Genomic DNA, 116,428 nt, shown 5'->3' with positions numbered 1-116,428 from the left:
AACTTGTGTATCTTCTTTATTCCTCCCTCCCCCCACCTTTTTTTTTTTTTTTTTGGCAACTAGAACATGTACAACTTCTGTATTTTCCCTATTTATTTTTTTTCTTTCTGGCTTTAGTATCTTAAGGGATACAAACTATGTCTTGCTTACAATAACTTATTTCTTCTTTGGATGGAAGGATCTACTACTTTCACATGCCTAGGTTAAACGTCCTGCTTAAGGGTACTTAAAAGTGATTGATAATAGGTCCTCAGAAAACAAATACGAAATCAGAGGCAGTGGCAGAGAAAGGTCAAAGGCAAAGGGCCAGCGGGGGTGAATGTGGTCAAGTAATAGAGGGTGATAGGCAGAGAAGGCTGCATGAATGTGTAGGGTGTATTCTGGGGAAACATTTCTATTGGATTGCCTCAAAGTCTTTTCAGCCAGCTCTGCTGCCAGACCAGAGCGTTTCCTGGACTTTTATAGATAACCCCTTGGCAACACATGTGAAAATATGTTAAATTAATATTATACATCATGCCGTGTCGCACATTGAACATTGTGGAAACACGCGCAAAAAATTATATAGACTTTTTTTTCCTTGCAATGAAACTCCTCCTGCTTAAAGAAATAGTGAAATAAGTAAGTTATTACTTGTTACAATTTTTATAAGCATACTACTTTAATTGGGATTCATGATTTTGGAAGACAAGATAAGCAGGAATCATGGGCTTGATGCATCGGAATGGGAGCGTGAACAAAGTCAGATGCGGCTGTTTAAATCACAAATCTGCTGGTAGAGAATGAGGATTCTGTGAAAGAAGTTTTTTGTGAAGAGAGAGCAGACCCTGAAGCCAAGACAGGCAGCTTCAGGGAAATTACCTGATGCACAGTTCTGCTTTTCAATATCAAGACGCGTAAACTGAACTGTGGAGTTACTTAGGATGTAGGGGCAGAAATATGGAACGAGCTAATATCTTTGAATAAAGAAGTTACACACCTTCTGTGAAACCGATACTCACAATGGGTCAGACTCTGTGGTAAATATGGTTTGTCTAACAAAGCATAATTTGCATTAGCTTGTGCTAATGGGTAATTTGCATTAGCTTGTGCTGTAGCGTTTAACACTAGTGATTTTTAGCAGCCCAAGTACTGTAGAAGTGCTTTGATTACATGGTAATAAACTATAGCTGAATGTCCAAGTGAATACAGATGTTCAGCCACTACTCTTGCATCTCTTCCAAGAAAAAAATTCAGAAACAGCTCCTAAAAATGAAAGCTTTTTATGTCAAAAATAAAGGCTGTCTGAGAACACAACACAGAGTGAGAGCGCAGTTTGCAACACTGGCACGAAAGAATATGATATCAAGGAACGGGTTGAAAAAGAATCTTAAAATACACGGAGCGTTTGTGTGTGGTCCACAGGATTCAAAGGGCTTTTTTTATGGCAGTAGTCACTATTCTTTTTATTGCTTAAACTCATAAGCACTTAAACTGATAAGCAAAAGGGAAAAAAATAGTGACACTACCCACAGTAAAAATTACTTTTTTAAAAGGCTATTTCATCAAAAACATGCCTTCCAAAATACTTTTGACAAATTTGTACATGATGAAAAACATACTTTCTAGACACTGAAATTGAAAGAAACTGGCCTCACTAACAAGTAAATATTCGTTAAATAAAAATTCTTGTTCAATATGTTTGATAAACTCTGAGTAGGAGAGGATTTGTGTTTCTATTGTCTAAGCTAACCTGGGTTTTGCGGGATGGCAGTTCTGATTGTGGGAAGATATATAGATAGATAAATATTTACTTATATCTAACAGCAGCTTTTGAAATGGTTTAAAAAAATGTTTCTCCTAACTGCAGGCTGGGACAAGCGACAGTTTTCCTCTGACACTAGGACGGAGCCCATACTAGGCATGGGTGTATTAGATACTGTTGGAGATGACATCTTTCAGATAAGAAATACTCAGATTGCTACCTGTGGAGTTACTAAAGACCATGTCACACAGTGCCCACCCCCCCCACCCCCAAATGAATTGTGTCTACCTAATTAGTTCTCAAGTTAAATCTTTATTTTGTTGATGCGTCAGTTGACTGGTTCAGGATTTTATCCTCTGTGCGAGCAGGTCTAAGTTCTTTAAGTGAGAGACCCTCTTTGCAGCTCAGATAGCCTCAGGTGCTGCTGTGATAGACATATTATATGAAAAGTATTCCTCTCAATCCAACTGAGTTTAATAGAATAAGAGGTGACAGGCATGAAATGTGTTCATGCTTACATTTTTATATTGTGAGATTAATATTATTGAAAAGCTTCTTAAGCTTCCTGTGCAGGTTAAGGATTAAACCTTCAGGATTAAACTTTTGTGAATCACTTAAGGAAAAAAAAGATTTTTTTTTTTATGCACCAGTGAGTTGTTAGCAGTACATGCAAAATGCCTTTCAGAGCTTGGATATTTTTAGTATGAACATTTTAGTATTTATTGCTATTTTTTTTAGAAAAAAATTGCTCTCTTTCTCCATTCACCTCACATGAAACTTAAGTCCATAACCAGAATGATATTTGTAAAATCAGCCACACCCTCATTCTCTGTTCTCCCCAAACTCACTGAAAGAAAACAAACCCTTTCTTAAAGGAAAAGTAGAAAAGAGTCTTCAAGTCCTTGAAGTCTGCTAGGCATAACCTAGTGCTGCAAAAAGGGCAGAATGTGGCCTTTATATAAGCTAAACTATGCACCTTCTGTGCTTGCCGCTGCGCAGGAGTATACAAAGACTGTGTGCGTGAAGGGTGTAATGGGCTGAGGTTTGCCTTTGGGCGTGGCGAGTTCAGTTGCCCCCATTTCTGTTCCATGATGCAGCAAAATCTTTCTGGCCCAGAGCTTGACATAAATTGAAATAAAATTACCTCTGCCTCCTTAAGGGTTGAATTTAGCCCTGTGGTCCCCATTTTCTAAATATAGAAGGAAGGGAGCAAGAAGAGGTGCTAGAAAAGGGAAAAGTCAGGAAGAGAAAGGAATGGGGATAAACACAAAGCTTCCACATTGCTTCACTTTTAAAGTAAACTGAGCAGTCCCTGCTTTCTTACCCTTAAGTCTGCCATCTCACTCTCAAGGCAAGTATATTTGAACCTAGTCCATCACACAAATAAAGACTGCGCTCGTATTTTAAAGAGGTACCAAGAAACTACTTCTCCCAACCGCCTACAAGTGCAGGGGAGCCGGGCTCCGCTGGGCGTCCTTCCCCCTGGAAGGAAAAGTGATGGATGTGGGCACACAAACATATGCGTGCATGCCTTCTGCATCCTGCTTTGTTAGCGCTTGGCACGCTAATACAGCTGCTGGCGACCTCAGCGTCCTTCAGTCAAGACTGAGGAAAGCTGTGAAATACAGAACTGAAAGGTGGTTTTTTTCACTTGTGCATGCAGGAGAAGTTACGGGTACAGCAACAGAGACTAGATATGAATTTTGTTGTAGTGGTTCATTGCATTATTATAACATATTTTTTCTTAAATGAACTGCAGAAAATGGATAAAGAACATTTATATCTTATCTGGGATTTTGCGACACTGAGAAGCTGCAAGGGCAGTAGTTGACACTTAGAGAAGACTCTCTTTTGACTTTGATATCAAAATACATTGTGTTCAGTATCATTCTTTTCAGGGCCATTCCAAGCCTTAGAAGAATTGCCACTTTTGCAGTCAAATCCAAGTAACATCTGCTCTATGCAACCAGTCAATATTGTGGAAAAGTTCAAAGAATGAAGATCATTAGTAGTGTCAGCTTTACAACCAGAAGGTAATGGCATTAAAGTGAGCAAGTATAATACCCAACAATACCAGGCTCATTAACCAGTGATTTATCATGATGAAAAGACCTGTTTAACCTTTAGTCTTCACATGCTTTCTGTTTTTAACAAAAAGACCTATTATTTCTAGTTGTCAAGTGATAATTTGTGGGTTGTTAAAGGGATGTATTAAATTATACTTTAAAAGATTATACACAATTACACAAATATTGCATTTGCAATGGGATAAGTTGAAGCTAATATGATTTCCCCCCCCTTCCTCTTAATTTTGTTCACCCATTTGGAAAGTAAAATGAAGACATTATATATATGAAGGATACCAGTATGTGACTTTTAAGCAAGTTAAATCAAGTTTGATGTCTGCAGCAAGTGACAACGTTGTTTCACAGAAACAGCAAAATTCACATAAAATATTTTGAGGGTTGTATACGCCAGCGCAGAAAGCTTGTTCTTGCCTCTGAATAAACAGGTGCATGTAGCTGACTGCCCTGGAAAACTGTGCTGCTTTCTTACATATGCTGGGGTGTTTCATTAATGTAATTCAATTTTTCTTGGAAAGGAAGCACTGTTGATTTTTAGACAGCTTCTGATAGTTGCCATCTAACCCTGCATACAGCAGATCAGCCAATACAACCTATTCTGACCTACAATATCCGTGCCCTGCCAGCAATAAGCCTCTCTGAAAATGTCAGTTCTGTCAAATTGTGCCGAACTGTACGGTGGTTTTTGTGATGTAGGCAAGCGTCCATCGAGGGCTGGAAAAACCACAAGACTCATTTCAGATCTAGTTAGAGCCTCTGTGATCCAATTCAGATTTACATTGCAGGTCGCTATGGGTAGCGTGCCATCTCCTGTCTAGTTTCACATTTTTTCTATCTAGCTATTTGATTCTCTGTCTTTCCTTAGAATAATATCAGGATAAATTTATAACTGGTTTGGTAATTCTCCAAGTATTTCTGTAGACAAAGAGATTCCAGACACACAAACTAACCTGCACAAGTGGGTAAACTAGGATGCTTGTGGACTTCTCACCTGTTTTTTACACCTACCTTTTGAATGTCATGCATTCAAATGTATTGGCCTTTCATATACAAATTTGAGAAAAGCTAGTCAGCATTTAAGAAGTGAATAGGAACAAAACGATATTGTTAAACACAGTAGTAGAGGGATTACATATAATATTCAAAATGAACAATCCAGAAGGATTTTCTAATCTATGAGTAGATTTTGTGATTTTACAGTTGGAAGGCAGTTTGATAATTTGCACGTAATGCAGTATTTCTGACAGAGTTCTTCCGAAGTAGGTATGTAATTGTAATGCCTTTGAGCTAGACAGACATGTAAGACATTTTCTTTCCCTCAAGCTTTATTAACAGCAGATTTTCATCTATTATTGAGAAAATGGCTAGGTACGCTTTTCAGATTACAAAGACTCTAGAGCTATAAATCTCTGTAGATATCCTCTGTACAGGTATCTATAGATTATCTTATTTTTCTGCTTAGTTTTAGTATTGTAATACTAAAATATTTATCTCTTTTTCCTGCTGTGAAAGTATTATATAAATTTAGGGGGGAAATGCTGAGAATGTTTCATTCTTGGAGATGCTGACCTCCATCTCCTTGGTGATCACTTCTAGGTCTGGATGAACTTTTGGGGATGCACTACTGTCCACCAATGGTGCTGTCTTCATTGTCAAGAAAATATTCAAATTCTTGCTGCATTTGAGAAAAAGTTTGGACTGAAAATAAGCCATAGTAATTCCTTTTTATCCAGTGTTGTAGTAATAGCATATTTTTTTCATATTTTTGGAGCGCTAGTTTCATTATTCTCCTCATTCCAGGAAAATCTTTGTGTGTCTGCTGCAGGGTGACTGCCCTGAACACCATGGCATAAAACAGTGGAGATGGTGAGGTGAGGTTCCCTTCTTTCTTGTAGGTGGTGCTTCAATATGTATCAAATAAATATTCAGTGAGATAAGAAATGTGAAATAAGACTGGAAGAACCTCGCGATTAGGACACCGGTCTCAGAGGAAAGATACTTCTGATGCTGGCTTCAAAGATCATGGACTCTTTATGCACAGTGGAATTGCAGTAATATGAGAGACTGGCAATCATATAGCATCCATGCCATCGTGTATCCTGGTGGTTTCAGTGCTTTCTGTAGAAGCCCTTCAGGCCCTTTCAACAAAGGGAAGGATCGAAACCAAGTCTTCTGAGTGAGTGACCTAACCACTAAGTTTCTGAATGGACATATTGACAGTCAGGATTTTTCTGAACATACTCTTTCCCGTTTTCCTTCTTTTTTATAACATGCTTCATTCCAAAGCATTACGTTGTAGCTCTGAATGTTTGTTGATATTTTAATTCTTTATTTTTGATCAGGAAACTAAAAAAAAACACCCCACAAATCTGAACTGTGCTCTTTATATCTGTTGAACTGGAAAGTCAATTACTTGCATATTTGAGGATTCAAGGATCAGGCTTCTACCAGAAAACAGTGCTTGTAGCAGGATTAATTCTCAGTACTTTCCTAATGATCTAGTAAAAAGTGTGGCTCCTTCCTTCTTTAGGCAACAGTCACTGATTTCTCTGGTTGCTGCAGGACTCGGCAGTTTGGGTAAACTTCAGGCCTTGTAGAAATTTTGCCATCGACTGCTATAGGAGCAGGGTCTCAGCTTTTGTCTTTCCGCTGCAGTCTGATGGTGAGGGGGAGGGTAGGAAGACAGACACGTCTCTGGGAGGAAGAAAAGAGAAGGCAACTTTTACTTTTTTTTATTTTTTCTGTACAGTTATAAGATTTGAGCACTTGACTGCGATATCTTTAAAAAAGGGAAAGGATCCTTGTCTCTTTGTTTGCAGTTTTGCCTGAAATAGAACTTTCAATACATTTTTGCCTGTGGAAAAAAGGTTATGGTGCAAAATGTGAATATGCATAAACTTGTCATTTTCCTTTGAAAGTGTGGAAAACACTCAAATCTTGTGTTTGGCTTTGAAAAACTAGTGACTGATCTAGTTTGTGAATTCTCACAGGGCGGAGGAAAAGCAGCAAATGAGAAGAATTTGGTAGGTTCAGTTTTTGTATGCAACTATTTGTAGCACTCTGGTGGTGATACCAGCTTGGTTTCACAGCTGTACAAATATTTGCTTTTTCTGGGTTCCGTTTTGTGAGTTCCTGAACATTCTGTCTCTTATGGAGCAGACCATTTCAGGGGATGTTATCTCAGAGATAACCCATGTGTACAAGTGCTTTCCTACATCTGGGTTGAAATGCACAGCACTGAATCTGTGAGGAAATACAGTGGATGAGGTCAGAAGCAGCATGGTGCCTGTAGTGGCATTGCTCAGAAACTGGAATGCGGTTGAAACATCCTCTGGACTTTTCTTTGGGGATGTCTACCCAGATAGATGGATTGATAATAATTTTGCACCGCTGAAAAATGGATATTCTATTCTTATTGAGAAAAAAACATACAAGAGTTGATTTTATTTGGTTGTTTTCAGTCTTACTTGCTCTAATAAACCAAAATTGTACCATAAACAGTAGTAAAGGAAAATGACTAAAAGACCCCAAGAAAATGAAGAAGATGGATGTGTTTGAAAGATATGTTGTGCAACTGCTTTCAGAGAGAGCTTAAAAGCATCACAGAAATACAGAGCGAGCGAGCTCAGCGGCTTGGCACGTCGCATGGTGTATATCTACATACACATTAAAATGCACTTGGTCTCAGAACGGGCTTTCTCCACTCCCTCTGCCCCGCTCCCCCCCCCCCCCATTCTGCACTGCCTAACAAAAGATTTTCAACAAAAGAAATTCTTCCTGGTTTGTAAAACAGTTGTGTAAAACTTGGACTGTAAAGCCACAGTTGACTGCTTTAATGTGGAACAGTTGGGAGGGTGGGGAATCGCTGGCAGGTTGGGACAGGACACAGCAATGGTGCCCCTATTCTGTCGAGGGTCTACTTAGTCACACCACCTGCTCCCCCTATTCTTTCAAAGGCAAACCAGTCATGACAGTATGAACAGACGGATGTTTAGCCTCAATACCTTGGACACACGGCACCAGACGGAGCAAGGGGAGTTAAGAAAAGATAAATTAAGTGATCAATAAAGATAAGGGACCTGTTTAGCAGTAAATGGTGGGGACAGAGCAGACAGAACAAGGGGTGAACGTGTGTTAAATAATGCAAGTGTGTGTTCAGCTAAACTCAAACTTTTCAAATCCATGTATTGTTCCCCAAAAAGCCTTTTTTCCCCAGTGTTGGTTAATTGTGTTTTAGGTAGATGTAAAGTGTCTGTAGGCACATACGGGCTCTCCAGTATAAGTCTCTTTAGAGTCAGCTGTGCTCTTTGGTACTTGGCTGGTGTGCAAGGAAGGGGAAAAGAAAGGGATCTGTGTCTGGAGTGGAGTCAATGACCTATTTGCACCTCCCACCTGTGTGATATAAGGGAAAGTATGGTAAGGAGCAATGAAGTTCTGATAGAGAATAAGTAACAGTGCTTTGACAGCTGATTGACAGTTACGTGATCCAAAACTGTGGGCTTATTTTAACTGGCTATCACACTCGTCGTCTCAAGGGCACTCTTGTTCTGTCCTTTCTGCCTAGCATAGCAAAGGTCTTGACTTTAGGCTTAGATTTCTAACCCTACTGAACTTAATAAGAAGACACAAAAATCAGCCTATGGTCTTGATTCATCTACAGTATAAAAAAACCTTGCAGCTAGGTAGGTGCAGAAAAAGTAGTTTTACGTACCAGTAGTCTGCACCACAAAAACGGTTCTTCTGCCTGTTGATGGTTACAAAAGAAGGTACCAATGTAAATGGTCATGCACAGCCCAAATGAGAGTTGTTTTTTAATATGAGCATGTCTCTTGCTCTCCTCTAATGCCCCAAAAAGGAGGTACTTTACTCTCTGGAAGTTTCAAAGTTGAGGCAATTAAACCTATTACCGTGATTTAAGTGATGGTGTATCTTACTGTGCCTCAGCCACCCCGTGGTAGCAGCGCACAAGGGAGAAGCTACTTGGCGTTTAGCTTCAGCTACCCTGGACTAAGTGTAGGCATAGAGGAAGGTGATGTGATGCACTGTAAGTTTATAACTTTGCTTGCCCCTAAGGCACCTTGTTCTTGTGCTTAGGCCACCCGTATCACCCACTCATTCAAGAAATTGCACTTTAGGTGCTACTAGTCTTAGAATAGAATAGTTCCGTTGGAAAGGACCTACAACAATCATGTAGTCCAACTGTTTAAGTGTCAGCAAGCAATATGCTCAGTGGACTAGGACCTCGTTGCGCTCTCAGGTCTCACATTATGGTTCAAAAACCAAATAGTGAAATTACTTACCTGTTCCAGTCCATTAAGTTGATTAACCTTGTTGTTGTTGTCCCAGTATGATGAAAGACGCTGCAATTCTGTTTAAATGGATAATTGCCAGACCACACTAAATAGGCTCTCCTGATTGCACTTCATCTAGTAGGTCACCCAGGTCCCGTGGCCTCAGCTCCCGTCCTTTCCATTATTTTATTTGTGTACTTGTGTAAAGCAATGATGCTGTACAATGAATAGTAAAGTGCTGTGAGTTTTTCAGGTGTCACTCACCAAAATATGTCCCAGGATGTGAAAACTGATTGTAGTGGTACGATGGGGCATAAAATCTATCACCGTGTTATAAAGGTATACAAAAGTCTATTCCTTTTCACTAGGCAAAAGGAAACGCAGACCCCTAGAAGTCACTGGTAGGTGGGCTAAGGGGACAGGGAGAAAGAGTTGACTCAAAAAGGAGAATTTAATCAGCCTTGGTGACTTGGTGATGACTTGTAAGTGCAGCTGAGCCTCAGCTGTTCCCTCTAGTGTCATCCTGAACTGACACTTTGATTTTCCTTTTAGAGCTGAAACGGTTCTCACTGAGTGTCCTCCACAGCTGATCCTGCGCAGCTGTGGGGACTTGGGACAGTGGGAACCCATTTCCTGAGGGGAGAGGGGCCAGCACAGCTGCACGGAGACAGCTGTTACGGTCGGGTGGTTCTCATCACTGCAAAGATGGAGGTGGCCTCCACAAACCGCCCCAGCGTTTCACGTCGCAGCATATGCCTCCAGCCACCCTGCCTGCTCCACAGCAAACCAGGCATGAAAAAACCCACAAGGCTGTGGCAGTACTGGCTAGCTCAGATTGGGAAGCTTCCGATGCTCCAGGTAGTGCTCTTGTAGCCTCTCTCTGATGGCCACCTCGGGCAGTATAGGCTCCAATGAGAGCTCACTGTTTAAAGGCCCTGCATGGTGCAGGATCCCTTTATTTTTGCCATACATGGGTTTTATTGATTATGAGAATTCCAGGATAAGGATGGAAAATGAGGGTAGCCTGGAGAATGAGCCTTCTGCCCGTTTTAGCTGTGAGCCACAGGACACTAGGGATACCTGGTTATGTCGAATAGTGATGGCAAGCCAGATAAATGCTTGGAATTACTCTAATGCCTGTGGGAGTTAATGGTTCTGCACCAACGTTCTTGGTGCCGGTCCTTTGCCCTTATGCAGCTAAACTCTTTTCCCCCCCTTAATAAGACAGTGAAGCTTTCTTCCAATGTGTGTTTCTTGGCTGCCCAGAATCCCAGGGCTCAGCTATGCTTTGGAGACCTGCCTAGGCTGGAGTTTGTAACAGTTTTTTCACATTTTAATGTGGGTGTTTTTGGGGGGCGGGGTGGTGGTAAAGGGGAAAAAGGTATGAAATATTGGGGGATGAGCGATATGGATGGCTTCTTGCAGTGGTGTTGAACTCCAGTGCCGTGAAACAGTAGTGCTTGAAAATAGGATGCTGATGCTGACTAGAAAAAAAATAAATCGCCAAAGCTGGCAGAAATTTAAAGTATTAGCAAATACCTTAATGCAAAATTCTTCTTCTTTCAAAAGTAATTTCAGTCTTCACACACAAAGGTTTGAAGTGAGCAGAAATCCACCCCCGTCCTCATTCTGTACTTTATTCTGTCATTACTTGCAAGGAACATAATTTGTGGCAAAACCCAGGATCAGAAATTTCTAAAACAAGGTTTCTTCTGCACTGTTGGGATGAATTAAATGGACAAACACCTCCTGGTTTCAGAACTGGGCCTTGTCAAGCATAAGCATGCGATGAGGGTTTTCTTTTTGTTCTCTTTCAAATCAGCAGCAATGTTGAGATGTCTGCATGTATGCTAAATATAAGCGACAGGAAAATGCTCTGTGGAGCTGGTACGTCGACTGTGCTGCAATGGACATGGGTTGGCTGAACACTGTTGTTTTATTAGGACCTGATCCTTGTGGGTAAAGAGTGATTCCAGCAGCAGGCAACTGCTGTCTGCTTTGTGCAGAAAGAGCACAATCTCACCGCATACCCACAAACTCCATAAAACAGATCCCTGGTTTGGTAATTACCTTGATACATTCTGTGATTAATGATTTGCATCTGTGGGATTATCATTCATGAGCCTGGCAATAAAGCTGTTTATTTTTATGAGATATTTTATAATTCTAACTCCAAGAATGGCACGGTACATTAGTGTTGGTACATCAGCTAAATGTGCGTGCAGCATCATAAGATGATTCAAACAAACAACTGGAAGCATTATTATGTGCTCTGGAATTTACCACAGTGCAGCCACAGCATGATTCATTTGGCAGCCTTCTCCTACAGCTTACTGCAGCCATTTTAGAAGACTGTGGGTCTCTTTCCACATAGTCAGCTTGATAGTGAGATGTATCCCATGAATCAAGTGTGTGATCCTTAGTAGTAGTGGTAGTAATAATAACAAGCTACTCCAAAGTGACTGTGCATTCTTAACAAAAAATGTTGGGTTGAAGAGGGGCTGAAATTCCTTCACTTTGGGGCACAAAGAACACCCTTGTTTTCCCCAGAGTAATTTCATTATTTTAGATAGTTTTTTTTTCCTGAACTCCATGAAGTGTGCATTCTGGATTTCAGTTTTTATTTTCTGGAAAGGCACAGCCATAGGGGGCCTGAGGGCTCTCCTCCAGTGAGAGGACCATGGGACCCCTTGCTGTCTGTCCTCTACAGGTAGCACCCTGTTCCTCAGGCTATTTCTGGAGCTATCAAGTACTTTTGTATTAAACTCTTGCTAGAGCTCGGTGTATCCTTCACAGCCTGATGATTTAATCCTTCTCTCTACTACCTCGCTTAGAAACATAGGATAGCCCAGGTTGGAAGGGACCTTAAAAGATCCTCTGGTCGAACCTTTCATGGGAAAGGAAGCCTAGATAGGATTACCTAGCACCCTCTCCAAACACATCTTGAAAACCTCCAGCAACAGGGACTCTACCATGTCCCTGGGGAGGCTGTTCCAGTGATTGTTCTTATGTTGGCATGAAACCTCTCCTGGTGCAGCTTGTACCTGTTGCCCTGCAGCTCCTTATGAAGAGAGCACAAGCACTCCTGTGCTCTTCGTGAGTTGGATCAAGGCACTGATCCCTGGAAATCTAAACAAACCCCATCCCTCGAATCCCCACATTTCCTCGGAGCTGGATCAGTTCTTCAATCCAGCTGGACACGTAAGTGCATGTGCCAGAATCTTGAGGAGTGCAATTCAAGGAGTGAATTGGCGTGAGAGCTGAAGTGAATTGCAATTAGTTGGCTTGTCTGTGGTGAGCTCTGCTGGCTCTCTGCAGTTACCTGTGAGCTCAGTTGTAATGGTTGAGCTTTTTCTCTTGTCCAAACCCAAATTCTCAGAAGGCATTTCATCTAAGCTGCAGTCATCACCTTTGTCTGAAGGTGGATCCACTGGAATAGAAAACTCATTATCCAAGTATGGAGGAGCCCTGGCCATGGGACCAGGAGGCACAGAAATGGAGGCCATGAGAGTGGAGTTCACATGAGGAAAAGGCCCTGAGACCAAAGGCTGTGGAACATGATCCCACAGGAGCTAAAGCCACGGGGGTGGAAGCTTTCGGACCAGAGGCCATGGGATCTAAGGCCACAGAGATGGAGAACATGTGAGTCAAGGTACTGGGAGTGGGGACCACAGGATAGGTGGCCACAGGACCAAATTCCACAGAGTGGAGGGTGTGAAAGCAGAGGCTGTGGAATGGGAGGACACAGGATCAGAGGTTATGAGCGAAGGCTGTGGGAGCTGAGGCCAGGTACATCTGCTCGATGTTTCATTTTCTGCAGTATAGTCAGCTATAATTTAAGAGGTTACATTACGTCACTAAGAGCTATATAATAATACCATGTGGGATTTTGTAGGCAACACTTTCTAAAAACATGGGGGCTTATTTCATGTTCTCTCTTTTGTCTAATCTAATAAGACATATTACCAAGCTAATGTTCTGACTGGCTTGTTTAGAGCATCACTTCTCTTGCGCTGAGATGTTTAGACAGTTATTTGTAGTAAACGGTGAAGATGTTACTTGGTGTTTGCTCTTTTATGAAGAAATGAGATGGGTATTTTAATTGAAAGGCCCCAAATGAATTCTATGAACTCCTAAGTCGATTCCTACTTCAATACAGGAACATAAATCTGGAAGGGCTAACTGGAACCACAGAATCTGGTTGTCATAGCAAACCCTGTTTTGTCATCTCTTCTGGTTTTGCAGCAGACACACGATGTGTCTGACTCTCCAGCACTGCAAGGGCTGGCGCTCATAGCCCAGCTGGCTCAAGAAGTATTTACCTTTTCAGTGTCCACTCTGTTCTGGCAGTGAATTTGTTTGTTGGGGCTATGTTATAAAGCCAAACACTAAAATTATCTGAATTAAAAGGAGAGTTTGCCTGGGGGAATGAGAGGTAGCATGGGAGCTTCTGATGCTCCATTTCCGTTTGAAGCTGGGACCTTATAAGATTTCACCAGCAGAGGCATAGAGCAGAGCACATAAGGAGCTGTTGAAACACCTACAGCTCACCCCAGGAGAGCCTCATTCCTCTTTGTGACTAGTCCTGGCTGAAACTGGGTTTCTGGAAACATATTCTTTAGACGAATGTGTGTTGTCCTTTCAGCAGTGTTTTGGCACCAGTGCTGTTTCATTAATCATCCATACAGCATGGTGGTGACCTGATGTCTCATAGCCATGAGGTTGGGTTGGGTGGTGTTATAGGTAGCATTACCCTGCAGACAAAACCGTCATTGTCAGAGCCACCGCAGAGGGCTCAGCTCCTGCAAGAAGGAGAGAAAGAAGAAAGCAAAAGAAAGGTTTCATCATCAAGAGAGGGAAGGGATTGCTTGCACAAGCTGGCGGTACCGTGCATAGCTTCCTGAAATCCCATGAGGTCAAATGTAGTAGGCTGCCTGAACTCTCCATTCGCAGTAGGGATGTGTGGCTGCCATAAAAGAGAAGTGGGTAAAGACATGGGGAATTTCTTGTTTCTAACAGCAGATATGGTTTACTTAAAACAGGGAGCAGACAGGGCACTACTGTGGTACCTTCTAGGGATACCTACGTGCAGACACTTCTTTAAGCAGTGTAATTCCCAAATTTAATTTTCTGTGGGGAAAAAACCAGGAAAATATTTTGGATGTAGATTTTTATTTGGTCTCTTGGCTGCTCTCAATGCTGTTTTAAATTAGAAAAGGGCAGAGCAGGAGCCCTTGCTCAAGCCTGCAGCACGAACGGAGAAGGAATATTGTACATGATGCGGTTGTCACCTGCCAGAGGCAGTGGGGGTCAGTGAGTGCAGAAACTCAACTCCTTGGACTCCAGGAATCTTCAGCTGTCAACACTGTATCTCACACCATCCAGTTTAAGAGTGTTTGAATCCAAAGATTCAACTCAGCTGTAGGAATATGAGGCTCCACAGTCTCCCAGTGTTGTGCTGTCACCCAAAGGGGACAGAGCCTATGCATCCCCTGTTTATGTTGCTTTCCAGGGAACTCTTCCAGTGCTTAGGGTTGGGTATATTCCTGGAGACAAAAGCTGTAGCTGAAGAGCTGCAGTTCCTGTCTGGATTTCAGGGTCTCCAGTAACCGGGCAGGTTGGTTGTGCCTGTCCTTATCCTCTAATGGCTTGAGAGAAAGAAGACGCAAAGCTACTTTTGGTGCATATCTTCTCACACCCCTGAGCTGCCTCATCAGGTCAGCTCACAGCCTGCTGCAGGCGTTAATTAAGTCTATATAATTCAGGTATGGAATTAGGGAGTAAATGTTGGGCCGTCTCTAGTTTAAACATTCCCTTTTGCATCCAATTAGAAACACAGTATTGTCTTCTTCCTTTGTAAAATTCAGGTGAAAGGCAATAACTGATCACAGCATCATGAAAATGCATGTAACTATATTGACGGTACATGGAGTCAGTAAAACAGATTCAATCGCTGCTTAAGAAATAGGGTCTGTGTCACTATAGTTTCATGCTGATAAAACTATTCCAGTGAGGACATCTTGGAGTAATACAAGGACAAATCACACATTATTTGTTAACTTTGCACTGCCACTGTGCATCTAGTTGTTCTTAAATTTATTTTATGTACAAAGACCAGAATATTTTCAGTTCTCTCACATCTCTAACCAAAGAAACATGTAGTTTCTTTTCTTTCACAAACAACTGCCATTGTTTAGGATAAAAACACAAAAAGGTGATCTAAAACAGAGATTCTAGTACCCAAATTCAGGGAAGTGTAATTAAGCAAATGATGGTGTTAAGCTTGAGGACAAAAATAGTATTTAAAAAAATCAGAAAAAAATACGCTGCCAGTGGGTGTTGCTTCTATTGCTTTATTGTATTTGAATAGTCCCATCTTCTCTGTGCCCCACAGCTTCATTTGCATAGTCATTTTTTTGATCATTAAGCTAGTCTGAACAGAAGAAAGCATTCTCCAAATTATTGCTGAAATGATGTGGCCATGTTAGAATGTCTAAAATATGCCCCCCCAAAAAACATTGTGACTTTAATCAATGTCTGTTGTGTATAACCTGTGCTTCACATCCTGCCAAGCCTGTCTTTGGCATCAGGCTTTCCTGAACTGCTTAGTATGTTTTCTTCTTGCTGTCACTGAAGGTGCACTTTTGGCACTATGGGAGAGACAATCTTGCAAATTTTTTTTTACATCATCGGTCACACAGAGTGATTGCTCCAGCTGTACAAATAATGTAGGAAATGGATTTTTTTTTTTTGCATTAGAATTATGCAAGCCGAGCAAATACTCTCAACAATTGCTCCTTAAGTCAGTGAAATTTCAAGCCATTCAGTTTTCTTGTAAGGAGCTCACGGCTTCTTTGATGATGAGGTTTGTTAAGCCCAAATGTGGAGAACTAATAAAATAATAAAAAGGCTCCAGAGGTGTTTATAGATTTCAATTATCTCTTGCTTTCTCTCCCAGGATTGGGCTAGGAGGGATTGTGCTGCCCTCAAGTAGTACTTGAGTCCGGGCTGCATTTTATGCTGGCTGTCTCTGAGGTTTCTTCTTTGTGGCTGAATCGCCTTAGCGTGGGTAGTGTACAGAGGTGCTAAGGGCTCGCTTAGACAAAGCAGCCATGCTTCACAAAAGCAAAGGAGCAAAAGGAAGCAAAATTGAATCTCTAGCACCCAGCTCCTGGGCAAACAGACAAAACTAATGGATCCACTTTTGCTCCTCCCATCCAATTACTGTGATCCAGTAGAGAGAATATGGCAACATCGGTTCACACAAACTCTAATACTCTTAATCCCTTCCATACATATAAACCTCACATTCACCACCGTTACTTCATTATCAAGCCACCCAGGCAGCCGGAGCGTCGGAATGGACCCACCGGCTGCAAAAACCTGCCTCCTTCAGGTTTTAATCAGCTAATGAGGGATATGCAAATGACAAGCTTATGGGATTATGCCTTGTCTAACAGCAGTCCTCCCCACAGTGATACAGTACTAATACAGGTGTTAGTAAACTGGTTATTAGGCACAGGCTAATTTAGGCCCATTCATGCTGGGATTGTGCTGGCAGCCCTGCCATTTGTACTGGTGTTTGTGGCCCAGTAGGAGACCTATTAGGGCTGTGGTGGGTCTGACACAAACTCCTCGCTGCTAGATATGAAGTTAATAAATCCGGTTGGTTTGGTCTTTAGCCATACGCAACAACCCATGACTGAAATGGGGATTCCCACCTCCACCCCAGCTGCCTGGGAAATTGCCACCGCAGAGAAAAGTGGGAGTTTAATGAACAGTTACTTAACATTTATATGAACTTTTCACATGCTTTTGCATAAAAGGCAAAGCACGGCAATATGATTAACCGATTCTCTTGGTCGCAACTAGCCAACACTCTCTTCCATGAAAGAACATGCAGCCCAAAAGTATACGGCAAGAACAAAATATGCTGCTTCTGGGGCTGAGCGACCTCTCTGGGCTTTGGCTGTTTCAATGTTTCACTACAACCTTCCGCTTTTTAATTTTTCTTATTTGGGGATATTTCTTTAAAAAGTTCCTTTATCATGCAAGCAATTCTACATTGCAGTGCATTTACTCACCGCGTCAGGGATGAGAAGTGGAGTGACATTAGGGAGGTATTTGTAGACTAGAGCGTGTGATGCGAACAATTTGTTAGCTCATACCCCTGCTATTTGGTTGTCTAAGATTTCCTTAGGTATACTCATTCCATAAACAGCAAATATTCCATACACATAAATATATGATGCCAAGTCTATAGCAATTTTCAGTATTTCCCTGAAGGACTTTGGTTTCAGCTTATCCAAGCCCACAGCAGAAATTCAGATAGGATTAGCAAATCATTTTAAAGATCTCTGGTTTATGAACAATGACATATAGAAGCATAGCTGTTTCCATGTACGGGGCACCCAGAATATAGTAGAAATGCACAACTACATCATCTGAGAAGTGCCAAAATTAACTAGAAGATGCCTCATGAATGGCAGCTTTCATCTTCTCCAGTCATCAGATGAAAGAAGATATTTTAAAGTAAATCTTACTTTAAGGCCCACTTGAGGATTTTGCCAAAACAGATGTGATGTTGTGGGGTTTTGTTTTTATTACAATAGTAATGCCTCCAATTACTCTTCCCTTCTTTTAAATATTACTTAAAATTCAAGGGCCTCACTAGACCGTTGAGCTGTCCTAGGAGAAGCCAGAAATTGGGGGGCCCCGGTAGCCTTTAATGAGTTCAGCTACTGAGTTGGAATTTTCATCATTGTATGTGGGGAGACTGAGACAAAGCTTTAAATGGTAAAGTGTCCGAAAGTGGGTCCACAAATGTAAATACACAAAGCGTCTTAGGTTTAATGCATACATATCTATTGTTCATCTGTTTGCTCTGACTGACCCTAACTAAACATATATGTTTAAAGGAAGGTTCTGCATCTGAACTTTTCTTGTGCCTTTCCAATTTAAGGCATTCGAAAATCAAACATGGGTCGAAAATGTGTGAATTCAGATCAGTGATCAATCTCTTGAACCTAAGGATTCTGGATAAATGAGACTGGCTCATCTGCTTATATGGTGCTTATCTCAAGGTCGCCTTGCTCTCCTGGTCTGTAAACTGGAACGTGAGGCTGCCCGTGTTCGGGCTGTGCTCGGGATAAACTATGTGTAATGAACTTGCAAATGATGCGCTGCATCTTGTATAAAAGCACTGACTAAAGGATGGGGAAAAGCCAGACATAGTGGAAAGGTAGAGCATGCATTTTTGGTTTCTTTACTGTTCTGTCATTCTGCTCTTCGCTCACCTCTAAAATAACCTAGAGGAAATGATAAGGGGAATTTGAATCGCATTGATTCCAGCCCAGTGAGTCCTGCCGGCAGAACGTCGTTGTGCTATTCATAGAGTACGAAGGAACCACTGCCTATTTATCCGCGTGCTTTGTATCTGCATGTTGTTGCTTCGAATACTGAGAAGGTGAGGAAGGTTTATTGAGGTTGGACCTATCCAAAATTCCAGGAGCCAGAATCCCTGAATGTTCACAAAGAACAGAAATCCTCAGAAAGATTAAGGAACTCTTTAGAACAAGGGAAAAAAATTCACTGAAACAACAACCTATCTGAATGCTGATGACTCTGTTTTACTTGTGAGCTGAGACGGTGAAGGATATTGAATTTATGAAATGCATTTGACTTAAACAAATGCAAAAGACATGGCAGGAAAAGAAGCCTACCTGTACTTGGACGGAGTAGATGAGAAATATTTTTAAAACTTTAAAGAAAAACATCTGATTTGATAACAGCATTGGTAACAGTAGCTTTAAGTGGGAGCAAAGAATTGTATCCAAGAGTGTAGTTACACAATAAATTTGCTGTGTTTCCTTTTTCTTTCTTTCTTCTTTCTTTTTTTTTTTTTTTAAACACAAAGATGATTACTTATGGCACTTTTGCCAATAGAAGTTGGGGGTTAGATGAATCATGCATCTGTTTTCAGGAACTCACTGCAAAACATTTATTTCCCATATATGCAGAGTAAATAATAATAAAAAACAAAGCACAAACTACCCTCATAAACAGGACACGTAGCATGAATCAGACTACCTAAGAGTTCCTGTTTGAGTCGCAGATGCTGGGATCTATCTACAGCTGCTGGTTTTACTGAGCGTAATTTTTAAATTATTTAATGGAAACAGACATATTCATAGAAAAGGTAATCCATTTTTTTACCTCCTTAACTTCAAAGATAGTCCACCCCAGTGCTAAAGAGAATATATAATTCCCAGGCTACCAGAGTATCTTTAAGAGCTTCTACTTTGTAGGACCACCAGCAAGCAACCCTATGTTGCTTCAAGAAATCCTACGTTCTGCTCATTAACACAGTAAAATATTTCTGACAGAAAGACGTGCCTTATCAAGAGATGGGGTTAAGGTAACATTGGAGATCCAGACTATGAACCTAGCCTGAGCCAATTGAGTTTCGGCCTGAACTGTCTCATGATGTGGCCTGTAAGCAGGTGGTAGAGGAAGGTCTGTGGAGCAACTTACCTGCTCTGGGATCTTCTAAACTTCCAGCTCCCTGGCTGTGCTTTGGCCTCATCCCACATTCAGGCACGAACCCTTAGAGTCCCCACTGGGAAGGGGGGAGCAGCTGACACGTAGGTCTGACAGCAGAGACACCGGGTGTCCTGTGCCTCTGCAGGGGACTCTTCATTGCACGTGCAATGAACCCAAGCGTGCTGGGCGTGCGATAGTGTCCTGCCTCACTTCACATGTGATCTAGTCCCCTAGACATTTTTATGTACACATACGCTACCTGGAGCTGCCCAGACACTTAATGCGGCCCTGCTTCGACCGTTCCCCACCCTGTCCTGTGTTGTCTATGTATTTCGAGTCAGCAAGGAGGCCTGCGTTCAATAGTTGTTGGTGTCTATTTATCACTGAAGCATTTCTCTATCAAAGGGAATTCTCCCCGCGACTGATGACTTCCTAGCTCCACTGAAATCAGGAGCTAAATTTCCTGTGATTTCAGCGAGGGCAAGATTTCACTTGTGCTTTCAACCGAGTGGTTGGAAATACAGTAAAAGGGAAGGTGAGACCAAAATATATTGTAGTGTTGATGGATTTTCTAATAAGAAGGACAGAGGAAAGTTGTAACTCTGCATCATATGTTGTGACTCAGTTTACATACATCTCACAGCTCCTTTTCAGCATGCTTGCAACCTAGATGCAAGATAACTGATAAGTCTGACTTCTTTTCTTATTGAAAGAGAACCTCATGTGGTGTGGTAGAATCGTAATTGCTTCTTTTTCAAGCAAGTTTCCTTATCCGTCTGCAACAGTTATATTCTGCATATTTGTTCTAGGCGGTCATTTTCTATTATGTAAAAATATTAGGGCATCTGTCTGCATTACACGGTTTTCTTTTTAGTTACGTGCATGAGGCAGGTCTACACCTAGCTTTTCACCTTTCCCGGTGAATGATTTCTGGTCACTTGGGATAACTCTACTATCAGAAAGATCACTTGTTAAAGAGAACTTATGTCCCCCTTTCCAGCGAAAGTAAATACGGCTTCTTTCTTAGGCACTTCTGAATCCTAAATCATTTATAACTTTCTCTGGAAAGAATTCTCAGCCCCCTCACTGCTAAATGGGATCACAAAATGAAAGAAAAATGCACCTTGAGAAGTAAGTTTGTTTGGACTGTTGTTTAAGGAATTATTTGCAAATGCAAAAAGATGTGAGAAAATTACATGCAAAAGTTACCTTCAGAAAATCCCGAGGTCAAATAGCCTTAATGCTACTCCTTGTGTATCTTTACAATGAGAATTTTAAGCGGATTCCTCCTGCATGGCAGTACATAGGGTTAAAGGTTAACAACTGACCAATTCCTTGGACAAGGTGTTATTTAAAATCAGGTACTTAAGACATTTGCTAGAGGACTTAGCCATTATAGCTGTTTGGAATCAGTGCATTTTCCAGCAGGGAAAGTATTTAGGGGAACAAAAAGAGTGCAGAGACGGGGAATTCCAGAAAGCCTGTCACCATATAAACTAAAAACCACCATTAGAAGCTGAGTTTTCTTTACAAAAATCTGACAGTGTCCAAACATGTTGTGTGGAAATCATGGTCGCTAGAAAGAGATGAGAGCAATCTCCGCAAATACTTTAGCTTGGCTCTATTTAAGCTCTGTTTTCAATGTGCACATGAGTTTTCTCTTCCCATGTTGCTTTCCTTTGATGCAGTTATGCCTCTCAAGATCTATCTGTCTTCTTTAGAGCTTGTAAAGTAAGTGGTAATTTTACAGTGAGATCTGAATCAAAGGAAAAAGCTGTTGGAGGCTTCTGAACTTGCACTGTTCAAAGCAATATCTCATCAGGGGTTGGAGTTTACTTGAGGGAATCCTGAAATAATGAAAACTCTGCAGGTTACATTGTTTATTTTGAAGAAGAGTTTATAATATAGGTGACCAGAAATATTCGTACTGTTTAAGCAGTGAGTACAGCTGTTGGATCTACTTTCTCATCTGGGTAGCAGGGTTTCTTTTCCAAACGTTTCTTTTTGTGTTTCTGTATCTTCTGGGGTTTGGAGTGGTTGGCTTTTATGGGAAAAACGCCTATCTGCTTTGTTGGATATGAAAATGTCCACAGTGGTTTTGGGCAAGATTTAGAGAAGAAAAAACAGGGGCTTCTACAGCCTTAAAGGACTAATATGGTTCTCGCGACTAAAACTTTGTGTGTGCGTAAAGGTGAACGTACTGGATTCCAGTAATAATTTTACAAAATATAAATACTGGATTCCACTGCTGTCATGGGGGGGAAGACGTGAGTTCCACCTTCTGCTGAATCACTGGTTTGATTCAGGGAGATAGACATCTGACGTCCCAGTGGTTGCACTGTGGATTTTCTGGGGCAGATCTACGCTGCTGCCTCCCGGTGTGTAAAATAGCTTTTACAATTACAACACTGAAAGGCATCATGTTTGTAAGGAAACGTTATATTTAGATATAACTGAACAAAAAGCAATACTAGATAGCAAAGTAATGCATGCATTTTTGAGAACTGAATTTAGAATTAAGCGGGTTCTTCGGTGTGCTTGCTTTAATGTATACTTTTGTACTTAGAGGAATTTTGTAAGCCCAGTTAAAACAGCTGTGTCTCTAAACAGAATATAATAAGAAGATTTGAGCTCAAGCATGACTCAAAGACTAACTAAACAATGATAGCCTTGTGTAGCTCTCAAAATATTTTAATCTTTCTTTTTTTTTCTGAGACTCTTCTCATTGTGGCAATTTCAATGAGTCTCTTTTAACCTGCTTATCTCTTCTGACCGCAGATGTGATAAAACTGATGAAATACCAGTCTTAGATATGACAGTTGGGAGCTGGTATTGTCCCACTGGACATCAGTCAGTAGCCTTTGGTTCCATCTGGTTTTGAAATGCATGCTATCAATTTTTAAAAGAAAAATACAAAAAAACCCTAGTGTGATTGTTTAAAAAAAAAAAAAAAGGATCTATGGGAGCATTAGGAATGATATTTATCTTCATTTGCCTAAAAATATTTTGCGGGACATTCAAACAAAGAAACAAATGGTAGAGATGCAATTTATTCAAAGTCATATGTATAATGTATACCAGTATGGCACGTGGTATGCCATATCGCAATATGGCATCCATGGTATACCATATACCTATATATATATATATGATCAAAGACATATATATATATATGTAGCAAACCAGTGCTGGGGTCAGCAACAATAGTTGGATTTTACAATCTATAACTTACCCCTTGTCCAAACAGTTCTTCATGGTGTTGACTGAGCTCATTGTGCCCAGTCTAACATGGCAGAACAAGTAGGAGGGAATGTGTGTGGAGAAAAGAAAAAAGGAAAATTAATCTAACAGGTATAAATGCTTTTAACCTATGAAATAGGACTCAGGTCTGGATGTTCCAGCTCCCCTAACTTGGATGAAGATTTGGTTCTATCATAGAAAAGCTTTTTATTTATAATGTTATAAAGCCCTGTAATTTGATGGAGGTTTATCCTGCTTTTGTATAGCTGAAGGATGACCATGTGGAGGATGAGGAATCAAAGACAGGGGTTTTAAGTCTGTTTTTACTACTTGAGTTATGAAGATTGTTTGGTGGGAATTGTGGCCTATAGTAAAGCCTGACAAGATTAGCTTACGCAGAATTTCTTACAGAATGTAGCTAAGACTGTAAAAGGCCTGTTCGTCATCTAATGTAGTGGATAGATGCTGCTGGGTTGATGATTTTGCTGTTGACTTCAGAGGGCTAACGTGCATGAAATAATTTTTACTCAAGTGTTATTATTCCAGCCTAACTGGGGTTTTAGATAAAACACGGAATTACAACACTTGTGCAACCCTCCTAGAGAAGAAGAGATCACCCCAAGAGAAATCAGGATTGCACCACTCTTATTGGTCTTGCAATGTAGTTCCTCTTCTTACGAGACAGCTAGTTGTCTAGGCTGAGAGTGTGGCTGGAGAAAGGGAAGGAGAGACTGTGGATTTGCAAAGAGAGCAACGCCTCCTGTTGCCAGCTGCAGGGAAGAGGGAGGTAACACACTCAGCCCCCGAATGTGTTAGATTATATAGATATCTGTCATCTAAAAACCTGTTCCACTGATGAAATAGATGCCTTCCCAGATGAACTGCTCTGTTCATTAAGCAATGCTCTTGCTGTTGTATATTTATATTAATAGACAGGTAAGATAGAAACGATTTCCTATGTGTAGAAGAGAAACTAACAAAAGTAAGAATTATGTCCATGTTCTCATCCGAGTGAGATTCAGCTATCACTTGCTTCATTAGAAATCTCTGGGGCTTTAATTTGTGTGAATATCATCCAGGATTCAGGATTTAGCTCTCCTTCAGAACATCCATGGCAGTCTTGCATTAATCTCTGAAAAGTGAGTGGAAAAAAACTCTGCAGTACACCAGCTCCGTCAGGAGCAGTTGTGTCCTCACCTCATTAAGATGCCTGTTGCTATAAGGCACGGAGCATGGCCTTTCTCTTACTCTGTCACTTCAATCTAAACCACAAAGAAGAAGCCCTACATCCACTTGCAGGGATGATTTAGGCATTATTTGAGCGTATGGCTGTGGAGATAACACATCCAGCCCAAACTTCAACACCATGCAGATGGGCAACCTTGCTCGACATGCACATGCTCCTGTGATTTCTTCTAAGCTCCTGTTGACGTCTTAAAGTGCTTAAATACCTTAAAAATTTGAGTAGGAGACCAGAACCTCCCGGACCTAATCTTGTTGTCATTGACATCGGTTTCAAAAGACTGGTTATGGGAATAAATGGGAGACGTTGTTTGTGGAGCTAGGGCCAAGCCCTGAAATGGTTGGGCCAGATAGCACGGAACCTGTGCAAGTTCTGTCTCTGAAGTCTAGCGGTGACCTCCTTGATCAGCCTGGGCTTCCCCGAGTCCTGTCCAGCCCTGAGCATATTGTCTTTGCCCAGAAAATGAAGTATTTTCTATTGTGCTTATTATTGACGTGATAATAAAATATTTCTTTAAGCCTGTCCTTATGAGAAAGTGCCTTAATTTTGTATTAAAAGCAGTGAAATTAATAAAGCAGAGTCAGTTTTCACCAGTTGGGTCTTGCAGGTATTTTGCCTGCTTTCTCCATTGTTATTCCACATTATGAGAGGTATTAAAACAAGCTGGTGATTTTTTTTACCTCCTTCAGCTCCCCTGTTCCCTGCCAGAGCTACTAAAATTATGTATTCTTTACTGCTTTCTAAGATTACTAAGCCAGCTGACCCAAACAGCAGTGGCACCAATTAGATATAATTCAAAATTAATAACCACTATGATGATAACAAATCAAAAGATTGATTCTTCTGATGGGAGGATCATTTTAATTAATTTAATCCTTGTTGAAAGATCAGCTGTGCACAGTCCTGCTCACCAGTGGGGCCCATTTGTCCCTGTCTGTCCCCGTCACCTAAAGCCAGTGAATATGATCAGTGGCCAGCACTTAGGGAACAATAAGAAACAGATTGTACTGTCAGGCTTCATTAAAGATCATCATTAGTATTCCAATTTGGAAACAGTCAATCTATCCTAACCTTTTACCAATTCTTTTCGGCCGCTTTTGTGAAGTTTGGTTCAGCTGCTAAATGTAAAAACGCTGCGCAGGCTGTTTTAAAAAAGCAGGCTGGATCTCGCTGATGCCTGTCAGGCTGCAGCTTAGGGACAAAGCTCGGGGGAAATACGTGTTATGCAACCGGGCTCTAAATGATATCATGTGCAGCTGCTTATGATCTGAGTATTTATGGGCAATGAAACTTTCTTAAACCTGAAGCTTAACAATGATGAATGGAAATTAAATTGATATGGCACTTTCTTTCATCCCGCTGTTGAGATGTTTTTTTTTTTGGTCCCAAGGGTGTTTTTGCAGAGCTCGCTGGCCGGGCTGTCCCGCTCCTCTCCGGCGCGGGCTGCAGAGGGCATTTTGAGCATGTTGATGAGGGAGATGGAATTTTAGATTTGTTTGCAGTTCACTTTATCTTTTCTGCTGAGGTCAGATTGCTTTGTTTGTTTGTTCTTGATTCTGGTGGCTGGAAATAGTTATGGACAAATGGATTATAGGATTTTGGGGTATATTTCTGTACGGTCGTCCCTTTATCTCAGTCATATCCTCTGGCTGCGCGGGAGACGTACCTTGGATCTTAGTTTTCAAAACAGTTTGCCAGGCAACAATCTCATTATTTTAATATTCCTGACATTTATTTTTTGCTAACCCTCACAGTTGTCCAGCCAGCTTCCTCAAGATGGTGGCAGGGCATGGATGTTTCAGGAATGCTCTGTCTGAAATGCCAAAAGAAAAATCCTCTAGTTTTGAATAATCTCTTATGGAAGTGCTTTTTAAAAAAGAGGCTCTGTTTGTCTTTTTTTCTGACATGTTCCTCTGTATCAGGAGTGATTATAGAGAGATTGCAAACGAAAGCAGAATTACACCAGCGAAACAGGGAAGGAGTGAAAGATTAGTTTCCACATTTCTTTTTACAGAAAAAAGAACAGCACTCTCTCCAGATGTGATGAACAAATAAAAATGTTATGATTGCTGTAACAGAATGAAAAGAAACGAAAAAAAAATAAAAAGAATTAATGTAGCCTCTCTGTAAAAACTGAAACAACTTTCGATAGTTCAGTACTACTTTATTTTCTGAACGTTTTATACAGTTCAGAAACCCACTTGGGGATGATTATTTGCCACAACTGGTTGCTCATTGCATCCTCGTGAAGATTTCTGCTATTTAATGCCACGAATAAGCGGGTCTTTCTACACACAAAATTTGTCAAAATAAAAGTAGAGACTTCATAACGATGATCTAGCCCAAAATCCAGTCCTGTCATCTTTAAAGTTTTCCAAACCCAACCCAATAACGATGAAAAATTATCTTTTCCACAGTCAGCTGTGTTAATATGGAAGAAAAGGAAATCCTTTAGTAGATAATTGCAGCTGAAACCGATGTTAATGCAGGTTCTGTGTGAACTTGATCAAATTTCCTTTACTTTCATGCTTGCTATCGGGAGCGGGGGAGAAGCTCAGAGGCATCATTATTTTTCTCTCTGACAAAATACAAAAACGTAACTGGCTGAAAAAATACAATACTGAGGTAGCCAGACTTTAAATGTTTTGCTGTATGCTTTTAGCTGTGTATAAGTCCTTGTGCCATTTTTCTCTTTCATGAGATGGCTTTAGACAAAACTCAAAAGGAATTATAGATTTTAGAGCTTAGTACTTATTAATTGCAATGCTCTTGGCTATGTAAGTAGCTACGTGTATTACGTTAATTAGCAGCATATATTGCAGCGGTGAGGAACACGTATATTGATAGAAATGCAGATAAAAAAATTGTAGTATCCCACTGCAGAAGAGTCAGTCTTTCCAACTACTAATATCCTGTGGTTCCTTCCTTTTTGAATTTTACTGATAATTTTCCAGTGACTGCTTTGATTATTTCGTTAGCTTTGCACGTGACAAACCTGTTACAAAAGGAGAGGCAGAGGGAGCTGCTCCATATTTTAATACCAGTGCAACGGAGTTCCGAAGAATCGGCTCCATAAATGCTTTTTACTACTCCTTTTTGACATGCACCTTCTCAATTTCAGCAACTTTTTTTTCTTGGTTTTGCTGTGATTTTTCTTTTACTGCTTGAATTTTAGCCATTTCTTCCCTTTTTTGCGTCACATACACCTTCAACAGAAAAGTGTGCCTTCAGAAAAAGGTATAAAAACTGTGTTATTACCTTGATATTTTCAAATTTATTTTTTTTTAGCCAATCTAGTAATTTTTTGAAGGACTTGATAAGGAAAAGGCCCCAGTGAAAGGCCCTCGGGGTGCTGTGATTCCCCTGAATTCAGTGGAAGTTGGTCTCAGGTTATGGTCTCAGCCCAAATCGCAGATGCTGCTCATAAGGGCAGTTCCTCCCTCCCTACCCACCCTTAGCAGCACACCCCCCCACCCTTTACCACGACGTTTTAGCCGCATGTTGAGGCAATGCAGAGACCAACCTGGCTGACCCATTTTTTGCCGGTTTAATTTTCAGTTGAATTAGGTTTTCAGTCGTACGGGAATGTCTCAGGGTGTGGTAGGAACGTGAAACCAGAAACAGAAGCAAGGTAAACTCTTCTGTCAGAGACAAGAATTACTATTACTATATCTTATGAGATGTTTGTAAAGGTGATTATTCTACTAGTATATTGTCCTTTTTTTTTTTTTTCCTGATTGGAATACTTGATTTATTTTTTTTTATCTGTCTTTAAAGAATCATAATGTCGCTTCATGCTGGAGACGAACCAAGGAGCCAAAATGAAATGTGCTACGTGGTCGTGTGATTTCTTGATACTTCAGTCTTAACACTTAGTAAGCTGAAATTTGAAATACAGAAAAAGCAAATGCAGACATATATATTAAGGTAGAACACAGCTCACTAAAACATTAGCTAGAAATGTTCGTAAAATAGTAGTATAAAATCATGTCCACAGAGATCATCAGTGATTTCTGCAGTTTCTATATATCTGTGAGTGTATACCCCAGGAACAAAATCACCCATGAAAAGGATCAAACAGAAAAAGACTAGGAAGTGCCACAAATGGATGACTGATGGAATTTAAGGAAAACATTTTCCCAATTAAGAACTATTTCAGCACAAAATCTTCTCTGCAGGTGTGACTACAACAGATTCTGTGAGATCTTGTGTCGTGCCACCATACGCCGCGCGTGCTACGTGGTACCGCTGGTACGATATCCCCCGCCTCGTGTAGCCATATGCTCGGAAGGTTTCTCAATACTGCGGTATGTGGTGGGATCCAGACCCTGAGCGGTGCTGGGGCGGTTTCAGAAACACCCCCTTCCTCAGGTTCTGCACAAGGTAAGAGCCTGGTTACAGCCAATACCCTGCTAACAACAGACTTCTGTTCACGCTAAATAGCTGACTTTGCCTCAATATGCTGGGGAGGGGGGGAAATTGTGCTTAAAAACCCCCAAATTATTGCATCAAACAGGGCAATCTTTTTTTCCCCAAACTACTCATTTCCTTCAGTGACTATTTGTTTGGGTGTTATTAGGCATTTACTTTACAAAATGCCTTTCCACAAAGGCGTCTTGTTGGAAGAACCACTGTGAAGTGAACGCACCCAAATAAACAGAATGTGACAGTGGAAATACATTTTACAGGGGAAATCTGAACGAGCAGGCTGACCTGTCAGAAGGGATCAGAACAAATCTGCCAAAAGTGTTACTCGGAAAAAATAATAACTAACGTTTTTCTTTCTTGTTAAGTAGTAATTTCCTGTCCCTGTTTCACACATTTCAAAACCATGCAGCTACTGTTTCTCCCTTGAGTAAAATTTCTAAGATTTATTTAGAGGTGTACATGACTTGGCATCCTGACTTGACTTCTTTTTGATGCCTTTCAGTCCAGCAGCTTGTTTATGTGCAGGGCAGAATAAGTACAAAACACCGAACGGGTAGGTTCGCGCTTCCAGAGCAAGCATGATCAATAAAGCTTGAAGAGAGCATTACGGGGAGAAATCAAAAGCCTCCACTGATGGGAGACACAAAATCTGTGAAACCAGAGTTTGCCTGTGGAAATTTGCCCTCTTTTTTCAGTTTAGTTTGCAAGTTGCAGTTTTGCCTTTTCCATCAATACCAGGATCATTTAATTCCCTGTTGAAGATTACATTAAATTGTGGGCAGAACTTTTCGTCTTCATTTCCAATAAGCAATTAATTCCATTAGCAATGAGGTTTTGCTCCCCTAAAAATCCAGCCCACTGACATCCTCTAGCACTGCCTTTTTATTCATACTGGAAGTCTCTTGTTGGGCTCTGCCTATCCTGTGTAATACAGATGTTTTTAAGATGGTGAAAAAGACAAAGAGACACTTAAGAAAGCAACTCCATTTATTTTATTTTACTCTCAAGCACAGTATGGGCTCCCTCTGCTACGGGCGAGAGGCTATCACACTAACCCCTGCCTTGCTGAACTCGGTATTCAGCGTATTTGTTACACACTCGTACCGGTTGCAGTCTGGAAGTCTGAAGAGCTTTATCTCGCGGAGCCGATACTCGGTGCTGTTGGAAAGGTCGATTTCAGATGTGCTTGGTCTGCTTTTGAGTTCAGCCCAGCACTTACAAACGGTACAGGACTCCAGAGTGGTTATGGGTGATCAGCACCTTCCAGGATTTGGTCCCCACTAGCACTGATAGATCCACTTCTTTACACTTAGGGAATATTTGCTGCCTTATTCCCCACCTTCCCTTTTTTTTTCCTTCCCTTTTCTTCTTCTTTTTTCTCCCCCATTTCCCCCCCTTTTCCCCTCGTTCCTCCTTCCTCCCTTCCCTTTCCTCCCGTTTCCTCCCTTTTAAACATTTTCCCCCTTTCCCCCTCCCCTTCCTTTTCCCCCCTCCTTTCCTTCCCCCCCTCCTTTCCTTTCCCCCCTTCCTTTCCTTTCCCCCCTTCCTTTCCTTTCCCCCCTTCCTTTCCTTTCCCCCCTTCCTTTCCTTTCCCCCCTTCCTTTCATTTCCCCCCTTCCTTTCATTTCCCCCCTTCCTTTCCTTTCCCCCCTTCCTTTCCTTTCTCCCCTTCCTTTCCTTTCCCCCCTCCTTTCCTTCCCCCCCCTTCCTTTCCTTTCCCCCCCTCCTTTCCTTTCCCCCCCTCCTTTCCTTCCCCCCCTTCCTTTCCTTTCCCCCCCTTCCTTTCCTTTCCCCCCCTTCCTTTCCTTTCCCCCCCTTCCTTTCTTTTCCCCCCTTCCTTTCCTTTCCCCCCCTTCCTTTCCTTTCCCGCCCTTCCTTTCCTTTCCCCCCCTTCCTTTCCTTTCCCCCCTTCCTTTCCTTTCCCCCCCTTCCTTTCCTTTTCCCCCCCTTCCTTTCCTTTTCCCCCCCTTCCTTTCCTTTTCCCCCCCTTCCTTTCCTTTTCCCCCCCTTCCTTTCCTTCCCCCCTTCCTTTCCTTCCCCCCCTTCTTCTTTCCCCCCCTCCTTCCTTTCCCCCCCTTCCTTTCCTTTTCCCCCCCTTCCTTTCCTTCCCCCCCTTCCTTTCCTTCCCCCCCTTCTTCTTTCCCCCCCTCCTTCCTTTCCCCCCCCTTCCTTTCCCCCCCCCTTCCTTTTGTAATTTTTCTTTGGCAGTATAGATATTTGCTGTGTGTGCAGAGGTTGAGGAAGATATATTTATTTTTTAAAGTGTAATTACAGGTGGGTTGCCAAGTATAACAATGAAGGAAAGAGTAGAAACTACCCTTTAACTGGAATGGAGGCTTTGCCTGGGCTTGGGCTGAGCTTGCTTTTATGTTGAAGACCATCTGCTTCATAGATGTTTGAATCCAAATTAGAACTGCACTGCCCTCCTGCGTCCACAGCAGAAAAATCGTATGTGAAAAGGAGAAGGTTTCAGAGAAATATGTCCTGGGTAGAGAGGAAGCATCTATTTTGTAGCATGAACATTAAACAAAAAGAACAAAATTATGCCTGTGCCTGGCTAATTAAAAGAGCATATAACCAAATTAATTTTGCCCACTTCAGGGCAGATTCTGCTCTCAGTTTCACCCAAAACATACAGAAAAAGTGGACAGTCCAAACTGTTGGGAGTGGTTTTTTCCAACTATGCTTTCATTGCCTAAACATTCTGGAAGTTTTACAGGCAGGCAGTTCAGGCTCGAGTGAAGCCGTGTGCAAAGACTTCAGGGATCCTGATACTTTATAGCTGTTTGTATTCCAAAGTCATCACCAACACCACATCCAGTGGAAGAAAGCTCCTAATGCAGATCTGAGGTTGCCCGGTTATTTCTTCTCACCATCCCAAATGCTGGGTTGGGCAAATGCAGAAATTTCTGAAAAGCAGAAAGGAAAGGCTCGGGCTGAAACCCCTGAAAAGCAGGATGTACAACACAGGGATGTCCACGCAGCCGTCCTGTGACCACTGCCGGGGCTGGCAGCAACAGCCCGCAGGGTTTAGCCATCGCACTCCAGCGGCAAGGGCTGTGTCAGGTACAGCTGCGTTAAACAGCCTGGAGGCTAATTCAAAAGGCTTGGCAGAGCTGGCCGGGGACATGACATGCTGGGTAGGAGAGTGTGTCCCCAAGTCACGGCTGGGTGGGCTGGCCTGCTGGTGGCCCCTTCTCCTAGCCCTGCCTGCAGCAGAGCAGGCTCGCAGGCTCCTGCAGCGGCAATAGCTGTGATCTGTCCTGCCCCCCGCCTCTGCACCTGCACGGCAGCTCCGTCCCCCTGCTCGTTTAGAAATGAAAAGGTTCCTGAGCTTTAGAAAAATGAGGTCTAGAACCATCTTTTCATGAAAGGATATGGATAAGAAGAGCAACTCCTTTTAAAATGAGAGGTGGTACAATTCAAAAGGAAATATAGTGGCCTGCAAGAATAACTATGGGAAAATCTATGTGAATATACAGAAAGTTGTTCCTTGTTCTGGAGTGCTCTCTGGTGCTGTACACAAATCAGGGGTTCGTTGGAGGGTCACGCACTTCCTCAGTGAAGTAGCTGAAGCCACATACTGAGCAGGGTTCTCCTCCCTCCATACACCAGTGTATTTTAGTAATATCTCTTCAAAATGAGTCAGTTCCCAGAAGGCAAGCAGAGACCTCTACCTAACAGAACAGAAATAAAGCCTGCAGGCAATGGAAGCGGGAGAGAGGAGACCGAACACGGAACTTCGTCCAGTGCTGCTCATAAGGGATACACAGGACAGCTGACGGGGAGGGCAGATTTGGGATAAAAAAGCAAAGTATCAGTTCAACAGAGTTGTACCAGGTTTACTGTAAGGGTAACATAAAAGTGGTGATTCTCATTGTTTCAAGTTTTTTGAAGACCAAATCTTTCATGTTTTTGCAATCGCAGGTTTCTTCTAGGGGACAAAAGTGAAAATAATATTAATAGAAGAACTATTCAGTGACAGATATTTCTAAGCATGGAAGCTGGAAGTCAAAACAAGCCACTATAAAGCCACTGAGACTCAATTTTAATTTTATTGAATTACAGTATATCCAGGTGAATCTGCCTGGGAATTACATTCCTTGGTGGCTCAAGTTTTACCCAGGATCTGGGTCTAGCTTTGGTCTCAAGCTTCTCCGAGTCTCATGTTCTTCAGTTCTGGGGTTTTAAAGTTCAGAAGACAAAATTTCAGGATACAAATTATACAGCCATTAAAGAAACCACGTCGTATCTACCCAAGCCCACAGTTAAGAAACAAAAATGCCTGATCAGTTAATAACAAAACTGCGTAACTTCTGTCTCCAGGGTGCTCTGAATGCTGCCAAAGAAATGAACCAGTGGTTTGGCGAGCTTGAGCAAAGCAGTAAATCTCCTTCCTGCTCATGTAACCTGGACGACAGCTGCTGAGCATCTGCCTTGGCTTCCAGCTGTACGACTTGGCTACCAGTCAAAGAGTTCCAGTAAACAAATTGGGTGACCTAAAATTTGTACCAGTGCGTGAGCATCAATGAACAATAACGCTCAGTTTGCTGAGGCAGGTGACCCCTAGCACCAAGTGGAACGTTAGAGGAATTACTCTAAATCGTGACAATTTGTAATGATTCACAGGGACTGTTCCTCTGGGGAAGAACTCTGGAATGAGAGCGCGCTCAGCCTGACCACAAAAAATGTTATATTTACATTAGTCAGTGATTTCTTAGGAGCAGATCAATAAACAGAAGCAAGAGATGGAGAAGCTCTAACATCTAGAGCACATTAAGTTCAGCTTTCCAATACTTAAAGGGGGCTTATAAGATGGGAACAGACTTTTTAGTAGGGCCTGTAGCAAAAGGACAAGGGGCGATGGTTTTAAACTAAGGGAGGACAGATTCAGACTAGATGAAAGGAAGAAACTTTTTTACGATGAGGGTGCTGAAACATTGGCACAGGATGCCCAGAGAGGTTATAGATGGTTCATCCGTGGAAACATTCAAGGTCGGGTTGGACGGGGCTCTGAGTAATCTGACCTAGTTGAAGATGTCCCTGCTCACTGCAGTGGGGTTGGACTAGATGGACTCTAAAGGTCCCTCCAACCCAAACCATTCTGTGATTCTAAATTCAAGAGGTTTATATGCCACATCAGATTTAGCCTGGTCCCCTGGATTTACTATCTGCACCACACCTGTGGTCTGATCAAGCAATCATTGGTCAGACCCTCAGTTCTGTTCTTGGTGCATGTTTGGGGTGCATCTGGAGTGGAGACTCTGTTTTAGTGTCTCCTGAAAAGAATCTACTGTGTGTGTCCACCAAAAGTGGTCTGCAGATCCAAATGACAAATCAGAAATTGGAATAACTTCAAAACCATAACACTGCTCCAACGCAAACCAAAAGGCTTTTGTAGATGCAGCCACGGCAGTCTTGACATACAGTTGAGGCTGTCACCCAGCATTAAAATAAGCTAGACAAAGCCAGTACTTGCAAATTTCTGTCTTCTGCTTTCCTGAATAAATGAATGAATTTATTATTTTTCCTGTAGAAAACAGAACTTTTAAGACAAGTATTCTGAGCCGGAATTGAAAAGCTATCTGTCCATGGTGTATTAAGGTAAATTAAAGAGTGCAGAGTTTTGTGCTGCTCTGGTTAGACTCCTTTCAATACCTGAGCCAGCGCGTACAGACTGCCGCAGTCTGGTGTGTTGGGCATAACCAGACCTGACGGTGCAGCAAGAACTCATTCCGATTTTCAGTCTTTAGCACCTCTTTATGATGATGATGGGTTTCTTACTGTGATGTCAATGAAAATCTTTCAGGTTTCATTCCCTATACGCTTTTAGATGTTCAAATATTCCTTACAGATTGACTAGATGAAAGGTTAAGATATCAATGGCGTTTTTCCCCCACTATTATATGAAAAATTTTTATGAAAAACGAGCAAACTCTTCCTCTGTTTCAAACAGTGTATGCTGTTGCACAGTACACCAGCTGCAGGTTTTATTATTATTTTTTTAAAAAGAACTACACAACTGTTGCTGTGCAGAATAGCCAGCTTGAGAATACACTGAACCTAGTAAAGAGTTTGGCACAAAATACATATTGCTTTATCCTAGAATTCAAGAGCAATAAAGAGTTGTTCAAATCTTGAATCAGCAGTCGTTTTCTACAGTTACTATTATTGGCCTTAGAAAGAGAAGGTTTGGAGAGGAATTTTAAACTACAATAAGTGAGTAAGTATTAGCTTTAACATTGTTTCTTATTAATCCTTATCGTTAAGAATACAAAACTGAAAAACATTCTTTAACATTTTAGGCCCATTTTTACCACTGACAAATTCAACAGGGTCATGCACAGCAGCCGAAGAAAGAGTAACAAAAAGTTGCTGCTTTATTTGGCTTGGCAGAAACGTGCATGTTCCGTTTAAAATGTCTGAGACTCAAAATGTCAAACTTTTTTTGAAAATTATAAGTAGGTGTATTTTTTGTCAGTATGGTCTGGTGTTTTGATGAACGTTTTTGATAGGATAGATATTTCTCCTAACAGAAAAATTTGTTGAAGGAGAAGTTTGAGATAAGAGCGTAAAAGACATGAGCTTATAGAAAAGAGCCATTTAAAACAGATACTGAACAGTCAGATTTGGAGCTATTTTAACATTATGCTCCAAGCAGATATGGTCACATTAACTGTGCCAAGATTGTGCCAACTTTTGGAAGTCAACTGATTTGAAATGTTGTCTCTGAAACTTTACCTTTACAGTCTGTTTCAGAACTGGTACCCTGCTTTCAAGGCCTGATGAGTTAGGAAATTCATGTTTTATTTCAGCAGACATCCCAGAGGGCTGTATCAGCTGAAATAACTTCTCCCCTTCTACCTAACACACAATCTGCCTACGCTAAGCCCCTGCACAGAAAGCATAAAATGTGTGGTTAGTCCGTTTTGTTTTTCAGTTAACTTAGTTGAACAAGAACTTTTACTAGAGGTAACTTTTTTGTACTGAAGAGCAAAGACTGCCCGTTTTGAGATTCGTTTCAGGCAGAGCATGTGCAAACGTGGCTGAGGGAAGGGTGCTCTACAGGAACAATGATTCAGCAGGGACAGGCAGAGAATAACCCAGACTCGCAAAGCCAGCACACCGGGCCTTGAAAGTCAGCATCTTCTCCCTGGGAGTTTCATACGCTCAGCACATGCCTACCCGTACCGCCTGCCTGCCTTGACCTGGTGATTTATAGTACATCACATAAGCAAGATATTGTTATGTTACCAGCTACCATCATCAACATCTCTGGGGCAAAGGCAGGCAGGCAGTAGGTGTAAGAGAGGATGGCTAAATCCAAGAGGAAGCGCGTTTGTAATGCTGTTCCCCTTGTGCCTCGACAGAAGATGTATCCATGACCCAACGCGCAAACAAAGGGATCATCAGAGTGTACCAGGCATGCCCAAGCGTTTTGTCTGAGACCTGGACGTGAATGGTACATCGTTCAGTGGTGCAACGGCTAGCTTTGTTAGCATTTTATATATTGCAAATCAAAGAAGCTTACTTCTCTCTTTCTCTCGCTCCTTAGTCCCCCAGCCCACAGACTAAGCAAGAATTTACCATATTGCTATAAAAGAAAAGGGAAGGCTCAGAAGCTCACTCCTGTTTCAAACTGATGGATAGAAAGCAGAGGAGCAAGGAAATCTGCTGAGGGTTTGGTGGCAAAAGTTTGATCACGTTTAAATTGCAAAACTTTGACATTTGTAAACGTCCAGTTAGAGGCAACATTAAAAACAACAGAGCTCTTTTGCTTTTGTGGCTTTGCTTACCAGCTACAATGTCCCATATCAGAGCAGGAGGGTTGGGAGGAGAGAAGAAAATCCATCTGAAATCGAGCAGCTTAAAAAAAAAAAAAAAAACAAACCACGTTTATAATCAGCTTGAGAGCTCAGTGGATTTGTGAAATCGTTTGGGATTAACAGGCTATTGATTGCTAATAAAACAATATTTAGCTTTGTCTGATGAACAGCAATGGAAAAAGGTGTGGGCACCTTGTCAAACAAGACCCATTGAGGGCGGATGATGGGTTAAGTGTGGGGGTCTGAGTGGCAGCGTGGGTGCCCGGTCTTCAAGGAGGACTTGTCAGTTGTTAGTAAGGCTGGTGAAAGGAAGGACGCCAGCGCCTGATGGCTGGGGTAGTATTGATGCAAGTTAGCTGACTAATCAGATTGAAAAAGTCCCATGGTATTTATGTCACTTTAATTTTCATCAAACAATTAGAGACGACAGCACTCTATTAAGGAGAGGTTGATCCAGAACTAAAGCTAAATAAATTAGGGTCTCAGTTTAATCAAATTATCCCTCTACTGGCCCTGGATTAACCGAGGGAGACAGCGTCGGTCTAGGCACTTTTCATTGGCTGATTTTTTTTTTTTAAAGAAGCTGGTACAAAGAATGGGAGATTTAACACACATAGCTACTACTCATAATACCTCAAACAAGCACCTTTTAAAGAAGCACAAATTAATATTTATCAGGAGAATCTGCAGTTTTACTGAAGGATATTTCCATTTTCATGTTACTTCAGTGAAATGAATGGAAAATGAGGCAAAAATTTGTCAGGAGAAATGCTAAACAGAGAGAGCTTGTAACAAGCTGGCACAAAAATCGAAACACTAGCCTAATGCTACTTAATGACTTCTCGCATGATTCACAATAGATTGTGTACTTTACCTGCTTTAAGAATGGTTTGATTGCACATTTACATTTTGCTATTGTTTACTTATACTATTTGTGCAGGGTAAGTAATTCTTTTCTCCTCCTTATCTAATCAGTTTGATGATTTCAAGTTCCTACATTCTTTAGACCTCTGGGAGAAGCCCTTGGGGTAGCTAGATTGTCTTCGAGAAAATAATTTTCCCAACCTGTCTGGCGTCTTCTCATGCAAAGTGTTTTCATCAGAAATATTTTCATTACAGCAGGAGAGAGTAACTGCTTTTTCAATCCTAATAATACGAACAAATCCTGTGTTTATACATTTAACTGAACCGTTGCGATAAATCTTTGAAAACCTTGAACTCCTGAAATATTCCCAATCTGCATGTTGTCAAAATCATTGTATGTCTCTTCAGTTTTTTAGACACAGAAATGAAAGTAAAATAGTACATTCTTTGCTGCAAGTAACTAACTGAATTCCTCCCAGTTACCTATGAAATTTATTTGTGAAAAATGCAGTGATGGATCCTCCCTTCCATCTTTGTTGAAAAAGTAACAACGATTTTGCAAGAAAGGCGGTGTCAATGGATGTGATCTTATCCATGATTCTACTTTTTTATTTTTATCTCTTTCTCTGACTTCTGCTAACTTGCTTTTGCCTGCCCACGATCATCAACATTGTTCCTCGTTCTGCTGGGGCAGTCACAACTTAGGGGAAGTGGAGCTGAACAAAGAAATGCTTCTATTTTTGTTACATCCATCAAAATGGAGAGGCTGGGCTGGGCTGTGACCTAAAGCACACTTAGGTAAATCATTTACACTGCATATGTAATAGACATGAGAAATACGGCTGTCTTCTGCTGGTCCCCGTTACCCTGTAATCGACAAAATTTCACACTCTTCCTCTACCTGCCTTTCAGTAGCTATGAAAACATGTACTAATGCTCTTTTCTTTTTTGATTTCTAAATTTTTCTTCGGCTACAATACGGCTATTTCGGGCTCAAGCAATTGATCCTTTTTTTTCTGGCTCGCTTCAGGTTTCCACTGTCTTTGGTCTGTAACTCCTCATGAACACACACCAGAGCTGGTTCTGGTGGACTTGACGTTCTCAGATGCTCAGCCCCTCACAAGAAGGGCTTTAGTTTGAAGTAACTCATCTAAGTATTTACATCCAGTTTGCTGAATACTTAACATCCACTGCTGTGATGCTAAATGTCTTGTAGATATTTAAAAAACATTATGTCCTAAATAGTTGCTTTTGAGGGTTTGTTTTTAATGCACAGCCCTCCTAGTTCCACTAGTTTGACCTGCTAGCTGACCTGAATGCCACCGAATGCCTGTCCTCACTTGCTTTCTTACTGTGAATGAATAGAGATCATATATTTTCATGGTAAAGACATGGTCTAAGGTAACCATTTTACTTCGAATGGGGATAGGATTTCTTTTGTAGTTTATCTTTACAGTCATTGACTCTAAGTCTAGATATTTCTTCTCTGTAGAAGCACAGATATTAACAGATAGAAAAGCCTGAATTGCTTACAGGTGCTTTCTCCATGAACACTGGTGGACCCTTAAGATGCTTACAAGTACTTCTATCTGCATTTACCTTTTGGACATCAACAGTGAAAGTGACTCTGAAGATCAGCGATTTTCTAAGCTTCTAAGTATTATTTTTTACCATTATCTGATTGGATTTATCTCAGTTGTACCCCCATGGTCTGTAGCACCTGGAATTGTCCCACATTCCTTAAGCTGCTGCACAATGCACGTTTTATGAAGGCACTTCTGTAGGTGCATAAATATATTTTATCTTGAGGTAGTATCACTCATTTTTCTATGCTGTAGGTTTGCCCCAATTGCAGAGCCTGGTTTTGCTCTATCCTTGATTGAAAATGGTCACTCGCGGTATTTGTACCAACAGTGCCACATTTCTGGCTGTACAGTCCTGCTGTTTGCCATTCCTCAAAGCTGCTGCCTGAGTGGTGCTGAAGTGCACTGGTTTAACTAGCCTGTCTGATAGGGACTAAACATCGGAGGAAAGAAAACAGAGAAAGAAATCTAATCAGTTTGTTGATGTGATGCAAGAAAGTGGGGAGAGTGTGATATTTGTATTTCCTTTGCCTTTCTGATGGTTTGAGAAATGCTGCTTTAATGTTAAAGCAGAGAAAATAGAGAAAGAAAGGAGGGGACTGAAAATGATCTGTGTAACATACCGGGTCCCACGCTTTGTAACGTAACCCTAACCCTAGTTCCAGGGTGAGCTTCAGTTAAAAATGAAACAAAACAAAACCCAAATCCACAAACCAAACCAAACAAAAAAAACCCAAATAAAAAGATCCCAACAAATAAAATCTGCTCTTGCCCAGATGAAAAAATTCTGGTTTGCAGCCCACGTTTTCCTTTGGCAGCCTCTTTCAGGCCCACTTCAGCTGCAGATCTAGGTTTGCTTTCTCTCTTGAGCTTAAACCTAACTGGGTGAGCCCTGCTCGTGGTCCCCATGGCTTTGCCCAGATGAAGAAGTTCTCAGTCAGTTATCTTAGTTCAGAATTATATTAAGTGGAATATGGACATCATTTTATTAAATTTTTAAACTGACAGAGCATGTAAATCCAGATTAGCAGTTCTGCTTTCAATATCACTCATTTTTCCTGATGATAGGAATGAGAAATGTTTTTTGACTACAGCTTGTTCCCTCTGTGTATTAACAGGCACTCCAATTTTCTGATTTCTGTTTCATTTACATCTTTCCAAGTTCTTAATTATTCTAACAGAGTCTAAATTCACCCTTCAGCTGAGCGGGTAATAAAGGTATAAGGAGGCCACGGACATGAGCGATGTTTCCCTTGCAGCGATGCTCCTCTGCAGAGTGTGAGGTTTCTGTACCTCTTTCTGTTGCCCGTATCACTGCTGCAGCTACGCTTTCCGTTGCTGTGCGATGTTGGGAAGCAACAGCTTTGTCAGGAGCTCCTCATTGCTACACGTTTTAAAGACTTAATGAAAAAGCCATTATCTGCTTTTAGATTGCTTGCTACAAAGAGTTTGCATCATTACTTACATAAAAAATGCAACAAACTGGGATGGGAGAACTGAACATGGAGCATTTGCAATCATATTCTGTGCTTTTGGGAGCGTCACTCTTGGCACTTACACGTAGCAGGCTGGGTTGAGTATCCAAGGAGCGTGGTATAAAATTTCAGATGGTTTGGACGTTCTAGGTAGAAAATACTTCTGAAAAATTGTCTTTGGTCTTGAGTTTCATGGTTCTGTGCAGTTGTCTGTTCTGTTGGAGACCCTGAGTGGTTAAAATTGAAAAAAATACAACTTTGACTACAGCACTGACTACGAAGTAATTTGGTTTCCTAATATGAATTTTTAAACGCATTCTATCTCTTTTTTCTAATATATTTTACACAGGGTAAAGTCATAGCCATTTAATAATAGGTTGCTCAAAAACGTTTCATTTGTTTCCTACGCAATATCTATTGACACGCTTTCTTTGCTTTTGAATAATGACAAGCAGTGTGGTCACAAAAGAGTGACGCAGGTAGAGAATAAAGTTACACATGCTTGGAAATCCAGATGAAACAAAGCCCACAAGCGACATGTTGATACCGCATTTTGTGTGTGAAAGCTCTCTGACAGCCTCCCCAGTGCTGTGCTTCCAGATCTGGAAAAAAGTTTGAAATGCAGTAAAAAAAACCTGTAAATATTTGAAGTTTCTTCCCCTTGGCCCGGATTATGAAATAGTAATCCATTACATTGTAAATCTTCCTGTACCATGCAAATCCCTTTACAAGGATTAGGAGATTGTAACAAAGATGATCATATTTCAAGAGGTACCAGTGTAAGTTATATGCTTCTGCTGCAGGATTTCATACAGTCGTCACCCAACATGTTATATACACTGACCCAAATGAACAGGTGCTTTACATTTATTGAGAATCTTAATTCAAGCAATAATAGAAAAGAAGATTCGGTTACAAGGCTGTGTGACACATTCAGTCTGTTGCTCTCTGAGTGGACTCAACAATAGCCGAGGGCATGCAATGGAGCAAAGACTATGCAATCAGTGACCCCTTGCCCCTTCGGTGGGGGAGAATTTCAGTAAAACACAAAGAAGCTGCTGTTTCTGCTTTTGCTGCTATCAGCCCGGGCAGTGCTTACAGAGCAGTGGCTGTTAAATCTATTTCTGCGATTAGCTGCTTGAGAAAGAGTAGAGGAAAAGTATGTTTTAGCATTCTGCGTCATTTCTGTTTCTTTCATTAGATCAGACCCTACGTTGGGAGAATGAGGTGGAAGCATCTGACTTGCCTAGAATTATTCTGTACTTTAAGGGTATGCAGTTTTTGCCAGCATTTTGTACTAATTCTAATTCCAGGCGTAGTACTGAGTCGCTATGTAAGGAAAAAAAAAATCCATGAGAAGCATCGGTTTCCACCACTAAGTAGTGTTTGCAGACTCAGTGTTATTTGTCGTACCTATGGAAGTAATTCTGAATGGTTATGGAATTTGAAAACAAAACACAAAACGGAATTTGTGAAGGAGTCGGATTTAGTAGCTCTTTAGTAGCTCTTTTTCAAAACTGTCACTCTGGTCTTATCTAAAACCAGTGCCTGTATTTAGATTTTTCACGTCCCTTTGGCTTTGCCTATAACTAGGCAAGCGACATCTGTTTAATTAGTACTGTACTTAAAAGCCTTGTTAGCTCTGAAGATAGGAGGGTAAGTGAAAGGGAAAATTAAGCTACATGGGGGAGATTTACAAGTGCAGATTAAAAATCAAAGATTGTAATCTGGACAAGTAAATTCAGACTTTCAGGTTTCCTTCTTGAATTCTGTATCCCCCTCCTTTTTTTTTTTCTTTTCTTACCGATCAATTCAAATCTCTATATTTTTGTATTCAGCAAAAAACGCTGTATTTGCACTCTAAAAATGAGACTAAAATACGACCCTTGGTTCCACCCTTCTAGAAATAACCAAAAACTGCAGGGATGGTGATAGTGCTGGTAGTCCCTCTGTTGAGCGACAATTAACTCTCACGTACTAATCAGCACTCAGCACCTCCACTTACGCCGAGTGCTTCATATCAAGATTGAGTGCTGTTGCAGGCTAAGCCTTTGTAAAATAAATATAATGTAGAACAGCTTCTTATGAGAAACAAGATTGGAGATGGAAAGGGAGGAGGCTGTTGCCACGCCTGGCCCGGCAAGTAGCGCGGTACAGCGAGTGTAGCAAAACAGCTGGGGCTGAAAACCTGGGTGCTTCAGCATTTTGACTTAGGGCCAGCAGCTGTAGTCGTGTCCCGTGGCCTGCAGCCCTGGAGCAGTCTGGTAGTTTTGTTTGAAAAAGGTACCCATGGGATGCGTTGTGAGACCACGCCGTGACGCGGACCGAAGCACGAGAAGCGGGGGAGCTTGGCAAATCAGCTTTTAAAGGACACGTCGGATCTCCTGAAGCGCCAAGGCAGAGGCACCCCAACTCTGCTAACTGAATGGGTGAATTAAAAAGGATTCTTTTTAACCTACTCCCAGACACCTGATTTGATCAACAAGTGCAAGGTGTTATTTAAAAAGTGACAATAACTCTTTACAAGGCTGGATCATTTGTTTTATTAATTTGACATACAGAAATCCATGTATGATGCCTAAGAAGATGCAGTTGTTGAACAGCAGTGATGAGATATGGGAGATTTCTTAAGTATGTCTTATTAGGAAATAGACTGTACCCTTGTTCAGCTAAAAGACGCTGCACAAATACCGTATTTAGCCTCCTGATTCAGACCAGCGCTAATACGATGCACAGCTTGCCTCTGTTCTTGCAAGTACTAGTCATACAAAGTAGCCAGGTTTAAAGGGAAACAGCAATTTAATTATTTTCAGAAATATTTATATTAGCATAGGTGTGAATTTATACACTTTGAGGGTACAAATTGGGAAAAATCTAGCTTTGACATTTCCTCCACCACGTGTTACTTAGCAAACGTGTGGAAAGGCACTGTTTGGTTTTGAAGAGATGTGTGTTTCTGTCAGGCACAAAATGTGAGAAGATGAAGGACATTCAGTAACCTACCTACAAGGTCAAATATTATCTTCTTTGGATAATGAGCCTCAACCTTTATTTTTCAATATATATTTTTAAACCACTTTTAACTTCTGCGTGTGAATGAGGCCCTTAGTTCTAAGTCCATTGCTAAACTTTCTTTAAAAGCCAATACACATGCACTAGTTCCTTTAACTCTCCCATCAGAGCCACGCTATACGTAAGAAATGGAGCACCAAATACAATTCCAAGCAGAAATAATCTCTCATATCTTAGGCTGCCTGAGGATGTGACCCTCCATCCACCTGTCTGGCTTTCCCTTCACTGAGGCTGCCAGGCACTAGTAGCGCGGGCGGCCTCCCTGAGGGACGCGCAGGCTGCAGCGGGGCGGGCGGGGAAGCGACCGCCCCGCTCTGCGCCAGGGCTCGGCCCCCACAAGATGGCGCCGCCCCTCTCCGCGCCGGGGCTCGGCCCCTCACCGCGGGGCGGGCGGTGCCGCTCCCGCGCCTTTCGAAAGCAACGGCCCGCCGCGCCGTTCCCCGCGGCCGGCGGGCCCCGCCAGGGGGCGCGCTAGCCCTCGTAGGCCCGCCCCTCCGCGCTGACGTGAGCGGGGCAGGGCGGCCGCCCGGAAGCGGCTACACGTGGGGCAGCGGGGCCATGGGTTCGCGGGAGGCGGTTGCGGCGCTCACGGGTGAGTGCTGGGGCGCGCGCCGCCCCCCCTTCCTCCTCCCTCTCCCTCCTTCTTCTTCTTCTTCTCCTCACTTCCCCCCCCCCCTCCTTTCCCCCCCAGTAATGGTCCCCTGCTTTGGGTTCCACAGGGGCTGGCGGGCCGCCCGCCGAGGAGGAGATGCCTGAGCTCTCCGACGGTGAGGAGGCTTGGGAAGAGGAGGATGATGAGGGGGAGGAAGGCGCCGCCGAGGGCCTGCGGACCCGCTGTCTTTTCTGCGAGAGGTAGGTGGGTGGGCGAGGGAGCCCCGCGGGGCGGTTCCGTTGTCCCTGCGCCCCCTCCTCCCCGCCCGGCCGAGGGACCCCGTGAGGCGCGGTCGTACCCGCCGAGCCCCTTGGCGAGGGGGGCTGCGGGCGGGCGGCCGCGCTCCGCCTGAGGGAGCCAGCCGCGGCAGAAAAATAAGTAATACGTAGTTTGTAACGGTGCTCTGTGGCTCGTTGACAATATGTACGGCCTTTGTAGCGCTGAAGGTCTGTTAAGTTCAGGCTAAAGGAGGCGTAAGTACCGTAAAAAGCAGGTAACTCCCCTGACCGCAGCCTGAAGCGGTGGGGAAGCTTCGCTCTTGAATTCTCTCTGCCATCTTTTCCCATCGTCAGCAAATAGATGAGGATTTTTATTTTGATGCAGCAGATCTAGCTGGCCAACTCACCTCGCGTGTGTGTGTGGTTCCTAGATTTCGCGCTTAATACTGTCTTTGCTCTCAAGGAGTTTTTGAAAGTTAACGGGAGCGTGGTTTTGTCAAACAAATTTTCTGCGTTAATTACATTTTGCTGCAAAATGTCTTGCAAACAAGGTAAAAGCTTCTTTGTGAGGTACGTGAATAAGCAGGTGCCTGTTCGTCCTTTCCTAAAGGCAAAAATGGTGTGGTCTGAACACATTGCCTAGCAGTTCAGAATAGAGTAGAACATATAAAACTCACGAGTGTTTTGGCTTCTAAACACCTTAATGCTGCGTATTTAATAATTTATTTACAGGTTGTTTACTTCTGCTGAGGATGTAATCTCCCACTGCAAAACAGAGCATCAGTTTAGTGTTTGTGATGTGATCAAGAAACACGGTAAGCTTTTCACAACTTGTCATTTCCTTCTGCGTGTCAGCATCTCATTTGAAATAAATTTGGAAGGTTCGCTTGTTTCTAACTGACTTCCTGGTTGTAGCTGAAGATTCCAAGATTGAACAAGATAAACTATTCTAGAAAAATGTTTGTTATCTTTATGTTGGCTGTTTTCTGTAAAAGTAAGACTGTTCTCTGCTGGTCTGTGCCGAGTCCCCACCACCTGCTCAATTGACCTGAGCCAGCCTGCTACATGCTGGAGTAAGAGCTATTTACCTGATCTACTGGTAACTTGTGCCCGACAAGTGATACCGTTTTGGGGCTCAGAAGCTTAGCAGAGACCAAAGTGGATGATGTATCTACCTAGAGGTCAAGTAACCGGGCTGACCGCTGCTGTCTGTTAAGTGGCTGTTTGCAGTCTTAGCTTATGTTCCATCTGGTGATCACAGGAAGGCATACTGTACAATGTGTGTTTTATTTTTTCCAAGTGAAGTTTAAGGTTGGATTTCGCTTGAAGCTGTCGTGTATTTAGGCTAAGGTGGTGATGATGTCCTGAAGAAAATGGCATTTTTGGAATTTTCTGCTAAGCAGTAACAATGAGCTATGTGAGTTTGGCAAAACAGAATTTGAGAGCCAGAGATGGCAACTGAGAAATAGGGAAGTACTTGCTTTACAACTGTATACTTGAGGAGAGCTGAGAGACTGACCAAAGCAAACATCCCGTCTCAGAAGACTCCAAGAATGGGGTGAGAAAATGTATAGTCAAGGAGAACAACTAATTGGGATGTTGATGAGAATTAAGACAAGGTGCCCATTAGTTGAACTATCCTCATTATAATACTAAAAATCAGGCCCATAGGCCAGGAACTGCCCCCTCCTCCAGTAAGTCTCTTACTTTCTGAGCATGGTAGAATAAAAGTGAGCTGTACCTTTACACTGAAGTGAGAAAGAAATTAACAAATTATTAGCTGGGTCGTGTGAATGTTAGCTGTGACTGACATATTTAACTGTATAAATGCCTTTTGGTTTCTTGTGCTAGCTTTGTGGGTTATCACCTAGCGCCAATCTTTGCACAAAAATTAGTTAAGTAAAATACCTCTGCTCTGTGTGTAGTTTGCAGGTTTGCACGCTGGGCGAACAAACCCGCTTTTTGGGTTAACAGTGACTGAAGGAAAGTACATATAGGAGGATGTATTTGAAGTGGGGGTGGCTTTGGAAGAGGTAGTACGTGCTGAACTGCTGAGCCTGAAGTCTATATCTTACTGCATGTAGAAGGAAAACTGGAAAGCGGGAGAAGCCCTTTTTTAAGACCGTTCACTAAAAAGGAGAGGGAGAGAGATAAGGGACTGGGAACCACCCGAAGCATTTAGAAACCTGTGTGTAAAATGGTAAGATCTGGTCTGTTTTCCATATAAAATGCAAAGGAAAGTATTTTGAGTTTATGCAGCATCCTTGCCGCTCTTGAGGAGAGTACATAATTGCGTTTAAACTACTGCTAATCTGAGCAAGGTGGCAGTTTTAAATTAGTATCGGTGTATATTCTTGATAAGTAGAATCAATTTAGATTTTGTTAAGGAGAAAGCTAAAATTATGAACAAAGGAGTGCAACAGCCCAAAATACCAGCAAGGTAGCTAGTAGGAGATAAATGTGGCTGTCCTGATGTAGTTGCTTGCCAAATGAATGAAATCCCTGTGCAGAAGCCAGGTGTGCATGTGTTCCGTTCTTAATATGCAGCAAATGCATTTGTCCTGAGGGTGGGAATTTCCTGGTTTGGTCCTAAAGAGAAGAGTGTAGATGGCAAACTTAAGATAGGAAGGCTGCCTTAAAGAATGATGTATGCCCCGAGGGGAAGCTGGCCAATTGAACAAGTAATTAGTATTTATATCATTGTAAAATGTACACGGATTTTCTGTAACGCAAGCTCTCTCTGTGTTTTTTTTCTCCTTTCTTTTCAGGACTTGATTTTTATGGATACATTAAATTAATAAACTATGTGAGATTAAAGGTAGGTGTGCCACATATTACTTCTATAATCTGTGTCTGGAGAATGGGAAATGAAGATTCTGTGCTTTCAATCTGCTTTTTATCAATAATCAGATGGAATTTTGTGGTATTCTTCTAGAAATAAAAGATCACAGGAGTTAAAATAACTATTGATTGGTTTATTTAGATGTGACGTTTTCATTTTAAATATCTTTAATTAACATGAGTATTATTGTTTCTAGAAGAGGATGTTCAGACCTCCAAAAAACCTACCCTGTGTAGTATCATGTTTTGTTAATTTATCTTGGCCTTTGCTGTCTCGCTCCAGTAGCGGGTTCACTTCTTGATAACTGAAGTTTCTTAGTCCTTGCATGTGTGTTGGCATAAAAGAGTCGTTCCTGGGGATGTGAGCTGGCCAGATCCCTACTGCGCTGTTGGTGAGGGCAGAACCTCATACCTTAGGTTAGAGAGCCAAAGCTCATGGGAACCTACAGTTTTTAAGTTATGCCTGAGTATATGGTCTGTATTCTGTGGCTTTGAAGTATGTTCTTTGGTTGTTCCCTAAAAGTTTAGGTCTAGACTTGATACCATCTAATATAATTGGTTTTTTAAATGTAAAAAATCGTCAAATCTTAAATCCTAAAATAATTATTTAAGGCATAACTACCTACATAGAGTAAACATAGAAATGGAAAAACTGAAGTCAGGAATCTGACCTCTCCTTTGCTGACAAAGTATTACCTGGCTGGATGCAAGGAGGAGAGAATATAGCATTTCTGAAAGATGTTCCTACAGTGCTGTTCGTGTAAAAAACACTTGGCACGATTAGCATCTTGGCGTTATTGATTACCCCTGTTGTAACCTGTGGTTCTGCATTCAAACACCTGAGTAAACTTGGTTCCTAATAGCAGTGTAATCCTGTAAGCGTCCTTCAATGTCAATCAATCTGCTGTGCTTTCCTGCTTGTACTGAATTCCTCGATCCTGTAGCTTCCTGGGCTTTGGAACCCAGACTCGCTCGTAGGTGTAATTTTATGCTATTTTCTGGTCACTGTGGTTGTAGCGTCAGTATGCTGAGGCAAGTACACATTGTCAGAGCCAGAATGGAAGCCAGAAATCCATTTCTTCACCAGTCTTGCTAGTCATGCTTTAAAGTAGTATCTTTCTTAGCCTTTGCTACAAAGCTACTTTAATAATATCCCATTTATTTTAACAGGTGGAAGAACAGGTCTTTGCCTGACTTTGATGAATGAAATTGAAGGGCTGTTGTTTTCAAAGAAACTTAGCTTACATGCTGTTCTCTTTCTGTCTAGAAACCAACAGCAGCATATTTGAGTTCAGTCAGCAGCCCACTGCCTTGGGAAGGAGAGGAATATTTGAAACCAGAGCTGGAAGATGATCTCCTACTTCAGTTTGGTAAATAAATATGTTTCGGCATGACTCTACTGCATTGTGGGGTAAATGTGGTATTGGCAGAATTCCTGTCATATGAAGCATCATCACTATTATTCAGTTAACTTAGGTGCATGAGGAAGTCTGTGTAATAGCTGAAGTCATGGCATTAAGTCAAGCGGTGAAATTTTTACCGCGTGTTATGCCTTGGTTTTTAATGGCTGAGACTTCCATAGCCCTGTTTTATTATCTGCATTCACTTGTTGTAGGTATGTTTGTAGTGGTGATGCTGTATGTAGTAATTAAGCAGGTCAAAGAGCCATTCTACCTAAGCCTCACTGGAGGATTTATGAAGCCTTTAAAGCTTCTAAATGTAGCTATTTACAATCAGATGCATTCATTCAAAAATGTATACTGTAAGTAAGGAGCAAGTAATTTGCATTGTTGAAATGATCTTCATCCTTTATATGGGTTCTATTTTGGAGCAACCCAGTGTAAGATACTACAGTTGCATAGAAGGGTTCCGCTTCTTTAGTGGGTCTATCAATCAGTACAAGAGCCTTAGTTTCTCTTATGAGAGTTCATCAGATAATGTTGAGAGAATTGTTTGACTTTTGAACGTATTTATGCTGCCCATGATCCTCCTACTGTCTTCTTATTTTGCGCTTGATTGTACATCTTTCTTTCACCTAAACCATAAGGTACTTAGGGCCTATGGTTTTTTCTTTTCTGTACAGTCTGGAATGCAGTTTTGCCCTTCTCTAAGTGAGCCCTGCTGCACAAATAACGCATGGTAGAGGGTGTTGGTTGGTTACTTCAGGGATTTCATGTTTCACTGTATCAGCTCCTGCCCAAGCTGTAGACTTTTGAGATGCTTTGAGGTGCTGGGGGTGATCTGAACCTATGAAATTGTATTTTAAGTATTTAAGTATCTGTGATTTGTTGCCATCCCATGGGCCAAAGAGTCGGTCTTCCATGATTAAAAGAATTAGATAGGTGGGTTTTTTAATGAAGGCTTTTGCCCAATAAGCTGGCAGTAGCTTCTCACTATATCCAAAAAACACAGTAGCACCATTTTTAAAATCTACTCATGTCTGTTGAAATCACTAGCTGAATTTAGCAAGAGGTGAATGGGAGCTAGTGCTGAGGCTGAGTTTTGGTAGTTGAAAAGCAATGTTTCATCTAGATTTTTTCTGCTTATGCTCTTTTGACTTTTGTGTCTTCATAAGCTTTATAAAAGCCCAAGGAATGGGTTTGAAAATTAAGAGTTACTCTCTAATTCTTAAGAAATTTTCAATTTATATACCTTCTTACCTTTTACCATTACTGGAATAACTTAACTAGAAAATAGAGGATAGAACTGTAGTTAACTACAGTCTAAACTTAGTATGTCTCTGATCAATAATCAAACACTGGTATTTAGAGAAGCCTGAATTCTGGATCTTTTGCTTTGTTAATTTAGAGCTTGCTTCTAGCATACTTGCTTTTACTGAATAGTACCACGTTCTGCGGTTAGTTCTGTCTAATTCAGTGATGCTTCTTGTAAAGACTACTTTTACAAGTCATCCAAAGACAGAAATAGCAACACTGAAAACACCATATGCTTATGAGCTGCTGTGAAGCAACATGTGACTAATAGGTGGGTTTTTATCTCTTCATTTCATCAGATATAGAAGATCTTTGCGAACCTGCAAACATTTTGCCTTCTAATGGTTTAAATGATACCATGATGCTCCTTGAACAATTAAAACATGCAGAACACAGAGCAAGACTGGCAGAAGCAGCCTTGGCTAGAGCACAAGATGATCTCCAAAAAATGAAGTGAGTGTTTCAACTGAAGTTTAGGGTTTTTTTAATTGTTTGTGTTTATTGTTTATGTGTTTTAGGTGAGATGAGATGAGATACTTGTGTGTCAAGGCCAATAGAAATTCAAAGAAGTGGTAGAACGTAACTATGGAATAAAACTCATGACTTGGGTTGGGACTGTAGGTTTGACTTTAATCTTGTAGGTGAGTAGTAAAAACTGCACAAAATGGGCACCATTGAAAGAGCAAAGTATGCTTAGGAAAGCTAAGTAAGTACGTGGCCCAGAAGTATGCATTTTGTTTCAGACCACTCTTTGTTTTTCAGACGCTTACCCGTTAGTCCTTTAGGTACGAACTTAGACATTGAAGCTGTACACAATGGAGAAGAGGGAGGTATCGACAAATTAAATACAGGACCCTCAACGTTTTCAGAGATGGCTCCGAACTATGATGGCTAGTACTAGACTCTAGTTACGTTTCGGAGAAACCCTGAGTGAAATTAATAAAGCAACTTATCAGCTACTATTATTTTTAGTCTCAGGTGTGGGTTCTGCTAGTAAGAATATTCGGTGCATTACAATCAGGAATGAGGGTGTCCCTGTAGCTGTAGTGGTATTTGTAAATCTTGAAGTCTTCAAAATGTAGACTGATGATGCTCATGGATGAAAGGGGAATATGAACTTCTTTTTGGGTCATGTGGGATTAGATCTGTACAAACGTGTCATTTCAAGATCACACTGATTGGGCCCTGAAGAGCTGAAATTGTATTTAAAAGATTTGTAAAAATAATGCATGTTCTTTTGTGGAAGAGTAAAGTGGCAAAAACCTTGTTTTGTAAACTACATTTGAGGGTTTGTTGTATGTTTTGAGAGTACGTGCTTGATGGTATTAGTAACTAAGTATAGCAAAATAAATTAATGTATTCAAATCCTATCAGCTGTGAACAGTTACACGTGTCAAAAATGAACAGTTTGGTCTTCAACTGGGTTTAACTTTTGCAAATTGTACTTTACAGCATACAGCACTTTCCTGATATCTCTGTGTACATTATGCATTAATTCACAATGAACAATAAGAGTGAAAGACGTTTGTCATTGTACTTGGAAAAGTTGTTTTTCTTTTCCTGTGTCTTGTCTTACTCCTGTTCCTGTCTTTTTCATTTGATAGAAAGCAAAACCTTTTCAGGTGATCAGTTGCAGTTTCTTTTCAGCTTTCTAAACTTCAATCAGGTTTATAGATTTCTTTTTGAGGTTAGGGTATCAAATTACCTGCGGTTGTGAAAGGGAGCCTTTAATATTTTGTTGTCAATGTAGTTACTTCAGTTCAGCAGGGATCGACTGGCAGCAAAAATAGCCAGTTGTAGATCTGATGAAGCAGCACAGGTCTAAACTGTAGACAGATGAAGCAGTTGTGTTGTAGACCACGTGCTGTAACTCCGCTGAAAGAGACCATCTGCAGATGCTTCCTTTCTGGTCAGCCTCTGAAATAAAGATAGCTTGGAAGTATGATGTGGAGCAAGAAAGTGTACAGGACCTTAATCTACAGTAACCTGTTTATTTATTGTTTTCTGTCATGAAAATAGGTTTATATTGGTATTTAGCAGGCTGGTCAGCTGACTTCAACTTGTGGAGTGAAAAAAGCTAGATCTAGGAGCTTTCTCATGCTATACCTATCTGCAGAGACTTCTTGGGACACCGAGTAACTGTAACTTCTTTCAGTGACAACGTGATTGTACTACTCAGGTTTTGCTCTCTAAGATGGGGAAAAAATATTTTAGGTTTTTTAATGACTGCCTGTTTAGGGTCAGTCATGCAGCTCCCTAGAGATTGTTGCCTTCTGAGCCTGGGAATAATAGTATGAGGACACTCACTAGTTGAGTATGAAATGTTTTCTGTGGAAATGTTTGTCTGAGTTGGCTAGATAGACTAAGTAAACCTCTAGAATTATGAGACTTGAAAAGGGTGCAAAGCAAAGACAGGTAGCTGGGTGCCTAGTGAACTATTGTTCCCCTCCCCCCACCCCAAAAGGTAGCAGTTCTATACATCAGGTCACCTCTAGCATTTGGTGTAACTTCGAGATTTAAGAGCATGGCTCATATATTCTGAACTTTTTTAACCTGTCCCCTGTTTAGAGATGACAGCTTTTGTTTTCACTTATCTTTTGTCTTGATTAAAAGGACGGGAGGGCTGCTGTGTCGCTAGAGTTTGTCGGTATTTGTTGCATGCATAGGCTTGAGGAACTATTGGCTGAATCAGTTTTAAATAATTTTGAACTTAAAATTGGGTTTAAATCTTACAAACATCTAATTATACTTAATTGTATGTCATAGAATCTATTTTTTTAAGTTTAGATTTTTATCATTTTGATATTTATCTAAAAGTAAGGAAGATGTAAGCTGCCGTGGTAAAGAGCAATATTAAAAATAAGATCCAGACCTTACTTGTATGTCAACAAGTATAGGAAGTTTCTAAATTTGACAAACCTCTAACATGAATTCCCTTACCACCTTCTCTTCCACATCCAGACTAATTAAGCAGAGAAGTATTTGATATGTCAGAAATGAAATAGTATTTTTGGTTTTGTTGTTCTGTCAGGATGGTACTGGTAATGGGGTGTTACCTACAGCTTCTATACATTAAGTTCCTGTTTAAGAAAGTATGACCACTGTTGAAGGTGAGCTTTGGTGGCTTTAGAGTGGTCTAGGATGCAAGTTTTGCTGATGTTGGATTGTAGACCGTGGAGTAATATTGTCTGGCTGAAGCATGTTTGCTTTTTCACTTCAGTGTGGGCATTGTATGAGCTGTTTGCTTGTGAACTTTTAATTGTGTTTTCATGATAAAACCCTTGATTCTTTGTATTTTGCCATCAAAACTGCTTTGAGAAATGAGAACATGCGTATTAAGAATGGAAGGCCAAGGAGGAGGAAAAAAAGGAGCAGCATGTGAATAAAAATGAAATTAAAATAAAATTAATTTTAAGCTCTTGTTTCCACCCAAATGCTTCAGTTTTAAAGTACTTTCTTCAACCTTCTACTAGGCATGCAGTGATGTACGCTTCATGCTTAAGTGTTGTTTGTTGCATTGAGTCTGTATCTGTGTTACATGGCTTAAAATGCGTGTTGTCCCCCTGTAGACTTGGACCACCATGGTCCTAGCTTTCGTATTAGTGAGTGCAAAACAGGTGATTCCTCCTTAAAACCAGAAATGAAGTCCGAATGTTTCACTGCTGTTATTTGCTGCTTGAAAGCAGAAAGCAGTTGTTGCAGGAGGGTGATGGATGGAGAGTGGTGGTGCAGCAGCCTGGAGGAGCCAGCAGAGGGAGGTTGTGCACACTTAAAACCGGTTCTATTGTTGTAAAAGCCCTTGTGCAGTCTGGATTCCTTACCTCTTTCAAGGCCCTTTTTCCCCCCCCGACCCCCGCCTCCTTTTCATGCTCCCATAAACATGTCTCAAGGGTATATTTCAAATTGATTACAGGCAATTTGCACAGGATTTTGTGATGAACGCAGATGTCAGGAGCAGCTCATCATCCAGCGCTATTGCAGACCTTCAGGAGGATGAGGATGGTGTTTACTTCAGCTCCTATGGGCATTATGGGATACACGAAGAGATGCTAAAGGTTAGAAAGTCATCTCAACTGCATCTTAGTAGGACTAAAGAGGAAGGATGGAACGAAGTGGGCTGTGTGCCCATAAATATGCTGCAGAGCAGCTGCATTTTTAACCCTTCCTGTACACGATGGTTTTTCTGTGAGAGTTGCGTTAAGAGATCTTTTCCCAGTTTTATTTGCTTTTTATAAATTCTGTTTACTCTGTGAAGTATGAGGAACACAAAATCATTTATTCTACAGATATGCTTGAAGATACATTACAATATCTGTACCACAACCTTACCTTGCCAAAAGCAGCTTTTTCATGGGTGCTTAAAAGATAAAGGATAAAACATGGTACAGATAGTGAATGTTTTTCTTCAGTTAATGTTTTCCTAACAGTTTAAGTTTGTCAGGCAAAACCAATTCTCAAATATTTTGGTTTTCTATTGCATTAGATAAACAGAAATTGTTGGAATTTGTACGCAGTTCAGTGTATTGATGACATGAAATAGAACAGCTGGAAAAATTGTATGCTCCTTTTATATGATAAAGATAAAATGATTAAGGCTTAAAACTCTTCGAAGGCAAACCTGTGTATGCCCTTTTAAGTTTAAAAAAACCAACCAACCAAACACAAAACCCAACAACTTATAATTGATGTGAAAATCAAAATCTCTTAGTGCTTCCTTTAAGAGAAAGTATCATAGTTGTGAAAGTCATAAACAGTTCTATGATTTCAAGACAGAAATAAATAAAATTCCTGCCTAAGATAGGGAAAGAATATGGAGTTGTGAAGTGACTTTGTCCGTATAGGCAGCATACAAAGTTTTCTGCTTTGTGTATCATTTAATGGCCCCAATGTAGAAATGCACATGAAGCTGTGGTAGGAACAGTATAAGCATGAGGTTGATTTTTGGCAGGGAGGTGGATGTTACAGAAGCACAGAGATGTCTGCAGAGGTAGAAGAATGTTTTGCAAAATGTATAGTCTACAGAAGTATATTTGAAGTCTTGAAAACGAATAGAAATGGTAGGAGTTTGGTATTGCAGTTCTATAAAGGTGTCGTTTGAGATGCTGTGGGTTATAGGATAAGGAAGCCTTTCTGTTTGGTAATTGTTTATAGTAATTCTGCATTTCTGCACAAGGAGGTTGGTACGAAATTGTATTTTATTGTTTTCAAGGAATGTTTGTCAGAATGCTTTCAAGGAGTCTTTTGACTTTCCTAAATGTAGGAAAGCAGTTGATTTTTAGCATGTTTGTTGAATTCTTTCCTATATGCTGGGCATTCACTTTGGGATTTTTTTAAATGTATGTTTACCTTATTTATTATACATATAGTGGCTTGCTACATTGATATTTTAAAGAAAGCAGTCTTGCTGTCTGATTTTTAAGTCTGTTTCTAACACTGTTCTGAAACCTTTTTTTTTTCCTTAAGCTTGGTAGTGGTAGGATGAAGTTTCAATTTAGTTTTTTTGCAGGAAAGACTTCAGAGATGGGGGAAGAGTGTTGTTACTTCACACTGGCCAAATGGCTAGTGTTTCCCTTGTTTTATTTTTTTCTGGAGAATTTCGTAGCTCATCTTAATAAATTTCCTTACCATTTTATTTAAAAACAAAGTAAGCATTACATTGGAATGGCGAGTGAGAGAATGGAATTGATGAATAGAGAGAGCTGCAGTGAATGACTGGCTTACTCGAGCAGCAGCGCATATAGTAGAGACAGCAGCTAGAATTGTATTGATTAAGTTGGGGCAGTGCAGAGGCAATGTGACTGGGCAGGATGTAAGGCTGAAAGCTTTCCAGCTGACTGCTTTCTCGATTGATGCTGAACCTTCTGATTTTTTTTTTAACTTTTTTGGTCGTTTCAGCAAATCCTGTTATATACTGCAGTAGAGGTGAAGTACTAAAAATAGTTGCTCTGAATATAACATCATAGTAAATCAATAGTATTTCAAAGGATTGCAGTTCTTTCATTCATGTTAATGATGTATCATTTTAGAGAAAAAAATTTCTAAAATAATCTAACTGTTTCTTTGGGTTCTGTGTGATGATCCTCCTAAACCTAAAACTGGAGTTTAGGATTTTCAAGTCTCAAAATAATTTGTCTCTAGAATTTTTATGAACATATCCTTTGTTCTCAGTCTCTGGTTTTTGATCTTGGTTTTTGATCTTGGTTTTCTAATAAAATAGACTTCGTTCTTTCACACTACAGAAAGTTTTAGTTTCTGTATTGTTTGTAAAAACTCTGTCATAGTAGAAAAACGTTAACTTGAATATAAGCAGTTGGACTTTATACTTCAGTATTATCTGTAGACTTGTCTTCATTGATAAAAGTTGCTTGAAATTTTTCTTTTATGTTGCTCTAACACTCAAACTGTAACAGCAATACCAAACCCTATACTTGGCTGTCAATTTGTGTACCTGCTGATGCATATTAAGAGAATCAATGTTTTAATAGATTACTTTGCTGGTAGGTTGAGCTATACTGCTAGCTTTCATATACTAAGATATTATAAATGTTTAGTTATATGCCTGAAAGCATTCTAGCTTCTCAGGTTGTGTTTAATTAATTACAGTTAAGTTCATTGTATTGGGCTTTCATAGAACGGGCTGCACAGCTTCAATTACTAGCTTGTCGTCAGGTTTGCATATTTGCAGTTGGTTTTGGAAGTAGAAAAGGTTAATCCGGTCTGTAACTTTTTTTTTTAAGGAATCTGTGTCACAGGAGTGTCAGAAAATAAAATGATGCAAAATATTTTGAGTTTGTGACTCAAATTTTTGCCATTGTGTAGAAGGTTATTATGTAAAGCTGATGCAGTAATGCCACTGTATTACTGCTGTTCCTGGAAAGTGGTGAGGAGGTATTAAGAACTTTGTAACACCCAAAATCAAATGCAGCGGGTCAGAGAAGTCTACGCTAATTTCTTATTTTTCCTCTAGAGGCTCAGCTGGCTTCATTTGAAAAGCCAATAAATTCTGAAAGAATATCATATGGAAAGTGTTGTGGTTGCAGAGCCCATGTAAGTACAGTAGCCACAAAACTTCCTTAGGCCAAGTTCAAAAGCAAGTTTTTCAGCATTTTTGAATGATATGCAGTACCTAGGTACAAAAAGCAAACATTGTTTTTTATTCTTTAAATCCCAGGACAAAGTGCGTACAGAAAGCTATCGTGACTTCATCTATCAAAACCCACATATCTTCAAGGACAAGGTAGGTAAAACAGCTCAGAAAATACAATCATTTCTGCACTTTATTTTTTCTCAGGTGGTAGAAATCCTTCAGATTGGCTATTTTGTAGCTTTGGGGATGGAATATTGCACTGACAAGATTTGATTTAATGTACTCTGGCTTCATTAGGTGGTAGAGTGCTATTCAGCTGCTGGAGGGTGCAAAGTGCTGATAACAGAAGTGCTGATCGCTATTGTCATTGTTCTGTGTGCCATGTCGGGATGTTCATTAATTATATTCAGGGGGTTATGCTGAGCCTTTCTTGTCCAGTATATTATGTGGAATCTATCTTGGAGGGCCTCTTTACCAGAATTTAAGTGAATTTCAGTTTGTGCCTGAGACAGTAGAAACATTGTAGAAGCAGTGTGTAATGAGAACTGGGGAAGAACTCATGTGCAGCTGACTGAATTAGTGTTGTTTAGTCTCTCCAGACTAGGTTACTATTCAGAGACTCAGAACCAGGAACTCATATTTCACTTGCAGTGGGGAGGGGTGGCACTGACTTGCGTTTATGATCTTACCGTAGTTATGATGCTCTTATATTCTGTATTTGTGGTGGCTATTTATGATGCGTTTGTTGTGTTCTGAATTACGCTGTGCACGTTTCTGTTCCGAATTAGTTCCTCTACTTAGCGCTTGCCATTCCTAAAGTGTGTGGGGGTATTTCATAGTGTGAAACCAGGGTGTCTCGGTTTATGGAAGGTAATCACTGTTTATTTTTATTTTGGTTTTGATTGAGACTTTTGTTAATAAGTGATAATACAAGGCTTCAGGAATTTTGCAGAAGTAATAAAAGAGCACCCATCTGATAATTCCTCAGTTGGAAGTTGTGCTAGATACGGTTTTGTCTGAGGTGGGAGGTGTTTCAAAGTAGGTAGTGCCTACTCTTTGTATGTCTTGGCTCAGTTTTCTTTTGGCAACTACAGCAGAAAAATATTAGGGAAATAGTTTTATCCCTTTTTGCTTCAATTCATGTCACAAGCCTGTTCCTACTAAATATTTTGAAGCTCTTTACTTAAAATAAGAGAACAAGCAACAGTGTTGTAGGAACTTGATGCTGCCAGCTACTTAAAGGATGCGGGTGACCGCATAGCTGGGCGGCTCATACAACAAAGCAGAAAGATCAGTAAAGGAAAGAAAACTTTCTTGGGCAAAATTTAGTTTTACAGATACCCCTAAAATTGATAACTGCAGGTTTTTGCAGGGTAAGACTGATCTCAAGTTACATGTCCTGGTGGAACAGTAATCTTTCAGGAGTGGCTATATTTCTCCTCTGTTGTATGGGCATACTGGCAATGTTTGAAAGAAACCCCAGGTGAACTGTTCTAGACAACATAGCTTCAGCCCCAGCTGTAGATGCACTAGGAAATGTGTGCTTACTCTGTGTTTTTACTTCAAGTGAAAGCATTCAACTTGTAAAGAAAAGCTTGACTATTAAGACAAACTGTTTTCTGAACTCGGTGTTTTTACAGCAGTTTTATGATCAAGATTACCTCAAATACATAGTGTATCCAAACCCATTATAGCGTATTGAGGCTGAAGGGGAAGATTGATTGTCAGCTGCTTTGAGTTCCCAACACTTTCTATCCAGGTGACCAGTGCTCTACTTAACTTCTGTGTCTGACTAAATGTTGCTGTAGCTTTCATGTAGTATACTGTTATGGACAATATATAAGATTTTTCTCAGATGTTTAGCTTTGAAGTGACATCTGTTACAGGCTTCTGCTGAAGGAACTGTTAGGATATTTTGCATAATTTATATATCGTATGATGCTTTCAGTACCATATTAATGAGTGGAACTTCCAACTTGAGGATATAGGCTGTTTTTCCATAAAGTTTGATTACTATTAAAAAAAAAAAGAGTGGAATACTGGTACTGTATTTCCTAGAACTCCCATATAATACTTGTCCCTAAAAAATACATAGCAATGCTTTCTGTTGTTTCTGAAAGGACACCTGTGAGGTGGGCTGGGAGGAGCTTGGTCAAAGAGCTTAAATGATCATATTAGCTTTTGATGCAAACCTGCAGTATCCCAAAGAGGTGTGATTGCACGGTTACAGACGATAACAGAATATCTAGGTTTGTTTATTATGCATACATTATTCAGGACCAGCCAATTTGTTCTCTTGGCTTTCAAAAGAAATTAAAACCTGATTGAATCCTGCTTGCTGCCTTTATTTTCAACCTGTCAGCCGTACTTGAGATGAGAATAGGACAATTTAGGTTACCTAGCCAGAGTAGTTAAGGTGGCCTCACTCAGTGAAAGGAAATGTGATCCATTTTACAGCAGGAGTATTTTTTAGTGGAAAAATGATTGGTTAGAAAAGCATTATTGCCATGCTTAGATTTTGTTGTAGAATAGAAGTCTGAAGCAAGCATCAGTGCCATATTGAGGGGGCAAAAATGAGGTTTTAAACATTGCTCCTACTAAAAGTACATTGATGGAATTAATTTAGTTGGCCAGATTACTTCAAATTCAAAAAAAAAAACCAGAGGCGTGGTGATTTTTTTTCTGTTACTGAAAGTAGGATATCAGTTCTGATTAGACTGCAGAGAAGGATGTGATGCTGCAGTTTATTATAGGATAGTCAAATCGCCAGCCCGGCTGCTCCAGATCTCTGGTGAGAGGCCATATGTGATCACCACAAGAATGCGTTAGCTGTAGGTCCTTGTCCTTAGGCTAATTGGTGATCATTCTGCTCGACTTTCCGTTTCTCAGATGTGTTCCAGCTTATATATTTTCTCTCCTGTGCCGTTTTCTCCACCCCCATCCCCTGCCTAAGGCTAGATGAGTTCCATCTGGGTTTTTAAGTGACCAGGGCAACTGTCCAAAGTGGTGTCTGTTTTGATTTTTTTCCAATTTGTGGTGATTGCTCTCTTTCACGCAACTGTATATCAAGATCATTCTTTCACAGGGGCTTATTTTTGGCTCTGACTGCCAGCTTTCATGGCTCAGGAATTTTGTTAACTACTCTGGGTAAAGAGTTAGACTTGATGATGTTAGGAGGCATGAGATTTCAGCAGCTGCAAGAACATTGGTTTTTACTTTCTATTCCTGTCTCCAGAAGACTTCAGCCTAGGGATTTCTGTAGCCATTACATACTCATATGGCACTTGTGAATGAGTTGTAGAATTGACTCCTATTGGAACATAGCTGCAAAGAGTGGCAAGTGGAACAAGTAACTCTTGTCAGCAACTTCCATGGCCAGCCTCTAAACAAGATGCTGTAAAAAATTAATCATACTGATGTCTTTTTTTAGTCTGATTCCAGATTGTAAGTTGCTCTATCAAGGCAGGTGGCAGTCAACTTTTCAGTCATTGCTTTGCAGTACACCGCAGCAGAAGCTCACTTACACTGTGCTGCTAAGGATAAATGGCTATTTTTATTCATGCTAGCCTCAGAATCATTGTTCTATATGCATCATGGGAAGGTATAGAATTGTATGCAAGGGAAGGCAAGCAAGCCTAATGTGCAGAGCGTTCAAGTTTTTACTTTGATACCGTTTGTCAGGTCAAATTTAAAAGTGCACATGCAAGTGTTTGTTGTGCCAAAGCAAGAATGCTCAGTAACTCATAAGCTAGAAAGTTAGTCGGTAGGGTACATTATTGCCTTGAAATATTTCGTAAAATGGGGTTATAATTCTCAAGTGTGGGATGAATTACTGAGTGATTAGATGCTGCCTTTGGAAAGAAAATTCATGTCATGAAAGCCATGAGAATGGCTTTTAACAACACTGGATGCTGTGCGAAGGAGAGAGTGACAGAAGTTAGTTTTTCTTTCTAATATGATTTTTATGACTAGTAATTGTGACTCAGTGTTCTTATCGTAGAAGTGTTTTACTGAGTTGTGCTTACTCTCTCTTGTTTAGGACTCTGGGAAAGGAAGTCTGTCTTTACAGTTCTGACTGTTAATGCTTAAATGCTATTCATGGTATGAGTCACTGTATATAGCATTTAGGTAATTTTTTTGATTTTTTTTTTTTTTTTTTTTTAGATTTCACACCATTTCTTGGTTGAGTGCTTAGAGTTTTTTAACACCATTGGTAAAGCTTAACTATATTAAGTAGAAGTCTAACAATAAGACTGCTGATCTGGCCGACGCAACGGAACGTACCCTCAGCAAATTCACAGATGATGCAAAACTGGGAGAAGTACTTGATATACCACATGTTTGTGCTGCCATTGAGAAGGACCTGCATAGGCTGGAGAAATGGGCCAAGGGGAGGCCTGTGCAAAGGGCTGGGGGCAATAGAAGGGCAGTGCGAAGTCCTGCAGAGGGGAGGGAAGAATAACCCCACGCACCAACAGAGGCTGGGGGCCTACTGGCCGGAAAGCAGTTTTGCAGAGAAGAATTTGGGGATCCTGGTCAACACAAAGTTGACCACCAGCCAGCACAACATACCTGTGTGGCAAAGGCAGCCAACCAGTCTCCTGGGCTGCATTAGGAAGAAGACTTGTCACCAGCAGACCAAGAGATACACCTTTCCTGCAGGGCAATGGCTTCTGGAGTGCAGTGCCCCGCGCTGGGTTCCCCAGTGCAAGAGGGAGATGAGTGTCCTGGAGTGAGACCAGAGAAGGACTGCAAAGGTGATGAAGGGGCTGGAGTATCTGTGATGTAGGGAGAGGCTGAAAGATCCGTGGTGGTTTTGTCTGGAGAAGAGAAGGCTGAGGGGAGATGTTATCAGTGTGTATAACTGCCTGGTGGTGGAGGGAGTAAAGGAGGTGGAGCCAGACTATTCTCAGTGGTGCTCAGGAGCAGGACAAGAAGCAAAGGGCACAGATTAAACTCCAGGCAGCTGCCTTTAAAGGTCAGGAAACGCTTTTTTTACCGTGAGGACAACTGAACAGTGGCACAGGATGCCCAAAGTGTTTGTGGAGCTCCATCCTTAGAGATATTCAGAAGCCCTTAGGACCTGATCCTGAGCAACCTGCTTTGGTTGACCCTGCTTTGAGCAGGGGGTTTGACTAGGTGATCTCCAGAGATCCCTTTCAGCCTCAACAGTTCTGTGTTTCTGTGAAAACATCAAGTGTGGAACTCATAGGTTAAAAAGCTGCTGTAACACATTCAAGATTAAAAAGTGTTAGTTTTGAAGTTGTTGAGAAGTTTCCAGCAGTTAGAAGACATGTACTATTATGATATTGACGCCTGAACAAGGCTACCTGGTGAAGACTCTGCTTTATGAAGTTCAACTCCGCATATTAATGTATTTAGTACTGTTTTCTTAGTTGCTTTGCATTTTTAAACTTTTCAGTCTTCTTACGATAGCTAATAGCGAGATGTCAAAAACAAGCATTTGCATGAGTTTTTGCTCTGTTGAGTGTACTTTTTTGTTCAAGTGTAGTAATCAAGTTTATTCTTTAATGAAAACTTAGGGATCCCATCTTCCTGGATTTTTTTGTCCTATTTTGATTATAAATAGTGTTAGAAAAATTTTCCAGGTGTTAAAACCGCCAGTTACCATTTTGAAATTTAGTCGTCTTGAGCCATAGCTGTTCTGAGGCACTGTGGCCATTTCTAGCAGAGGATTCCTAAATAAAGTCTCTGGATAGACTCTTAATGAGAAACTGCAGTTAGAATGTTTTTTTCAGCACCAGTGGTACATTCAATTGTTAGTGGCTCACTGATTGAAACTGCTCAGGCTATAATTTCGTCTTTCTCCTGTTCATGTAACTTTTTAGTTGCCCAAATGATTGCTTGTGATTGTTTCCCATGTGACTGAGTTAATCTGCAGCTGAATATAGTCTGCTTCATTGCCTTATCTGTAAAAGGTAGTAGAGGGTGTAGAGTTAGAACTGCAGTTTGACTTGGATAGCTCTGAATGTAATTGTAAGACTTGATGCTACCATTTATTCCTTCTGATAGAATACGGTATCTCAGTCATGCAGAAGGATGTGTAGAAAAATCATAGCAAGGCAAATAAGATGTTTATTTTTACCTCCATTTATTTGTTTCAGGTGGTTTTGGATGTTGGCTGTGGAACTGGAATACTCTCCATGTTTGCTGCCAAAGCAGGAGCAAAGAAAGTGATTGGAGTTGACCAATCTGAAATTGTCTATCAGGCCATGGACATCATTAGGTAGGAAAAGTTCCAAGGAAAGTATGGTAAATATTGCTGTAAAAAGTTCTTAAAATGCTGTTACTAGTTAATGATCACGTATCACTCAGGTTTTGATGTGCAGCTAAGTTGTTTGCTCCTCTGGTAGGGTTAATTAAAATGGGGCTGTAGTTAAGGCAGGCTGTTTCCCAGACCCTCCTCCTAATGTCAGCACTGGCCCGGTGCTGCCTTGCTGCAGAGGCTCCAACTGACTGCTGCCAGTCCATTTTCCGTTCTTGTGCTCTAAATGTTGCTACTGATGAAATCGTACTTTTTTTGACAACGAACATCAGAGGTGAGGCATGTTCCAAGAGGATGTGAGAAGCTTTTCCTGACTGCTGCTTTGAGTTAAAGAAACAGTTCTGATTTAGATAAACCCAGTAGAAGTTGTTTAAGAGTGTGCATGTGTATATAGTTGTTTAATCTTCTATCTCTGTATTTAAACAAAATTTAAATATACAATTTCTAGAATTCTATCTTCTGTTACAGAAAATTAATTTCATAGAATGCATTTTATAGGGGTATAAAAATTATTACTATAGAAATACAGACATTTTTGTAGAAGATGTTTTTTTCTGTGTTGAAAATTAAACAACTTTTACTTCAGTCACCTAAATGTGTATATATTTTAGATAATGTTGGAACTGATGTTTTTAAAGAAAAAGCTTGTCATGCATTAGTTATTTTTACCAATTTTAGCACATAAAATCTGCCATAGAAAGCTACATTACATGTATCCTTTATCATTATATGATATTTTAGTTTTAACTTCTGGCAAAACTTCCTCTAGTAAGGTTCTCTGTATGCTGGTATGAGAGTACTAAATGTCTATTACCCTGTGTTATGTTCCTTTAGAAACCTACTGACCTCTAGTTTTCGTGGTAGCTGGAAAGTGCATTACCATTGCACTGTAATATTTTCTGTAGGATTATGGGGGGAGGCAAACCAACCAACCAAAAAGACCAAAACCATTGTAAGGGCATGCACAGAGACACACGTGCGCAGTCTTGCAGAGTCACTGAGAAAAGTTGGTCCCAGGAGAACTATGAAGATGCTGCATGCCATGTAAACTGTTGTGAGGTAGTACAGGGTGGAAGAGACCCCACGGGAGTGTGGGGAGTGCGTCTGTTCCAGTCCCCCTCTGTCAGAGCAGGCTCAGCTGCGATAGGTGCCTCAGGCCTCGGCTAGTGAAGTTCTGAACATTGCTCCTTCAGGCAGAACTTCTCTGAAAACATGTCGTCTTTGAGTAGCCTTACTCTTACTTTTGAAATACCAAATTGTAACTTCCATTGTTTCAGTTTGTCTGTTACCTGTCATCCAGTCCCTGCGATACAAGGGAAGAGATTGGCTCTATGTTTGCTTCACCCCTCTGCCAGACAGAGGCAGACATGAGAAACCTGCCCCTTAATCATTCCTTCTTAGGGCCAAACAAACCCAGTTGTCTCAGCTTCTCCCTACATGTCATGTGCTCCAGCCCCGCATCATCTTGGTGGCCCCTTCACTGGACTTGCTCTGGTATGTCAATGTCTGTCTGGTACTGGGGAGCTGTCCTGGTTCAGCCCCAGCTGGCAACTAAACACCATGCAGCCGCTCGCTCACTCCCCCCACCCCTGTGGGACGGGGGAGAGAATCGGAAGAGCAAAAAAAAACTTGTGGGTTGAGATAAGAACAGTTTAATAATTAACCTTTGTTATTATTATTTTATTTTATTATAATTATAATAGAAAGGAAAAGGGGGGAAAAAAACTAAAAATCACAAATGATAGAACCACTTACCACCTGCTGACTGATGCTGCCCGTCCCCAAGCTGTGATTGCTGCCTCCCTCCCCCGGCCAGCCCCTCCCAGGTAACACACTGGGCATGATGTTACATGGTATGGAATATCCCTTTGGCCAGTTTGAATCCGCTCCCTTAGCTGTGCCCCCTCCCCTCCTGGCTTCTTGTGCCCCCGGCAGAGCACGGGAAGCTGGAAAAGCCCTTGACTAGTACAAGCGCTGCCCAGCCACAACTAAACCATCGGTGTGTTATCAACATTGTTTTCATACTAAGTCCAAAGCCCAGCACTGTGCCAGCTAGGGTGAAGAAAATTAACTCTATCCCAGCTAAACCATGTCAGGAGCCCAGAACTGCACAGAATTCCAGATGCAGTTTTGCAAGTGTCAGACTGAGGGGAAAGATCACTTTCCTTGACCTGCTGCTACCCTCTTGCATATACAGCATAGTAGATGGCTACTTTTGCTACAAGGGCACACTGTTGATGTGTGTTCAACTTGTTCATGTCATGGCAGGGTGGGGAACAGCAAGCAGAGCTGATATCTGACCAGTAGGAGCCAATTTGTATTATTTCACGGGGTTATTCCAGCTAAGGTGCAGGTCTTCCTCTTTGCCTTTGGATCTCTGAGGTTCCTGTCAGCCCATATCTACAGTCTGAGGTCCCTCTAAATAGCAGCCCTACCCCCTAGCATATCAACTGCTTCCCCCTAATTCATCATCATCCACAGACTTGCTGAGGGCACATTCTGTCCCATTAGGTCACTAATAACGGTGTTAATTAGTATCAAAACTAACTTTGAAGCCTGAGGGTCACCTCTGGTACCAGCTACCAGTTAGACTTAGTACTTGCTTCTTGAACCTCATGGTCTAGACAGCTTTCCACCCATCTTATGGTTCATTTACCCACTTCACATTTCACTAATTTGCCTGTAGAGGATATTACGGGAGACTGAGTATGTGTGAAAATGAAACAATGGCATCTGAAGACTTAAAAAGGATTTCCTAGCATGAGGTTGCAGAAATGTAGGTGTAAATGTGTACTGTTGATAGCTGAGGTGTGTAGGGTTTTTTTTTGTTTTGGTTGTCTTTGTAAGAGCAGCTGTGGAAAAGGAAGTCACAGAATCATGGAGTGGTAGGGGTTGGAAGGGACCTCTGGAGAACATCTTGTCCAACTCCCGTCCTTGAGCACGCACACCCAGAGCAGGGGGCACAAGATCGCATCTGGGCGGGGTGTGAATGTCTCCAGGGAAGGGGCTCCACACCCTCCCTGGGCAGCCTGTGCCTCTGTTCTGGTACCCGCCCAGGGAAGGAGTTTTTTTCTCATATTGAGGTGGAACTTTCTGTGTTCCAACTTGTGCCCGTTGCCCCTTGGCCTGTCATTAGGCACCACTGAAAAGAGTCCAGTCCCATCCTCTTGGCACCCACCCTTTAGCTATTTCTAGGTATTGATGAAATTCCCCCCTCAGTCTTCTCCAGGCTGAACAAACTCAAGTCTCTCAGCCTTTCCATCTCTCATCATCAGTCTCTCATCATCTTGGCAGCTCTCCGCTGGACTTGCTCGAGCAGTTCTGTGTCCTTCTTAAACTGGGGGGCCCAAAACTGGACACAGCACTCCAAATGTGGTCTCACTAGGGAGGAGTAGAGAGGGAGGATAACCTCTCTCCATCTGCTGGCCATGTTCCTTTTAATGCACCCCAGGATACCATTGGTGTGTTTGGGCACAGTGCTGGCTCATGGTCAGCTTGTTGTCCACCAGTACTCCCAGGTCCTTCGCAGCAGAGCCGCTTTCCAGTAGTTCAGCCCCCAGCCTGTAGTGGTGCAGGGGGTGGTTCCTCCCCAGGGGCAGGACCTTGCACTTGCTCCCGTTGAATTCCATGAGGTTCCCCTCGGCCCAGCTCTCCAGCCTGTCCAGGTCTCACTGGATGGCAGCACAGCCTTCTGGTGGATCAGCCACTCCTCCCATCTGCAAACTTGCTGAGGTTACACTCTGTCCCTTTGTCCAGGTCATTGGGTAGTCTGGGTAGATACTAAGGAATTTGGGAGTGGCATTTATTATGCAAGCTTAAGCTGTACAGCAATAAGGTTGTCTAGGGAGAATTTTTAGCTTAGATACCATTTCACATATTGGAGACGCAGCACTGCACCCTTGGATGCTGTAAAATTATTCTGTTAAATAAATGCCTTTTTAAGAAAAGTACTATGTTAGGTATTAGGTGCGACTTGGACTAAAATGCTTTTATGGTGCAAGAACTCATTCTCCAAGGAGAACTTTTCCCAGGAGTCCTTGGCATCTTCCGAATGGCTACAAATGTGAAATAGTGTTTTATTTCTAATGTACTAGATGACAAACTTAGGGTCGTTTGTATCTTTCAACAAGTGCACAAAAAGCCCTTTATGTGGTATTTGTACTTAGAAGTTTATAGAAGTAGCAGCCAACACATATTACCTTTGGTGAGGAGAAGGGCAGGCCTTTAAGAAAAGCAACAAAAGAAAACTCTAACTCTTCAGAGTAGTCACTTGAAGTACACAGTGAACCATCAGTAAGTCTGCACGTTTATAGATGCTGCTATGAAAGCTTCAATTCACATTGAAGTGTTCAGTTCACATCAAAACAGTTTATATTTATCATGTTAAGCCTACTTTTCCTAAAGCAATAAAGCTGACTAACTTCTAATGGAGTAACAAATGCTTATTGGAATACTGAACAACTCTGTAGCTTAAAAATGATGACTGCAGTGCGCTTTCACCTGTGATTGAAGTATGTGCTCAAGGGCTTTTGTCCCTCCCAGGATTCAGGTTCACTTCTAGCATGCTAATTGCTAGAAACAGTGCGACCCCTGTGTGTAAGTGAACTGGAATTAGTGGCCTGAGTGGCATGATTCTCTCCCAAGGTTACACAGTAAACGTATTTTAAACCAAATGCTTGTCTTCTCTTTTTCGTACTGTGAATAGCTGCCCATAAAATTTCTAGTGCAGTGAAAGACTTGATTTTTGCCACTGATGGCTGCTACGCTAGAATAGAAAGGTGAAGAATACTTCCTAAATAGCATCTCAGCAGCTTGTCCTACAATGCGTAAACTACGTTGGTTGGTTTGGGGTTTTATGCGTTACAACTGAAAACAAGTATGTAATGAATTAGTCTTTTTCCTCTTTAAGTCATGTTCTTGTATGTGGTTGTGTAGGAAGTTCTCTTTAGATCTTTTTGTCCTTTGTAAACTTCTGGGTTGACTTCTGTTTACAGCATTAAATACGTTATTAGTGATGAACTACTACTCTTCTAACAGAAGACTGTCCTGTGTAGAGTATTTAATTGAGCTTTCCAACAGCCCACATGTTCAAGTAGCCCTTTGACCCTTTCCTTTCCTTCCCTTCATTCTGATTGTTCTCCCATTGTCTTTTAGATTGAATTTGTAATGTGATTACTGGTCTGCATTGAAAGCTAGGCAGAATGTGAGAGTAAGATATCAGGATAGGGAGGGAAAGGGCAGAGATAAGAACTGCAGTGGGAAAGATAAATTTCTTTGGTGGGAATACTTTTCTGTGCTCTGTAAGAATAGCTATTGTAATAACGGTATGTGCAAGAGAGACTAATACGGTTTGCCAAGAAGAAAAACAGTAAATTTCAAGCATTTACCTCTTTAGCAATTTCACCGTCATGCAGTTTGTTCCAAAAACTGTAGTCACCTTACAGTACCCTCCTCCTTACACAGGGTAGTTGTACCCTTACTTGCACGTGAGGTAATACCCGATTACTGCAGTTACTAGACATTGCAGATGATTTTGGCCAAAATCACAGTGGGGGGATGTCTTTATTGTGGAATAATTGTAATACTGATCTAGAGGGAATGTTTGTTCTCAGTGACTTTGCAGCTAGTTTTGTTAAATAAAAAACCAAGTCGTGCACAACAGCTTTGTAAGGAAGTTAATTTCCATTGCTATCTTGGTGTGATGAGTAGGCTCTAATCACTATAGATTTATGCTACAGGGGTCAAAGAAGGAGAACTGGGGACAAGCAACTCTAAGAGAAGCATCATTTCAAATTGTCCTCTTCTCTCTTTTCCTGGTTTCCAAAGCTTAACACGTTTGTATGCACAGCACGTTGGAGCTGTACAGATCTACTGTCTGCCATCTTTGCCTGGCACTTAATCTGCTGCAGATTTTGGATCCTCGGAAACATTCCCTCTGAAATATAACTGACGAGGAATATTACATTTTAGTGCTTTCTTGATTAGTTTAAAAAAAACAACCCACAGTTGTTATTGGGGGGAGAAATGCAAAATACAGACAGCAGTATATCTCTCTTGACAGCATGAATTGGAAATACGAGCTAATTTGTTTATGTTGTGACTTGCAGATTAAATAAACTTGAAAATATCGTTACATTAGTCAAAGGAAGAATCGAAGAAGTAGATCTGCCTTTGGAAAAAGTGGATGTAATTATCTCTGAATGGATGGTAAGGTACCTGAATATTCTTCTCAACACACAATTATTTTCAGGAAAAAAATGTGGTGTTTTATTTCATTTGAAAAATTAATCTTCAAGCGATGCTAATTTTTTTAACCAAAAACCTACCATGCTTGCAACTGTGTTTTTGACAATGTGGGAGATGGAGTGATGTTTCTGATTATGTGGTACTCGGATACTATTCCTGATCCCTCGTGTTCACGCTCTTTCAAGTCAAGGTTCTCTAAGTGCAGTTGAGCTGTTTTGGGTACAGCAGTAAGTTTCTGTTACGTAGTTAGTGTGCAAATCTACGGAAGTACTCTGTATTGCTGAATAATACTATTGTAGCTGCTCAGGTGAAAGTAATGGAGAAATACCGTGTTAGTCATCTAGCTAGATCATTCTGATGAGTAAAATACATTTAGTCCGCAACGACAGCTAGAGACCGCTGACTGTGCGGGAGAGGTGGTAAGGAGGCGAGGAGCGTACGCACTGGGAAATCTGCAAATATAGAGAGAGCTTGAAAACAGCATTACTATTCATTGCAGTTTTTTAGTACAAGAATAAAATAACTGTGTTTAGAAGCATATGATAAAGATGATGGCCAACATGAAATGCAGTATGTAAATGAGCCATTTCCTGGAATCTGTGGGATTTCAGCTCTTGGCCTGGTACCTTTTCTCTTTCACGTGCTGGCGGCTGGGGTTACAAGGTTGTGCTTGCTACCTGCCGATGGTCCCAATAAAGAAATCTTTGTGACAAGACCCAGTGCCAGGCTGAACTTCACAGCAACTGAATAAGTCTGTTCCCTGTGAAAAACATGGTAGGAAACACCCCTTGTGACTTTGTGGACTTCTGCTATTCAATCTCAGACTCTCAAAAACCAGTTCGAAGTACAGGGGTTTGTTTCATGCTTGTTCCCACTTTTTGGCCTTAAAGAGAAGTTCTTTTGTCCTTCTAATTTAAGGTCCATAATGAAAACTTATACTCAAAGTTGGTTTGGGGTTTTTTTGGTGTGGGGTTTGGTTTTGGGTTTTTTTTTTTGTTTAGGCTTTTTTCCCCCTGTTACAAACAGTGGCAGTTCTACTGTACACAAAGGCCTGTGGGAGGCAGGTGACGTGTTCACAGTGGATCCATATGTATCGAACTAGTTTCCAGTTAAAGGTGGAAATAAATTGTTTGCTTTTGTTTTTTTCTGTGGGATTTTCTTCTGTTACGTATTTCAGTGTGCTGGCAATCTGCAGAAGTTTTTCCTCCACTGCTAAAATGAATGTTATTTGAAGCGTGAGCTTAATTTAGTGTTGAGGTCACTAGTTTCAAGGAAGGTTTAAGCCAAAGGTTTAAACTAGTGGCTTAAAAATAGTGCGTTATGGTTGGTGATTTCTGTCAGTATAGTGACTTCACTAGAAAATGTAATTATAGTTCTTTCAGGGAAACTTCTGATCAGTTGCCTAATACACGCGCCAAGAATAATGTTCCCAAAATCACATATCTCATTCTGGAGCCCAGGATTTGGTTTTAAAAACAACTTGGGCACTTAAGAGCTTAGGTCACATTGTAAATCAGTGCCTCTAAGGCGAAGTAAAGGATTTTGAAAAGCAGCTCTTTCAAGAAATTATTGAATGTTCCATGTTTCCCATTTGTGTGCTGATTTACCTTTTAGTGTAATATATAGCCACGTGCATTTTGCTTAATTAGGTATTGTAAATATTTAGGAATGTTAGCATTTTTATAGGTTGCTGCAATACAGAGATAAAGAGGACAATGCTGTGGAAGTAAGATTGATAGCTGGACAGTGTACGCACTGTTCCAACACTGTCCAGAAAGGAACATTATGTTGCCTAGATGCAAATGCAGATTCCTCTTTGTCTGGCTTTCGTGTGTGAATCTGATTTTTCTTTTCCGTCCCTACATGATGCTGACCACTGTGAAATCTTAATATGTGAATGTCAGTGCTTGAAAATGTTGGACATGTAAAGTGTGAGAGCAAAAAGGAGTCAATATATGTCAGTTTTCAGCTCTTTATTTAAAGAATCTGTATGGACTGGCAGGAAGATTCCAATGGGTTTGTTTGGGTTTCGTTGGTTTTTTTGTAATAAAAAAAAATGAAAAGTTGCTGTTCTGTTGAGAAAACAAACTGCTTTTGGACTAGTAAACATCAAACCCTGTTGTGAGGGCACACCTTTGTTTTGCTTGACATAGAACAGTATGTAAGACCAGTACATAATAAGATCTTTTATAGCTATGTATGGAACATCAGAAAATTAATAACAAATGCAAAGCAACAGAATGGGGGCCCAAGAGAGGAAGAATACTGCATGCCCCCAGAATGTTTCTAGAGCAGGCTTTCTGAGAAAGTTGGCACACAAAACAGTGTATTGTAAAAGGTAGAGTGTTGCATTATGAGTATGTCCAGTGTAACGGCTTCTGAATTGTCTAAGTGACCTGTGACTTCCACAGGCTGCTTGCTATTCCTACTTCTCTTTCATTTTTTAAAGTTTGTGTGTGTATACATATATATATTGGAATTATATTTCAAATATGTATTTGCCATCTTCCAAAACAATATTTTTCAGTTTTAAATTCATCTGAGTATGATTTTGTCGAGTTCCAAGTTTAGAGGCTGAATGATGAGCAGCTGATTCTTCAGTGGCTTTATTTAAGCCTATAAAAGAAATTAACAGTGATCTTGCTTTTAATGTAAAGACTAAATACATTGTTTGAGGCATCTGAGGTATATTTGTGTTTGACATTGTTAAAACCAGACCATAGGCAGGGCATCTGTGTGATTATTTGACTAAAACCAGTATGTAAACCATTGAGAAAGATAGTGGAAGGTGTGATGATCTGTGAGCTGTTCTGTTGGCATCTAAAAAGTAGGTTGCTGAAGATTGAGGGCCTGTTGGACTGCTGAATCACAGAATCCCGGGTTGGAAGGGACCCCAGGGGTCATCTAGTCCAACCTTTCTAGGCAGAGCACAGGCTGGACAAGATGGCCCAGCACCCTGTCCAGCCGACTCTTGTCCAACATGTCCGAGCCACCCAATTCCCTGGGGAGATTATTCCAATGGTGACTGTCCTCACTGTGAAAATTTCCCTCTCGTGTCCAATCGGAATCTCCCTGAGAGCAACTTGTGTCCATTCCCCCTTGTCCTCTCCATGGGACTCTGTGTAAAAAGGGAGTCTATGTCTTCTCCGCAGCTGCCCCTTAAGTACTGGTACGTGGTGATGAGATCCCCTCTGAGCCTCCTTTTCTCAAGGCTGAACGAACCCAGCTCTCCCAGCCTACCCTCATATGGCAGCTTCCCAGTCCTTTGGTCGTCTTGGTGGCCTTTCTCTGGACCCCTTCCAGCCTGGCCACATCCCTTTTGTATAGCGGGGACCAGAACTGCACACAGTGCTCCAGGTGTGGCCTGACAAGCGCTGAGTAGAGCAGGATAATGACTTCTTTCTCTCTGCTGGTGATGCCCTTGTTGATGCACCCAGCACCCTGTTGGCCGCCTTGGCCGCAGCAGCACACTGTTTGCTCATGTTGAGCTTTCTGTCCACCAGGACCCCCAGGTCCCTTTCCACAGAGCTGCTCTCCAGCCGGGTGGATCCCAGCCTGTGCTGTACTCCCAGATTATGTTTTCCCAGGTGCATGACCTTACACCTGTCCTTGTTGAACTTCATAAGGTTCTTGCTGGCCCAATCTTCAAGCCTATCCAGATCGTCCTGCAGAGCAGCTCTCCCTTCTGGAGTGTCTACTTCCCCACTCAACTTGGTGTCATCTGCGAACTTCATCAGGCTACATTTGATCCCATTATCCAGATCACTTATGAGAATGTTAATTAACATTGCGCCCAATATCGATCCCTGGGGGCCCCTACTTGTGACAGGTTGCCAGTTTGAAAAAGAGCTATTTACCACCACCCTTTGGGTGCGACCTGTCAGCCAATTCCCCACCCACTGCACAGACCACTTGTCTAGGCCATAACACATCAGTTTCTCTAGGCGGAGGCAGTGGGGAACTGTATCAAAAGCCTTGGAGAAGTCCAGGTAGATAATGCCCACTGTCCACCCCATGTCATTAAGCCATCAATTTAGACTTCTTCACCCAGAATGCAGCTATGGGTTCCTCTTGGCAAAACTCTGGTGAAGGATGCAGCCTGACTGACACAAGGACTTCTTGTGCACTCTGGGTCAGGAGCACAGGGCAGAGCAGGTGGACCAAAGAGCCACTTCACCCAATAAACCACACTGCCTGAAGAAAGGACACAAGAATGGCCAAGTAGTAGTCTGTTCTGCTAACCAAATTGATTCTGTAAGGAGCAAGTCTTCCAGTTCTTGGAGAAAGGTTTTCAGAATGTGAGAATGGGTGAATTATATATAAGATCTCACTGCCGGCCTTGTTCTTGTAGACGTTTCCCTGTGTAGGATCATTTGATACTCTATAGCAGGGCTGTAAGCTTCTGATTCACCATCCTTCTGGTTGCCTGGAACTCTGATGTGTGAAGCTTATGACAGCCTTAATTTGTGAAACTACAAATTATTGTTAGTGGTTACAGGTACCAGTACCTAACATTGTTTTTACTTGTCTGCTTGTGCCATAGGGCACCTACAAGCAAATGTTTTCTCATTAAAACTAGTCATACTTGAATTAGGTTTCTAAGCAAAGGTACAAATAATTGAGTATTCTTGTACGCTGCCTAGTGGCAATCTGATGCACATGCGTTTCTGAGCACACACAGTGATTTGCTTGCACCTTGGTGCAATGAATGAAAACCTTTGTCAGTTAGTGGCTTGACCTGAAAATGGTTGGCAAATGCTCAAATGTCATCGGAAGGTTAGAGTTCTGACTTGAATGTGCGGCTGTTTGTATGGGCGGTGGGAAACTACCGATGAACTGCGTACACTATGGACTTGCTCTCAGTCAGGATCACATTTATGTCCTCTCCCCAGAGATAATGACTTTTAAGAAACAATGATGTTTTATTGTAATTAGAGTAATTTTACCTACAGTATGTAAGTTTGAAATGAGAGGTGCTACGCAAAGTGCTGAAGCTTATTTTTGGTTAAATTGAATGCTGGGAAGGAAAAGATTTCCTATCAACATGCAAAGGCGGCTGTGTTGTTGCACATCTGGGTTTTGGTAGCATAATGGTAAGCTTCATAGGCTGGATATTGAAAGCTGAGTGCAGAAAGAAACAAAATATATGTGATGCTTTTCTGCAGTGTTCTTACCCATCTGCATCTGTGTGCAGATTTTCTTTTCTCTTGCTATGCTTTTACTTCCTTTTTCTAGCTAAGAATATAAAGCTGGAGGTTGAGAGTTGTGTTGATTTGAAAACTACCTGCATTTCTTGTTTGTAAGGGGTTTCGTTGTGAGAGACAATTGTCTGAGATGGTTGTCTCAAATGCAGTGTTAGAGTACAGTGTGCTCTCAAATTGCTGTTTTATGGAGTGCTTGATGATACTGAATATGCAGTAGAGTTTTACACAAGGAAAAGCTGGGAAGGAGATGGACTCTCAAATGAAAATAAACCAAGGATACAGTCCAATATCTTGTTTCTTAATCGTATCATTGCTCAGGTAGCTGATATCTTTTCTCTTTTTCTGTGTGAGATAATTTTGGAGTGATATCAGGATGGGCTGTGAATGGGAGGTGTTCAGGTCTAGGGAAAAGGACTAGGAAGTGTGCATGTCTGGAAACCATCTTTTCTCTCCTTCCTCCTTTCCCCTGTTTGTGACGGGCATACAGTGATGGCGCTTCAGCACGTACTAGTCTTTCTGTAGTCTTAATATTCTCTTATTTTTTCTGTTAGTAGTTAGAGGTGCATTAATACAAGTGTTATGTAACAGTAATTTATAATTTTACGTAAGAATCAAGCTTTTCTTTTTTGTTTTTAATAATGCTGTGTAAAGAGCATACTAAGCAGCTGAATGCTTTAATTTCTTTAGCACAAAATGTTTTTTAACAAGAAATTGTATTTCCTTGCATTAACCTTTTTTTTTTCTTCCAAACACCAATAACGGGTATCACTTTTCTCTCTGAGATCACTCTTCAGATTTCCCATTTGGTGTTCTCACTCTTCTTATATTTCTTTAAGGACGCGACAGGGTGTGCATAATAACAAAGTCTAGCTGTGGTTTTTGAAATGTGTGGGCTTGCTCTGTCAGTAATGAATTATTTCCCTTTTTTTTATTAAATCATACATACGAGATGAGCATGAAGGCTGACTTAGCGTGAGGGAAATGGTGCTGCAGCAGAGCATGCAGAAGAGTTCACATGTAGCTGCTGCTTCTCATGTAAATGCACCACAGGTTTTGGGGGGGATTTTGTCAACTAAAAAGTAATTTTTCACAAAATCGAGTGGGCGGCATCAGTTTTATATTTTATCAAGATTACGTTCAATGTTTTAAATCTGAATCAGTTGTCCAATCTGATTTACATACCCTCTGTAACTTGTTTTACTATGTAGTACAATGGAAACCTTGTAGTTAGAAACTTCAGTTTAGGAAAATAATGCACTTTTTTTATGTGGATGTGGATTGGGGGGAAAAAGAAGTCCACTCCCTGGGCTGGTGATATGATAGCTGCCTTTCATCTCATTTAATATTCAGCGTTGGGCCTTGTGGAGTCTGGAGTACCAGACCAGGTTCAGTTATGTTACAGAAAGTAATAAAATGGGTCTTTGATATAAGGCGGGGGGAAACACAATGGTTATTCAAGCAGTTAAACGTTTCTTCTCAATTCCATCCTTCCATGCTTTTTTCTGCTGTACTACAGATTCTGCTACTTCTTGCTGTTGTAAACCTGCTAATACAACTTTTTGAAATATATGTGGCTTTCGCCAATAAGTAGAAAATACATGAAGGCAAACCAAGTTCTGCTAAGGAATTTGGTAGGAATGGCTAAGGGAAATGTACATGAAGAGGCATTTTTAATATCTTAGTTCAATTGTGTTTTAAACAAAGCATTTTTCTTTAGTATTCTCCACACAATGAGGTATACCTCACACAATGAGGTGAGTAATCTACATTCAGTGTTGTTCTTGTGTCTTGATGCTGTTAAAGAGCTTAATCTCTTTTCTCCATGAAGAACATGATGATGAATAGTGAAGCACTAACATAAAAAGAACTTCCTATACTTACATTTTGATTGATTGGTAAAATATTTTTATGTAGTTTTGGATTAAAATAAATATTAGAGTGCTGTAGAGTATTTGAATAATCGAGGCAAACCTAACAAGGTGGGATATTAAGCCATCAAAGTTTTGTGAGCCTTTTATAAATCTGTTTCAAACATAAAATACAGATATAAAGGATATATAAGAAATGTAGTGACATTCCTCTGGATTCAGATTTGTCAGTGCACTCATGCATTTTTGATAGCTGACTTCTTGGGCGGAGATGGCACAGGACAGATGTATGGATGATTGAAGAGAGTAACTCCATAGTGCTGTGTATGTCTGTTCGTGTCCAAATCTGTATATATGTGTATCTGTTAGCTGGAGAGCAACCATTTCATTTCAGCTTGGAAAATATTAAGAATAAGGGGTTTCATGTTCATTTTGAGAAAGAAATGGCCAGCTTTTCAGTAGAAAATGCAAAATCTGACAGCATAATGTTTAAGGTATGCTGTGTATTCAGTTTGTCTTGAACAGAGAACCTGTCACATTTTATGTGTCTTAGTTTAACCACTAGCAAGATTGAATTATTAATATTCGGCTCACAGATCTGTATCCTAGAGATCTCTTTGCAGTAATTAATTTTGAGGATGCTAATACAGGCTTAAGAAAAAAACAAAACCCTGAACATTATTGGGGTGGAAGCAAGAGTGCCCCACAGCATCACGGGGGAAAAGATGTCAGGTATAATTTTCTTTCCAGATGGCACCCCTACAGGTGAGGCAGCAGCCTGTGAAATTACATTCTAAATTACACTACAGATGAGCACAGCACAGTGAGCAAAACGCTTCAGTATAAGTAATAAATGACTTGATTCAGTACCATTGACGGTTTATGTAACTTACAGGAATGCTATAATAAACTGGGGGGAGGAAGATAGAACTGGGAAGCGGTGGGGAGAACCAGTGGTGCCAGAGTGGAAAGGTCGGGGAAAGGACGGGGAGAATTTCACCATATTTCTCATGAGAAGGTTTGTTTTCCAGCTGTACTCCTTGCACTTGTTCAGCAGGCATTGTAGATGATGGGCGTTTTGGGCAGGAAAAAATAAATGAAGAGCTGATCTGCAAAAATGCCACTTTGTAACTTACTGACTCTTGCTGGTAACTAGTCTTAAGATTTGTCCTAGAGGTCACATTTAAAGCACTGTGAGAACAACTCATTTTCAGTTAAAAGCATCTGAAAAGAATTTTTATGAACCAAACATATTCTATTCTTAAAACTGTGAGAATAAGAACAAGAAAAAGAAAACTCTGGTTCCATTCCATGCTTTTGGCTTGCTGTAGGCGTAGAAGCATCTCTGCCTGATGCAGTTGGAGCTCCTGCCTTTTTCAACCATTTTGCAAAGCTTACTGAAAAATCATATTGCTCACAAAGCAGTCTTCATTCTGGGACTTTATTCTGAGGACTTCATAAAAGTTAGGTAGTAAAGTGGAAGAAAAGGCAATATTTGGAAGAAAAGTGTCCAGTAGAGTGCTCTCCTGTTACCAGAAGGATCAGGCTGAGAAGGGCATTTTCGTTATTTTCAAACTATGCTCCTGTTGAATACAAATGTCGTGCTTCAGGTTTCTGCTGTTCTAGTTTTGTTTTCAGTTTTGGAGGCTGCAGATGGATGGTGACATGTATAAGCATTTCTGAACTTCTTATTTTGTTCTAAGAGGTAAAATAAGCATCCAAGATGGCATAAACTTGAAGTAACCTTGGTATCTTAGTGGAGCAGTTCCCATGCAGTGCTGTCTGTCTTCAGTTGTGTGGCATGATGACTTCAAAAAATCAAATCTAAAAATCCCCGTGATTGTACAAATACGGAAGCGTAGGAAAGATGAAGATCAAAATCTTCTTAGCCTTGCTTTGTTTGGTCACTGCTGACTGGGCTTGTAGGACCGTGGGTCTGAAATCTGGACTTCTAATTGCCTTTTTTTGTTCTTTCCTCCTTGCAATTGGTGTATAAATCAAGCCATACGGCTAAGCTGTGTTTTAAACAAAATGAGAATTAGGATGCGAAGCGAAAATCCCAAATGTATATTGGTATGGTTTGTCGTAATTGATTTGATGTTGTAAGAATGTGGATGTGGATGAAGTTTTGTCATAATATTCAGCAAGAATAATGATCATACTTGAACTTGGAAGACAGGAAGGGCGTCAACTTGGTAAATCAATTGGAAAACGAAGGGCTATAAATGTCTTAAATTTGCATTTTACTTAAAAATAGTTGAGAAACTGGATGTTATATAAAAAGCTGCTTCTATATAGTACTGCTTTATGTTTTTATAATGCAGAAATGTTTAAAGAAATGCTTTTTCTGTTTCAAAAAACATCTGATGCGATTAAATTGACAATAAGTTATTCTAAATTAATCCCAACACTAAAAATACTATGCAAATCCAGTTACTACCTTTTTTTATCCTGCGAATGTTCCAAGTTCAGGTGCTGCTAGATGATGTAGAACATCCAGGGAACCCAAGCCTTCGGTATATGATTTATTTCCACCTGCCTTTGTGAGCATTGCCCAAGCTGGTACAGGGCACCATGAAGCTGCAGATGTGAAGCAGCGAAGATGCATGCTACTCGGTGTTTCTCTGACAATAGTTTTAATGTTACTTGCAGTTCTAAGTGGGAAGGGGTTTTCTTGGGGTATTTTTTGTATGGCGCCTCAGAGTTATTACTGTACAGTCAATATGTACAGCTTTTCACTTGGTGTGAGTTCAATTTGATTTCTTTTGATGTTATATGACTCTATCAGGTAATTGTTAGTGTAGACTGGATATTTATTGCCTATAGTTCATTAATTTAGTAGGTGCTAGATACTTGCAGTTTGGGAAATGAAAGATGATACTCGGTATAGTTATATCTTATAGATACATTTAGATATATTAATAATATTTTTGTATACTTAATCTTGATATATTAACAAAGTTTTGAAGTGGCAATGCTACTGTCGAGAATTTCACTGGTTTCTGGCTTTGAGGTATACGGGCATATAAAATTCTTAAACTGTGTAGATAAAGTCTTATCTGTAGATTGATTCAATAGGCTATGCAAGAAGTGTAATAATATCTAAATTTTCTCTTTTCTATAAACAGGGTTATTTCCTTCTCTTTGAGTCAATGCTGGATTCTGTCATCTATGCGAAGGACAAGTACCTGGCAGAGGGAGGCTCAGGTTGGTATGCGTAATTTTTGTAATAAATGTAGCTCTGGGGGGCAACTAAATGAACTCAGAGACTTAGAATAAGCTATGCATGGATGAGAAAGTTGCCAGTCTAAATGAAAAATGTTTCCATTAGTATGAGCTTCAAGGCATTAATTTACTGTACGGGTAATAGAGGAACGCTAGATGGGGTACCAAGGTCTCAAGTAATGGTGTTTTTAAGAATAGAGGGGGTTACTTATCCTTAAGTACAGTCTAAATTTTTCCTCCCTACTTCTTCCTACACATGTGGGCATTCATTTTATCCTCTTGAAATCCCAGTTTCTGCATAGCTATGGACAGAGGAAAAGAAGTTTTATTCTGTAGGATGTAGTGCTGTTTGAGTAAGCTACGAGGAATTGGAGGAAAAGTCGGTAAGATGTTTTCCTGGAGGAGGGAATTTGTGTGGGGAGGACATAGCTTCAAACACAGGAAGCCACGTGAAATAACTAGTGGATTTACATTGTCTCAGTTCAGTGTATTTAGTCTATCCTGGTGAGTACATACCCTTTTTCTTCCTGGTTGGAGGGTAGTGAAGTGACGGAACAAAAAGGATTTATTTTGAAGCAGATTTCTTTTATCCTTTTAAGTAGCTTAGGTAGTGTCATCTTAAGCAGTGTTTAAACGCCTGTAAATATTTATTCCTCATGTGATGCAGTTTTCTGCCCAAGTTCCACATAGGCTTTGTTCCTTGCACTTAATTCCTTTGTCAGTATTGTATTTCATATTGACCTTTTCAATCGTAGTTATCAGTCTGGATTTTTTCCCCCCTTTTGTGCTAACCATGCACATAGTTAGTTTCACTACACTGACTTAATGATTGGATTAATGACTGTGTAACAGTGCTCGCTGCAGTGCTTCCCTTGGATTGCAGTGAGCTTTTGTATGCTACAGAGTGCAGCAGAAAAAGGGGTTTTATGCAATTTTTCAACATTTGGTCACAAAGCTGAATAAACAAGCAAGAGATTACTGTTTGTGTGTTAAAATATTTAGAAGCCACTTGAAAGAATAAGAGCTTTTTCGTTTTCAGTAATGTAGAATAGTCCAGCCAGATCTGGAACAGAATTGTGGTGTGCTCCATATAGATACATGCTGATAATTCTACATTGCAATATAATTCAATTTGGGGACATCCCCTAAAATTGTAAGGAATCATTTTGTGTTTAGCTACTACTTCCAAAGCCTTCTGAAAAGGGCCAGAAATTTGTGGCCTCTATTGAAACTGCGGTAGTGTTTTGTTCTCTGTATTGTCGGTAAGTTTGCTAGTGGCTTGTGCCTCCCAAAGTGGCCTTTGAGAAACAGAGTATGCTGGTTCTGCAGGACACTTGTTCTTTGTGGTCTGAGAATGGTCTTGGGCCCTATTTGACTCTTCACAAAGCATACAGTATCGTACACTCGCCGACTGGTACGGCCACATTTTAGATGGAACGCTGTTTCCTTAAGACACGTACAATTACTGCACTTCTGCCAGCTTGTATAGCAGGTAAGCGACTGTGCCTGAGACTGGTGAGGAAGTTGCTCAGCAATCGGCACAGCAAGGCAGAGACTTCTGTGGTGTAAATGAATAGCAGCAGAACTCTGGGCGTATCCAAATTCAGATGAGCCAAAACTAAGAGCTCGTTCTGCGATGGAGTCTTACCAGAGAAACTCCTGAGTCTGCCGTAAAGCTTAATTTTGTCTCAAGCCACTTTGTACTATTGAGCCCAAGATCATTATTACAGGGACTGTTTGAAAGCTGAAAAAAGCAATAGAAGCAGCTGCGATTTGGTCAAATCTTTCAGTAATTGAGCCGGGAATAGAATCCAAATATCTAGATTTGTGTTCAGTCAGTCATATCGTCGTTACTTCAATTTAGCCTATTGGCATGCTGTGGTGGATAATGCCAAACTGTCTAGGGTAATAGGTACAGTATATAATAGCTTTATTTGGGAACATAAAATTCTTGCTGCCCAGGACCCATCTGTTTGTTCTCTAGAGCTGTTACTTGCTCGAGTATAGATTTTTGCATACGCTGGAGCGCAGTGTGTTGTTAGTGAGGGGGGTGACATAGGTAAGGAGGGCATCATTCAAAACGTAATACTGCTTGCTTGTTCACGTCAAAATCATGATGGCATATACTTGGAATTATTTCTGTATATCCAGAGGATTGCTGCCTTACCCTTCAATGTCCTGAAGTTTGTGAGGCATTGCTAAGGGATGAAGGATTTCCCATCGTATTCTGTTCACCACGTGAGCTGTTACTAGTGACAGATGACTTCTGGGCACTGAGTCGAGAAGGACACAGATGGTCAAAACGATGAATCTGTGAGAGCACTGAGGAGTATGTGCTTTTGTCCAATCAGCATTTTGTTCATTTCACCTATGAGAAGGAATAATTATTAAATTATAAGCTTAATCAGGAAAAAAATGACAAGTCTGTCAGCATTGCACAGGGAACTGTTACAGGGTTGCAGAAGGAGCAGAGGATTTCCAGGAAGGTTGAGGATAATGGGGGAAATGGCAAATGCGATTTTAAGCAGATGCTTTTAAACACTTAAAAAAAAAAAAATCTACAGCCTTTAGATGATTTAGGCTGATATTTAGATAACATGCTTACATTTCCAGTCTAACTTCAGTATAGCACATGCTTCTGGACGTGGGTGGGTTTGTAAATTCGGAAGTTAATGTATTGCTGTAGTCTTTTGCCTGTGCCCTGTTGGTGGAACACCGATTCCTTTTTGTCAAGGCTGAACAGGCATTGTCTGCCTTTTTGTTGCTATTGATAGGCTAAACTAAAAATGCTGATTAGATTAGAGCATTAGTGTTTACATTTTTTTCTTGTTCTTAAGCACTTTGTAGAACCGATCATGAGTTCCACTGCTGATGTAAGGATTTGCTGTTGTGGATTAAGAGATCTGATAAAAACTGATTATGGTCCCACTCAAATATTTCACGCTTGATAGCCATGGTAAACTTTTTTCTGTTAACAGAATGTCCCAGAAGTGTGGGCCAATCCAAGGAAGGAAAGTTATAAAGTAGTTCATCAGGTTTTGCTGTGGTTTTAATTTTTGTTTGCTAGCGTATCCTGTAACTAGGGACTTTTAGTCTCTTTTCACGCCTCTTCTCACCATACCCCTGCATCCTAAGAGCATTACCCTGAAAAATACTCCCTCAAAGGCTGTAGTCGCTTGCTTTTGTTGTCTGTTTCACACTGGTTTTAATTTTTGGAGCATCAGCGGTGACTCTTAAAGGTTTGAATTGCTGGGAGGTAAAGCTGAATATGATGCAGTTGTCACACTAGTTAGTAAACAGCAATATGAAAGCTGTGAGAAATGGAAATCCCTTATTGATGGCTCCAGAAACTACTTGCAAACACTCCTACCACCAGATGTTGTGGTTTGTTGTTTTTGTTGGTTTTTTTACGTATGTGACAGCTGTCAGGTGTGCTGGAACCAAATGATTTGTTTCAGACAAGACAGTTTGAACGCCTTCCTGTTTTGATTTTCATGAAACTGTCTTTTTACTGCTGGAGTTAATTGTAGGCTGGTCCTCGCAAAACTTGCTGCTTTGAGTTCCTCATCTGAGAAGTAGGGATGCTGATAGCTTACCAATGGGATTCCAGTTTAAGCCTTCTGATATTTATTTTGTTTTAAACAGAAAGTGAGAAAAACGGCAGGAGTTCATATCTTGTATAAACTAGTCATTCCAAATGTAGAGGTGGTTGCTGACTTTGTCTTCGTAATGGGAGGGGGAACCTTCTCAGAGAAGACTCTTCTTTATCATTAATATGTATAAGATTCTTTCCTTTAGGCTAAATCTACTCTCCCTATATAAAAGGTCTAATTTCAATTTGCTGTTTCTATCTTCAGCATTTTACAAAGCAAAAAATACTGCTTTTCTGGCTTGCCATGCTATGCCAGTGATTTCTGCATACGCACTTTGATAAGCTACAATTTCAAGCAGAGCTGAAGACAAAATTAATTTTACAGTTCATCAGATTGGGGAGGAAAAGAGAAACTTAGCTTCCGTAACGCTGCCACAGTCGAGTATCAATATAAAATAAAATAAAATAAGGTGTTTATTAGTAGGCATTTTGCTCTGAGGCCAGATCAAGAATTGAATATATGTGGCTTAAAAGGCTTTAAAACTCTAAAGACAAAACATGGGTATTTTTTTTTTGTGGAAAAACACCTAGCTAAATATAAATAGAGCTTCTCTTACTATTTGATAGTGCTATGGACAGCCATCATAGCAGCTGCTCTTTGCGTCTTTTCCAATCAGTAGTGGATAGAGAATGCCAAGAGATTGACTGGCTTTGCTGTAGGCAGTCAAGTTCAAAAGTTCAAAATAGTTCAAAAGGCAAACGCCAGTTTTCCACCTCTATTTGGAGAAGCTGTAAATAGGTACTTGTTCTGCAGATATCCTTAGGAGAAGGGAAAGCACAGATGTGAAGACAGTGTAAGAATGATAGCTGTCGTCCTACAACTGGCAGGGGAATTGATGAGGAAGTTCTGTCTGTTGGGTCACTTCTGTACTCTTTAGATGCAGATAGAAGAGTGGTTATTCTTTTCCAGTACCCAGAAATAATTTTTTAGGTTGTAAGGCAAGTACCAGCCAGAGCTGATAAGAACCAGGAATAAAACTCTTAAGTAAGAATATTTGCTCTTTTCTGGGAGTAAGGTCTTTTCACAGAGGTTTCTTGTTATTGCAAAGCCCTCACCTGAATTTTCCTTTGGGTGTCTGTCTACAGTTATTAGATACATTTTAGGTCCGTTTCTGTCTAGAAGCCAGAGTAGGATGTTCCAAATAATTTTTTCGGACATTAATTTTCCAGTCATTTCCTGGCAGTGGGATTCAACTACAAAGAGAGTTTGTCATGAACAGGAAATACTGTCACCAGAGCAGTGTGGGAAAATTAAATTCCAATGTCTACTCTCTTCTGTGGACAAATGGGACTCAGAAAAAGTGTCTTGTTCAAGAGCTGGAAAAGTTTTTATTCTTTTAAGATGTTAATCACATACAGAGGACTTTTTAAAATTTCTTTTCTCTTTATGCATGTCTAAAATAAAATGTCACTGATCTGTTTCTCTTGTTACAGTTTATCCTGACATTTGCACCATTAGTCTAGTAGCTGTTGGGGATATGAATAAACATGTGGACAAGCTACTTTTCTGGGAAGATGTGTATGGCTTTGACATGTCTTGCATGAAGAAGGCTGTAATTCCAGAAGCTGTTGTGGAGGTGCTGGATCCAAACACACTGATATCTACAGCCAGTGTCATTAAGGTACCATACTTCTTGAATTTTTAGTAGTCAGATTAGAAGTTTCCTTTTTTTTAATGGAGGAGGGGAAAAAATACCCACGCACATGCATACAAATTTTGGCATTTTCAAAATGATACAAATACAATAAGGTTCAAATGTACAAATACAATAAGACTCTAAGAATTGTACTAATTGCTGCTGTTTTACCAAGTTTGAGCTCTTAATAAAGTAATCTTCCCATGTTGAGATTTTTCTGTTCTACATTTTCTTTTACCCAAACCCAAATTTACTTGCATTTTAATAAGTTACAGGTTGAGTAACTGAAATTTAAACTACACAAAGAAACCCCAACCCTGGAATATAGAGTCTTTTCTTCTTTGTTTCCCTCTCCCCCTCAGTCAGCGTACTGACTTGCAGGGGGGCTCCTTGTCTATTTCTGTGTCAAGCTAGCTGGCTTTAAAGATCTTTCATTGGAGGATCACTCACTGTCACCCATAGCTTCATCCAACAGAACGACCATGTCTGACAAGGCAACAGTGCTCTCTGCAGTACTCGTTGGATTAATTTTATGTGTGCTTCTCTGTGTTGTCTTTTTTTATGGCAGCTTTGTGATGGGGAATAGCAGCAAAGCTGGTAGAGATTCATGAGAGAACACCTACATGACAAGATACAAGTCCAGAACACTGACTAGTTAGAAATTCTGGTGAACTTTAGTAATAATTTGATCAAATTGAGACTAGGACTATTAAAAACCAATTATTTTTTTGTCACAATGGTGTTCTAATTATTGTTCATATAGTTACTTTTCTAGTCTAAAACAAGGCAGTAATATTACTGCCCTTCAGTGGGAATTGCCTGTTTAGTGAAGAGGTAGTCTCTATTTAAATGCATTCCTATCCTATTTTATGTAGAAGAAAATGGGATTACATAATTCATCACTGAAGTTGACACCATACTGAGGGTAGTTCAGTCTCTTCCAGCATAGAAACTACTTGCTGTGGGCAGTTGTCGTCCTGCCCACAAAAGCCATAACAGGTGAGGTACAGTTTTGTTGTAAGTATATCCTGCTGCAAATTATTTAAGCTTTTCTTGCCTATAATTTTATTAAGGGGACATATAAAGGTATTTAGTATTTTAAATTGGCTATTCAAACGTAAGAAGTGCTGACACTGATATTTCTTTAACTTGAATAACTCTGTTGGCCTTCTTGTGCATCTCTACTTTCTTTTTTTACTTCAGCATTCTTTATTTATAGATGATAAAGTCATTACAGATGTGTCTTAGATTTTATTCCCTAAGCTTGCTGACTAGACTTCCTTTAGAGTCTGAAATAAAATTCCTAAGGTTACCTCTAAGTTGTGTGACTTGAGGCTTAGAGTGGTTTTTCCTTGAGTGTAAGGAGAGGGTAGAGTGATCAACTTGGTTCTTGAGGTATACTTCGTAGACCTGTTGTTTCAGGGAAGATAAATTCCACCCATAGTGAATGAATGTGCACAAAACAGAGGTTCTGAGATCACAAATCTGAGGCCGTAATTGTTAGCCATCTGACAGGTTTGATTGTGCAATGAGTGAGGCGTAGGTGCTTTCCTCACTTGGCATTTTTTAATAACATTTTGGATGTTCTGATTCAAGTGGAAGTGTAGCTGAATACTTCTTGCAAATAGGTCAAGTCTGGTATACAGAAAACGAGGAACATACAACGTGCTCTAAATTAACAGCTGCACGGGTGAGTTCTGCCAGATTGGTAGGCAAACAAATAAAACAGTATCTGGCAAGTGTGATAACAGTAGCTATAGTTAAACGTGGTCAATGCAGTCTATAACCTGCTGTTGTTTTAGAAGCAAAATGCTTTACTGGTAATAGTACGTGTCCCTTTGCAACATATACTGTCGTGAGCAGGCACCGCCCAGCTCGGGTATAGGTGCCTAGCCAATTTTGTCATCGTGCGGCATTTCTCATAATTGTTAAGCTTAGTGGTTTCATACCCATTTGTTCTCCGTAGCAATCATGGTTTTTAAAATAACCTGAAGTCAATGCATGAGATGCGTGAGCTCGTTTGCCGGAGTTACGGTATAAAGTAGTAAAATTAATGAGTTGGGCAACAGTGGCATTATAAGTAAATTGTTTTAATCAATAGCCATTCCACAAAACAAATGGATTATATTTTTGAGAGAAAGCTTAAAAATGTCCCAATTTATCATGTGATTATTACAGCAGATATTTTGGTGTGTTTGCTCAGATTAGCTGCTCCTTGTTTTGTATAGTTTATAATGTAACTTTTCAAGACGCAAAACATTCCCTAAAGAAAGACAAGGCTACATCAAAAAGTATTGGTTAATAATGTATATGACGTTTAACTTCAGCAGTATATGAGCGTTTTAACTGACTACCTAAACTAAAGAACTTCATACAGTAAAAAAATGTGGTGGGATTTTTATGAACAATTGAAAACTGAAGCTCATTGCTCTTGAAAAACTCTGATTTTAGATGTGTATATATAAATTTAAAAAATCAGAAATATTGACGTGCAAGTTGCAATTATATTTGGCAGTGTTATAACTGTTACCCTGGATGCCATTTTTCTGTGTTATTTTTAAAATAGCAAAGCAGTTCTCTGCCCCATGTGCTTTTTCTGCTCTGCTGTGTCACTCTGGTATCTCACATGCTGATAAGCCACACAGTTGTGCTGCCATTCAGAAGGACCTCCACAGGCTGGAGAAATGGGCCAGCGGGAGTCCTGTGCAGAGGGCTCGGGGCAACGCAGAATCCTGCGGCTGGGGGCGGAGGAATAACTTCACACACCAGTAGGGGCTGGGGCCTACTGGCTGGAAAGCAGCTCTGCAGAGAAGAATTTGGGGGTCCTGGTCAACACCAAGTTAACAAATGGGCAAATCAAAAAAGTCCAGTTTTAACCAATCTCGGTTTGATACTGTACTTTACAAGGAGTGAAACAGGTGACGACGCCTGTGAAAGCTGCTTCATCTCAGCAATGGACAGCAGTCATCAAGAGCAACTTTCTTGAAGAGAGTGAACCACTGTAGTAGCAGCATGGAACTAGGTAGTCAAAGCATGTGTTTATTTTGGCCTTTGGGGAATAGAGGTTTTTAGTTCTTCTGTCAGTGTCCAGGTGGGACTAGGTAGTTTTTAAGTCTCTTCCCATTTTTGGAGAGCTGAATTCCTGATCCCCTAGAAGAGTTTTATTGTGGGAGCAACCAAACAACCTTCATCCAAAGGAAGATCTTAATTTAAATTCAGCACTGTTACTGACAGAAATGTATTATTCCTTTCGACAGCATATTGACTGTAATACTGCATCCACTCCAGACTTAGAATTCTCTTCAGAATTCACCCTGACCATTACAGCAAGCACGAAGTGTACGGTAAGACAACTTCCTATATGGTTGGTATCGCATTGGGCTAACAGACAGGGCATTAATTAAGCTTCATTTATCATCAGTCCTTACCTTCAAACATTCATTTCTGCCGTAGAGAGGTGTCGAATGAGCCCTTTTTGTAAAGAGAGATGGGTGTAAAACTCCAGTAATAGTGTACAGCATAATACAGGTAGATGAGGAAGGGGCAGGGTAAGGAGCCTTACCACTGGGGTGGTTCTGTTTTGTTCTCTAGCCCACGCTCTGAAATAAGTTTTCTGTTCAGACACATTGTTACCACTGTGCTCAAGAATGACGCAGTCGTTACTCTCAGACGAGTTTTTCTGAGGGTAGGAAAAAGAGTGAAAAACAATAGATGTGGGAAAGGTAGACGGTAGCTCATATAATAAACATATAGCAGCTCGTGGCAAACATGCTTTCTCAAACAGGGAAGTTCATGAACTTCACATCTGAAGACTGAGGGGCAGGGGAAAAATAGCATTAGCATCTCAATCTGATAACCAGGGGGTTTACTGCATCTGCTTTATTTGTTGTATGCAAGTTAGTATTTTTACTTTATGTCAGTTAATATGACTTGTATTCAAAAGAACATTAATTCTAGGAAGGCTGTGGAATTTGATTGGAGGGGAGTTCAAATTACAGCAAACGCAAGCTTATTCATCTCAGTGTTACAGATTATGCTGCATTAAATTGGGTGAAGAACCTCCAGCAAATCTGAGACTGATCTCACTCAATGGAGGATTTTTTGTCTGTCAAACACCAGTCAATATGAAAAGACAGAAAAGAAAAAAAAGTCTTCAGTCTGAGCTTTAGAATTAAATGACAATTCAGTACTAGGGCACCTTTCAAACACTTCTTTGAAGTTGTGCCTAAGTTGTTTAGCATGAATTTAGATAAATACGCATTCATTTTGTGGCTGCTTTTCTTGGTTATTTAGTATCTTGTAGTTACGAGAAAACAGAGAGAAACACTGATTTTTGTATTAGTGAAAAATGTCCCCTATTTTTTTCTGCAATTTATGTTGTGTGTTTTGCATTTTGTCTTTGAAGTATAAGTCAAGGAAGATAGCTAAATATTTTCATTAAACATCCTTCATGTTAAGGGTGTGACTTCTGAAATAAAGATGTTATGAATATGTTTAAATCTTAAAAAAAATTTATGTATTCCAACATGAATATTTAGAAGTATTTAGATTAGAACCTATGCGAGGATAACGTTTTGATTTGACTTAAGATGCACAGCTTGCTTGCTTTGTTGGAATAGGGAAGAAAAGAATCGAAGCGAAAGACTTCTGTAGTGTTGCCATGAGGCAGGGCAGTTGGGATAGAGATGAGGTACAGATGAGGAAGTCTGGTGGTGCTTAGATTAATGCTTTAAACACTAAATTATAAACTAAGGGATGACCTGATTTTTACAGATTTTGTGATTGCAGTAATATGCTTCCACATTCAACATCAATTATGAATGCTGTCTACCAATTTATTAAATTTGACAAAATTTGTCAAATCAAATTTGACAAAAGTTTGTATTAGGCTCTGAGATCTGTAGTAAAACCAAAAATGTTTGTAGTCCTAGTGTGTTGTGGTACTTCTGCTGGGAGTTTCATGCTTAGCTTTAAGTCACAGCACATCACAGAATCCAGTCCACAGGGGTAATTGGTAGCTAATTTTTAATGTATTGTGCTAAGTCTGCTACGACTGGTGTACTTGGCTTTTGTGTGCCTGTATGAAGAAGAGATGCAGGCTTCCTCTGATACGGGTGCAGAGAATGTGTTGCTGTGTAATGTAAACACTTAAGCTGATAACAAAATCTTGGATATCTGTGTCAAGCAACGTAATACCTGGTTTTGGATGGATCTGCGTGTTAGTTCATGCTGCTGCATTTGACACCGCTTCTGCCGTATGACAGGATGCATAAGAACTTGTTGGTGTTACAAAGTGAAGCTTTCCCATGCATATAATTTAAAGCATTGTTATTAGTGTGAGTTAGTAGCTATGTACAAATACTTCATAATTATTTGTCAGTTATCTCCAAATTAAGTAACGACACAGTAACCTCTTGTTTTTCGTTAAATGGAGATCTATGTATTTTATTATGCATTCACAAAAAAAAAAAATCCCCTGTTTGTAGTTGTCATATAACCGTAGAATAATTCTAGTTGTCTCAGTTTGGCGTCAGCTTTGAGTTCAGAGCAAGATCCAGTGCAGCCCTGGGTTAACTTTCTTCATGTGGCCACTTCTGAATAACTAATTAGTTAAAAAGAAATCTTTACAAAATGTTGGTGATCTCTTTTGATGTTTGCGTAGAGTGAAATAGCTTGTTTTGTAAACATGGTTTTCCCTGGCACTAAACCTTTACAGAAACTTCATTTCTGTTCTATGGTATCATTGACATATAGATCAAGATGTACACCTGCATCTTATGACTTCCCGGGAGAAGGGGAGGGAAGTGGGGGAAAAGCAGTGTTTCTGAAATTTCGCAGTGAATGCAGGTTCTAAAAAATGATCAGAACTCTGTAAAGTATTCGGCACTTCATCATTTACGTTTATTGACACTTTGAGTGAAATTTCCACTCTTTCTATGATGGATTGTAGAAGTTTAGTTGGAGGTTGACAGTTCATCCATCATATCAGGCTGCCTAACCTTGCAGTAAATGAACAATAAAAGTCCATTATTTATATTGAGAATTTTAGAGGAGATGCTTTAAGATTGCAATTTGTCCTCTGAAAACAACATTTTATGTTTTTCTTGTTTGCATCCGTGTTTTATTGTTCTACTGGCTTTTCATTTTTTGCAAAAAAGAGAAAGCTGCTTATATTTCCCAGAATCTAGCTTTTTGTACTTGTCCGTACTGATTTTTGCATTTTTAAAAATATGAACATTGTAAAATATTTTTGCTTTATTTACAAACAAAAAATTCACAAAAATAGACATTTGGAAATCCATCCTTATATGCTTGTATATATCAGGGTTAGCTCACAACCTGAAGTTCATTTCAAAGCAGCTTTTCCTCACTCCTTTCTGTGCCATAAAAGCAGGAAAACAGATTTGGTTGTCTTATTCCTAGTGTTGCCATCAACAGCAAAGCGAACTTCAGACCGGTGCTACCATCAGAATGAGAACTTGCTCCGTTAAGTGGTCTGTCTTGAAAAACCAAACAAGTGGGAAGCTTAGGTGCACGGTGACATGGTAGTTGTTTCGTGGAGCCTATGGCAGATCAGCTACTAGGTAGCGCTGTGTCGTCGGGTTGTGGGAGCGGGTTTCCAGGCACCGCGTGGGTGCAGAGGAGTATACGGCAGACGGTCTTGCATGGAAACGTGTCAGCAGCATGGAACACACGGCTGCTGTTGCAGAACTTGTTTCTGCAGAAGCTTCGCACTGATGGGAAGTAATTTAGCAAGTACGCAGAGAAAAGGGTTGTGGCCTCGTCTAGTTGGAGTATGAAACATAATTGTTGAAGAGCTAAACCTCTCAGCTGACAACTCTGGAGGCATAAGCCTTGTTGGGGTCTGTTGCATCCTCCCATCAACCTGTTGGCATGTCTGTGGTAATGGGACCGTAAGTTGTAAAAGCTGACAGGAATCAGAGCTGTAATGCGGTCTTTTTACCAACTCATTGCCACATCTGCTGTGATTGTAAGTTGGAACACCCCCAGGACCCCTCAGGCAGGAGAGGCTGCACTTCTCATTTCTGTGGCAAGATGTTAAATACCTCTAAAATCTGACCTTAGTTTTTCCTCACTCCTTTTTTGTTTTCTTTCCCTTTAGTAGATTCTCTTTGAAACTCTATGTTTATTTTCAGCCTCAGCAGAGAAGTTAACCTTTTTTTTTTTTTATTTTCCCTGTACTTTATTTCTGTTCTTCGAATTTGTTGTGGTAAACACTTCTGGGAGGATTTCATAAAGGCTGTGGAAAAGCTTCACCTAGGAGACAGTTAGGAACAGCTGCTTTTTCTCTTCTTTGGCTGGAGGGAAGCACAAGATGATTAGCTTCTCAAGCCTAATGCTGACCTTTGGGACTTGCCACCCACCTCTTCCTCATCCTTTGATTTTATTTTTTAATTTTTTTTTTCCCTTGTAGTGGTTCAGCCCAAGTCAGCAACTAAACACCACGCAGCCGCTCGCTCACTCCCCCCACCCCTGTGGGATGGGGCAGAGAATCGGAACAGCAAAAGCAAAAAAAAATCTTGTAGGTTGAGATAAGAACAGTTTAATGACTAGAATAAAATAGTAATGATTGATTATGATAATAATAACAATAATGATATTATAATAAAAGGGAAAAAGCCAGAAACACAAGTGATACAACCGCTCATCACCCGCGGACCGACGTTGCTGGTCCCTGAGCCGCGATTGCTGCCTCCCTCCCCCGGCCAGCCCCTCCCAGGTAACACACTGGGCATGATGTTACATGACATGGAATATCCCTTTGGCCAGTTTGAATCCGCTCCCTTAGCTGTGCCCCCTCCCCTCCCGGCTTCTTGTGCCCCCGGCAGAGCACGGGAAGCTGGAAAAGCCCTTGACTAGTACAAGCGCTGCCCAGCAACAACTAAACCATCGGTGTGTTATCAACATTGTTTTCATACTAAGTCCAAAGCCCAGCACTGTGCCAGCTAGGGTGAAGAAAATTAACTCTATCACAGCTAAAACCATGACATTCCTCCACTTTGCTTTGTCACGTTTTACTACAAATCTTTTGCTTCTCGAAAACTGATAATGCAAGTGCTGAAATAGATATTTCTCTTCTTTCTAGATATTATCACTGCTGTTGCTGTTTCAAGGCCTTCTTGCTGATCTCTTGGCTAATTATCTGGTTGTATGATAGTGCCACTTAATTGTACTAGAGGTTGTTTGAAAGCGGTGCAGTTCAGTAGGCAGTAGGCTAACTGTTTACTGTTTTTAGGTAAATGGACTAAGGACATCAATGCTCAGACTTGGTGATGAGCTTGTGTGAAACAGAAAAGCGAAGCAGTTCCCAAAATCTAAACGCATAGAATTAACTGGCACATACCTGATTTGTCTGTCCTTCTACCTATAAGTTAATTTAAATTACTCTCATACTTCTGTATGACAAAAAAAAACCCAACCAAACCACAAACCCCTAGCAGTGTATTAAGTCATGGTGGTAACAGAGCAGCCTGATACCTCTCTGTAGGTGCATCCTAAGTATATTGCAGGTGATCCTGTAATGCATTTATTGAGTCATATCCCTAAAAAAAATGCTTAATGCTCTAAACAGGTCTTTCTTCCAGGTGTTCAAGCAATTAAATAAGTCCTCAAGAAAAAAAATTCCTGCTGAACTTGAGAAGTATGGAGAGATTGAGCAAACCCAAACATTTTAAATGTGACTGTAGGTGGTGCTTAGTCTTTCAGAAGTTATTGGAGGGAGGGTGTCAAGGTTTTTTCAGAGCACGTATTTTCTTTCTGTTGATTTTTCATTTATTCTTCCTGTGCTTTACCACAAAGTAGTATCTTCTGGCATTAAGTTTGTTTATTGTTATTTTAGCTTTCAAAGGTTGAAAATTTTCAAAGGATGAAATTGTTTCAAAGCACTTTTAGTGCAAGTTGACTTGATTTCAGTCTTACAAAGATAATGGCCAAAAATAAATTTAATTAGCCTGCAAAAGTGCATTTTCCTAGTAAAGAGCCATGGTTTGTCACTGCTGATTTTAATGAGACATCTGGCTAATATCAGTTAGTTAGATGCTGCTAGGAAGATATTCCATTAATTGTATTCTAAGTTGATCACTGTGTGAGCTTTTGAGATAAAATATAATGGTGATTACCCTCAGTGTAGAAATCAATTGACAAACTTTCTCTTTTGTTAGCGAGCATTTCCCCTGTGAGTCCATCAAGGTTGATCTTTCCTAGCGGAATAACAATATCCCCTGGGAGGAAAATGGCAGTATCTCTTCATTGCTCCCAGGAGATCTTGCCAAAGAGCAGGGGATGTGTATAGAAAGTGGGAGGGAGGAAGGGGGTGAAAGAAGGATAATGAACCAGAGGACGTGACTGATGTATTAAAACCTTTAGAAGGAAAAAGGAAGTTGAGTTCACTGGAGAAAATTATTTTGACTAAGGAAAAAATCTTTGCTTGTTAAAATCTTCATAAATGTTAGACAGTTACATTTCTTAATGTCCAGTCTTCCACTTGGGAGCCAACAATAATAAGTATGAGCATATAAGGCTTTATTTCTATATAAGTCTTTAATTCCAACCTTAGGTGAGAAATTGAATTTTTTTTAAGCTAAAAGTTGGAGATCTGGGTTTGGGCACCATGGTTAAACGCACCTTAAATGCCCGATTTCTGTTTAAAGGAAAGACTGTCATGTTACAAAGCAGGATTTGTCCTGCTCTGTTTAGCTATTTGTAGCCTCTAAGAATCTGGATTTTGCTGTAGTCTTTTTTTAAAACAAAAAATTGTTGGGTTTTAATAGCGAGGGGTTTCTTTTCCCGGTGATAAAAATGCAGCAACGCTGCTGCATGGATGACAAACATTCCATCTCCATGCTTGGGTAAACTCCATCAAAAGCACATTATCTCCCACTTCTGTGGCCAGCTGTCTAATTGTATTTGTTGTAGCCACTCACTGTTGGAACATGATACTAGTGAAGAGCAAGAATGATAAATTACTCACTGTAGATGATGATAATTTTTAATTTCCTTGTTCCTAAGTGAATTGCCTTTACGAGTTCTCATAAGGAGTCGAGCAGTCTCATTTGTTTTATCCTGTTAAAATGCTGCATGTACAGCCAGCCATTTTCTTCAGAAAAAAGCCTTAGTATTCAGATATATTTGAATTAAAATTTAGTTTGCTCTTCCCATTTTGGCTAAGGGCTTTGAGTGGAAGAGTATAAATAATGCGTGCTAATACATATCTATTACATAGGTTAAGGCTCTTTGTAATCTTAATGTATTTGGTACGTGTTACATGAAAAAAATGGGGGGAAAATAGGCTCAAAATAGTTTATCTGGGAGGGAAGAAAAATATGTTGAAGGCAAGTGAATCTTACTGGGAGGATGTCCTTCATGTAGTTTTTAGTAGGTTTGCATGAACATTTTAGAAACCCTCAGTGATGGATGAAGACCTTAAGTTACTTTACATGAAGAATAATACTTCTGCAGTGTTTTCTAACATTAAACATCCTTTGAGGCTAGAGCATGTGTCAGGCTAGAGTTGCAGTTATTTATTACCAGTTTAGAAGTCATTATTTTTGTTTTCCTTTTTCATGGCGTTCAAGAGACTGGCACTTGAAAGATTCTTCCAGAGAAGGTTTAAGTTCTTGCTGATTAGTTGCGGGTAAGGTTGTAAATGAGCTGTCAAAGGTAGAGCAAAAAGATGAGGAAAACTGCAGTGAAAGAAATGACTGTTATTGTTACGCTTAAAAAACCAAACAAACCAGGCAGTAGTTGTAAAACATCATCTACAATTTAAGGGGGTGTTATTTGCTTGTTGCTTTTCTTTAGTTTGACTTCTTGCAAAAAAGATGCCACCTTTAATAAAAATCTGGCCAGCCTTATATTCCATTTTAATATGTTTGTGTGATTGCTTCTAGTATGTCACTTGGAAGTGATTTTTTTACCCCTATATTTTGCTGCTTAGCTGCATGTGTTAAATTTTACAACAAGAAGGGAGGTCTTAATCTTCCTTCAAGCTGTAAACACTGGAAATGTCTTTCATCTGTAAGTGTTGCATATTTAATAGAAGTTTGTGATTGACTGTTATAGCTGCTGCAATTTATGATAGTGTTAGAAAGTGAAATGAAAGGAAAATGTTTTGAACTTCACTTTTACAGGATTATTTCACTGAAATGTACTTAAATATAAAATATATCTATGGTGCATTTCAGCATAAAACCACTACCAAGTAATGACTAAAACCCCAAAAGTGAAGATGTAAGGGAAGATATAAATTCCTAAAAAGAAGATAGTGACCAAACCCACAATTTTCTAGTTAGTTTTATATTACCAGGTATTTCAACTTTGATTTGTGTAGGTTTTTAGATTTGTGAGATTTTGTGATTGTAGATAACATTGTAGAAAGCATCATCTGCATGTACTTTACTTCTGACTTTCTTTTTTCTTTTCCCAAGACATTAATGTGAGGTACCAGATCATTTCTATAGTAGTGCAATGCTTACACTAATATACCTGAAGGTATGTGGGAGGGGGTGTTTTGGTTTAATGTTTCTCTAGCACTTGCATCTGAGAGTATTGGAATAGGCTTCTGTAATGCAGTCAGATAATATTTTTTTCATAGCTCTTTCAAGGAAGATTCCTACTGCTACATGTAGAAGCAGAAATCCTAATGTTTAATGTAAAGCTTTTCACAAAACACTGAGGAGAAATAACTGGAACTGTGGTGCAGCTTTGAATCCTCCAATACGTTGCTAGTGACACAGAATCATAGAATTGTCTAGGTTGGGAAAGACCTTTAAGGTCATTGAGTCCAACTGTTAACCTAGTATTGCCAAGTCCACCACTACACAACATCCCTAAGCGCCACATCTATGTGTCTTTTAAATACCACCAGGGATGGTGACTCAACCGCTTCCTTGGGCAGCCTGTTCCAGTGCTTGACGACCCTTTTGGTGAAGTAATATTTCCTGATATCTAATATAAACTTTCCCTGGTGTAACTTGAGGCCACTTCCTCTTGTCCTGTCACTAGTAACTTGGGAGAAGAGACCAACACCCACCTCACTGAAACCTTTCATGCAGTTGCAGTGAGCAGTAAGGTCTCCCCTCAGCCTCCTCTTCTCCAGACTAAACCCCCCCAGCTCCCTCAACCGCTCCTCGTAACACTTGTTCTCCAGACCCTTCCCCAGCTCCGTTGCCCTTCTCTGGACACGCTCCGGCACGTCAATGTCCTTCTTGTCCTGAGGGGCCCAAAACTGAACACAGGATTCAAGGTGCGGCCTCACCAGTGCCGAGCACAGGGGCCCCATCCCTGCCCTGCTGGTGCTGGCCACACTATTGCTGATACAAGCCTGGATGCTGTTGGCCTTATTGGCCACCTGGGCACATGCTGGCTCATGTTCAGCCGGCTGTTGACCAACATCCCCAGGTCCTTCTCCACCGGGCAGCTTTCCGGCCACTCTTCCCCAAGCCTGGAGCGTTGCATGGGTTTGTTGTTAAACCTCATGTTTAAGCTCAGCCCATCGATCCAGCCTGTCCAGATCCATCTGCAGAGCCTTTCTGCCCTTGAGCAGATCAACACTCCCACCCAGTTTGGTGTCGCCTGCAAACTTATTGAGTGTACTCTTGATCCCCTCATCCAGGTCATTGATAAAGATATTTAACAAGTCCGGCCCCAACACTGAGCCCTGGGGAGCACCGCTTGTGACCAGCCACCAACTGAATTTAACTGCATTCACCACAACTCTCTGGGCTCGGCCATCCAGCCAGACTTTCACCCAGTGAAGAGCATACCTGTCCAAGCTGTGAGCAGCCAGTTTTTCCAGGAGAATGCTGAGGGAAATGGTAAATGGCAAAGAAAACTTCTTTCCTGTATTCAAGATGCAGTGGCATTGACCGATTTTTGGAAAATTATATATTTTGCTGCTCCCTAGAATAGCTGACTTCTTTGAACATGAAAATATTTATAAAGTTGAGCTGTACCGAAAAAAGTTACACTTGGATTTAAAATGTCATGGTAGGAATTAATTGTTGACACTTGTACTTACTCTGTGCTGGATGAATGAAACCAGACCATCGTAGTAAGGCTATAATGGTCTATTCTTTGAATTTCTAGATTGCTTAAAGCTGTAAGGTGGCTGTAAGAAGCTGTCAACTCCTTTTCTGGCATGAAGAAATCATTAAACTGGGTGTGAAGAACAAGGTTCCTCTCTGACATAGGCCCACCCGCTCTTTACACTAAGGTTTTCTAGATCAACGGCATATTTGAGGCTTCCCTTTCTCTTGGGTTCCCTCCTTCCTTGTTTGCTTTCTACAGAAAGGTCTTAGAGCTACACTGAGGTCCTGCACGCCCTCTCTGTATTTGAGCATAGAAGAAGCCCAGCCTATTTCTTTTGATAAAACTTTTAATTGAACAATCGGTTTCATACACAGCTATATGGGAATGGGTGGTTATGAATTGTTAAAGGCAATAGAGAAAAGAGTATCAGTAGCTAACTACTTATCAGTTAAAACTTTTAATATACTCCTGGGACCATCTCAGTCTTGAAATTCATTATGACTGTCCTTACTGATTGCTCTTTCTTGTTCTACAAAATTGTCTGGTGGGTTTTAGGAAGGCCAGGTGTGTGCGTTTTAATGAGTCTGTAGGTATCTCTGTAGCTGGCTTGAGATCACTTAGGCCTGCGGCACATCAAGTATGACAAAAGAGCACAAAAGCAGAAAGATCTCAAAAAGGCAACAGTATATTTAAAAATTTAAGCATAGCGTAGTGTTTGGATGAGCTTGTAAATGTACATATGCTTTAGAGGACCCTACGGAACAACCCTTTTCTTGAGAAGAGCTGGTGAATTTAATAATTACTGTAACGTGTCTGTTTGGAAATAAAACTGAATTTACTTCATGAAAATAATGTATAAGCTGGATAAATTGAATGCCTTTTAAAGTGCAATGTTGTTGGCAGGGAAACACATGCAATCTAGCACATGAAGTCTTCCACGTGAAATCAAGAAGAGGAAAGGAAGAGGGTAGTTAATTTAGGCTGGAGTTACTGGGAGGCTTTAGGATAGACTTGACCTTATATTTCTTACCTAGGCATGTGCAAATAACTGTACTTGTGTTGAACAGTAGGTGTAAACTTTTGTTTTGGCTTCTTGTTTTACAGGGGAAGCCACAGGCTATGTGCACTCAGGTGCAACATATTTAATCTGTGCATTTTCACTGCATGTATTTCATAGCTGCCAGGGTGAAGATTCATTTTGCAGCTGGTCAGTAACTACTGGCTTTGGTATTAGACTTTCTGTTTTCCCAAAGATTTAAAATACAAGAGGAGAGGTTTCTATGTGGAGATGAAACACAGCGTTGGTAAATGATGGCAGGTTGCCTAAAAATGTTTCTTAAAAACAAATTACATCGTTGTAACAATTTTAGAATGAAAAATTGTCAAAGTGTGTGTTTGTGTTTTTGTTTAGTTGGTTGAAAAATGGGTTGAAAATGTATTAATACCCATTAGATTTCTAAATTGCTATATGTGCTCTTAGAGGTACTTCCCAAAACATCATTTAAACTCTCTCCTGTATGTATTTAAGGATATAATTTCTATTTAGCTCTACAGGACTGGGGTTGCCTGTTAGCATAGCTCATCAGAGAGTGCGTGTTTTGCTTTTGGGGTGCCCCCCCACCCAGTTCTAACTGACCAAATGTTGAGGAGTTTGGGGGGATGCCTCAAGCTGTTCACAGGAGCTTATCCTTAGGGATTTGTGGCATTTATTTTTTTCTTCTTTTGGCTCAACAATTATTTCAGGATCAATATTGAAGGACATATATCCATTTTAGAATGAAATAATTTAATGGATCAATGTAGAGTTCTTGTTCCCTGTAATCCCTTGAACTCTGTAATCCTTGGAGCTCTGTATAAGGTGGTCTTTGTGATGTGTAATAATTACTGTTACTACCTCTCGATTTAGGTAATCAAAGTCAGTGTTTCAAGCTGGTTCAGTTAGGGAAACCATAGATACTGTAAGGAGTAAGGTGGTTATTTATCCTGTTGTTACTGAAGGTATACAAATCCAGGTTCCCTGAGCACAGGAGGGAGCAAATAGCAGGGCAATGTTCCTTTGCATGTAACTGCAGTTTATTTTCAGCCCCCAAAAATGCTAATCTGGGGATGTTTTCTCAGGGTAGCATGTAGGGTGTTTCTGTTACTTGTTGCTATGAAGTGTATACATAACTGCAGCTCCCTTAGCTATGGTATGTCTGCTCGGAGCTTTTAGCTTTCTGGTCCAAAATGTAGCGTGATTGTCTCATTTTCTCTGGAAGCCAATTTTTTTCCCCTTCAGTTCTTAATGTTTTTTTGTTGTCGCAACCTTGTTTTCCTTCCTCCAGTAATTGTATCCTAGATCTTATTTGTAAGCATATCAACAGTATTGACTTGATGACTGAAAAATATTTTTATGACTTAGTAGCTCTCTGACTAATGTCCAGAAGAGATTGTGCATCAATAAAAGTAGTCTGATGGTTCAATAAAGCTTTGTCAAAACCTTCTCAATCTTTACTCAAAAAGGCGTATTGGAGACAAGGCTGTAATTCACTTGAGAATGAGAATCTCAGCATTGAGTGATAGGACTTTACTTAAGGGATGGAAGACTCACCGTTTGCAACATCTGGTGCTCGTTTTTCACGAAGGACGCTCAGTTCCCCCTTGGTTCATTTTTTTAAGAATATGTGCCCACATTGGAATTTGGAACTTGCCAGGCTTCTCTGGAGTGCCCTTAGCTGAAAAGCAAACACAGGTGCTTTAATGTAGGCTTACTTGCTTTAGCACATTGTATTCTCCACCATGTTGCTGAAATCTGTTCTGGATTTAGAGTAGAGAGGGAAAGTACCAGAAAGGTTTAGCTATCATTCAGATTACCTATTCCATAATCACAGAATGGTGGGGGTTGGAAGGGACCTCTGGAGATCGTCCTGTCCCACCCCCTGCTTGAGCAGGCACCCCCAGAGCAGGGGCACAGGAACACGTCCAGGCGGGGTGTGAATGTCTCCAGGGAAGGGATCCCACAGCCTCCCTGGGCAGCCTGTGCCTCTGCTCTGGCACCCGCACAGGGAAGGGTTTTTTTCTCATATTTTGCTGGAACTTCCTGTGTTCCAGCTTGTGCCCGTGGCCCCTTGACCTGTTGTTGGGCACCACTGAAGAGTCCAGTCCCATCCTCTTGACACCCACCCTTTAGCTATTTATAGGCATTGATTAAATTCCCCCCTCAGTCTTCTCCAGGCTGAACAAACCCAGGTCTCTCAGCCTTTCCTCACAAGGGAGATGCTCCAGTCCCCTGATCATCTTGGTAGTATGATACTTCAATGAAGTCCTATGCCATTCAGTTTGCTACCTTAATTTTGAAAGCATGTTTGACTTTTTTTTTCCTTCATAATCTATCTCTGAGTCAATATGAAGGGCTTGCTACAGAACTTGTCCCTTGTAACTACTCAGAGCAACCAGTCTTATAGACATGGAGTAGGAGAAATACACTGGTGCTGTGAGAGGAAGGTTATAAACAGTTGTCTGCAGTGACTTCTCATGCAGCGGGCTTGCCATCAGTGAATTGGTACGTATCTTGTTTGAATGTACTATAGCTGATATGGGGCAATCCCTTCCTGCTGTCACAGGCATAGAGGGTCCCCAGCTGCTGTAGCTGAAGTTACTCAAAAGCTCTCTTCTGGGTCATTTATTCAGGTTGACCTATAATAGTAAAGCATAACTGCCTTGGGCCCACGGTCTGATTTCTTTAGCCTTTTCATAGGAGAGAGTAGCAGGCAAATAAAGGTGAGCGTGGACAGGACTTCAGAGGTGAAACTGTGGAATGGATAGTCTTATTAGCATCTTCCAGTTCTTTATTTGCATTTTTTGAATTTCTGGGACTTTCACAAGGCTTTTTTTGTCAAAGCAGCAGGCCAGTATTAAAAGACTGTGTAACGAATAGTGTTGGGATACTGTTTTGTATGCGGACATTTTGTAGTTCTTTTCCTCCTCAAGCTGGAAGAGAAGTCCCACTAAGGAATCACGCACTGAAGAAAGAGGCTCTTTGAGCTTAGGAGTAGAATGGCAGGAGGGAAAGGAGGGTTCCGAGGAATCCTATGGAGAGTTACTATTAGAAACTACTAACTGCTGAGAAGGCCAGCATGAGGCATTTGTGAATCTTATTCCTTATCTGTGTGTGTGGCAGAGGAAGAAAAATATTCCCTGCTTGGTTATGCTCTGCCTCTGCTCACAGGGAGCTTTTGTGCAAGATAGTGTTAAGCTACGCAAAGAGTGAACGCGTCATGCGGAATCCCTGTAATGTGTGAGTATTTAGTCAGGGTCATGGGAGCCATAGATGACAAGGACTGAATTTTATGCTTGTGGGTTTGCACATCTGAAAGGCTGTTTTCTCATATGTAATTCTGGTTGCAGTTAGGGCGCAGGGGTGATTATGGAAACTTGGACTAAAATTTGATATGTAATAAAATGCAGTTACAGTGGGCGGGATATTCTCGAGTAGAACAAAGGTGTGATGACAGCTAATGTTTTTGTCTTAGGATTTCTAGCATGCTTGAAAGCATAAATCTAACTTTGTTCTTGTTATTAAAGGCTATACATATGTATATGTTAATGATATACTTTTTCTTGAGTGTCTATTATTCCTGTATCATACTCATATCTTCCTCTTCTGTTTATAGGCAGTTGCTGGTTATTTTGATATATTTTTTGAGAAGAACTGTCACAAAAAGGTGAGTATTTGGGGTTATGCATTTTAAAAATGTCTTTGAGAGAAAAGGGTGGTTTTGTACTTTATTCTGTCTCAAGGTGTTTGGCAGTGAGTCTGTTTTGCTGTAGCAAACACTTCATGTGCATGTGTTTGGTAATTGATTGATGTGGTGTGATATCAAAAATGTTGTTCTTAATCAAACTCTTGAACTTTTCCATTGCAGGTCGTGTTTTCAACTGGTCCCCAGTGTACCAAAACACACTGGAAACAGACAGTTTTTCTCCTGGAGAAACCAATTCCTGTAGAATCAGGTATATTTAAATTCAGTTGTGGTGCAACAATGGTTGTGTTAGACAGCTGTTATCATTGAATTTAAATCTTAAGTACTTTAAGAATTATTTGTTAAAAAGAACTAGTAAAAAAATCTTTCAGCTGCTGTTAAATATTTTTTTGTCTAAGAAAAGCACTGGAAAATACCTATATTTTATAAAATTAATGTAAAAATACATGTAAATACCTGTATATGTATACGTAAGTGAGCATATGCCTTATACTTAGCTCAGTACTGTAATTCTGATGAGAAAATTTGCATATCAAAACATGTCTGAGGTAGAAAAACATGAGACCAGAACACTGCTATTAATAATATTAGTAATGTTCAAATTAAAATATTGTTAAGTATCACATTTGTCAAGTGATTGCACAGGATTTTTTCTAGCACTCGTTGAAAACAGTTTCAAAGGACTCACAGCCATGACCATGGGCCATTGAAGTATGGAAAATGTTTTTTCATACACTGTATATTTTTTTTAAATGGGTAAGGTCCTTAATATGTTTCACCTTGAATTTGATGCAAGTAAAAGGCTTTTGTTGTCATCAGGGATAACCCAAAATTCAGACAAAAAATTGTTGAAGTAAGGTTTTGAAGACTAAAACGATGCTTGTTAGTGGTTTTAATTAGTTCTATTTGTTAAGTCTTGAAAATATATTTCTATGCAAGTAGTCAAATATTCCTTGCTTTATAGACACAGAAATATGTCTGTGACCGTCACAGGGTAGTCATGCAAGAGGATGGACATACAACAGTGCAAGAATTATAAGTCTTGGCCTCTTGTTCCTGTAGGACTGCACGCACTTTCAGACTCTCCTAGCCTTTCTATAATTAGAGGAAATAAAGTTGTTATATTTTTATGCTGGTTTATTATTTTTTGGTTTTGTTCACTTAACCAGTAGATATTTACTCACCACTGTTAAACTTTTACCCAATGGTGAATTAGTTGTCTTTGAGGGCCATTTTTCTTTACAGACAGCAGGACCAAGGGAGGAACCTCAGAATGGGGCTCATTTCTGTTGCTTGGTTAATAAACTCATGGTGATACATGGCCCTGACCTCAACAGTTTTTAAATAGACCAGGCATAAGGGGGGAAAGCGTACAAAAACTTAGGCGGATGCTGCAAAAGAAACTGAGGTCAAGAAGTGCAGAGGTGCTATAGAGAAGTATTGACGTAGGTGGAATATTGTCTCTTTTAACAGACCTAATTATGAATGTCAACAGTGAAAGCAGCACCTGTGCTCAATTAAACCACTTCTGCAGTTGCCTCTTCCAGCTCCCAGCCATGACAACTCTTTACCAGGAGCTCCTTTCCTAAAGGCACTATGGTCTGTGTTATCTGACAAATCACTTCTTTCATGCTTTGACTTGATATTCTTAAATAGTCTTTATTTGCATATTCTTAGATCCTGTCACTTCTTGGGATGCACGTATGCATTGGTGCATTTGTACTTGGCTTGTGTTCCATTCAGCTTCTCTTTCTAGACAAGGCTGGCTCGGGCCTCCTTGCTGCAGCTCATTAAATTTCAGTGTCATAGAGTGTGAAGTGGAATTTTAAGTGCAATGACATTTGTTAGAATATGCCCATTATTTAATATTACATAGATCATTTGACATTTACCAAATGCCTGGAATTACTGGGAGGTGTGCCTGGCTCTAGAATTGTAGTCCAGGTGCGGTGACTTTCTGAAGGCAAGTGCAGAAGCACTGTTCTTTGAAGCAGCGAGCACAGCCTAGTTGACCTTCAAGATCGCTTTTGCCGCAGCTCCTTCCTTTCTCTTTGTTAGCTTGTATTGCTTTAAATTATTCCCGTAAGAAATCTTGTTACAGCTATTCATCTCGTTTCATTCTGCCTCTCTCCTCTTCGTAATTATTGAAGTTCCCCTTTCCCATCCTTTTACCCATTCTGTCTGGTTTTATATCTTATATAAAATTACTACTTCAGTCTAGGATTCTCTGCCTGTTATTTCTAGTGTTAGAGAAGATTCTGAGAGAAGCTCTTGATGTAATTTCGTTTTCCTTTTTATTCCCAGTGTTAATTTCTGTGGGTTATTTGTTGTTGACGGATGACACAAACTCATCAAGGCAGAAGGTGTTTCCTGATACCTTATATAGAGGAATGTTGCTTAAATTAGGTCATTTTTTTTGAAAAACCATTCTGTCTGATTCTTCTCCTTCATTGTTCCAAAAATCTTTTTTGCTCAAGACATGTTACTGTAAGTACGGATTTCCCTATCTTCCGCTTTTTTGTACTGTTTTTTTTTTCTTTGTAGAAGTAGTGACTTAGATATTTATCGTGGTCATTTGTGGTTAACCATTTCCTTTGATTTCTTCAGCCTTTCACCATTTTACCAGCTAAACAAATTGATCAGTCGTCTTTTGCAGTGTATGTAAAGTTGCATTTCCAGCTGTTTCTCATCTGTCACTTGTTAATGAATGACACTGCTGGCCACTGTTTTACCATGCATCGTGTCTGCCTGGCATTTTGAACTGAACTTCACTCAGACCATACCTAGCTTTGGGGGAAATTTTTTTGTCTTCAGATGGCCTTTTCTCAATATGAGTTAACTGGAAAAAAAAAAAGTAGTTGTATTAGGTGAAACATCTGCAGCATTTGAAGGCGTCAGCCTGTGTGTCTACCCCTGCATTTACCAATAGTCATCAATCCTCTGTATGAATTCCTAGAATAAGCAATGTGTATATAGCACTGGGAGACACAACAAAGGGGACCCACTTGTGACTAAATGTATTGTCTGGGTCAGGGCAAGCTCTTTTCTTAGGAAGTATTGGAAAATAAACAGAAATAATATGATCTGAGTCTTCCAATAATCTGACCAGTATACCCATGGTGGCATTTGCTTTCAGTATTATACCAGGTTGTGAAAGAGGAATTTGGCTGTATAAAATGCATTTTAAATGTTTTCCTGTTTCCAAAGCATATTTCAGGCAGGGCGGTGGTTTGGTTTTTAACCCCCCGGTAAAGAAAAATGGTTCCCTCTGATTCCTAATTCTGAGTAAGATAGTACGGCTGACTTAAAATCTCTATTGAATGCTTTATAGCTTTTGGGGATATGTTTAAAGTGGTTGTAAAGCACTGACTATGTTGGGATTTGCTCTGTAAAAGAGGTTGAGCTTACAGGTATCTGAACCTGTTGGGTATTTAATAGGAAAAGGCAGGTTTATGCCATGATTTTTCGGCAGTGTGAACTGGGTAGCTTTCTCAGCTGTCTGATGCCAAGTTATTTGTTGTAAAAATAGTTGTACTTTCTCAGCCTTAAAAAAAGACTGAACATTTTGCTCTGTATTCTAATGATAACAAAATCAAGCCATGACAAGGCAAAGGGTAGGAGTTGCAACTAACCCTTCCTCCTTCACCATTCCTGCCGCAGCCTGCACTAGGTGCGCGACGTTTGCAAATTCTCTGAGGTGAAATGGGAGAAGTTTAATCTAGGTCCGAAGACCTGGAGAGTGAAGCAGTAAAAGTTGTACCTAATTAGTACTTCTGATTTGTCACTGAATTTCAGCTTGATACCTATGGTAAATGGCTTTGTATATAGTTTTAATGAATTTTTGTTGATTTGGTTTAGATTTAATGTGTGACTTGGGGAGAGTCTCTTACTACTAATATATTCTGGAAAGCTAGTTTTCCTCCTCAGAGACTGTCACGAGAGACTTGAAGCTGACGCACAATGAAGTAAAACAAAATAGCGTCAGTGTGTTGAATATACTTTAACTGCTTAGCATGCAGCAAAAACAAAGAAACTGGAGAAAGAAGCCAGATGATGTTTTATTGCCAGAAAAACTGGGTTTTCTCAGACAAGACTATTGTCATGTGGACTCCCGACAGAGTACAAGGTTTCACTTGGCGGCCCTTTTAATAGCTTGAAAATGTCTTTATTTTGAAAATTGGAATTGAGATGCCAAAGCAGTATCTTCTTATTAATGATGCAAACATGAGTCTTTTCCTTTCATGGAAATATTCCTGCTAAGTTTCGTAACCAAAAAATTATATACAGAATACCATTCTCATTTGGTTGTCTCAAGCTTTTACTAAATAAAACACTTACAAAAATTATTTTTAAAGGCTGAATCTTTTCAGTAACAGTGCATTAAGTTAAAATCCAGATCTGTATGCAGGCAAATTCTATTAGCAATAAAACAGCATATTGTCGGCATTTTGTGTTCTTGATACTGCCTTGCAGTGGAAATAAATCCTTGATTTGTTTTTCTGTGGTGCTAAAAGGGGCTAGCACAGCAAAACTGAAGTAGAACTCATATGACTAAGACCCTGTAGAATCCTTGATTATCTTTAACTCCCCAGTCTTCATAATTTGGTAGCTGTTTGTAAATTTACAAATGAAAATGTGTTAATTTACTTACATTGAGAGTTTTGCTAAAAGTAGGAAAAAACACTGGCACAATTAATCAGTCTGAGTGTTTTGATTAATATTGAAATACTTCAATATTGTGCATCCCGGTTGGATAATTTGGTTCCCAGTTGAGATTTTATTGTCTGTTTTTGCTTGTCTACGGCTGCAACATGGTGTCTGTAGAGCGCTGTCACTTGTTTACTTACAAGCGATACCTCCAAAAATGATGCTCGCTTCTAAAATCCAGTAATTGTTAAAACTTTAATTTTGAGGTCACACTAAATCTTTCATGTCTTACGCTGTATCTTTTGAAATCTGCTGTTTAAAATGATCCTGCTGAGTTTTCAGAAACGTCTGTAAGTGTGTATTTCAGGCACTAAATGGAGAGAATCTCTTCCTAGAATCATAGAATAATTAAGGTTGGAAAAGATCTCTAGGATCACCAAGTCCAACCGTCAACCCAACATTACTATGCTTCCTAAACCGTGCCCTGAAGCGCCGTGTCTACGCATCTTCTAAACACTTCCAGGGATGGCGACTCCACCACCTCTCTGGGCAGCCTGTTCAAAAGACTGGCCACTCTTTCAGTGAAGAAATTTTTCCTAATACCCAGTCTAAACCTCCCCTGACACAGCTTGAAGCTGTTTCCTCTCATTCTATCACTAGTAACTTGGGAGAAGTTACTCTGGCTGTTTTCTCTCACTGAAAGATAATAGAAGTTCTGTATCTAGACAGGAGAACTCGGATGGATTTCTTGTACCATTCTGTTTGGGCCCCTTTGCAAGTTCTGCGGCTGCAAGGGGATACGGCTCCTGCAGCAACAACAGTCTGCTTTACTCAGAATTTGGTCACAAATGTTTAGAGAGAAAGATTGGGACAATTCTATGCCGTTTAGGATCTCTACTACAAAAAGTAGTGAGTTAAGACTAGTTCTAGGTGAGTTTGGCTACCGCAGCTATGCATTTTGGAGGACCGTGTATCTGGCCTTCACAGTTCCCTGTGGCAACTATTTCTGGTACCTGAGCTATCTTGGGGATCTTGGTCACCTGCAGCATATGCACGTTATCTTAGGCAGCTGTACACGGCTGTCTTACCTTACTCAGCTGGCTGTGTAGAGGTCTTTGCAGCAGCCTAGTTAATAGCTTGTCTTAGGGAGTTAAAACTCGGTACCAAACCTCTTCAGAGAATATACTCGGGGCAGGAAAGACCAAACCTCAGTGGAGTTTCAATAGAGGCCAAACAGTGAAGTAACAGAAAGGAGTTGGCAAAGAGCTGCTTAGTATATAAAAGTGGAAGAAGGGTGTTACAGATCAGATGGATGATACCAAAAGGCAGCGATTACCGCTCGGTACAGAAACTGCTCACTGGATCTCATTGGGTTGGGGATTCAGTGGGAGACTTGGCCAAGTGGGGGAAGGTGGCAGTCTCTGTACAGCTGTGGTTTAGGAAAATGAATGGGAAGAGTAAGGGTAAGTTAAGAAGGGAAATGCTCTTGGTCCCTCCACAAATTATTTGTCTTTAGTTGTTCCTTTTTGTTTTCAGAAGACAGGTGGTATATGGATACTACTTCTAGCCAGCTTTTCCAGAGCAGTGCTTTGAGACTTGATTGTTTTCAGTTGCGTGCTAGACCTCAGTGTTGCATAAGACAGTGTGGTTTCAGTTGGTCTGAACTGGACTGGAAAACTGGATAAATTGTCAGCCTCAAGCAAGGACAACCTCATTGTGAAGAGGGGGTGTCAAAGCTTACTGTTGTGTAGCTTCACAGTTTTGCATGTATGACTAGCACTTAGAAGTCTGTGGTTATTGCAGTGTAGGGGATTTGTAAAGGTATTTCTCCCCAGCAGTTCGGTAGTTAAGATGTCTTTAGCCCAAATCCACTGCAGTTTTCTAGCAGCTGTCTTTGAAACAGTTCCAGTGAGATCTTTTGGAAGGTTCTTAAATTTTGATGGGGCTCAGAATAAAGAATACTTTGAGTACCGTGTTCTTGTCTCACTGTTAGCTACATAAAGCTCTTCCGCAGGAAGAAAAGAAGGAAACCTGAAAGATTTTGATTGCTGGCTACCTTCAGTAACTCAATCTTAATCAAAGAGGGAGGGGACACGAAGTTGTATTGAAAGGCAGGGTAGTTCTTCACATTATAAGTTCATTGCCATGGATCATTTTGAGCTTTAAGAGGATGTTATGGATATGTATGCAGGAGACTGCATGGAATCTTTTGGGTTGAGTCAAATCCTTTCAGATTAATCAGGATACAGTTTGTCGGCCTAAACATTCTTAGCGATAGGGCTCTTGCACTGAGGGGTATCTTCGCTCACGAACTGCAGGCTTGGCCGGTGTATGATTGCACAAACACAAGTGAAAGGTAGAATTGCTTATGGTTTCACTGATGGCAAAAGTCAGAACCAGAGTAGCTTGTTGTGAGCGTTCAGTGCACGTGCGTAGGGTGTACTGTGGAGCACGTCATCAGACGTGTATTATTTGGCAGTGCGTCAGTATGGACGTAGGGGTGCGTTTTTCTCCTGTGCTAGCAAGCTTGTGCAGCACTTCTGCTGATTTCGGTTGTGTTTCTCTTTTTGGGGACAAATTTCAGGGCTCCCCAGGGGATAATAAAAATGCAGGAAGGGGCTCGTAATGGATTCAGTTTTGTCCTAATCAAACTGCAATGGCACTGTGTGGTTTACTTGCATTCAACTGAGCGTGATAAGAGCAAGGTGATGCAGCTGAGTCCCAGAGACAGCTTCCTCCAGGCAGCTCATAGGACAGCAGAATGGTGAAAAAACATCAGTCATTTTCTATCTACATGACATTGATTAATTGTTCAGAACTGCCTTTCTGTTACTTGGTTGCACTGCTGTTGTTTGCTTCGTCCCTCAGAAAAGACTGTTTAGAAAGGCAGATTTAGTGTGGTTACTGCATAAGAAATAGCAGAGAAAAATGGCGTGCTTTGTTTCATTAACAGCCTTTGCAAACAGAATCTGAGGCTTCTGTTCAATGTCAGCTGTAATTTATGAAATTATATTTAGATTTTTACTTCATTTGTTGTATTGCTTTGTATTAATGTTGATGTAATATAAATAGTGGCATTTTACTTCTCAGAGGCTCTTTAGTCTTACTGAATGTTTCAAGAATTGTTATTATAGGAGGTTAAAATATATCAAATAATTCTTTTTGTAGCAGTTCTGAAAATACATATGTTTGTACTAGGTTAAAATTCCTAGCTGGAGAGAAGCTATAACGCCCTTTTTTTCTTTACCTTGTCCTTCTACCTGGCAAATCTGTCTCTGTTTATATAATCTGTGGAACCATTTTAGCAATTCTTTGCAAGTTGCATTGTATTATGTCAGTCATTTGTGGTCTGATAATAAAGCTGCACAGGAATTGAAGTGGAATCTCTAACTGACTTAGATTATGAAAAAAGCACAATTATCTAAGAACACGTGTATATTTTGATCTTTTGTATAGTATTGGTACCATGGTCATTCTTGTTGAAAAGCTTTCTATGATGTTTATATTGCAGCCTTTGACAAAATGCATTTATTATTTATAATGTGGATGTTGTGTCAGTTTACTGCTTGTGGATGCAACTGAGAGCTGTGCCAAATGCATAATTCTAAAATTCTTACTGAATTTGAAACCAGCTTAGTTTTCAAATTGCTATTTGTTTTCATTTTTGCAATAAGAATATTGAAAGTTACAGCTTTTTAACAGAACATAAACAGTGGCTTTTAAAATCACAGTAAGTAATGAACAGCTGGGAAATACTTTGGATCCAGTGAGATAGAAAAGTGGTAACAGTGGATGTGGCTGGCGTGAGGGATGAAGATGAATGGGCAAGAGAGGCCTAATGGAGGAGTAGCAGAGAACTTATTGCTGTAGATGGAGATCGTGCCCTCCTATAATGTGTTTAGTAGAATCATCTGCTGAACGTCTGCTGATGTTTAGTTCTTGGTGGTATGAAGCGGCTCAGCAATGGGCTTCATAAATATTTACAAATATAACTTAAATTGCAGGTCTTATTAAGAACTGAAAAGAAATTGAGATTAGGTTTTTTCTAATAACTAGTTTTTTCTAGTAACTGCAAGCGGCAGTCTTCACGAAAGTGCAATTGAGAGATATCTGCTTGGTAAGCTCATTTAAAACAAGACTACAAAGCCTGTATAGGTAGTATTTCCTTGCAATTTGAGGCAACATCTGTATTCCTGGATTACTTTTTTTCTTCAGATATTAGAATACTCACTGACTGTGTAGTTTCCTAAAGATAAAAAGAAAGTGTATGTTGGACATCAAGCCAGAGCCAGGCTTATAGGAACAGAATTTGTCATCCCAGAGCTTTTGCAGCGCTGTGTAAGTTGCATAAAAGTTTGAGCTGTAACTGATCTTTTGAGTATCTTGACTGAAGGGCACCGAAGAAGATAGCCCAATTCTTGTGGTCCCCCAAAGTCTTACTGAAAGTGAAGGTCCTCCAGCTTCAAAACTAGTCTTTTGCTGGGGCACATCATTTCAGATGCCTTACTTGAAAACTTGAATGCTGTTGGCTTAAAATTTTATTCTATGTTTTCTAACATAAATCTGGTGTTATTTAAAAGCTACACATGTTGTCAGATTTAAAAATTAAAAATCCATTCTGCCGCTCTTTAGTTCAGGCCATTGAATTTCACTTGTTTGCAAATAAATAAAATATAAAATACTAGCCTGAAGGTATTTGGGTTCAGCTTCTGGGTTGTATCTGAGCTCTTTTCAAAACTGTGGCTTAGTTACTCTTGTATGTGACAAGTCTGAAATCATTCCTGTGCTAACCTGAGTTCGAAGCAATCTCTGATGCATAATGTACTATAACTATTTAGGTAGCTGAGAAAACAAAACATACAAATCTAGTCATTTCTACTTAAAGGGGTGTTGATACCTTATGACTTCAGGCTTTTAGTCTAGAAGCCAAAATCAAGAAGCCATTCTTCACCCGTACATGCTTGAAATTGACGTGTATATATACTGCAAACACCGAGATGTTTAAAAAGTAATCTTTTCATACATATGTAACGTTTATACTTTCACTCATGTATGTCTGTATCAACATAGAAGTTGGATTTGCAAATAACTGTGCAGTTTGCTTCCATTTCTCTACCTCTTGGTTTTCTCTTTCCATAAAACTAAAGACTTGAAGCTAAAGTCTTCAAGTACTAGATTTACAGCCACACTTAGGTTTTTGAAACTTATGAACCTCCCTTCAGTATTTAGTGGGGATGATGTAGCCCAAATGTCAGTTGTACGTGGTTTAGGGAAATTTATGAAACTCTACCCCATACCTTTGCTCTGCAGAGACCTGAGGCTTTTCCTTAAACCCCTGCTTCCCAGCCAGGCATGCAAGTCTGCAAGAGTCTTATGGCACTGCCCAGGGAACATGGAATTTGCTGGCTTCTTGTTGGGGCATGGGATGGGAGTTGGGGGAAGCAGGTGAAAGCTCATAAGAAAACAAAATTCTCTTTAATGTTCTCCTGTACCACCTTCTCAGTAAATCCTTCTCAGTAAATTTGTGCTTAATACTCAAAAGCATGAATCTTGTCAATTAAAGTAGCTCCTTAAGTAATTGGAAATCAAGAACCTTGTTGAATGCCTGGGCTCTCAAAACTGCTTTTTAAAATAAAGCTTTCAAATAAGCAAATAGTTAACCCAATGACTAGTTGGAATTGGCTACAGATTTCAGTTTGTGTGACCTTTACGTGATGGATACGGACCTGTAAGTCTTGCTTTATATAGCATGAATCCATTCCTGGAGCTCCTAATATCTGTAAATCTAGTTTTCTGCTCTCTTCTTCTTAAAGGATCTTAGATGCGGGGAAAGAAGACGTTAAGAACAGCTGTGTCTTTAGGGAAATGGGCTCTTGTGCCTTTGTAAAGTTTCAGAAAGTTGCATAGCTATGAAGGCTTTTTGCATCCTGTCCACTGAGCACATTTGCATGACAGTAAAATGGACTGTTAGATCATGAAATTGGACTTACCCACAAATAATGTATCTTGTGTCTGAAAAGTAAAACATCTCTTCTTAGGGAGTATACACAAGTCCTTAAGCCGGCACAGCAGGTTTAATTTTTCTTCTCATTTATTTCAGAATCTGAAAGTGCTTCTAAAAGCCAGAACAGACCTTTGAATTACATAAATGTCAAAGAACTTGATGTGCTGTGGAACTGTAGCTACTGTTAGGATGGAACCAGGCTTGATCAGCGCAGGCTAGGGCAAAATGTTAAATAGAAATACTAAAGCCTGGATTTTCTTTAGGACAAAAGCTTTTACTTAAATTTAGTAACACCAAAAGTGAGAGTTGTGCCCCTCTAGATGTGTCTCAGCTCTTTCCTTCTGTGTCAAAGTGTTCTCTCTGGTTTTAGCTGAGCACATATATGGCAAGTGTTATGGTCAAGAAAGCCTGAGAGTTTGTAGACCAAAACTTGCTATTAATTATGTATATATTTGAAATGCTCTGCAGATTTCTGTGTTAATGTTTCCTGTCAGATAAAAATATTACCTAATTAGAGCTTAAATGAAATGCAGTGCAAATACAAACCACGTGGCATACACAGTGGGAAGTGGAATAGGTTTTTGTGGTTACTTGGTTTTACTCAAGCTTGATAGTAGTGACGCGTTTAAATTAGGGAGCTCAGCAAAGGAACAATGCAATATTAGATTTTGTGGATTAGCAATTTTGCTTTTTTCATACTGTTTTATTACTGCTAATAATTTGCTTGCTTCTTGGATGGAAATCTGTGTTCAGGAATTTAAAGGTGTTATATCCTTTCATGAGAAAACGAGTTGTTTTTTGAAGCTTGGGGTTGGGGGGAAATAATACAATGGCACTTCTGACCTGTCCAGCTGAGACTTGTAGGTGCCTGGAAATGCTGGGTAGTGACGTGCAGACTCGACTGAACCAGTGTTAGGGTTTAACCCAACAGGCAGCTAAACACCGCACAGCCGTTCGCTCACCCCCCACGGTGGGATGGGGGTGAGAATTCGAAAAAAGGTAAAACATGGGGGTTGAGATAAAGACAATTTAATAGGACAGAAAAGGAAATTAAAATAATAGTATTGATAAAAGAATATACAAAGCAAGTGACACACAATGCAGTTGCTCACTGCCTGCTGACTGATGCCCAACTAGCTCCTGAGCCGCACCCCCTGGCCAACTCCCCCCGGTTTTTTTGGTTGGCATGATGTCATATGGCATGGAATATCCCTTTGGGCAGTTGGGGTCAGCTGTGTCCCCTCCTAGCTCCTTGTGCATCTCCAGCCTCCACGCTGGCAGGGTAGTATGAGAAGCTGAAAAGTCCTTGACTTGGTGTAAGCACTGCTCAGCAACACCTAAAACATCTCTGTGTTACCAACAGGATTCTCATCCTAAAGCCACTACGGGGAAGAAAATTAACTCTGTCCCAGCCAAAATCAGGACAACCAGATACAAAGAGACATTAATGTATCGAAGGAGTACAGTGTTTTTACCCAATCACAAGTGAAATAACTGGCTTAGTGTGAGTCATCTGAGAAGGAAAGCATCAGACATAACTCTCCACCTCCCAGGTTGAACTGCAGTTAGTTTGACTTAGGTTTGTTGTCAAGACCGTTGCTTACAGCTTTGAAAACATAAAGGAGACCTTTGTAGGCTGGTTTAATTCTGATTAATTTGGAACAGCTCCTCCTGTAACATAGGGTATGTGGTGTATCTTTGCTGTTACTGTGCATGATCCGGTAATGTAAGCATAGTAATTTCCTTTTTACTTTTGCAGGAGAGGCCCTGAGAGGAAAGATAACAGTCCGCAAAAACAGAAAGGATCCTCGGTCCCTCTTTATAACCCTTTCAGTGAAGGATGTTCAGCAGACCTACAGCCTTCAGTGAAAAATCTGTGCCTGTAACTTTGGGAAATGTTAAATTTAAATGTTAGATTTAACTGTTTGTTTCCAAACACCAAAAAATGGTAAATTCTTGGATTTGTGTATGTATATGTGCACACAAGAATATGAAAGGCTTAGCTAGAATTGAGAGGCTGCTATTTGGACGCTTTTGCACTGGGATAGAGACTGACGACAAAATTGGATTCTGCTGTGTTTCACGTGATGTGGGGAAGGCAAGAAAGATGGGTCTGGGTTACGTGAGACTGGTGAGTGAGAAAAATCAGATTAAAGTCTTGCTGTGAGGATCAATAAATATGATCTCTCGATATAGTTTTATTCTCCAATTGGCAAAATCCTTGTGCAATTTTTTTTTAGGAAAGAAGCAGCTAGATCACATGCCAGCGCACCTGAACAGTAGCTGGAAAATCCCTGGGGGAATAAGTTTGGAATTCCAACTGGAGGATTGCAGCAATAAACACTTTATTACACGTCTATAATTAAAAAGTTGTATCACATTTCAGTTACATTTATCTAAATAAATGAACCGAGTATGTTATATAATGCAGTTGTCGGTTTCCTTGTTTTCTGTGTAACTGGAAATTCTTCTCTCTCTCCAGTGACGGCTCATTTATTTGGCTACGCTTTTTTCTATACTACCCTACTGGAGCATAGGTGGATGGAAGCGACCGTTTTAGCAGCTTTAGGAAAAATACTCTGAAGAAATAGCAGCGGTTGCCTGAATGGTGGATTTGGTGTGGCTGTTTAAAGAAACAGACTATGAACAATCAAGGATTGATGTGTGTGTTGAGATGTTTAAACGCTTTAAACTGCAGTAGAGTTGGAACCAAGTGTAACACCGTGCGGTTTATGTGCTCGTGTTGTACATGTATATTTGTGTTGAAAGTGGTTTCAAAAATGGTTTCAAGAAACAAATACGGCAGTGTTTTGCTAGCGATCTCTGAACTGCTGTTAAAATGATGTTAGGTCCTTTTTTTACAGGACTAAGACAAGAAGGAAATTCTTTCCCTCGGAATCTGCTCAGCAAAAGTTGATAATTGTGTATTTTATAATGGGGTGAAATACTACTTTTTTTGCCTA

At 40.5% G+C, this 116,428-nt stretch overlaps 1 protein-coding gene across 1 annotated transcript; it reads left to right on the top strand.

The window, feature by feature from the left end:
• The first annotated feature begins 43,892 nt into the window (after positions 1–43,892).
• PRMT3 (protein arginine methyltransferase 3) lies at positions 43,893–115,895 on the top strand. The gene is made up of 16 exons (XM_064452863.1): positions 43,893–43,984; positions 44,112–44,244; positions 44,995–45,077; positions 47,031–47,080; positions 48,371–48,473; positions 50,117–50,270; positions 53,731–53,872; positions 56,989–57,054; positions 63,030–63,151; positions 69,298–69,397; positions 79,637–79,715; positions 84,820–85,007; positions 88,280–88,366; positions 102,725–102,775; positions 102,977–103,064; positions 115,225–115,895. Exons 1-16 carry the CDS (start codon positions 43,951–43,953, stop codon positions 115,332–115,334), a joined length of 1,590 nt encoding a protein of 529 aa, XP_064308933.1. The 5' UTR covers positions 43,893–43,950; the 3' UTR covers positions 115,335–115,895.
• Positions 115,896–116,428: the final 533 nt, after the last annotated feature.

Source organism: Phalacrocorax carbo, chromosome 5 (genome assembly GCF_963921805.1).
Source record: "Phalacrocorax carbo chromosome 5, bPhaCar2.1, whole genome shotgun sequence".
Classification (NCBI taxonomy): domain Eukaryota; kingdom Metazoa; phylum Chordata; class Aves; order Suliformes; family Phalacrocoracidae; genus Phalacrocorax; species Phalacrocorax carbo.
Note: the sequence above shows the minus strand (reverse complement) of the source record. Positions and strands in the feature narration are given on the sequence as shown.

Excerpts from the sequence above, each read along its gene's own strand:
- PRMT3 (XM_064452863.1), top strand. The coding sequence starts at position 43,951 with ATGGGTTCGCGGGAGGCGGTTGCGGCGCTCACGG. Across the intron at positions 47,081-48,370 it reads TAAACTATGTGAGATTAAAG|AAACCAACAGCAGCATATTT; the intron begins GTAGGTGTGCCA and ends CTTTCTGTCTAG. Across the intron at positions 48,474-50,116 it reads TGATCTCCTACTTCAGTTTG|ATATAGAAGATCTTTGCGAA; the intron begins GTAAATAAATAT and ends TCATTTCATCAG.